The 144,179-nt window shown below is 36.0% G+C and overlaps 2 protein-coding genes across 2 annotated transcripts; both read left to right on the top strand.

Moving 5' to 3' along the window:
- Window positions 1–17,639: 17,639 nt before the first annotated feature.
- On the top strand, window positions 17,640–18,583 carry LOC122040217 (pectinesterase inhibitor 9-like). The gene has a single exon (XM_042599556.1). It carries the CDS (start codon window positions 17,708–17,710, stop codon window positions 18,332–18,334), a length of 627 nt encoding a protein of 208 aa, XP_042455490.1. The 5' UTR covers window positions 17,640–17,707; the 3' UTR covers window positions 18,335–18,583.
- Window positions 18,584–39,062: 20,479 nt separating this feature from the next.
- LOC122044180 (rho GTPase-activating protein REN1-like) lies at window positions 39,063–117,046 on the top strand. The gene is made up of 30 exons (XM_042604710.1): window positions 39,063–39,369; window positions 39,831–40,021; window positions 43,098–43,134; window positions 48,664–48,740; window positions 54,211–54,281; window positions 54,388–54,457; window positions 54,534–54,678; window positions 58,361–58,480; window positions 58,846–58,923; window positions 59,070–59,125; window positions 59,216–59,285; window positions 61,308–61,392; window positions 67,327–67,570; window positions 67,655–67,888; window positions 68,320–68,545; window positions 68,911–68,988; window positions 69,135–69,190; window positions 69,281–69,350; window positions 71,378–71,462; window positions 77,411–77,654; window positions 77,739–78,074; window positions 89,766–90,110; window positions 90,185–90,234; window positions 110,043–110,103; window positions 110,189–110,272; window positions 111,949–112,065; window positions 112,135–112,301; window positions 114,234–114,303; window positions 116,395–116,595; window positions 116,706–117,046. The coding sequence occupies exons 2-30, from the start codon at window positions 39,896–39,898 to the stop codon at window positions 116,862–116,864; spliced, it is 3,762 nt and encodes a 1,253-aa protein (XP_042460644.1). The 5' UTR covers window positions 39,063–39,369; window positions 39,831–39,895; the 3' UTR covers window positions 116,865–117,046.
- The last annotated feature ends 27,133 nt before the right edge of the window (window positions 117,047–144,179 follow it).

Below are 144,179 nucleotides of genomic sequence, written 5' to 3'. Positions count from 1 at the left end.
TTTGGGTTCATTAGTAGTGGAAATCTTTCCAACCTGCGAGTCTTACTTGGAAGGAAAAATAACCAAGAAGCTTTTAAGTCTAAGGGGTATGGAGTCAAAGATATATTGAAATTGGTTCATTCTGATTTGTGTGATCCTATGACTATCCAGACAAGAGGTAGTATTGAATATTTCGTCTATTTTATAGACAACTATTCAAGATACAAATAAATTTACTTAATGTACCGCAAGACTAAGTACTTTGATTAGTTCAAAGAGTACAAGGTTGATGCGGAGAAATGTTAAAGTAAAAGTCACTATGGTAAGATCGTAGTGGCAAGTACCTCTTGGGAGAATTTAGGAGTCACTTATCAGAAGTAGGGATTCAATCCCAACTAACTGCACCTGGTACACCCAACAGAATGGTGTAGAAAAAGGAAGGTATAGGACTCTTATGAAAATAAGTAGATTGATGAGTTATTTAGAATATTATCAAAATCATTTTAAGGATATACTCTGGAAACGGAAATGAATATAGTACCTTCCAAAGTCAGAACTCTCTACTCATATAGAATTGCTGAATAGGCGTAAGCCTATTTCGAAGCATATTCAGATTCGGGTAGTCCAGCACATATGCAGAAGAGAGACAATGATAAGTTGGACAGGAATTCACTTGTTTGTGGGTTATCCTAGAGAAATGAAAGTAGGTTTATAGTCTTAAAAATCAGAAGGTCATTGTTAGCATCAATGACCGATTTTTAGAAAAGGACTATGTAATAAACCATGTGCCCATAAGAAAATTTGTTCTTAAGGAAATAATAAAAGACATGTCTAATCTAGTACCAACTGTACAAGATGAGATACCACAAGGAAACTGCAACACGTATCACAAATGATACACAATTGCAGAAAGTGCCTTGTCGTAGTGGGAGGGTTGTTAGGCAACCTAAAAGGATTCATGTTTTGGGAGAGTTTTTGGACTCGATCCCGGAGGAACATGAACCTGATCCTGGACATATGATGAAGCACTCCAAGATAAAGATGCAACATCTTGGCAAAGAGTAATGAATAATAGAATTAGAATATATGTATTCTAATAAAATCTGGAAGCTTGTAGAAACACCAAATGGTGTAAAAGCCTTTGGGTGTAAAAAGGTCTATAATAGGAAAAGAGGGATAGACAGGAAGGTAGAAACTTTCAAAGCAAGGCTAGATGAAAAAGGAAACTTTTTCACTGGTAGTCATGCTTAAGTCTATTCGGATTCTTTTATCTATTTGGCAAGTGGATGTCAAGACAGCATTCCTTAATGGAAGTCTTGAAGAAAGCATCCATATAAAGCAACCAGAAGGGTTCATTGTAAAGGGCTAAGAGCATCTTGTGTGCAAGCTCAATCAGTCTATGGACTGAGGTAAAGCTTCAAGGTCTTGGAACATCCGGTTTATCAAAGTAATCCAGACCTATGGATTTATTTAGTAACCGGATAAGTCTTGTGTATACAAAAGGTGTGATGGAAACGTGGTGGTATTTCTTGTACTATACGCAGATAACATTTTTGGTAGTTGGAAACAATATCAAAATGTTGTCAGAAGTAAGGGTATGGTTGTCCAAACAATTCGATATAAAGGACTTGAAAGAATGTATATATTCTTGAGATCAAAGTAATAAGGGATCACAAGAAAAGAATATTTTACTTATCCCAAGCTTCATATATCGGAAAAATCCTTGCTCATTTTAAGCATGCAGAACTCTAAGAAAGGTTTCTTACCTTTTAGGCATGGAGTAGCTTTATCTAAAGAGATGTCTCCGAATACATTAAAGGAGATAAAAGACATGAAGGCAGTTCCTTATGCTTCAGCTCTGGGAAGCCTAATGTATGCAATGCTGTGTACGAGACAGGATATCTGTTTTGCCGTAGGCATGGTTAGCAGATATCAAAGTAACCCTAGACAAGGATATTAGTCTGCAGTAAAGCATATATTGAAGTACCTTAGAGGCACTAGAGAGTATATGCTAGCTTACAAGGCAGTTATTTTGGTCCCTGTGGGTTGCATGGATTTTGACTTCCAATTGGATAAGGACAATAATAAGTCAACCTCAGGGTTTTGTGTTTACTTTAGGAGGTAAAGTCATAACTATGGAAGAGTGATAAGCATAGGTGTTTTTCTGGACTTCACCATAGAAGCTTAGTATATGGCAAGCCTCTGAGGTAGTCATAAAAGCTGAATGACTCAATAACCTCAAGATAGACTTAGAGATGATTACTAGTTTGTCCAAAGATTATTACAATTTATTGTAATAATATTGGTGCAGTAGCAAACTTGAAGAAACCATAAGTCTATAAGGCAAGTAAACACAATAGAGCGCAAGTACCACCCAATACGAGAAATCGTATAAACGAGGAGAAGTTGTTGCTGCCTAGATTGCATCAGATGATGACCTATAGATCTTTTCACTAAGGTCCTAAAGGTAAGAGCTTTTGATGGGTGATCCGGTAGTAAGAGCGGGCCCCCCCTCTTCTTGCAAAGTCAACGCCAAGTGGAAGTCACCGGAACAGCCGCCCACCCAGAGGAGAGTGTGGTCCGACCGGACGGACGGCCATAGATGGCCGGTCCGACTGGACTGCCGGCCGGCCGATGGAATCGAGTACCCGGAAGGGTCCGGCCGGTTTGCACTTATAGTTGGTAGGCACCCTGTCAAATCGGGGTTCCGACGCTCAGTTAAAAAGGTCATGGACCGAGCTGACCTTTTGACCGATCACAGTCATAAAGCACCCCTGTTTGTTAGTCTCCACAAAGCACAAGTAAACCACTGCGGATGTCCGGTCGGATGTTTAGGTATATTTCCGCTCGGACTACAAGTTTGGAGCAAAGGAAAGGGCCAGAGGATTTCTTTCTCTGACAACCTGTAGGTTTCACGTGTGTGTCATGCTCCAAATCTTGTGACAGGGGATTCTGCTGTCCCATCGAGGGCATGCTTTGACTGTAGCGATATGGGTCAGGTAAACTTTCTGACAGCCGCGTACCTAGGAAAGGACAGGTAAGCTTTCTGACAGCCGCATACCTAGGATAGGACAGGGGACACTTATGCACCTTGGTACGCGTGCCCAAACCTTTCACAGCTCTATATAAAGAACCTCAGGTTTCATCGACAGAGGATTCTGGTATGTACTCTGAGACTTCTGGAGCCACCTTGTTCATCGTGATTTACCTGACTTGAGCGTCGGAGGGTCGTCGGAATCCCTTCCCGGCTCGACTTTGCAGGATAGTCGGAGCATCTCGACACTAGTTGGAGACCTACATCAGCGAGCCTTGGGCCACGTGCCCGCTGACTGGTTGGACAGATCAAATTGCGCTGCCGTGGGAACGCCCGCATCCGAGCGAGACAATGGACGAGGCGGACGACAGACACGGTGACGCTTTCAAGGGAGGAACTCACGCCCGTCGAGATAAGGGCCAAACTCGTGGAGCAAAGCAAAAGCATCCGCCGAGCGGAGCAACAGCAACGTCCGCGTCGGGGCCGAGCGGAAGCACCTCCACCACCGTCGCATTCCACCGGCCTTATTTCGCACCGAGCCACGCCCCGAAGAGATATAGGATCTTCCTCGATGAAATGCCAAGGCGGGATGACAGAAGGGAAAGCTCCCGGACGGACTCATCTCCGAGCGGACCAACCGCCAATTTTCTAAGCCATTCGCGAGATCCTCGCCCAAGCACTACGTGCCCCTACGATCGGCGAGTATAATGGAACAACGGACCCGGATGATCATTTGGGTAAGTTTGATAATACCGCCACGCCCACCAATACACCGATGGAGTGAAGTGCCGAGTCTTCCTTACCACGCCTCGGGATCGGCTCAGCGGGAGGTTGCCGGACGGATCCATCACAAGCTTCAAGGACTTCCGAACGGCCTTCCTCCACCACTTCGCCAGCAGTCGGCGTTATCAGAAAACAAGCGTTAGCTTGTTCGCCATCAAGCAAGAACCAAAAGAATCGCTTCGAGCTTACATCCAGCGATTCAACCAAGTGGCGATGGACATCCCAACAGCCACATCGGAAACGATGATGAACGCCTTCACACAAGGCCTTGTTGATGGGGACTTCTTCAGGTCGCTCATCCGAAAGCCGCCCCGAGACTATGATCACATGCTACATCGGGCCAACGAATACATAAACGTGGAAGAAGCGCAAGCCGCTCGGAAAAAAGAAGCTCCAACCGAACGTGCACTTGTTCATGCCGAGCGGAAGCAGCACTCCGCTCAGCAACCACCTAGAGGACCAAGGGCTGAAGCAATTCGATCTCCCCACACCAGATCGCACGTGCAAGAAGTGGCTGCCGCTCGGCCCAAGCCAAAGAAGAGGTGGACCCCAATGTTCTGCAAATTCCACCAAACGGATACGCACAACACGAGGGATTGCCGAAGCCTTCCCTTTGTGTCCAATCCTGTTCCCCGGAGAGCCGAACGACGGTCTCCTCCCCTCAACACGAGGCAAAGGACCCAGGAAGCCGACCGGACCCGCATAGAGAGGCGACATCACCATACGTCCGATCGGCATAGATCCCCAAGACAGGAGAGTCGCCGGACGTCCAGGGAACGGTCCCACCATCCACTCGGAGGAAGAAAACAGAGCAATACTTCCGGGCGAAATCAACGTTATTCTGGTGGGGCCGGAGGAGACTCCAACCGAGCAAGAAAGGCGCGTTCGGCACTGCAGATCCATACGGTCTGTAGCCAAGAGCGGCAAGTGGACCGAAATCACTTCGGGCCGGAGACTTGAAGGAGTAGAAGTACCCCATGACGAGCTCATTAAAGCGGTAATAGCAAATTACACCATTCACCGCATATTTGTTGACACAGGAGCTCGGTCAACATACTATTCAAGAAGGCGTTCGATCAGCTGCAAAAGCCGAGCTGCTTCCAATGACGACCCGCTCTACGGGTTTACGGGCAATGAAGTTCACCGGTCGGACAAATCCGGTTGGCCACCCTGGGAGAAGAGCCGCTCAGAAGGACCAAACAAACTTCGTGGTGGTTGACTCTCCTCATCCTACAACGTCATTTTGGGACGGCTCGGCGAATTCCGAGCGGTTGTCTCAACCTTCCACCAGAAGATAAAATTTCCGTGGAGGACAAAGTTGGAGAAGTGCGGGAGATCAACTAGCAGCTATATAGAGATGATCCGAGCAGAAGCTTCTTCCGCTCGGAAGGTCCCCCGAATCGAGGTACACGCCATAACCGAGAAACCTCCTGCATTAATTTATGATGAAAAGGAGAAAGTTCAGATCCATCCGACCCGATCGGAGGCCACCACTTTCATCGCCTCAGATCTAGAGGAAAAACAGAAGAAGAAGCTGATCCAATGCCTCCAGCAAAATCATGATGTCTTTGTTTGGTCGACACACGAGTTGCCCGGAATTTCGCCTAGCCTAGCGCAACATGAGTTGCATGTCCGACCTGACGCTCGGCCAGTAAAGCAGAAAAAAAGAGATTTTAGCGCCGAGCAGAATGCCATAATCCGGGCGGAAGTAGAGAAACTTCTGGAGGCCGGCCACATACGCGAGGTGCAGTTCCCGAGCTGGCTAGCCAACGTGGTAGTGGCGAGTTTGCATTGACTTTCGGGACTTAAACAAAGCATGTCCCAAAGATTTTTATCCTCCGCCGATAGATCAGCTGGTGGACTCTACGGCCGGCTGTGAGTTAATTTGCATGCTCGACGCCTACCAGGGCTATCACTCGCCCGCGAAGATCAAGAAAAGGTGAGCTTCATAATGGCCGACGGCACATATTGCTACAATGTGATGCCGCTCGGATTGAAGAATGCCAGCCACCTATCGCTTGATGAACAAGGTATTCAAGGAGCAGATCGGAACTGGAAGTTTACGTGACGACATTCTTATCAAATCCGTCCGAGCGCGGATCTTTTCAAGGATATGGAAGAAACCTTCCGAACACTGCGCAAATATGGAGTCAAGCTAAATCCCGAAATGCCTGTTCGGAGCTAAAGGAGGGCGTTTCTTGGGGTATATAGTGACCGAGCGGGGATCAAGCAAATCCCAACAAGGTGAAAGCTCTGCAAGACATGCTTCCTCCCAGAAACACAAGGGAAGTGCAACGGTTGACCGGTCGGATAACTGCTTTGTCCAGATTCATCTCCAAAACTGCCGACCGGAGCCTGCCGTTCTTCAAGATCCTACGCAAAGCTACTAAGTTCCAGTGGAACGAAGAGTGTGACCGAGCATTTGAAGAGTTGAAAACATATCTGAATTCCCTGCCTGTACTGGCCAAGCCGATCGGAGGTGAGTCACTGTATATGTACTTGTCGTCAACTGAGAGGGCGAGCGGCGAAGAGCAGCCGGTGTATTTTCTGAGCCATATTTTGAAAGATGCTGAATCTCGCTACACCGGGCTCGAGAAGTTGGCCTTTGCATTGGTTCTAGCCGCTCGGCGCCTTCGACCGTATTTCTTGGCCCACACAATCATTGTCCGGACGAACAGTCCACTCGGAAGAGTCCTGTTGAATCCAGAAGCGTCCGGACGGCTTATCAAGTGGACGACAGAATTAGCGAGTTTGACATCCAATATCCCGCCCGGCGATTAAAGCCCAATCCTTGGCTGATTTTGTGACCGAAGCGCCCGAGCCGGAAGCTCTGTGGAAGATATATGTGGATGGGTCTTCCACTCGACCCGGAAGCGGGATTGGGATACTGCTTATCTCACCGCAAGAAGAAAAGATGCACCTATCCGTCCGGCTGGACTACAAGGCCACCAACAATGAGGCGGAGTATGAGGCCCTTATAGCCGGATTACAGGCAGCACGGCATGTGGGGCGGTCGGGTAACTCTCTATTCGGATTCACAGTTGGCCGCTCAGCAACTTTCCAGCACCTTTGAGTTCAGCTTAAACTCTACGCTGAGGCCTTTGAGAAACTCAAAGCTACTTTCCGAGAGGTGCTTATTCAGAAGATTCCCCGAACGGAGAACCAGGCGGCCGATGAGTTGGCCAAACTCGCGAGTTCAATAACGCCGATCGCCATTCAGCAGCCAATTGAAAAAACGCTGATGGTGGCGCATGTCGACCGGATGCAAGGCCTCGCGTTTCCAAGTGACTGGAGGACACCTATTATAGAATTCCTCCGTTCGGGCACCACACCATCCGATGAATATGCAGCCCGGCTCCTCAGAAGAAGAGCCGGTCGGTTTACACTCATCGGAGATCAGCTTTACAAGAAAGCTTTCTCGCGTCCTCTGCTAAAATGTGTAAGCTCGGAGGACTCATCTTACATCCTCCAGGAAGTACATCAAGGATCATGTGGAGGTCATCCGGGCGGACGCTCGTTAGCCAAGAAGATCCTTTTGGCCGGATACTTTTGGCCAACTTTACAAGCAGATGCCGCTCGGACAGTATCTACCTGCCTTTCATGCCAGAAGTATCACAACTTCTCCCACCGACCGGCAGAGGAGATGAAGGCATCAACCATCTCATGTCCGTTCGATCAGTGGGGAATGGATATTGTAGGTCCATTTCCGATGGCGATCGGGCAGAGGAAATTTTTACTAGTGGCGGTAGACTATTTCTCCAAGTGGGTGGAGGCCGAGCCGCTGGCAAAGATCACTGAGCAAATGGTTAAAAAATTCATTTGGCAGCACATCATTTGTCGGTTCGGCATCCCTCGCCGATTGGTGTCCGACAACGGACACAGGGAAGATGTTGGAGGATTGGTGCCAAAGCTACGGATTGAGCAACATTTCACATCCGTGGCCTATCCTCGAAGCAACGGTCAAGTCAAAGTCGCCAACCGGAATTCTGTGCGCTCGGCTCGACCATTTAGGAGGAGTTGGCCGGGAGGTGCCGAGCGCCTTGTGGGCTATCCGAACGACGCCAAAAGAAGGGACGGAGTCACACCGTTCCATTTGGTATATGGCGGTGAGGTCATACCGGTCGAAGTAGGCGTTGAGTCGGCCAGATCCGTAACTATGATGATGACAACACCGAACGAAGAAACATAGAGCTGGACTTGGTAGAAGAGGAAAGGGCAAAGGCGTCTGTTCGGTTGATGGGTCAGTGGATGAAGCAAAACTACAACCGCCGTAATTCCCAGATCGTTCCAAGTCGGCGATCTCGTCTGAAGAAAGTCGGTCGGCGACGTCGGCAAGCTTGAGGCCATGGGCAAGCCCTTTCAAAATCATCGAGAAGCTCCGCTCGGCACGTATTATCTGGAGGATGAGGACGGACGGCAGCTAGATAGACCGTGGAGCGCGAACCACCTCAGGCGGGGTGAAAGGTGTATCACAGTAAATCACCCCGTGTATTTCATTTTCGACTAAATACTTGAAATGCGAGATGAAAAGTCAAAGGAGCGAATATAAGGCATTATCATCGTAGCGCGAAGGCCCCCAGGCCGATCGGCCGGGAGGTTTATGTGGTTAGACTTGTAAGCAAATAACCCGTGCCGTTCGGCCGGAATTAAATTGGTCAAGCCAAACGCTCGAAGATCGAAGGCCCCGTACCCTTCGAACGGAGGTATATTATCCGAGCCAAAATACTCGATGAAGTAGATCCTGAGCCGTGCGGCCAGGAGGGCATTATCCAAGCTGGGGGAAAGGCGAAGAGCAACTCCGAACGGAAGTGTCAAAATTAGCCTAGCACCGACGTTAAAAATCAAGAGACGAGCCGGCGTCTATAAACCCTCCGAGCGGAATACCGACGAGCACCGTCGTTAAAAATCAAGAGACGAGCCGGCGTCTATAAACCCTCCGAGCGGAATACCGACGAGCTCCGTCGTTAAAGATCGAGAGCCGCGCCGACCGGCTATAAATATCCGCGCCGACGAGCTCCGTCGTTAAAGATCGAGAGCCGCGCCGACCGGCTATAAATATCCGCGCCGACGAGCACCGTCGTTAAAAATCAAGAGACGAGCCGGCGTCTATAAACCCTCCGAGCGGAATACCGACGAGCTCCGTCGTTAAAGATCGAGAGCCGCGCCGGCCGGCATAAACCCTCCGCGCGGAAGACCGACGAGCACCGTCGTTAAAAATCAAGAGACGAGCCGGCGTCTATAAACCCTCCGAGCGGAATACCGACGAGCTCCGTCAAAGATCGAGAGCCGCGCCGACCGGCTATAAATATCCGCGCCGACGAGCTCCGTCGTTAAAGATCGCGAGCCGCGCCGACCGGCTATAAATATCCGCGCCGACGAGCACCGTCGTTAAAAATCAAGAGACGAGCCGGCGTCTATAAACCCTCCGAGCGGAATACCGACGAGCTCCGTCGTTAAAGATCGAGAGCCGCGCCGACCGGCTATAAATATCCGCGCCGACGAGCTCCGTCGTTAAAGATCGAGAGCCGCGCCGACCGGCTATAAATATCCGCGCCGACGAGCTCCGTCGTTAAAAATCAAGAGACGAGCCGGCGTCTATAAATAATCCGAGCGGAATATCGTCGACACTGCGATTATTCGTATTCCCCGCCGATTGTCAGACCGAAGCTATTTTCCGATCGGACTCGAGGTATAAAAGGTTCGGATCGGCTTATAGCGAGCGATTCTGGCTAGCAGCCCAGATTGATATTCGGCCGGACGGAAGAGCTGGGGAAAACACTTCATTCTGGAAGAATGCACCTCGAATACCTCGAATGCCCAAGGTATGATGTGATAGAAGACGAGCGGACCGTACAAGTGTTAGCCAGGGAACAGTGCAAAAAGATAGAGTACACGAAAGGAAAGCATTTCATTAAAATTAGAACCTTAGGTCGAGTGGCCTAAGTACAAAAAGGTTCATGTTCAGCCGAGCGGCGAAATTACAAAAATTACTCGATGTAGTCGTAGAGGTCCCTCGGGATGTTGCTCAGGAGCTCCACTTGATCGCCGGCTGGAATATTGGTGGACTCCGGAAGAAGGCCCTTCGACTTCAGATAGGTCATAGTGGCCGTAATTGCCAGGTCGAAAGCCGAGTACATCCGCTCGCAAATTTTCTCCGAGAACTCGGGCGATCGGATGTAACTTTGTCGGAGAGCGGCGACTCGGCTCGGCTCGGCATCCTGGTATTCCTTGAAGGTTGCCTGGGAGATTGTCAGGGCCTCATTCGGACGTTCAATCTTCTCCGCATCGGTCGAGCGGCCTGCCTTCTCCCGATCGAGCTGCCGTCAGCTCCTTTATCTTCAACTCCAGGCCCCGGCCCCACTTTTCTTCTCCGGATCGGAGATGGCTGTGTTCTTCCGAGTGGTGGCGAGTTATCTTTGTGTCAAGCGACTTGACCCGCCGGACTCGGCTAGGCGTGGGCCGATCATTTGTTTTCTTCGCTTTCAGCCAGCAAAGTTGAGTTTTCTTCACTCTTTTGCTGAGTAGGAAGGTCCTTGGGAGCCGCTCGGACCACCTGCCGCCCGCAATTGCCTTATCTCCTCGTCCGCCATAGCGAGGTTGGAAACTGCTATCTCTTCCACCCACCTCTGAAACGAGAAGGCGCAGTTGTTAGAAGCCGAGCGGAAATATTTTAGGTAAAACAAAAAACAAAAAACAACGAAGAACTTACCCCCGTAGCCGCTTGCATGTGGCTGTTGGCTAAGTTCTGGAGAGGGATCAGTGCTACGCGCGCCCGAGCGTCGGCCCACATCTCGGCGAGGGGCCCTTTCAAGTATTGTGCGGCCGTGACCAGGGATCGCCCGACCGGGATCAGAAGCTGGCGCAGAAGACCGCGAATGGATGGTCGAACGTTGGACTGAACGGCGAGCGGGGGGGAGAGTGTCGACCGGAGTGGCCTCGACCGGAGCAGTCAGCTCGTCCCAGTCAGAAGGCGTCCGGTCAGATGAAATGGTCTCGGGCACCGGCGCTTTCCCTTTCGCAGTCGTGGCGGCCCGGTCAGAGGGTTGGACCGCGGAGGTTGCCGAGCGTAGCGGGGTCTCCACTCGGCGTCTCTTTTGCAGCGGCTGATCCTCCTCCCGAACGGACCCTTCCTCGGGGGCCGTTGGTTCCCTGGAGGGGGTAGCGCCGCTGTCCACATGCTGTTGAGAGGCCTGAGCGGCCGATTCAGCCTGGGTGCCGCTTTCTCCTTCGTGAGAACCGACCGGCTGAATACCCAGCGCCTTCATTTCTTTGGCTGCCACGGCCTCCAGCGCTGCTGCCTTTCTCTTTAGAACGCCGGCCATCACCGAGTCCATGACGATGTCAGCTGCATGAAGAGAAAAAGAAATCAGTTAGCAATTAAAGCAAGTGCCAAAGCAAAGTTCTTACCGAAGCCGGTCGGAAGTGGGGTCCGTATAGGACTCAGCCCAAAAATGTACATCACTCCCTCGTGAAGAAGCTTGTTGATGTCAAGTCGTAGACCGGCTAGTACATTTGCGGCGTGAAGATAGTCCGGTCGGGTCTTGAATTTCTTCAGTTCGGGAGGGGGAGGTAGACTGACTTGCCACTGGGTCGGAAAGTTTGGCTGACTGGGCATGCGGAGGTAGAAATAATAGTCCTTCCAATGTTTATTGGAAGTGGGTAGTTTATTGAAGAAGACCAAACCGGGCCGAGCTTGGAACATAAAGGTGCCCGGCTCGGCTTGCTTAGGATAATAGAAATAAAAGAAGACCTCCGGTCGGAGGGGAATGTTGTGAATCTTGAACAAAACGACAACGCCGCAGAGGAGACGGAAGGTGTTTGGTACTAAACTTCCGAGCGGCACGCCAAAATAATTGCAGACGTCTGCTATAAAAGGATGGACGGGGAACCGCAGACCGGCGGTAAATTGGTCGCGAAAGACACAGAAACCACCGCGCGGCGGTCTGTGTGGCCGAGCGGCAGGACCAGCCAGGCGAACTTCGATATCCTCGGGGATTTCGAAATTGTCAGCCAAAATATCAAAATCCCGTTGTTCGAAACGAGATCGCATGGTAGTATACCATGGGCCTAAGGATTGTTCTTCGGGATGAGAAGAACTGGCCATGATCGGGGCAGAAGAAATCAAAAAGGAAGTTCCAAAGACGAAGGAATGGAATTTCAAAGACTCGAGCTAGGGGAAGAAATACGGATTAGATACCGGAAAGGAAGGAGGAGAGATCTAAAACCTTACTGAGGGGAGATGAATCGAGGAAAGGCGCCGGAGAGCGTCAGAAGGCAGCAACAAGATCGCCGGAGCTCCACAGCGCAGAGAGCAACAGTAGAGGTAACAGAGGCGTGTGAAGGCGAGAAGGAAACGAAGAATTTATAGGGTGAGGGCCGGTCGGCCTCCACCGTCGGATCCAGGTCACGGGAATCAATGCATACATCTAGCCGCTTATTTCGAATTGCTTTGGTCACATCAAAATATCATGCAACCGCCTCCGTACTCTGATGGATTGCTCCACGTGGCAGTCAATCATTCGGAGCATTTAATGAAGGTATGATCGACATTGATGTCGAAGATTGGCGTAGAACGCAAGGAGATCCGGCGAAAGCCATCATTGATTCATTCAAGGATACCTCTGCCGTGACCGGGCGGAGAAGATTAGCATGGAAGAGCCGTTCGGCTAGACTCACGATCAGTCGGACTATGCGCCTCCTTGACTAGACTTGAAGGAAGGCAAGTGATCCGGTAGTAAGAGCGGGCCCCCTCTTCTTGCAAAGTCAACGCCAAGTGGAAGTCACGGAACAGCCGCCCACCCGGAGGAGAGTGTCCGGACGGACGGCCATAGATGGTCGGTGGTCGGCCGATGGAATCGAGTACCGGAAGGGTCCGGGTTGCACTTATAGTTGGTAGGCACCTGTCAAATCGGGGTTCCGACGCCGCTTAAAAGGTCATGGACCGAGCTGACCTTTGACCGATCACAGTCATAAAGCACCCTATTTGTTAGTCTCCACAAAGCACAAGTAAACCACTGCGGATGTCCGGTCGGATGTTTAGGTATATTTCCGCTCGGACTACAAGTTTGGAGCAAAGGAAAGGGCCAGAGGATTTCTTTCTCTGACAACCTGTAGGTTTCACGTGTGTGTCATGCTCCAAATCTTGTGACGGGGTTGTCTGCTGGCCCATCGAGGGCATGCTTTGACTGTAGCGATATGGGTCAGGTAAACTTTCTGACAGCCGCGTACCTAGGAAAGGACAGGTAAGCTTTCTGACAGCCGCATACCTAGGATAGGACAGGGGACACTTATGCACCTTGGTACGCGTGCCCAAACCTTTCACAGCTCTATATAAAGAACCTCAGGTTTCATCGACAGAGGATTCTGGTATGTACTCTGAGACTTCTGGAGCCACCTTGTTCATCGTGATTTACCTGACTTGAGCGTCGGAGGGTCGTCGCTGGGAATCCCCTTCCCGGCTCGACTTCTGTGCAGGATAGCCGGAGCATCTCGACACTAGTTGGAGACCTACATCAGCGAGCCTTGGAGCGTCACGTGCCCAGCGTCTGTTGACTTCTGGTTCGGACAGGATCAATGGGCATGTTGAAGGGTTGGGAATCAGATGTATGGTAGCAGATATGACAGCTTAGTCTTTTAGTATAAGTGGGAGATTGTTAGGATGTATACTAAAAGCCTAGCTTTTGGTATAAACATTTATCTAGAAATAAGAATCACATTGGTCAAATGTCTACATTTATGATAAATGTAGTTGCTCAATTAATTTATATTGTAGATAACATGGTGTGTGGTGTCACACACAGAAGATCATGTTATTGGTTCCTTATAAATTATAAATAGTAGCTCGCGACCAAAATGGAAAGGAATAAATCATTGGAAGGTGGTAGTGTAATTAGGAATTAGTTTATCTTGACTATATAATTACACTAGTACACTTAGAGTGTATTGAGTAGGACCATTAGAGGTCGTTTCTTTTATACTGACTTTATAAAAAAAACAAATACCTCAGTTATTATGGAAGTATGTACTCTTAATCCTAATATAATAACAAGCACATATATTTGATATTTATTTCTTTAATTTATCAATGAGTGAGATTTAGTTCGATGAATCAATAAGCCCGATAAGTTGGGAAATGATATCACTTATAGTGTGTGTTGTTGATTATAGAAGGAAACTGTGTCCTAGTAATCTAGGTTGATAATGTTCCCAAGATGAGCTCATAAAGATTATCATGTTAAACCCTGCAGGTGGACTTAGTCCGACATGACGATAAGGTTGAGTGGTACTATTCTTGGATTAAGATATTAATTAAATGAGTTGTCAGTAACTCACTTAATTAGTGGACATTCGACATCTTAAACATAGGGAGACTAACACACTCATAATAAGAAGGAGCCCAAAAATATAATTTGGGATTGGTGCGGTAGTTCAATAATAGCTCTCTAGTGGAATGAATTATTATTGATAAAATTAAGTTGTGTGTTCGGGGCGAACACGGGATGTTAATTTTATCGGGAGATCAAAACCAATTCCTCCTCTCGGTCCCTATCGTAGCCTCTTATTTATAGAGTACTATACCCACCTATACCCACCTTCATACCCATGATAAGGGGGCCGGCCAAGCTAGCTTGTGGTTCAAGCTAGGGCTGGCCAAGCCTTGATTCATGGGTGGTCGGCCCTAGCTTGAACCCAAGCTTAGGTGGCCGGCCCCCATTAAATTAAAAAGAATTTTAATTTTTAATTTTTATTATGTAGAAGATATAATTTATTAAAGAGAATTAAAATTAAAATATCTCTCTTAAAAGGATCTACAAAAGATTAAAAAAAGAGATTTGATCTCTTTCCTTATTTGTAGATTGGAAAGATATTTTATTTTCTCTTTGAAAATTATTCACATGTTGAAAAATTAAAATTATAGAAATTTCTTTTTATAAACCATGAAGGGATTTTTGAAGAGAAATTTTATTTTTAAAATTTCCGGAAACAAATTAGGAAGTTTTAATTTGTTGATTGAAACTTGTCTAATTTTTCCTCTCTATGATGTGGCCGACCATTATAAGATTAATTGGGAAATTTTATTTTATTTTTCTCAATTAAATCATGTCAAGAAAATTAAGGAAATTTTATTGTAATTAAATTTTCTAATTTACCAAGACTAAGGAATATAAAAGAAGGGGTTGGGTGCCTTCATGAGATACAACCTCTATTATTTTTCTCCCTCTCTTATTCCTTGGTGTGGGCTGCCAACCTCTCTTCCCCTCTTCTTCTTTGTGGTGGCCGAACCTTTCTCTTGGCTTGGAGCTCTTGTGGTGGCCGGATACTACTTGGAGAAGAAGAAGAGGAAGGAGAGAAAGTTTGCATCCCTTGGAGCTTGGTTGGTGTTTTTTTTCTTCTTCCTTGGTGAAGCTTTCTTGTTTTGGCCGAACCTAGCTAGGAGGAGAAGAAGGTGTTTGGTGGTTTCTCATCTTGGAAGATCGTTGCTCGCACAACGTCCGAGGTTAGATGAGGAATACGGTAGAAGATCAAGAGGTCTTTCTAAAAGGTATAACTAGTAATTTTTCTTTCCGCATCATACTAGTTATTTTTGGAAATAATACCAAATACAAGAGGCATGCGATTCTAGTATTTCGAATTTGTTTTCGATGTTGTGTTCTTTCTTTTTTTTTCTTTTTCTTGTGATTTGATTGTTCCTTTCGGTTAACCTAAAGTTATTTTAGGAAATTAAATATTAGCTTTCCTTAAAAGGTTTTGTCTAGTCGGTGGTGGTTGCTCCCATATCCAAGAAGGTCATGTGCCTCGCCACGTCAGTACTGGGAACCAATTATGGAAATTAATATTTAATGGAATTAATAACATAGGTGATTTGGATCGAACGTGTTAAGTTCCGCAGGAGATACAAGTCAAAACCTAAAAGAACAAATAGATTAAACTTTGGATCAAACGTGTTAAGTTCCGCAGGCGATCCAAGTTTAATTTAAAAGAACACATGGTAGTTAGGAAAAGGTTCAGACCTTTGTACAAAATTTTTGTACAGTGGAACCATTAGATTTTCCAAGTAGCAACCAACACCCAAGATGATGAGTCGGTGCTCAACTCCCCGATCGATGTATAACTCACCCAATTGGCCACCCGATTGTCCATCTGTTAACCATCCTGACTCTGACTTCTACGCGGTGACAGGGTGGGGCCTCGCCTAATCACCACTTCATTAGTCAAACTGATTGATAACTTAGATGCTTCTAAAATCTTAAAACTTTAACATGTATAAGATTAAGAGAGTATAAAAAAGTTATTGTTATTGTGTCAAAGTAAATCATATGTTTAGGTCAAGATATGACATCATGCCAAAAATAAAGAAAACTTAATTTTTTAAACAAATTCTCTAAACTAATACGAGTGATGAATAGAGTTTTTTTAGTATATATGGTGAGACTTTGTGAGAGTGGAAGGACCTATTAGATTTAATTTGGATTGAATTTGCCTTATTTATGAGTTTTGAAAAAAAATCATTGATGATTTAAATGCTTTAGAGTGAATCAAATTAAGGTGTCTATCTCCAAATATGATTGGTGTCAAAAAAAAAATGAATTGTTTTTGAGACTCATAGGTCAAAAGATTTTGGGACATGATAAAACTTAAGGGAGTGAAAGAAATCTATTGAACCAAATATCTTGATATTCTATCTTTAGAGCACTAAGTTGGTGTTGCTTTTATGAAAACAACACCAAGGTGATAATTTTTTGACGAAAATAATACCAAGGTGGTGATGTGATGTTTTGACAAAAGCAGCACAAGGTAATTTTTAAATTTTTTTAGTTTTGTTTCACTTTCTTTTTTTCTTTTGTAATTAGCTATTAAAAAGATAAAAATAAAATAAAATTGAGCTCTTTGGATCATGTTTTTTTTGTCAAAAATTATTAATGGATTTAAAATATATATAAATAAATAAAGGAGATTATCCTGAGTAAATAATATTAATTTGACAAAAAAAAATTAGACGGTCGCTATACTTTTATATTAAAGTTCTTGAAAAAATTAATTTTTAATACTTTTTAATTTTTAAAAAAAAAATGACTAAAACTCCAAAATTGAATATAAAAATATGGATAAATTTAGGATCCTTACAAGTTTAATGACAATAAATTTAAAAAAAAACCATATGAAAGTTTTTGATGAAATATTTATTTTATTTTATGTCCGATTCAATTTGATTCGATTATTTTTTAAAAAAATATTTTAATTTAAAACTAAAATAGATGTGAAGGATGTTCTGAAATAAAAATTTAAAATATGGTGTGTCTTTTTAAAAATTTTTAAAAAATATATAATAGAGGTCACTTACTCTCGTTTAATAATTTACCAACCTTGCTTCTGACCAATTAACCATGGGAATGAAAATGACCGGTTCAATTTCATAAAATATTTTTATGAATCATCAAAGTAAAACTAAAAATACTGGTAATAAACAATCTAACAATCCAATATCCCAACTAATTTAGAAAAACACTATACTAAGCCAGGGCAGATTTCAAACTGTTGTTGGATAGGAATGTGCGGCACTATGTCTTCCAAATTTCTTATGCTATTTTTTTTAAATTAAACAGTGCACTGTGCACTATATACTGTTGTTACAAAAGGTTAGGTTTGGCTGCACTGCCTGTTTAACGGAAGCAAATGGTCGAGGGATAGACTTTTGTCGGAATAAGGCTATGTGGCTGCCGCGCAATTGAGCCATGTGACTTTGTCGGAAAAATCTTCTTCCATGAACAGAGACACACCAGTGGCGGTCTGCAAAACTGCACCATCATAATTCGTGGAAGAGGCAAGAACGCCGCCTATTTAAACGATTGAATTGTTTTAAAATCCGAGCCAAGAACGGTAGAAGACGACGACCGACTTCAATTCTGCACCATGTCTCGAAAGCCTTGCCTTTTCTCTGTATTCTTCTTCTTCTTCTTCTTCCTCGGGGCCTCTGAGCTGACGAGGCCAGCCAAGAAGAACGAGACGGAGTTCGAGTTCATCCGTTCGCGTTGCAACGCCACGCGGTACCCCAGCCTCTGCTACGCCTCGCTCTCGGGCTACTCTAGCACCGTCCAGCAGAACCCAGCCCAGCTCGCCCGCCTCTCCGCCAACGTCACCCTCTCCCGCATCGCCGTCCTTATGGTCCGCGTCGCCTCCCTCAGCCGGGCCTGCCGCCCTCGCAACGCATCCGCGGCCGCCTGTCCCGAGGCCGCGGCACTGAGGGACTGCGCGGAAACCCTTGGATACGCGTCCGACCTGACGAGGAAGACTGAAGGCGAGCTTAGCGGGCTGGTGGAGGGGCCGGCGGCGAGGCCGGCGGATGCGTCTTGGCGGGTGTCGAACGCCCAGACATGGTTGAGCGCCGTGCTCACCGACGAGGAGACGTGCGCCGATGGATTCGAGGAGGTGGCGTCCGGGAGCCTCGCAAAGGCTGACGTGAGCTGGCGGCTATGGCGCCTGAAGCAGTACACCATCAACGCACTTGCCTTGGTCAACAACCTCGCCGGCACTCTGTGATTTATGCATCTATCTCTCTCTCTGTTCTTGTATGCACGTACTTGGTGATTAGTTAATTAATTACCAATTACTGATAAACTAACTAGTCATGTTGGAGTTTATTAGAGAGTCCTTTAATTTATTGCTTCTATGAGTATTGTGGTACTTTTAAAATTATATATAGAAGCCAACAAAAAAAAAAGTTATAAAGATAGTTGTCATTGTATATATTAACTAATTAATTCTAATACAAACTCTGTTTATAGTTGAGCGGCCTGTTAATGTCATTCTTGACTTCCCAAAGGTCAATGCCAATGTAAGAGCCTGAGGAGTTGATGTTGTTCCCTCGATGAACAACCCCGTTAGTTGGCTCGACAACTTGATGTTTTATAATAGAAACATTTGTTGGAAGATTCAAAGTTTGATGTTTTATAATATATTTAAATTAATAGATCTTTTGATTCTACATTTTGTAGAAAATGCTAAGTGGAAAGTGACCCAAACTCATCTGGGTCAACATAGACAAGTTAGGTTGGCCTAAGCGTTATGGTAGATCAACCTAGGCAATCTAAGACAACCTAAAGTTGCTTTAGGATGACCAAAGTGTGTATTGGGGCAACTAATAGAATAGAAATTGGGTAGATCTAACACTTATCATTGATTAACCTAAGTTGTTTGGGGACAGCCTAAGGCTTTGTAGCTAACCAACATTCCACCATGGCCACTTAGTATTCAATCAGTTTGGCACGCACTGAGAGACAAAATCTTTAGACTACCAGATTTGATGAGTTTCGATAGCACTACATGATGTTGAAGTGATGGATCAAAAGGATAATTGGTGGAGGGGGTTGAATATCATTATTGTTTTATTGCAATAAAAACAGTCTACTCTTATGGCAATCTCGACAAAGTCAAAAAAAAAAAAAAAAAAAAAAATGTTAGCAATAGACGGTTCGAATCCTAATTACAATGTGCTATAAGACATTTTCTTTCAGTAGAATGAATAAAAAGTTTAAAATGTTGACTGTTGGGCGAGAAGATACTCGTGCTTCCAAATTTGTCTAATGGTCGATATGTAGGATTGGATCATCCACCTCTAAAACTAGTTGGACCGACCGCCTGACATCTAGATTATCAAAATATATATAGAGAGAGGGGATTAGTAAAGAGGAAAGAGAGGTGAATATACTTGTTCACAAAATTTTCTTCTCTACAAAAACAAGTCACATGATGAAAAAACAATACAAAGGTAAATATGACAAGAAGAAAATCAAACTAACAAAGCTTGGTGTTTAGCATGGTTTGGTTATCCTCCCAAGGACCCCTACTTCATGATTATGATTCTTAAGGTGGATAACTCTTTGAAAGAACCACTACTTTCTCTTTCTCTATCAAGATGGAGAAACCTCTCCTATAATGTCTGTTACAAAAAGATGAGAATGAGAGTACAAGATATCCTATAATTATAATGAGCACTTCTAACAAGCAAATGGAGTGGCGCACAATGATCACTTAGAGAGAAAGAGATTGAGCTTTGGTTCTTTCTCTCATGTCTTTTGAAATTGCCTTGAGCCCCTTTTATAGACAGATTTTTAAATCTAAATTCTGCTCAGAATCAGCTTTTTCTAGTGATCAATCAACATGATTGCTTCCTCTAGAATTTTCATCATTCAACTTGTGTCTTAATTTGATTGAGTACAAAATATCTCATTAGGTGTTTGACCTCTCTTATACAAAGAGTCACTGTACTAAGGTAAAATGCTCTCCATAATTTACCTGCATGTATCTAGCTAGGGGTCAGTAATACTGAGTCGTCTAGGATGAATATTATTACTTTTACTCCAATAGTCTCTTAGTTTGATAGACATAGACACATGAATCAATAAATTAATATTGAAGCACTAATCACTTGATTGGTATAAAATTAGTCAACTAATCGACTGGTGCACATACCAATCAGCTGGTTGGCAAAGAGCTAATTTTTAGCCTTGGTTTGAATTGACTCATCAATCGACTAACCTTCCAATCAATTAGATATAAGTACAAGTCCATTAGCACATTAAGTCAAACAATTCAAAGGCAGAGTTCTGACTAAATCTACTTTCCTTCATTCCCCAAGATATAGGTTCACTCAAACTCTGCTTATAGAGTTTTATTGTCGTGTCAAGAGGCTTTCTAAGCTTTTGGGACTTCTTTCTACTAAGAAGCTCCTCACCTGATCTGGGACTTTGTCATTGTGCATAACATCTGATTCTCAACAACTTGTTGGGATTTTTTTTATCCTACTTAGTATTTGGTCGATCTCAACTTCATGACACTTATATTGCCCAACATACATTAATCTGTTGGAACTTCCATCATGCAAGTGTCCACTTGGAAATTTTCATGACAAACCTACTTAGACTTCCAGCACGCCAATAGCCTTCTTGGACTTCTTTTGTGGCACCTCCCACTCATGTCGAGCTGGACACTAGACATATATATGAGATCAATAATATTATTTAACGTAAACATTACTGAGACATCAAAACTACATGTAAACAAATGTTATGACATGATTACACCAACACTAACACTTAAGATCGCTATAAGGGAGAGGTAAATAGCGTACCTGTAAATAAATATAATTTCTTTCTCTTTTTTTTTAATTGCTTATCAAGGCCACACTGATGGGTGTGTTTCATATCTATATTTTTGATATTATTTTACATACATTTGATTCATCATGAGTATATTTTACATATTTTCATCATTTTTATATTATTTTTTATCTTTTTAATTCAGAGAACTGTTCTTTTACATTTTCATTGATAGGCCGTAAATTGCATTTTCATTGATTGGCAGTAAATTTAAAACTTAGTTATAGACAAAGATTATAAATTAAATTCAATAAAAAAATATAATAAAATAAATCCTATTTACTTAAAACTAACTATCATATATCTTATTTTTAATTCTGCAAACTAAACAAAACATTATAATTTTTATTAGTGTTCCCGGCAGGGGTGGATTTATATATGTATGCAGTTTATGTGCATGCGCAGGTGGAACATGAACCTCTAGTGAAGTGGTGGATGAGCTGCTGTATGTGACTGCTCTTTAATTTCAGCTTTACTCATCATCAAATCTGTAATCATCATGTCTAATGATACTTAACAACTTTCTGTTGATCTTGAAATGAAGTATGATTGCAATATTAGGATAAATCAGTTCCTGTAACTATCTTTTCAAATTCTAATGCTCCTTCAAAAGGAAAGTCATTGTCATTTTGACTTTTGATATGGTATCGCTTCAATTTGTCTCTGTCATAATTTTGTAAATATTGTTCTGCATGCTTAATTGTTACTCCAAATGATTAGTTCCACTGTCAAGTTATTTTAAGTTACAAGCTGAATGAATTGCAAGCAATCCAGTACCTGATCAGTTTGCTGCGAACTCTAGCACGGAGATGTTCGAAACCAAGCGATGAATAGCAAGTCTGAGCCAGGATATGAGAAAGAGGATGGTGACTGGTGAGATCCGTGAAACAATCTATTCAGTAAAGAGTAGTTAATCATAAATTAAAGGATGGAATTTGATGGTTAAAAATTAATATGGGAGCAGTTTGGTCTATGTATGGCAACGGATAGGATAATGATTATTCTACCGGCTAACGAGAAAGAAGATTGAAGGAGAAATTCAAGAAAAAAGAATGTCAAAAAAAAAAATCGTCGGATTTACTAGAAAATAAAACTTTGTTAATAAAAGAAGAATTAATCCTCATACAACTAGACGTGTGTTATATAGACTCTACACCCTAAGATAAAGAAAGAAAATAAATCCTCAATATATGAACCTTAATTTCAATCTTGTACGGAAAGAAAAGAGATCTTTCTAGAAAAAAAGAAGTCTCTTGATAGAAATTAAATTAATAGAACAGAATGATGTTATACACTAATTATAACTCAAAATTATTAGGAATATCAAAAATACCCTAAATATTATAAAAATAGAAATTACTAAAAATAATAATAAAAACTTTGGAGGCTCTAATGAGGGCCTAAACGGTGGAATTTAGGCTTAAAAATTGGTAGTTACAAGTATCCCTATAATAAATGAAGATTTTCAAATTCTGCACGCGTGGTCATAGACAGAGAATAATTTTGAGTCCTGAGTCAAAAGTTTGGCCATTTAAAGTTCAAAGAGTCATATTGGGTTGATCATATATCAGTCTCTTCGAGTTGAAAAGAACTCACCCTCAAGTTCTTAATAGCCTCATCAACATTCACTGAATAAAGAGTCAAGTGTTTCACATTAAAAACATCAAACATCTTCAGATGACTAAGAAGGCGCAACATGTATGCACTGTCGTTGATCTTTTGTAGTATCTCACACGATCCAATTTTTTGATCTTCACCTTATTGTACTCATCAATAGGGGAATAATCATGAGTTAAAATAACCCAAACAATCTTCGACCTCAAAAAGTACCTGACAATAATGATTGTCAACCCGAGTTTTGTACTTAGTATTGTTATCCATAATTGCAAGTTTCACCTGCTCATGAATGTTCCTAAGATGCCCTGTCATTTCATCTGTTTTAGGATTAAATCATCCCACACGTAGAATAGGGGCTAAGTTCAAAACCCTCGATGAGTTACACCCATACACAATCTCAAAAGGGCTTAAACCTATGATCCTATTTCTCTATCTGTTATAGGCAAACTTTGCTTGAGGTAATGCCGAAGTTCCACTGCTTTGGCTTAGTTTTTGTTAGACAACTCAAAAGATTACCCAAACTTCGATTCATCACCTTAGTTTAACTGATGTGCATAGATTATATATGTTTTTAGACATTATTTGACGCACATCTACTTGTATGTCATGGTATTGTAAAATACCGAACCAAATAATACTTAAATAATAAGGTTTAATAGGCTAATAGCCTTAACAAAATTTTTAGGAATTTTTAGGAATTTTTCTGGAATTAATTGGAGCTCGTATGACGTATTTAGAGGGGATGCACTAATGAGCCTGATAAAAGTCTGTTAGGAATACCCGGAAGTAGGAGTTGATTAAGAAATCAACTTAGGGTTTAATTTAACTAAACCTAAGTTAGATTTATATAAAACCTAATTTCTCTTATTCTTCATCTTGAGCCCCTCCTCTTCACGCTCCCCTCCTCATCGTCGCCCACCCTCTTCTCCTTCACCGCCGCATCTTCCTCGAGCCACCTTGCGACGCCGCCTCCCCTTCTTTGCCGAGCCTCCCCCCCCCCCCCCAAGCTATCACCGGTTTCCTCTTCCCCGAGCCCTCATGTGCCGCCGCCTCGCCTCCTTCGCCAATCTCCAGCCTCTTTCCTCCTCACGCGAGTAGCACAGCCGATGACCTCTTCTCACGCGGCCACCACAGCCGTGATCGCTCCTTCACGCGAGCACCGCAGCGCTGCCTCCTCTGCCCTCGCCGAACCTCGCTCCCTCATGCGAGAACCACAAACGCCGCCGACCACCTCGGCCCGTCGCCGACCGAGACCTAGGTTAGGGGGTGAATGAGTCTCCCGATCCTCCTTCCTCTTCACTAATCTGGATAAGGGGTAAGCCATGGTTCGATCTCATCTTGTTGTAGCTGTTCTCTAGTTAGATGTGGATTTGGTCCGGATACTACTCAATGTTGCTCTGATCTTTTGTATGACTTTCGGAACAGCTAGTTTGCTTTTGGAGTAGGGGATTGGTAACATTAGGGTAAGTGTTGATTACCTAAATTGTGTTTTGATCTAGTTCTTGCTATTGGAAATTTGGATTTGAATCTGATGCTAATGTAGATTTAGTTTTAGTGGATTGATTTGGATTGGTATCGAATTTGGAATTGATTAATTAGTTGATACGGGATGAGACTCGATTTTATTTCCAGTTGAGGTTTGGTTTATTAGTGATTGGTTGATTTAGAGGAATACCTGATTGTATTGGGAATATTAGATTAATATTGTGATTAGAGGTGATGGGTTGGATTCGTACGGTTCCTTGTTGGCAGAATTGAATAGATTGTAATTAAGGATTCATGGATAAGAATTGTAGAAGCTAATCATTAATTGAGGATAATTAACAATCGGTTTGAATAGGGTTTTTCCTGAGGGTTTGGATCTTTAGGTCTAGCCACTTATTGCTTATCTGTTAGCTAAATTGTATAATATATAAATTGCAGGACTCTGATTCGAGATGAGCGTCTCGACGTCAGATTTGGTTGATACGATCTTCTTTTGAGGCGGGTACTTTTTACTTTGATTCTTTAGTTCTTTGAACTTAGTGCATGAGCTATTTTTGGATAAGAACTACTTTACCTTGACTCCACTCGTAATTTTTCCTGTGCTTGATACCTCCACTCAAAAACTTTGAGATATTCATTTTTATATCCATACAGTCTCTTGTTGCTATCAATGATATTTAGCAGATACTAGATACTAACCTTGTATGTTTTGTTTGCTGTTTACTTATGTACTGTATTAAACATGTTGGCTTCATGTAGCATACCTTATACCTGATTTTAGCTTATGTTTATATGACTACTGCTGCATTGTACGCATCATGTCATTACATGCATGCAGGCGACCACTTCTTCCTTGTGGGGGAGTGAGCCGTCGGGCCGCGCCGTACACTCGGCCACTCATGGGTAGTGGTAACTGGAGGAGATGTCGCTTGTCCTGTCGTACTGCACTCGGCCACTCATGGGTAGTGGTAGCTGGAGTTGTGAGCAGCAGGGATCCCCTTCGCTTGGTAGCTAGATAGCTACTTAACACCTGTCCATCCGGTCACTTGAGAGGAGTGGCGGCCTTTGGGTGGTACAGTTGTCATCGATCCGGCCTCTCGACCATACAGGGGTCGTAGTGCAGAGAGGTGGGTGGGGTGATCATTCATGCATACACTGATGTTATTATACTTATGTTGTTGTTGCATGCTTATGCTGCTGTTGTTTACTTGTACTGTTCACATATGCTATTATGGCTTACATGTTGTTGTTGCTCACTTATGCCGTTATGTTTGCTTATGTTGAGATATACCCTCGTTGTGGGTGTTTAGACTTTGGTTTATTTATTGAAAATGTTTATATACCTTACATATTACCTCTATAGTTATGAGTGGTACCGTAACAGATTAGTACTACTTCTGACCTTCTATTGCTAGTCTAGGATATGGTTTCAGGTATGAGCATATATCTATGATTTTATTTTAGTATCTGCTATCCCCTTTATGAGACTGTATACTGTTGGCTTATTCTCTATTTATATGTTATGTTCATGCACTATCTTTTCCTATACCCGCTGAGTTCCCTGTACTCACCACCCCACAAACTGGTTTTCCTTTTGCCAGGTAACAGTAGACGATTCATGGATGTTTGGAGAGATGCCAGCTGCCAATCCTGGGTCCTGCGTTATATCAGTTTTATTTCCGCTTTATTTGTATTTTTAGTATACAACGATTTTGGTATTGTATGCATTGGTCTGTATTTGGAGTTTGATTCGTAGTGTTTTGCTTTCGTGTTCTTGTGGTTGTGTAAGCCTAATTGGCTAGTACATTTTAGTTGTGGATTGTGGGTTTTTTCTTCATTTTTTCGCTGCGTTTTTGATACAGCCGTGTGGGCTAAATATTAACTGCGTGATTGTTTTATTCATTTATGTCCAGCCGGGTAGGCTGCGTATATTAACTGCGTGGTTATGTTGTTTTAATTTTATGTATGTTCTAGTCGTATGGGCTGATGGTTATATAGATGTATTGTGTGTATTCATTGCTTCATATTGCCACCCGTACAGGGGAGATACTGCTGGATTTTTGTCTGGTAGGGACTCCTCTGGGGTGTGACAGGTAAAATCTATGTTTATTGCACCTTATCCCATTACTATGTTATACTTCCATACTATTTACTCGAATATCTGCTCTTTACTTGTTTTGATTATCAAAACATGATTTGGAGCGAAAATAGAGTGAAAAGGCACATTAGAGCAACTTTGGAAGAAGATCAGCAACTTTGTCATACCTCCTGGCATGACGGTGTGCCTCCACCCGCGCCACCCACAGGCACAGCCGTGCCCTATCACCAGAGAGCAACTATGGGCAGGCCATGACAAATGGCATAGCTGTGCCATTTATCCATAGCTAAGCCATGGTTTGGCAGTGCGAAATGGCACGACCATGCCTCTCTATGTCGTGCGCCATGGAGTCGGGGTCGTGCCACGCAAAAATAGGGTCGTGTTGAATCCTAGGTAGATTGCAGATCAAAAGTAAAATGATCATAACTTTGTGCTCGGTTGGAGTTATTGGTTGTTCTTATTATCAAAATGTAGATAACTTTAATATCTATAACTTTTATTCAGAGGAAATAGCAAGAAAATGTAACGACCCAAAATTTCCTTGCCTTAAGTTCTAAAAGTCCTTATTAATACTTAGAAATGCTATAGCAATATTCTAGAGATTTTTAAAAAAATTTAGAGTATTTTTATGCAATTTTTGGAGGTCGTTTGGTATTTTTACTAAACGAAAGAAGTTTCAAAAAATAAATAGGATCGGCCAAGGTTCGAACCCACGACCTCCGGCCGAACCAAGTCTTAAGCGAATCCGGTTGACCAAGTGTCCAAGCGGACGATGCTGATCAGATAGGTAGCGAAATATATTTAAGGAATAGCATTGAATAAAAACCCTAGTTATAAGAAGAGAACTTAGGTATTAACCCGAGACCTAATTCCTTCTTTCTCTTCTTCCTCTTCTGCGTGCGCCAATTCTGCCCGAGCGAAGAAAAAACGAAGCCCTAGCTTCGTCTCCAGCGGCCGACCAAGGGGGATTTCCGCGAGCTCTTCTCGGATCCGAGCTCCTCTCGTCAAGAAGGACCCGTGAGCACGAAGAAGAGGCCATGATTTCAAGAGATCCGAACTGTAGAAGTCTTCTTCTTCGGTTGTGAGTCCAAGAAACCATTGTAAGTTGCTACTCACCTGCGGTAAGAGTAGTTCCGAATTTGATTTGGTATTTCCTTGTTTTTTTGAGTATGCTGTGAAGGTTTTTGGTTTAGGGCTTGTTGCCGTGAGACTCTAAGAAAGAACATGAAAGGGTAGGTATGTTGAGCATTTTTATTCCTTTTGAGATAGAGCAGTTGGCATTGAACAGGGGAAGAGCTATGGTTTCGGGTTGTTTGTGATGGTTGCTTCCATGATCTTAATTCCGAATTTGAAGTGCTGTTGTGTTTGAAGTGCTGCCGTGAACCTCAAAGCAAGGGAATAAACCTACCATCTAGTTTAGGAGGTTTAAGTTTTACCCGATTCCAGATTTTTATCTATCAAGAAAACCTACCTTGTTTTTAGTTGGCAATTGAAGTGGTAGAACTTGTTTCTAAGTACAGACATGCTTTGCCCTGTTAGAAATAATTTAGAATGTGTAAGTGTATGAAGTGTATACTGTTGGTTTCATGGATTAGGGCTATGAGTAGTATGCTGTTAGAGACAATTTAGATCTCTTCTACTCTATAAAAGTGTAAGCTTTGCTTAGGTTTTACATGGGTTTCAAACTTCAACAGGTTTTTAGTTGAATAACTATGTGTAGCATTATGTTTCTTATTCTGCTTTCTTGCCGTGATACTGCATATAGCTCCAACCGGATTGTGATTTCTATTGCTAGACAAAAGTTGAGTTTTGAACAGGTTTAATTATATTTCTTTTTAGCTTCAGCAAGTTTTTAGCTTTGGTTATGCTTCCTTGCTACATTCATTCAAGTGTGCAGATTTTAGTTAACATTCAAGTGCAGTTTTGTTAGCACAGTATACAGATTTCTGTTAGTTAAATATGCAAAATTTTGATTAGCATAGTATGCAGTTTTAATAAGCATTTCAGTACAGTTTTATTAAGTGTTTCCATGCAATTCTGTTAAGCATTTCAGTACAGTTTTATTAAATATTTCCATGTAATTATGTTAAGCATTTCAGTGCAGTGTTAATAAGCATTTTAGTGCAGTTTTGTATGAGACATCCTTTTAATAGAGGTATTAACAAGTATAAGCAAGATAAAGAAAAGAAAGAAGAAAGCCAAGGCCTTAAGTAGATCCCGAAGTCAAGACTTTAGGGATTTTGGCACACAAGGTGCTTGTTAAAATGTCAAGACATTTAAAGAAGAAGTAATAAAAGATAACAAGTATTTTATTTTTAAGAGGTTAGTACCCGACTTCCAAGGTTGTCGTTAAACAAATCCAGGTGATCAATTCCAAGGTCTTGGCCCTGGTAAGACCAAGGTCTTTACCCTCGTAGGACTGGTGATTAGCTACCACAGTCTCTATTAGGGAGCGCGCCTTGGTACTACGCCTGGGCCCAAGAGAAGTTGATTATTATTTTAAAGTATTAAAGTATAAGTTTTTAAACAAGTGAAATAAGATTCAGAAAGTGTTTAAAATTCAGCAAGTGTAGTTCTTTATGCTAGCATTATTGTTTAGATTTACCTTACATGTTTAGCATTTCAGTATGTTTCTTTTGCTATTAGATGAGCATGAGTAGTATCTTCTTTTGAGCCTTCAGTTTTCAGATTTCTTTCAGCTTACATGCATACTCGAGTTTTTGTGAGTTAGATAGCGCTTACTAAGCAATTTTGCTTATAGTTTACATTTCCTCTTACTGCAGATAAAGGAAAGGAAAAGCTATAGCAAAGGAAGGCGACAAGGAGGTGTTTGATGATATGTGTGTGCTTGGACTATGGGAGAGACTTGGGCGTTATTATGTTTCCGTGTTTTAGTGATTAAGAAACTTTTGGAGATTGTACTTTAAGTTCCATGTTATTTGAGATTATATTTGTTTTAGATTGCATGCTAAGATGAACTCAGTTTAGTAAGTATGTACCTTTGGTGTTTGCATGGAGACATAGTTTTATATGTTCTGTTATTATGAGATATATGTGCATGTTCATTTTTAGAGTATTGTATTGTATTTTAGTCCTGTTGAACAACATATACTCTGCCAAAATTTTAAGTTTTCTGGAAAAAAATAAGTACAGATGTTATATTAGTTAAGTAAGAATCTATAGTAGTTACGTAACGGGCACCTTTAGAGAGTAGTGAGAAGGGTGGTCGTTACAGAAAACATGGTCTAGTAGTGTCAAAGACATGGGTGCGCCTCCCATCGATGGTCGCGTCATATCTTCTACCTAGACTGCAGACCAAACTTTGAACCATCATAACTTTCGGCTCGGTTAGAGACATAGCTCAATCCAAATATTAGAATGATCTATTTCAACATCCATAACTTTAGTTTAGAATAAAATACGAGAAAATCGGGTTTAAGGGGTGGAAAATTTATTTAGACGGAGCCCCGCAAACCTGGCAGATCTGGACAGTTTGGAAGAGGTATAAAAGGATAAAAAAAATACATTCTTTAACTCATCTTGGATTTGGGACTTTGTCCCTCTCCTTGGTGAAGGGTTCTCCTCTTAGAGGGGACCCTAAAGCTTCCATCTTCATTGATCTGTATAATCCGTCCACCTCCAGAGCAAGAAAATCAGTGACGGATAGATAAACATTCATTTATTCTCTATCTCGTGTTTTGGATTGTAAGATGCTTAATTTCTTATTTTTTTTTATTATAAATCTTTGTAATGGAGTAAATCTCCACATCTAAAATATAAGGAGTAATTATGATGTGGCATTGATGTATGAACTATGTATATGTCAATTTCCTTATTTTATGATGTGTTAATTGTTCTATATGTGTTATGTCTTTGTATGTGTTTGATGAAATGTGTAAATGGTGAATGCATATGAATGTGAAGGTTTCGTCACTATGTAGATGAGATGCTTTGGATTGTATGACCAGAGGGCCCTAGTGATAGATGATATCCCTTTTACCGGACTTTCCAAAGTCATCGCCTTGAAATGGGAGTCAAATCTCTACAAGGGATTAGCTAATTAGAGTTTAATGAATTTTTCCCAATCTAATATTGGGAAATTATCTATGTAATATATATTGTATGACTAGGGGGCCCTTAATGACAGAGGGTATCCCTTTAACTAGACTTTCTATGTTACCTCTTCTACTTAGTAACATTAGAAGTCAACAGGATAAACACTCTGGAACGAACTTCACGAGCTCGTATCGAGAATTTGGTTAGAATCCCTATAAGTGTGTAGCATGGACGTAAGGAGATGAACAATGTATAAGGACATTAACTAGTATCATAGTAAAACCAAAATCCTAAAATCACCCACAAAAATCCTCTACTCTCTTGCTGGCAGACTCTCTCTCCCTTGCTCACTCTCCTTCTCTCTCTAGTTATCTTGCATTCGTGAAATCAACTTTTGATTATTTAGATAACTTACTTCGCAAAATCAACTAGTGCTTAATCAACTGTCCCTGTGGGATTAATAATGTTTTATTACTGACGATATAACCGTGCATTCATTGATCTTTTATAGTATCTCACATAGTCTAATTTTTTTTATCTTCAACTTATTGTACTCACCAACAGGGAAACGATCATGAGTTAAAACAACCCAGACAAAATCTCCGACCTTGAAAAGTATTTGATGATGATGACTGTCAACCTAAGTTTTGTATTTGGTATTGCCAGTTTCACCTAATCATGAATGTTCTGAAGATATTTCGCCATCTCATTTGCTTTAGGATTAGATCGTCTCATACATAGAGCAGGCGCTAAGTCCAGAACCCTTAATGAGTTATGCCCATAGATAATCTCGAAAGGACTAAAATCTATGGTCCTATTTCTCAATTTATTGTAGGCAAACTTAGCTTAAGGTAATGCCAAGTCCCACTACTTTGGCTTAGTTCCTGTTAGACACCTCAGATGATTACCCAAACTCCAATTCACCACCTCAATTTGACCATCTGTCCGGGGTAATAGACACTGCTAAAGTTTAATTATGCTTCTAGTTTTCCCCATGCGGTTTTTCAAAAATTGTTGATAAACTTGGTATTACAATCTGAAGTCATGGATTGAGGTATGTCATTTAAGCGTACGATCTCCTTGAAGTTAAAATGGGCAGTTTAGACAGCATCCATAATCTTCTTGTAAGCTACAAAGTGTGTCAACTTTGAAAACCTGTCAACCATAACAAGGATAAAATTCAAGGTTCATTGGGTGTGGGGTAATCCTAATACAAAATTCATGCAAACATCGAACCAAGGAGGTAAGGGAATGTATAAGCCTGCATTGATGAGCACCCCTTTAAATTGTTGGCATACAAAACATTAGTCCATAAAGTGGGTCGCATCACTAGTTAATTTAGGCCAATAAAAATCGACAGAGATAAGGGCCAGCGTCTTATCACGTCCAAAGTGTCACTCATGGTAGTTCCCTAAGAGAGAAATCTGAAATGCACAACTACAATCCACAAAATAGATAACCATTATGCCAAATAAAATTATGTCAGTTTTCATCATGTACCTCCTAAAATATCCTTCTGAATGATGGGTCAGCTACGTACATATCTGAAAAAATCTCAAAGCTCGCAACATCGGTACTCATGGTGGTGAGTAATGAAGAACGATGACTCAAGGCATCTGCGACACAATTCAGACTTCCAACTTGGTATCTCAACGTGAAGGTGAACTCATGTAAATAAGCCACCTGTTGGTGCAGCAGGGGCAGCAAGAGAGAGATGAATTGCCTGAAACAGAAAAATAAAACCTCTTCTCGATCCTTGGACTTAGACTAGAAACGCAATTAAAAACAGAATTAACAATTTAAAGAAATAAGTAAAAGACCACTATTTACTTTGTTACAACCTACTTAGTTGTTAATCCAAAGCAGTTAAAAAGCTCACTAAGAATCTCCTTCTCTGAAGGCGGAGAAGCCTTTTACATACACCAAAAGCTCAAAAATAACTAGGAAAGTGATTACAGAAGTTGTTGTTCTATTTCCTAGCTCCAGGGATCTTTTTATTGTTGGGTTCGGAGCGCAGCGGAAGACATATATTGATCATGGATCTTTTCATGGTACATATAGTTTTACACAAAAGTAATATAAAACATATCTTGAGTCCTCGATAGGTGTGAATAATATCACAGACAGATAGACAGATAAGAGCCCCACGTGTGACTCCTCTAGCGGTATCCATGCGCACTAAATCACGAACTTGATATGATCCATTAGGTGCTAGTCTCTTGGATCTACAAAGTCTTGGAAGCACTACTGATCTCTTCCGTTGGAAGGTCAACGAAGAAGAAGTTGACGAGGGAGAAATCGAGAGAAGGAAGTCCTCTTTTGCATTTTTCCGAGGATGACTACTTATAGCCTCCAAGGAATATGAAGAGTTAAGTTCTCAATAAATTCATCATTTATGATCTTCATTGATTAGGAAGATGAAGAGTTATAGGCTCCATAAATTCTTCATTTATAACTTTCATTATAATAACTCTTCAAATTCTTCATTAATTATCATTATGATGACTCTTCGAATTCTCCATTAATTATCATGATTATGACTATTTGAATTCTCTCTTCTTTGTATCAAATAAATTCATAATTGATCTTGATCTCGACTAGCTTCCGATACCAATGTTCATGTCTACGTGCTATGCGTGCGACCTTCTAGGTTTTATACACAAAGGTAGTGTAAATCCATACACAGACTAAGGTAACCTTCTAGCAACAGTTTTTAGCCACCCAACGCGATAAAATTAATATCAGTCATAAACTGTAAACCACTATGAACCGATTACTGTGTAATTCAATCTATTCATCTAAGCCAATATCCCAATTAATTTGGTACATTATGCATAATTACCAAATTAATTATTTTACTTGATTTCCAAGATATAATAGACTCCTCTTGAATGATAAATCATTCCTCCCATGACCATGAATTTCGAGTCACTAATATCTCTATCAAGCGGCCAGGATGTTAACCCCTAATCCAAGAGAGCGATGAATCCTCTATTGACTCAACACTATTCTCTCTACGCTTTGTCATACACCCAACTACCGTATTAATCACAATCCGATTAAAGACTACTTTTAACGGCATCAAAGCACATAACTCCACGCATAGAATAAATGAAGGTCTCAAATCAAAAGATTAGTTACACTCATTCATAAGAGGAATAACCAATGATGCTTAATATATGACCTCCTCTTGAGCGGGTCGTGTCCAGTGTATCTCTAAGCTCAAGGCACCCCTAAGTACAACTTGGATATCCATCCCTCGGTCTATCTCGACCTAGTCATACTCAGCGTTGATCTAGATATCCATGCCCCCTCTAGATATCTGTCCGATCAAGGACTATTTTCAGATTAATATACCCATTAATCAATGAGACTTTATCATTAATTATATACGTACAGAAAAGTAAATAATCAATGATAAATACTTACCTTTATTAAATAATTATCCACAAAATACATAAGGAGTGTCTTGACACATAAGTGCACACACTAACATTTATAGCTCCTGAAAATTCTATCCATAGCTTGAGGGCGCCTCCAGCGAGGCACAGTGGATAAAGCTTTATCCACCGCCAACGGTAACTTTTCCTGGTTGAAGGCGCCTTCCATGCTCATGGAGGGCGCCTTCCATGCTTACGGAGGGTGTCTTCCATGCTCATGGGAGGCACCTTCCGCCTAAAGGTGGCAAAAGGCATGCGGGCGCCTTAGAGGCGCCTTCAACTCCTGTTGAGGGCACCTCAAGTAGTTTTTATCATCTTCTTTCGCTCTTCTGCTGCTCTGATCGCCTAAGTGATTGCGACCTACCGAAATAGGGTTCACCCGAACCCAATTTTCGACCTTTTTCTCGAGCAGGCTTCCGCTCCGATTTCTCGTCCCTTGAACATTGCGTATATTCTTCTCATCCACCAGTGTACTCTTTCGCAGCACCTTGTCTCTCGGATGCACCGAGCTCGTTGGCTCCCTTTCCGTGCCATCATTCTCGCTAGCTGCGTCTTCCGCTCGATTTTCTGTGCTCCTAAGCTCCTGCACACTTAGACACAAGGATCAAACCAAAATAGAATATAACGTAACTTGGTTGATCACACCAAAATAACCATGAGGTCCAACAATACCCACTTGGCATACCGCTTGCTCAGCTTGTGTTGACTATTGATGTATTTCAATGCTTTGTGATTAATAAACAAGATGAATTCCTTCTGTAGTAGATAGTGATGCCAATGCTTTAACACTAAATAATGACATAGAACTCCAAGTCATAGGTAAAATAATTCTTATTGGACCAGGATAACTTCTCACTAAACAAAGCAACTGAAGGCCTAAACTAACTCAGAACACCTTGTATACCAATTTAGATGCATTACAATTGACCTCGGACACTTGGTCAAAATTAGAAAGTGCTAGAACTAGTGCCTCGATCATCTTCTTCTTTGACCAGTTGAAAATTAGTCTCTATTGTTTTAGACCATTTGAAATCTCATCTCTTGAGACATTTGGCGATGAGAGCAATTAGAGTGCTAAAATTTTTGATGAATCGACGGTAGAATGAAGTCAAGGCGTGGAAACTTCTGATGTTGTGCAAGGTCCTCAACTGTGGTCACTCCAAGACCGGGTCTATCTTTACTTGATTTGCGCGTACATTATCAGTAAACACAATAAAGCCAAGGAAAGTTACCAATGTAATAAAGAAAGAACACTTCTTCATGTTGATAAATAAGCACTCAGTCTTTAACTTTTCAAAAACAACATGAAGGTGATCAAAGTGGGATGCCCATGTTGGACTGTAGACGAGCATGTTATTAAAGTAGACTACCACAAACTTTCCCATGAAATGCCATATAATTTGATGCATAAATCTCATGAAGGTGTTGGGTGTATTGGACAATACAAAAGGCATGACCATCCATTCATATAGTCCATGTTGTGTTTTAAATGCGATTTTCTATTCATCTCTGGGCTTTATTTTGATCTGGTGGTATCCCCTTTTAAAGTTAATTTTTGAGAAGACCTTAGAACTGGATAGTTGATCCAACACGTCGTCCAACCAAGGAATTAAGAATATGTACTTCACCATGATCTTGTTGATAACTCAACTGTCAACTCATATACACCACAAACCATCTTTCTTTGGCACTAGTAGGGCTAGAACTGCACATGGGCTCATCTTCTCACAAATATAGTTATTCTCTAGTAATTCCACCACCTGTCGCTATAATGCTTTAGCTTTCTTGGGACTGAGGTGATATGTTGGGCAGTTAGGTAGACTTAACCCTAAAATAAGATCAATCTGATGCTGGATATCTCACATGGGTGGTAGCCTAGAAGGAAGATCCTCTGACATCAATTCATTAAAATCTACTAGAAGTTGTTGTATTTCGGCTAGTAACACAACGTCTATGACTATTGCTTCGTTTTGGCATGATAACAAAGCATAGACAGTGTCTTCATGCTCTATTTTATCTAAAAATCTAAATATATAAAGTAGATTAATATTCTTAGCTACCATAATTGGAATGGTTCCTTCTCGCCGTGGCGCTCATACAATCTTTTTCCCTTGATTTGAAGGGTATATGTATTCTTCCACCCATCATGAACAACACTGCGATCATACTGCCAAGGCCACTCTAATAGTACATGTCATGCGTCTATGACCACCACATCATACCAAGCACTATTAAAATATTTGTCAATTGAAAAAGACACGAGGCATCGTTGATCTACTGTTACCTCACTGTTTTTGTTCAGCTATAATAACTTGTATGGTTTAGAATGACAACCCATTTTTAGCTGTAATTTTTGGACAGTTTCAATGGAGGCTACATTCTCACAACTATCCCTATCAATGATCATTTTGCAGACTTTATCGGCAATGATGTAGATAGTATGAAAAATATTGGTTCTCAACCAATTTACCTCCAAATCGTCATTAGGAGTTAGCAGACTCTTACGAATGACCAATGTCTCTTGGCTGTCACCATAAATCACCTTGTTAGATGCATAGTTTGAGTGTAGCCAAACGGTAGAAAGTGACCTTAGCTTCTTCTTCATCTTCTCCAAGTTATCTATTTTGGACTTGCCTTGTTGTTCCGTGAACGCTGCATTTGTTTCCACCATGCTGATGCTCGCCCCTTGAGTCTGATGGTAATCAGCTTCACTTTCATTCGATCTGGAACTTGCTTATATTCAAAGATTCACTCCACTTCGTTCATCTAATTGACAAAACTCTCTGCTTGTAATGTACCAAAAAATTCGAGTAGTTCAACTCAAAAACTAAGGTTTTCATAAGGTTTATCCCGAACGTGATGTTCCTGACTAACAATCTGACGGTAGTAAGGATTCTCAAAGGGTAGACTCAGATCCTCAATTTGAAGTCTCCCGACCTTTAAGATTTTGTGCCTCCACCATTGCTGCCATCTGCTGGGTTAATTATACAACTTACCTCCGTAGATCCCCAATTGTCATCATGTCATGGATGATATGTCCACAGTGCTCGACTTCCTCAATTTGAATATGCCTGTTGTTGTGATCGTGACCACAATGATCCTCCATTGAATCTAATGCTCAACTTTCTCAATCGGATACTGCCAACTCTGATACCAACTAATGTTGGGTAAGATAGCAATTATCCTACGGGTTAATAAGAGAGAAGATTGGAGGAGAAACTCAAGAAGAGAGAACACCAAAAGAATAGGAAAAATTGTCGGATTTGCCAAAAAATGAAACTTTATTAATAAAAGAGGGATTAATCCTCATACAACTAGACATGTATTTATAAACACTTTAGACCCGAAGATAAAGGAAGGAAAGAAATTCTAATATATGAACATAAATTCTAATTTTTAGAGAAAGAAAATAGATCTTTCTAAAAAAGGAAATCTCTTAACAGAAATTAAAATTAATAAAACAGGATACTATTATAGACTAATTATGACTCATAATTACTAGAAATACTAAATGATCCAGTCCGAAAGTCGATGAGATGGAAAGCTGGGGATGTGACACTCCGGCTCCTATAGATTCCACTTAAAAAGGGAAGGGGTCCCCGGCATTGACCCTCCGACGCTCAAGTCAATCACCGGCGATAAAGTAGAAGGCGGAGCAACAAGAATGAACAGTAGCGAGAACAGTGTCTATCACGTATTGCGTACCTCCGCCGATGCTTGGACCCCTTTTATATAGAGCTCCTGTAATGCGTGTACCCACTTCCCAAGGCTAGCACACTAAAAAGACATGTCGGTAAAGTGTCCCTGACACAGTACCTTAACAGACTGAGCATATCTCTGAAGTGATAGTAGAAGCTTCCACTGTACGATCTTCTGGTTGTCCATGCCCCGGTGTCAGCGACACGAACTCCCAAACTGATGTTGATGGATACTAGAGAGAGTATGCTGCTAGGCCGAACGGGTTGGCCCCTTGGTCGGAACTTCACTGTTCTCGTCTGCTCGGTCGACACTCCATTGTATTTGTGTCGCATCCGCTCGGTCAGAACTATACCATACTTGTGTCACGTCCGCTCGCCCGGAATTCCACTGTGCCTGTCGAGTCCCACTGCCTGGCCGAGCGGGGTAGCTGCTCGGCCCGGCTTCTGCACACCATTTCTTCTTCCGTCCGACCTCCAATACTCCATTAAGCGTCGATCATTTGACACCTCCCCGTGTCAAAGGTGGGGTCAGACCGGAACCTTCTCCTCCCGGTCGGAGCACGATAGCTCGATCGACCGATGATATCTGAGCATTGACCGCCTTGACTTTGACCTTCACCTTGGCAGCTATCATTCGCAGGGTGGGGGCCCTCCTTATCACCACATCACTAAAAATATCCTAAGTACTATAAAAACTAAAATTACTAAAAATAGTAATAAAATCTTCGAAGGCCCGGATGAGAGCCTAAATGATGAAATTTGGATCCAAAAATTAATGATTATAGGTGCCCTTATAATAAATATAAATTTTTAAATTTTGCACAAGTGACCATAAATAGAATCTGATTTTGAGTTTCGAATTAAAAGTTATGATCATTTAAAATTCAAATGGTCATGATGGATTGATTCTACATCAATGCCGCAATGCAGTTGATGTTCCACCATTGGCCATTGCTAGCTCTCTTGTTGATTCTTCAATGTGGTATGAGAGAAACCTTATTGTTGGAAGCATAATTAGTCATGAAGGAAAAAAATAGAAGCTCTCCTTATAAATTTTGAATTAGCATATGCCAATATAGGAAGTCATCCCAGATAACTCTAGGTTGAGGTAAATTCTTGATAGATAATATAAGCTCAATTACATTTATAATATTTTAAAGAATTTTTTAACTTTTCTCTTGTGATAAAATACTAATATTAACTTTTAAATATTTTATTTATTTTTTTAATTATTATATTTTTATTATAAAAAATTATATATAACATATAATAATTATTTTAGCCGATCGACCCTTCAAAATATAAAAATCTTGTATTCATCCTTATTGATGACTGTCCTATGAAGTATCATTTTATCTTTTAAGACTCCGTTTGGTATGCATAATAAAATAAGATTGATTGATTAGATAGGATAAATAATCTCTATTGAGATGGAGATATTATAAATCTTATATCTAATTATCCATAATTCAACTCTTAATCAATTCTACCCCATATTTAATTTTTTTTTTTTGTTAAAAATATAATTCTAATTCATCATGCATACCAAACGCAGCGTCAGAGTATTATTTTTAAAATTATAGCGATTATTTTAAAATATCAGATAAAAGATTTCGGTGCGGGTACGAATCCGACCGTTAAGGGGCCGAGCCGAGCTTTCCGTACATCGCCACCCACACGTGATACTACGGGACTTGCTGGAACCAAGAAGGTTTTGAATACGTGTGTCTACGCTTGCATGTTGCGATGTTCGGAGGGAGAGACAGAGATGGCAGGGCAAGAGAGGATGACGGAGCGACGGTGCCGCGCGTGCGGACCAAGCGAGACGATATTCGTGGGAGAAAGAAAGGCGCGAGACGGACGAAGGCAACGATATTCGCGGACGAGGGTTTGGTTTTCGCCGACGCTCCCTGAGGCAGAGTCGGGCTCTTGCGACATCTGAACCCCCGCCCATCTCCAACCCTGTCTCGTTGCCGCATTTTGGTGGGTTTCGCATAGCAACGTTTTGATCTTGGCTTGCCAGGTTGGGCGCCCCTTTTCTTCCTCTACCCTTTGATACCACCTTTGACTACTTCTTGACGTCGCCATCTGTGATGGTTTGTCTCTGTGCGTGTGTGCTTTTTTTTAAAGTTGAAAACATTGATCGTAGTTTATTGAGAATCCACACAAACAATGTTCGATTTAGGAAAAACAAACAAATGAATGACTCAACGTTGAAGGCTCAGCAATCTAGGGTTTGCTTTGCAAGAGTTCAAGCACAGGGGCAAACTGATGCACGGATTTGTGGACCTATGGACCCTAAAAAGTAGTAACTGGAAGAAGTTCTGTGAACTGACTATAATCCATAGTCTTTAGGTGTCCTGCTTTGTCCTTTGTTATGCAACATTTTTCATAGTCTAACCATGCGAGTTTGATATTATAAATAGATCTTGTTGTATAAATTTTTTCTTATTTTATTTACTTCTTCCATATTCTTCTGTCCAGCTGACAGAACATTTGGAATTGCCAATTTTTCTTCATTCTCCTGTACAAGTTCAAGTCAGTAGCAGATGGCCTCTTCTAATAGCAGTGAGAATGTGGTGCAATCCAAAGCTTGTGGGGAGGGAGATACAAATGTGTGGACAAAATCCTCTGAGATTCCTGACAAACAACCAAATAAATCTCCTAATTGCGATGTTAGTAAGATCTTTTATTACTTGAATGATACAATCTTTTGATTTTGTATTGTCTCACACTAGTCTCAAACAGATCAACTGTAGTTTGTGTTAGTTTTTACAATTTGTTTCAATATTGAATCAAATTGATCTTACTTTAGCAGTTCTAAGATGGTTTTCATGCCTGATTGGGTGATAAGTTTGTCATTTAACTTTCCTATCATGTGGCAAAGTCAGATTGACAACATAATGCCTTGTCACTAAAACCAGTGTCTTTGTTCCATAGTATGTTTGTTACTTGTAATTTCATTTTGATATTGAACTCCTTAGCTCATTTATGTACATCAGTTTTCCCCTCCATTTTCATTCTCAATCAATGAATTGAAAACTCTCTTTTCATTTTGAACATGGTAATATGTCCATATTCTTATCCATCATTTGTTTGATAATAACTTATTTGACTTCCTATTCTCATGGAAGAATAGTATGATAAGATTGTGTTCATAGTGAAACAAGCTCATTGACTTCTTTTATTTTGTATTATTATTATTACTAATATAGAACATGCTTTTTTATAGGCAATAAACATTGTTGTGAATTCAAGACAACAATAACAACAAGCAAACCTTTATCCCATTAAGTGGAGTCAGCTAGATGGATCCTCCTACTCCATTAGGCTAGATCTACTACTATATCCTTATTTATATTTAAATAAATTCCATCCTTTTTTATCGTTACTGATTAAGTCTTCATTGGTTCATCTTTCTCCATTAATGTGTGTATTTATCATAGTCTCACATTGCTTAATTGGGACATTAATTGGACGTGTAAGTATGTGCCTATACTATCTTAAACGTATCGCTCAAAGTTTTCTCTCAATAGGCATAATCCTGATATTCTTTCTAATATTCTCGTTTCTTATCTTCTCTATCCTTATATGCCAACACACCCACTTTAACATCCTCGCCTCTGCGACTCTTATCTTTTTCTCGTGTACTCATTTCATAGCCCAACATTCAACTTCATATGACATATCATGTCTAACAGTTGTTTTGTAAAACTTCCCTATTAGTTTTAAAGGTATCTTACGATCATAAAGAACACCAACCACTCTTTTTCCATTTCAATCATCCTTTTATATCCTTTGTAAAATATCTCTATCAACCCTTCCATTATTTTACAAAAATGATCCTTAAAGCTCTCAATTACATGTAACTCGTCATTTCTAAGATTAACAATCGCCTTGCTATGTTTAATACTACTAAACTTAAATTCATATATTCTGTTTTTACTCAACTAAGCCTAAAATGTTTTCCTTTTAGAATTTTCAATCTTTTCCTTTTGAATGCCACAAAAGACTATATCACTACTGAGCTACTTTGGTTATGCTAGTTAGAGTTTTTTTTGGTCCCTCTCTTCCATTTACACCTTTAATTCTACTCGATAGACTATATCTAGCTATATCTATTCATCTTAACCTTTTTTCCCCTTATTTTTATCATTATTGGAGTTCACTAATTGCTCAGGATAGTAGATTTGAATTTTAGCATTCTAATTTCTACTTCATTATCATATGTATTGTTTTCAAATTAGACCCATAACGTATGATAGGATACAAAGTTTTATATCTCATTGTCAATATTAGTCTTCTTCCTCACCAGTAATAATACTTTAACATTGTTGATTTGTATTTATACATGATATATGTTGATGCCTGTGTGATCGTATCACTTAATAACTTTGCCTGAATTTGCACATTTTCGTTGACATAATTTCTTGACTTAATTATTCATGTACTTATTTCTCTTAATAAAATACTTGCCACTCTATAATTTGATTTAGGAATGACATTAAACCTTCCTAATTTTGTATTTGGTTACCCTACTAAATTTCCAATTGGCTTATCAATTTATGACTTCTTCTAAAAAGTATCAGATGTGGGGAAAAATTAAAATTGATCTTTCTGAAATTGCATACAGGTTAAAAATGAAAGGCAATACAATCTTATTTCAATTTGTAAATATTATCAGTAAACTAATGATATGACCTCAGTTTCCTAATTATTGGTTTAGTCAAATATTTGAGAATTTTGAAAACTATGATTTTAGTTTTTGATGCTACTTAGCACTTACATAAAAACTTGAATATAGATATCATGAAAATAATAATAACTTCATGTACTGACTGTTTTGGGGCTTATTGCATGTCAATCAGCTGGCAGAATGAAGGTTTTGCTCTTGCCCACAGACACTAAATATTTAAAACTTTTATTAGCCTTGGCTATGAATTATAAGGTATTACAGTACCATTATAGTTGGCCACCTTTATATTATCTGGTATTACCTAGATTAGATATTGAAAAACCTACTTGTTGCTCTGTGTTTGTACAGTGGATTCGTGAAACTACACTGTTGTTTACAATGTGATACTAGTTATCAGGTAATTTTATTGGTCTTGATTGGGACAACTAAACTTGGTCACCTACAATACCTTTAGCTTCCTTTGAATAAGACATGCAAATACCTAATTGTTGCTTAGTTTTGGTATGGTACAATTTTGTTTACTCCACCATTCTTCTAAACTATGATAATATTTTCTTAAACCATTACACATATCATGAGTGGTTGGATAGATGTGATATCACCAACAAGTTGTGTTAGTCCTACTCCTAACTCTTTGGTATCTAAGTATAGAATGTATTACTCTAGTCATGTTAAACATAATAATTGTTCGTTTTTTCCCTCTACTTCTACTCTTTGCTTCTTCCAAAATTCCATAGATGTATTGAGGATAACTTCGAGTAGGATCTAGATTGATCCATCATTGATAATATATTGTATAGCTCCTCTATATTGTTCCAGGAATAGTATTGCTAGTATTTTACATGTATATTGTTCCAGGAATAGTATTGCTAGTATTTTACATGTATTCAATGAAGCATGCTTTCATCTTAAATGTTTCGTTATAAGGTACAATTTTGTTAGTGCATTGTATAAGCAGTTGCTTCAATAACATGTCATGTCTGCATGCTTTCCTTTCAATCAGACTTTCTTCAAACAAGGTGATAGATAATGAATGCTAGATGTGTTTACTGCAGGTTTTCAAGAGTGGGTATCTCTTTATTTCATCTAAAGGTACACTTCTTTGCAGTTCCTAACATTTTATTATTTTCAGTTTGTTAATGATGGAGCAAGTTCTTGTACATTTTCCTCAAAAATTCTCATTGAGTTTGTTGGTTTGATAATTACCACAAACATTTGGAAGATTTTTTTAAAATAATTTCTATGTTGTTTACTTCCTAAGTTTATACTCCCAAGTCACCTGGTGCTCTTTGTTGTGCTTTTCTTCTTGACCTCTCATTTTCAGAAAATGATAATAGAATTGAAATAATGAGTTTACTTGAATTTGCTATAAAAGGGCAGCCCGGTGGCAGCCCGGTGCACGAAGCTCCCGCCATGTGGAGTCCCGGGGAAGGATCCATTGTACGCAACCTTACTCTGCTTTTTTGCAAGAGGTTGTTTCCAGGATTCGAACCCGTGACCTTTTGGTCATGACAACAACTTTACCATTGCTATCTCAATTTTATATTTCCAAATGGGGATGAGATAAACACAGTGAAGCATATTTTTTGTTTTCTAGAAATGCATCATCTGACATTTACTTAGCCCTCCATCTTAAAGCCTAAAAGTTGACCCAGGGGATGGAAGGGGCCAAATTAATTGTAGTAACTCAACTTCTTTAGAAAGTGAACATGTCACCCATAGGAAGCCTTAGCCAGTGAACATGTTACCCATAGGAAGCCTTGACCATTTTAGATTGCATGTGTATAGTTGTCACTTTCTACTCAAGCTAGGCCAAATTAATTGTAATAACTCAACTTCTTTAGAAAGTGAACATGTCACCCATAGGAAGCCCTAACCATAGTGAACATGTTACCCATAGGAAGCCTTAACCATTTTAGATTGCATGTGTATAGTTGTCACTTTCTACTCAAGCTAGGCCAAATTAATTGTACTAACTCAACTTCTTTAGAAAGTGAACATGTCACCTATAGGAAGTCCTAACCATAGTGAACATGTTACCCATAGGAAGCCTTAACCATTTTAGATTGCATGTGTATAGTTGTCACTTCTACTCAAGCTAGGCAAAATTAATTGTACTAACTCAACTTCTTTAGAAAGTGAACATGTCACCCATAGGAAGCCCTAACCATAGTGAACATGTTACCCATAGGAAGCCTTAACCATTTTTAGATTGCATGTGTATAGTTGTCACTTTCTACTCAAGCTAGGCCTACATAGAGGCAAGGTTGGCTCGTAGTGCATGGTCTATAATAATGTTAGAGCAAAGTGCAATATAAAATCTAAATATACTAAAATGCATATATCAAAAGAAAACATGACAAACATGACTAATAACATGACTATCACAATGCTACCTAGATGTCAAAACTCTTGAAAGTGACTACAAATTGCAATTTGGTAAAAATGAGGCGTGTGCATGAATTTGTGTCTTAGCTGAGAGCTGGAAGGAATAACAACTAAAGTTCATATCGAAGTAATCTCATCTGACTTCTACTTTCATGTATTTCACTGTTTAAAATAGTTCATGCTTCACTTAAGTAGTTATGCCGTAGGTATTCAACCATGGGTTCTCATGTTATTTGATCATGTTATCTTCAAATAATGGTTGGTTACTTAGTTTAAGGGACCAACCTATGCCATTGTTGAATGGATATTATACTAATTTAACTATATATTAGAAGATGTCTCAAGATAGTGCTTTGTAGCATTAAAAAAGTGTACAAGTACCAACATAAAAATCAACATGCATTATAAAGGGTAAAGCAATTTAAAGCTATGTATCAAATGAAAAGTGACTAGAGTTTCAATATTTTCTTTTGAAAATAACCTCTCCCTATGTAAAATCCCACCTAATCACCCACATATAACTAGGTGTGCTCCCCAAAGTGAGTATCTACAAATATAACTATATGAACAACTTAAAAAGGCTCAACATAAACTAAACACGATGATAACACGAAATTTAGGAAATAATTAAAATTTAAATTCAATAGTTCCTGTCCTAGTCCAATTACCCTAGTTCAATCTCCCTTCCTAAATAAGATACACCATACATATAAGCACTAAGATAACCCTATAACAATAACAAAAATATAATAATAGCAAATTCTTACCTTATAACTCTTATTGGTCTAATAACCTGAGTGGGTGTTTAAATGATTTGACGCAATCATACCAAGTTAACTTAAACAAAGTTGCTAGTTTGAAGTAGGTATTGTTTTGTAGCACTAGCACAGAAGTTACAATTATTACTGTAAATTGATTGTGATGAGTGGTTCTTCAGTTTTAAAAAAATAATCTTAGCGGCCACAATTAGTTTAGACTTTGGTAGCAAGGTGGGAGGGAACTTCAAGGAAAGACACACTATCAATGGGAAATAGATAATAGACACAGTGATTCGTGCTAAGGCTTTGGACTGTTGGAGGTGTTTTCTGCACATGATAGTTGAGCACCGATATTACAGCACATGGTGTCGGACACTAGTGTTAGGTGCAATGAAGGCTAGAAGCATATAAGACATCTTTAGTTGTACTAGTGGTTAGGTTTAGTGAGGCCAGCTAGAGTGAGATGAATAACGATCATAAATTTCCAAGTGATCATTCTATACTTTTGCTACTAACTAGCAAGACCACACAGACAAGATTAGCACAAAAAAAAAGCAATCACATTTACACAATAACTCACACATGGCATTTTAACTTGGTTTGACAACCCCAGGTTCTTACCCTCTTACCCCATAATCTACAATTTGTTGATGGATCACTCCTTGGAAAGTACTACTAATTTTCTCATGGAGAAGCCTCTTACAATCGTAAGTGAAGCCCAGGAATCACAAAAAAGTTTCAGTGCATGGGAGAAACTCTAATAAGATTTAACAAATTTTATTTTTGTGAGATTTGAAGCCTCCATCGAGCTCTCCTTTTATCAATCTTCAATCCTCCATCATCTCTAGTTGTCTACCGCCCAATAGTTGACTAGTTTGCATCATTTGTCGACTAACTAATCGGCTCAACTGTTTGCCATCAATGGAATCTTGACTTAGTCACGAATAAAAATCACTGGCTTCTCGGACCTAGTTAACTAGCTAGTCGATTGATTCTCAAGTAGACTCAATTTCACATTTGTCGATTGCTCCAAACCACAAATCCTAGCTTACTACAATTTTGGAGTTTTAGTTTATCGATTGACTCATCCACTAGTTGATTGGATTCCATACCCCAATGGATTGGTCAAACCCTAAATGCCAAAATACTTTGGGGTAATAGGTTTCCCAATCATCAGTCAATTGTTGACCCTCGCTACAACCACTTCTAAGAGTGAGTCCTCCTATGCTGAGTGCTATCCTCGTCTCCATGGATGCAATTGTCACGCCCCGGAGGAGTCCCTGTCCGAAGAAATTTCGGCAGCATCTCCCCTGTACGGCGGACAATCTGAAACTTTACTACATCACCATATACCTCAGCCACATGCGGCTGGAATAATAACAATAATAATAAGCAAACAAGCACACCATCCACGCAGTTTATATAAATTTTCAGCCTCTGGCTGACAACAGAACAGAAATACGATGACTCGAAAACAACCCTACTCCACTACACCCATAAAGCACAAATCCGACGGAATAAATCCACTCACCTCTTCTGCCGTTTAGGCAGGCATGTAGTAAAACAAATCCGAATGAAAGTCATCGACTAAATAAAGCAATCCATACAGTATCTAAAGTATTCAAAACATAACAAGTTCAAAACATAGTCTAGTACATAAAGCCAAAAGATAAATAAACAGCCTCGTGGCTGTAGGGGACTAGCAACTGGAATTATCTCCTGACAGCATCAACCTGAAATAGCAACGGAGGAGGGTGTGAGTCCAACACTCAGCAGGTACAACTGATATGCATAATAAAGAATATAACCAATAGCACTAATCATGCGTACAATCTCCTGATACAAGAAAGGTAAATGCAACTAAGGAATGCAGGAGAAAAGCTGTACTAACCCGGACCAAGGTATAAGGGTAACAGGGTCGTCAGACCGAGGGTGTCATAATTCCGTATGCATGCCAATCATATGCATCCATATAAATGCAGCAAGTAAATGCAGCAAACCAATGAACAAAATTTCGTTCCGTGCCGGGCGGAACGGGCGAAACTTACCGTTCCGCCTGCGCACCGAAACCGGCACCGGACGAGCGACGGTTCGTCGCGTCGTGCGTGGTGCGTCACGCTCCAGGAGGAGTCGGGAACAGCATCGCCAGAAGCTTCCGGCGTCGCCGGAAGCTTTGCGGCGCCTGAAGCGTGTCGCAGGCGCAGGAGGCGTCGCGACGCGACGTCTCTGGCGACGCCGAAAACTTCACTGACGGTTCTGGCGCCGCCGGAATCTTCGCCGGACTCCTCCGGCGCCGCTGGAGGTGTCGCCGGACACCTCCGGCGCCGTCGGAGGCATCGCGGGCGAGTCACGGGCGCGGGCGCTGGGTCGCGGGAGCAGGCGCGGGTCGCGGGCACAGCACTGTGCAAAATTATAATTTAAATAAATTAAACAATTCCTATTTAATTGAGATATTTTAAAGAGACTTTCATGAACCCTAATTAAATTATCCCAACAAAATATAAAATTCAAAAAATTCTAAAAAAAATTTATATATAAAATATAAAAAATAAAAAAATATATTTAAAATTTTTAAAAAATAATCAATTTTATTAAATAATATTCTGAAATTATTTTTACTATTTTAAAATTTTTAAAAATTCTTTAAAATTCTAAAAAAAATAATTTTTATAAAAATTCTATTAAATCAAATTTATATTCTTATATATATATTTTAATTATTTTATATTTTTTACTGATTTAATGTTTAAGTAAAATTATTGAAACCGTATCGGCACGGCACGATACGATACCGAAACCGTATCGTTCCGGTCTCGGACCGAAACCTCGGCACGGGTCGAAATTTTAAACCTTGCAACAAACACAAGCAATAAATGCATCATGCATATGATGCCAATGACATGGTCACCCCTGACGCAAGTCAGCCATCTCACACACAATGGTGAGTCCGAGTGGGTAGGGCTGTGACAACCGTGCACTCTGACATCACTGCCCCTGATGAGTGACCGAGTGGACGGGATGCTGTCGGAGTACACACATACTCCTACCCCAAATCATAAATGGGGGAGCGCAATGCTCTCATCTCCCGGTACACGATGACGGGGAGGAATTTCTGCCGGCTACCACGCTGCCTCACACTTGGATGTATGGCTAGTAGTGCCCGGTTTGACCATCATATGAATGATGCATTATGAAGTAGATGCTTGTGGGGAATCTTTTCATGAGGAACTTCAGGCATAAAAATGATGACATAAACTTGTCCAAGTCCACCAAGTTCTATGGCTTACATTGTTATTTTATTTAAAATATAAATATTCATTTTTATCCTCCCTTCTATTTTAGTCCTCCTTCATAGCAATACCTGTAGCCTGTAGGTTTAGTTTGATGGTTTCTTTTAATATCTTGGATGCTTAAGATGAACTAGAAGTTTAATTCTTAACACTATTCATTGCTTCAGAATTAACCTAATCTGCAGGAATAGGTTGGACATCATGGAAGAGACGTTGGTTTGTCCTTACAGAAAAATCATTGGTCTTCTATAGAGCTGATCCTGTAAGTATTTGCATATGATCAACTTTATACACTTAATTCTCAGTTCTTTTTCTATGACTTGTTATTCTTCTTCCTATCATTTATCAACAATCAACTCTGTCTCCATGTTCTTGTGAGTGAAGTATATTATGCCATATGCTACAGATTGACTCAAAGGACAAAGAAATTTTTTCAAAAAAAGTGCATTGCAATCATGATATGATTAATATAAATTATCAACTTGAACTTTAATTTGGTTCTTTATATTAACTAAATATGAGATGAATATTCCCTTAAGAAAGCTTCTAAAAAATAATACTATGCCAAAAACTTTATTAATTGCTCTTCATGTGCTATAAAGTTTTTATCATACCATTTATCAGTAGTATGATAAATTTATAATATTGGATTTGTTTCAATTGAATTCTTGACAAGAAATCCACACCATAAATATAATTTATGATCCTATTCTTTAACTAAGTAAATGTCATTTTCTTTCCAACTCTGCATTACTGATTTTTCCTTTTATTTATTTCACTTTATTGAATGCAAACTTAAGCTACAAAGTATTATGGTGATTTTTTTCCTTTTGTTTATCCACTTTATTGCATGTAAACTTTTTGCACGAAATATTATTTTATACAAGTTTGTAGTGCCAAGTGTCTTGCACGGTGAATAAATCTTTTCTCTCAAGTTAGCATGTGTTCTTTTAGGAACCGTGGCTATTGACATGTTGCAAGAGCTAAGGTTTAAAATTTTGATTTATGCTGAAGTTTTAATCTTTGACTGTCACGATCCTATTTCGATATCGTGTGTGTGTTCCAATGCATGGTGTTGGTAATTGATTGGAGTTGAAGGGGATGAAGCATAGGAAGAAGACATTGTCTGTGTTGAGCATGATTTTAAATCTTGTACTATGTTGGGTGAAGCGGTCCAAATATCATTTTGGTAAATTATTGAAACTCAATACCACTTAGCTTCATCTCCTTCTTCCTTCAACCTCTAATTTGGTGTGTCACCGACACTATGTATTGGAGCATCGATACAATATCTGAACAATATCTTTCCTTTTGATCAAAGACAGAAACTACGATATAACTCGAGATTTTGAACCTTGATGTTGAATGATATGGAGTTTCGTCTGAAATAATACGTTTTGACCATTTTGTTTCGCACGGTATAAGATTTTAAACTATGATAGAAGTGCATGACATTGTACAGGTTGACTAATTTTGAATGGGAGTAAAGGATATGTATGACATTGTACAATAAGACTAATCTTAAATGAACATTGAGGATCATAGTCATCAATAACAATTATCAAGTCTTATCCCATTAGGTGAGGTTGACTATATGGATCCTTCGATGTCATTGGGCTATCCCCTATTATATCATCTATATTTAAATAAACTTTATCTTGTTTTATTATTGCTAACCAAGTCTTTTTTGATCTTCTCCTTCCTCGTTTGATGTGTATATTTGTCATAGTTTTACATTGCCTAACTGAAATATTTATTGGCTGTCTAAGTACATGTCTGTAACATCTTAAACGTATCTCTCAGAGTTTTTACTCAATAGATGCAATCTCGACTTTCTCTCTGATGTTTTCATTTCTTATCTTGTCTATCTTTGTATGTCCACATCCACTTAACATTCTCACCTTTGCAACTCTCATCGTCTGCTTATGTACTCGAGTCATAGCCCAATTTTCAGCTTCATATAACATAGCAGATTAACTGCCGTTTTGTAGTACTTCCCTTTAAGTTTTAGAAGTACTTTACGATCACATAAAACACATGACGCTCTCCTCCATTTCAACCATCCTTTGCTTGTATTATATATAATGCATCTCTCTTAAGCCTTTCATAATTTTGCACAAAAGATCTTAAATACTTAAAACTCTCAGTTTTAGATAACTTATCATCCCCTATCTTAACAATTATCTTATTATATCCATATAGTCTGTCTTTACTCTTTACTCTACTAAGTCTAAAATCTTTTGCTTCCGTTATTTCGAGTTTAACATTTACTCCACGTCTCATCTAACAAAACAAATCATCTACAAACAACAATGCATCTTGGTAGAGTTTCTTGGATATGTACAGGGAGTTCGTCCATAATTAGTGTACAAAGATAGGGAGTTAGAGCTAATCCTTGATGTAATTCTATCTATATGGGAAACGCTTCAGTTAATCTGCCTGAAGTCTTTACTATTGTCATTACATCCTCATGCATATTCTTTGCCACAATTAATTAGTTCAATATATGCTATACTAACACCTCTCTTTTATAGAATTCTTTATATAATTTTCCTTGGGATTCTATTATAAACTTTTTTTCTAGGTCGACGAATACCATAGATCTTGCTTTTGTTCTTGATAATTTTCAATTAGTTGTCTGAGAAAATGTATGACTTCTATTGTCGACTTTATAGGTATGAATCCAAATTGATTTTCGGTCACCGTGGTCTCTTTCTTAATTATTTTTCTATTACTTTTTTTTTCAAAGTTTCATGATATGACTATACCCTTAGTTTGCACAATTTTTTACTTCTCCTTTATTCTTATATAAGGGAACTAGAGTACTTACCTTCGATAAGACATTTTTTCATTTTCAATATCAAGTTAAATAACTTTGTAAGTCATTAAACACTTTGTTTCTTAGGTACTTCCATACCTCTATTTGAATATCATCTGGCCTAATTACTTTTCCCTTTTGTATCTTATTTTAATCTTATTCTACTTCTAAAGTTTGAATTATTCAATAAAAATTTAAATTTATATATTCATTTGACCTACATAAATTACCCAAGTTAAGTCGGTCACTTAAACTTTAAAAAGTTGATGAAATATCTCTTCCACCGCTTTTTTATTTCCTCATTATTTACTAGTACCCTATTGCATTCATCTTTAATACATCTTATTGGGATAATATCTCGTCTTCCTCTCTCTCATACATGTTTCTTTCCCCCGTCACTTGTATCTAATTTTTGATATAAACATTTAAAATTTTTTATTTTTTTTTGCTTTATTCACTACTTTCTTTTTAAGTTTCTCTTGTTCTTATAAGTATATAATGTCTTATAGGTTGTTCATTTTTTTTTTTCACTTTCTCTTGTACTTTCTCATTCCACCATCAAGATTCTTTACTTGGTGGTACATGTCTCTTTGACTTATCGAGTACACTCTTGGCTACTACTTTAATACCATCTTATCCCATATCATATTTGAGTTGTCGTATATTTCTCGTAATACTTGTACTCCTATCATCTCTTTAAATATGTTTTGTTTCTCATCCTTTAACTTCCACCACTTAATTCTAAGAGTCGTGCATATTTTCCTTATGTTGATACTATACTTAAGGCGTATATCTAACACTATTAACCTGTGTTGAGTAGTTAAGTTTTCTCCAGGAATAAACTTGTAATTTTTACAAATCTTTTCTATCCTTCTTCCGACCATAAGAAAGTAAATTTTCGATTTATTATTCTCACTTTTGAATAAGACCAAGTCTAATATCTCTTTTCTTAAAAAAATATATTAACTAATATAAGATCATATGCTATTGCAAAATCCAATCTAGTTTTTCCTTCTTCATTTCTTGTCCAAACCCATAACCCCATGCAATCTATCATATGCCTCATTTTTCAGTCACATGCCCATTTAGATCTCCTATTAAAATCATTTCGTTTGACGGAATATTTTGTAATACCTCATCTAGGTCGTTTAAAACTTAGTTTTGTCATCTTTATCAATCTTCCTTGACGTACATATATGTTAATTTCGTTAATCATTTTTTTCGTCACTATTATCTTGAGAACTATAATTTTATCTCCCTTTTCTAACTATAACTTCATCTTTTAACGATAGTTCTACAACAATACCTACTCTATTTCTTGTTTTACTTCTTCTTGTGTACCATAACTTAAAACCCAAATTCTTTAACATCTTTGCCTTCTCTCCTACTTATTTTATCTCTTGTACATACAAAATACTAATTCTTTTCCTAATTATTGTACCTAATTATCGTCTATTTCAAAATTTGGGCCAAAATTTATAACACATTTTCTAGATTTTGGAATTTTATTTTCATATCTTTATGTTAGTCCCAGATATTTGAGGTCGGCCACATGGGTATTCTCCTCCGTTGAACTCTATTCAAGTCCACATCACTTATAATTTGTGGGTAATGATCAACCATGTGACAAATAAAATTAATGCTTATTGGTCTCAACACTTTTATCAACGTTGTCAAGATTTTTCTGTCTTCTATATATCTAATATGCAATGAGTCTGCAATTGCACATCTATTTTGGATCAACTATTAATCCTAAACTTTTTTTCCAATAAGGGCTACTTCTTTCCATCATTAGAGTGCATCGTTTTTTCCAATTGTGCTGCTCCCATTACTTTATATGAGGTTTAACATTGCAGATAACACTTGTGTGCCTGTTTAGGTACTAAGTCTTTGCATCAATCACTAGTCATTGCTAGTAAAGCGGTGATGTATCCAAGTTGATATCTGTTTATTTTATTGATATAATTTGGTTTGGTAAAATATAGAATTACATTTTCAGATGTCCAAAGATAGTTCATGTTTGAGAATAGAAATTATATTTTTCCAGCTAAATTTTTCATGCTTGAGAATAGAAATTATATTTTTCCAGCTAAATTTTTACCTAAATGTGTATTTTAAAGGTTAATTGAATCTTAAAAAATTGAGATTCTTCCTTATAGCATATATTTTTTTTCATGCCTATGTGTTTCCTGATGTCACAATAAAAGTAGTTGGTTTGGACTTTGAACCAAAGATTCAAACCTCGAGCCAAGATGGGGTTTTGTTCCCTTTTTGACTTGAGATGGTGCCATTGGTGTCATATCAATGTTAGAGGTGTGCTGAAGGAGGAAAAGGAGGAAGGAGAGGAGGAACTAAGGAAGAATGCCGATGTAAGTTTGGCTAGCTAGGATGGTGTTGTTTTGGTGCAAAGTAGAATTGATGCAGAGGGAGGAGGAGCCAACACTTAGGTAGATCACGATGCAATACTTGAAGGTGATCATGATATGGTGGTTCTGCATGATCTCTAATGCAATACCTATGGTGCCGTGGGATGATGAATGATCAAAGGTGCTCGCATAGAGAAGGGGAGAAGAGGATTTACATCTTTGTCCCAAGGAGAAGGGGCAGGAGAGAACACATGTTGCATTTGCGAATGCGTTAGTGAGTGTCGGTTGTTCAGCATGCTAATCGGTAGGCGGAACTAAATATTTACTGGACTTCAAACAACAATTTAACTATGATTGTGTAGCAATTTTTTTGGAAAATGAAAAGAGGACCTAAACCATTTAGGGTTAATTTTTTAAGCTTCCAATAGTCATGATTTTATATTTCTACTCAGTAGTGCTTTTTTAAATGTAGCTTAGAAGTAGTCTTTCTAAGAGTCTTCTTTTATATTGATGTTAACATGACATGCCCTTGATTTACCATTTGTTAGGCGACCGTCCCTCAAAAAGGAAATGAGACAAATGCAAGCCTTGGTGGTATTGACTTGAATAGTTCTGGAAGGTGGGACTTAGTATTTAATATATGTTAGACTTATAGTCCACTTGTTTAAGAATGTTGCTTTATTCTTTAATGTGATTGTATACCTAATTCAATGTAAAATCTGCAGTGTTGTTATAAAAGCGGACAAAAAGCTTTTAACGGTGCTTTTCCCAGATGGTCGTACTTTTACCTTAAAGGCAGGCATAATGCTCTACTTCTGTCCTTTTAGGTGTGACAGTGTCACTTTGACTTCATGGTTATTTGGTATTGCAGGCAGAAACTTCTGAAGATCTGTTCGAGTGGAAAGCTGCACTGGACAATGCTTTGGCACAGGCACCTAGTGCTGCACTTGCAATGGGGCAAAATGGGATATTCCAAAATGATACTAGTGAATCAATTGAAGCTTCAGATGATCCATGTATGCTGTTTTTTTCCCCCTTCTGTGGCATGATGCTATACTTTTCTGTGCTCCAAATGTTTTCTATATCATTATTCTGCTTCAGGCTCCAAGCCATCAGACTGAGTGATATCTGATTCATGAAGCTATGATATACATATAGGTCAGTTTGGAGTTTGTTATTGTATAATAATATCAGTAATGACTAATGATAGCACTCCCAAGAACTCTAATGAAGTCATTTTCAATTAATCCTTTCTTGAATTGGTCTTCTAGAGAGGATTGATATATTGCAACGTTTTACTTATTCAAACTTTCTTGTTCACTCTTTTATCCAGGATTTGTCTATGTTCTGGTGAAATAGCTTATTCAACGATCTCTCTCATTTTCTATCTGGATGCAATTATTTCATCATATCACATTTTAGAAAAATCTTATTGTTATTTCTAAAGTCTTCATCTACCCTAGGTAAGGCTTGCTCTTTAATATCTCTTATCTAATTTCTCTCTCCCTATCCGGTCTCTCTCTCACAAACACACAGAGAATGAGAATAGAAATGCTCTTTTTGTCTTCTCTTTATCCATTTCTTCTTTCAGATTCAAATCATCATCATGACTAATAATCTGTGTTTGTTCTCTATTTTTTATTAGTTACATGGATCTTATCCTCCATTAAGCTCTATTTAAGGTGATATTAATCAAGTAAATCATTATGGATCTTTGGTCTCCCTCTACCTTCTAAACCTGTAAACCATGGTTTAAAATGCTGAGTCGTGCTTTCGGGCATACCGTTCCGACATGGGACTTGCACCGATATCCTATTGGCACCGCAAGACTGTCACGTCCCCATTGTGGCCCTCCGCGGAGGCCATATGGTGCTGCAATCCTCCATGGGGGTGCGGAGGTTGCCATAATTTTTTTAAAAGGTTTTTATTTTTTTATAACAGGTATTAATTATTATATAACTGTTAAACATATATAATAATTATAAATATTATATATTATTAATAATAGTTATAAAATATTAAGAATTATCTTAAATAATTTTAAAAATTAATAAAATATTTTATAAAATAATTTAATTTTTTAATATATATTGAAAATTAATGTGAATTTGAAATAATTTTTTTTGCAAAAATGTAATTCTTAAATATTTCAAATAAATTTTTTAAAAATTAAAATTTTACAAATACATTCAAAAAATAATTTAAGACTTTCAAATACTTTTATAATTATCTTTGAGTCTTTCAAATAATTTTAGATTTAGTTTTAAATTTTGAGAATTACTTATTTTTTAAAATAACTTTTATAAAAATTTAATAGGATTACCTTTTTGAGAAAATATTGAAATAAATTTAAGACTTTCAAATACTTTTATAATTATCTTTGAGTCTTTCAAATAATTTTAGATTTAGTTTTAAATTTTGAGAATTACTTATTTTTTAAAATAACTTTTTTAAAAATTTAATAGAATTATCTTTTTGAGAAAGTATTGAAATATGAAATCAATACTTCAAAATGTAATATCAATAATAAGCATATTTAATAATCAAATATTAATAAAATTAATATACATTTATATTTAAAAATTAAAAATGTTTCAAAATTGTATCGTCAGGGCATAGTACCAAAACCATATCATTCTAGTTTGGGAATGAGAATACGGGTCGAAATTTTAAACCATAATGTGAACATTAGTCAGAAGGGAAGTTTTAGCGCAACGATAAAGTTACTGTCATGCATGCGACTTAGAATTCATGGATTCAAGTTGCAGAACAAGCTGCCCTTTGATGGAAATATTAGTCAATGTAACAAAAATGTTTTCTTAATTTTTAAATTACTAATGTAGTTATGTATGAAGCTCATTGGATGGTAATGATCCATGTAGCTAATCCCAAATGGTTGGATGAATACATCTCGAAAAGAGTTGAATAAAGAGGAGCACATCATAAGAAACATTTTTTTTTCTCATTGTCTCAATTTTGTTCGTGAAAAGAGACAGGATAGATAGAGACATAAAATAAAAATTTGTAAAACATTACCTAGCAGAGATGAAGATAGAAAGAAAAAGATATCAATAAAATTTGTAAGGCATTACATAGGGGAGATGAAGTTTGTAGAAAGAAAAAGGTTATTATTTCGAAAATGATTGTTATGATTGGATTATGTTGAATGTTCAGGATCTCTTTTCCAGTAATCATGAGGAAAATGTGATCCAGTGATGTTAAGAACTCTGCATCTGATGTTACCTTTGGACAATGATAATGCACTGTTGATACTTTTTCCTCCTAAACTGAGCTGTTTTATCAAAGAATATTCTTTCCACAGTATGAATTAAACTGTGGAAAGAATATATAGTTAAATTTCTTAATACAACAATCAGAAGTAATCTGCAGAGGGAAAAAAAAAAATTAAATGTAGTAGATGGTTTTTCTTTGTATTTGTTGGATCAGAATAAGACACTGAAGCTGCCTCATTGGTTCCTTGAATCTTCTGTTTTTTCTTAGATTTACCTGATTTCTTTGAGCCATAGTACCTTCTCATTGATATATTAATCTGATCCTTCCCCTTTCCTGGTACTTCTCATTGTAGGTAGCATGAATTAAAGTCATTTTGAGGTCTCCTTTAGAAGTTTGATAAAGTCGGTTAGATATCCCTTTATCTTGTGCAAGTGATTCCTTCTTGGCTCTTTAGCATTCTTGTAGATTATGAATTAGAGTCATGTTAAGGGTCTTCTTTATATGTTGGAGGAAAGACAGATAGCTAGCCCTTTATCTTGAGCAAGTGATTTAGACTGGTGGTGGTTATGGATGATTCCGTATAAAATGGAAAGTTTGTTCTAATTGTGATGATGATACAGAAGGCGACGCATCATGCATAATTCTCAGGGAACAATATTCAAAACTATTTGTAGGGACAAAGATAAAGGAATAAATGTTTCACTAGTATCTGTCTTTGATTTGGCTTGATAGCATGGGTTATTTTCTTAGAATTAGGTTGACTTGTTCAATTGGATTATGCTTGGAATTTGAAATGACCTGGATAACATGCAATCATGTTCTGTTCATACCACCACACCCTACCCATCCCAACTGTTATAGACGATTCTGTATAAATGGAATCTTTGCCCTGATTATAATGCTGATCTATAATTCTCATGGTACCATGTCTCAAGGCTACTTCTATAAAATAAATGTTTCACTGACATCTATCTTGGAACTTGCTTCATAGCATGAGTTATTTACAAATTAGGTTGACTTTGTTCAATTGATTATGCCTTGGAACGAGATATGCTTTGTTTCATTTGTAGGTTGAGAAGTCATGTTGATTCGTGGGGAATATTGGAAGACCATTTGTTAATGTAGTTGTTGGAGTTCTCTTTTAAATAACAAGCAATCATTTTCTGCTCTTCATTGCCTCTCTCCCTCATACATCTGATGTTAGGAATGGAAAAAAACTCACTTGGCTAATGTATAATACATAAATGCATATCGTACATAGTCTAATTTTCTAAAGGGATAGGGCCTTAATCAATTTCCATCATTGTGTTTTCAACATGACAAATCTCTCCTTTCCAGATTTTCCAAACTCTTAACAGTTAAAGAATCCCGTATCTAACTGTTTTACTGTTTGGAAACATGTTACAAGTGTCTGTATTTTTCTTTTCTTTTTGATAAAGACTAAAGATGTTTCTTATTATCAAGGCACTGATCCAGAACCTGCCAATTCTACTGTTATTAGTAAGGCTTTCCTGCTTGAATTTGAAGATGATGATGGGAACCCTTCTTTCTTGGAAAAGGCCCTCAGGTTCATTGAAGAACATGGTAATTCCATTTTTCATGTTATATTGTCTGGAACTTCTGAGCTTGTCTGCCACTGAGTTACATGGCATTTCACTAAGCTTTTATTTATCATGTCCAACACTATTTTGTCAATTCCTGTAGATAATTTTGAGAAATACTACATTCTTTGCTGAACTGACTAGTGAGAGTGGCATTATTATATTGTGATCCTCTCTCTATCTCTTTGGTATATGCTTCTTTAGTTCCATTCTTGAGTGTGCTAATACATATGAACCAGTGAAATGGCCGTGTGTAGTTTTTGTAGGATAATTGAACTGCAACTGATCTTCTTCGCCTGCTTCAAGGGCATTACTCATATATGATTGTCTGCATTACTTTTCCAAAAGGTGTGAAGGTGGAAGGCATCTTGCGTCAGTCTGCTGATGTTGAAGAGGTAAAACGCAGACTTCGAGAATATGAACAGGGTATGCTTTGTTTCTTTTTTGCTTTGTTTTGTTTTTGATATTTTTATAGCTGTATGCTATGCAGGTGTATTGCAGAAATAATATCCTATGGTTTTATTCAGAATGCCATGTGTTTCATTTATCATATATTAACCCATTCTTTTCAGGAAAGGTTGAGTTTTCATCAGATGAAGATGCACATGTTATTGGTGACTGCATCAAGGTTATAATGACTTCAGCTGTTTAGAAGCATCAATAACACACCTTTTGCTGGAAAATTCTAAAACTTTTTTATCATTCTACTTTGATGCAGTATGTGCTACGAGAGTCACCAATGTTTCCAGTTTCTGCATCTTGTTGTACTGCACTGGTCGATGCATACAGTATGTGTAGGCTGGACAACTCTCATATGGTCAAAAGTTATTATTTAGTTATTTTATCTGAACTTTCTTAATTGAGTTTGTTAAAAACAATTCCACTGTATGCTTTTTGAATATTATAACAAAATCTATATGCATTATGTATTTATATATGTATGAAGATACAATGACAAGAGTGAAGCATTCAGCTGAATTAACCGAAGCGTTTCTCATAAAGATAGAGTTAAATCAAGGATCATCTCTAAGTTATTGGACACATCCAATATACGGTATCGTGGTACATGTTATTTGCAAATGATATTATTTTGGTAGATGAAACATATGAATGAGTATATGCTAAACTTGAATCTTTGCATGAAGCACCAGAAGTGAAAGGTTTTAGGTTTAGTAAAGTAAAGACAGAATATATATAATTTAAGTTTAATAATATTGGATGTAATGAGAGAATTGTTAAGATAGGGGATGCCAAGTTATCTTTAACTCATGATCATTTTTACAAAAAGATGGAGGGAATGAGAAATATTTTACATAGAATACAAGCAGGATTATTTGTGATTACAAAATACCTTTAAGACTTAAAAGGAAAGTTTAAAAAAGGCTGTTAGACCTGCTATGTTATATGGAGTTGAATGTTGAGCTATTATTTGAGCACATGAGTAGAAGTTGAGAGTTGCAAAGATGAGAATGTTAAGATAGATGTACGAACATATAAGAATAGGTATGATAAAAAATAAAAATATTAGAGAGAAAGTCGGGTTGCACCTATTGAGGAAAAACTCCGAGAAACACGTTTAAGATAGTACAAACATGTACTTAGACGACCAATAGATGCTGTAGTTAGGCGATGTGAAACTATGATAAATATTAAAATTAAACGAGGAAGAGAAGACTAAAAAAAGACTTGATTAGCAATAGTAAATCAAGATAAAATTTATTTAAATATAAATGATAATATAGTAGGAATAGAGCCCAATGATATAAAAGGATCCATATAGCCGACCCTACATAGTGCGATAAGGTTTGACTGTTGTTGTTGTTGTTGTTGTATGCACTCATAAAGGAGTGATTTTATTTGAAAATTGAAATTATATGTGTGAAGATCAGCATGAATCTTGAAAAAAAATTCATTAGACATGTTAAAAAAACAATTAGATATCCCCAAATCCCTTATCTAGTAGTAAGCACACAAGCCCATTTACTGTGCCATGGGAAAGGAAACAAAAGGAGCTGGAGAAAGAAAGTACTTTGCCAACCTTCTGTGTCTGAATATAGTGTGCATCTAAGGACAACCAAGCTATAAAATTAGGGTTATAGCATCTTTATTTTTCATCCAAGAGGACCAACCAAGCAAGTCTCCATTTGGAAAAATAAGAAGCCAAAGATCTAATCTCATCAAGTCTACAATTCAACAGATGGCCAGAATATGAAATCTTTGACCAACTTCTTGTTGGGAGGCTAAAGAATAAAGAGGGCAGGTGAGAGGTCAGAGTTTAGAGAGTTAGGGAGTGGAGTGGAAGGAGTCTCAGATAAAGCTTACATTTTAGCCTCTTATCTTCACTCACTCCCTGACTCTATGTAATATCGCCAATGTTCATGATAATATATGTGATTTTGTTTATTCAGTGTTAAAAGGGAAAGATCTATGACAAATGTGACCAAGCAAGTCCATACTAATGAATTAGATGCTAACTCAATTACTCAAACACAATGCATGCATTTCATGTTAGTTGAAGTTATTGAAGCTACAGAACTGTTGTCCACAGGGAGCTATAGGTGCGAGCTTTATGCAAAACCTATAGTAGTTTATGCAGAGTGTTTGACTAGTTGATATATTAATCTCATTTGATAGTCACATTAGAAGGTAGGGAAAACTACAAGCAATTTACAGGGATCACATAAGTGTAGTGTAGGTTGCATGTCACCTTTTCTATCAATTTCTTGTTTATAAATAGCAGTGCTAAACATTGTGAACTTCTACTATATTGCTAATTTACTTTGGGCTTACTTCTCATTTGATGTTACAAGGAACTGAACGTGGAAAAAGAGTGGATGCTATTCGCACTGTCATTTATAAAACTTTCCCAGAGTCGAATCGCCATTTGATGCACAGGTGGATTAGTTAGTCCTTGGATGCTTGCTTTTTTATTATTCTCCAATTGATTACCTTCTTCAAGAAAAATTGTCTTTTAAGGAACCAATGGTTTCCTTATTTAAGATATTGATTACCATAACTATACATTTTCTCTTTTCTTTATCCCTATTGTTGTTGCTCCTATTATTGGTGATATATTGCACATGTGAATCTTTCATATACGAATGGGTGATAAAAATGTGTGGTTTTACCATTAGGCTAACTTGTCAATTAGGAGATACAGTGCCATTACCTCAGGAATTTGAGTGAACAATGAAGTACTCTGTGGAGATGGATTAACATATTGTCGACTTATGACAGGTGTAGCACCTTAGGGCTGCCCTCCTTTTGACCAAAAATACTTATGCTCGATCCCATAAAAAAATGAAACACAACAACTATGTTGTCTTCTATGTCAATTTTTTTCTCACTGTCTCTGATCTATCCATCTTTCTAATTTGTGCAATGTGCATGCTTCTTTGGTATGTTCCTTGACTAACATGGTCTAATAGCCGACCCCACCTAGTGGGATAATGCTTGGTTGTTGTTATTGTATTTTTCTAGTGTTTTGGATATCGTAGACTTGATATTCTTCAATGTTTATTGACAACTTTTTATCTCAATATTCTACCAAGTAGTGTAGAGATTAGAAACAACTGCTAGCCTTAAATTTTAAAATCTATGAACAAAACAGTATTATAATGGAACAAATTTAAAGAATAATAGTTTGCCTGAGATGGTGGAACTGAGTTCAGTGAAGATTCTCTTAAAATAGTACAAACAGTGTTGCTTTCCTTCCCTTCTATAATTGTTATAAAGTTTGTCAAATTAATGTAATCTGGCCTGATAATGATTTTGCAAATAAAAGACATGAATCATTATTAATGAGCCACAAAATCCATAAATTTGGTATTTTGACATTTTTTAGATAATGAATCAACCAAAATTTTAAACATCCTATTTTCTCTCTTGTTGACATAAAAAATTAACTGAATATCTAGAGGTATCTTCAATAATATAAGTTTGCAATCATGGTATAACATTTTCCACATCTTTAATCACGCGGTCTTGACATTTCAGTCTATCATGTAAGTTAAGGTTTTAACATGTGAATGGCAACAGTATCTAATCCTAATCTGTGTTTTACTAGCACAGCATAGGATAGAGAATTTGCCAGGTGAATTACAACACATACAAAATATGTACGAATGTCTTACCCTAAGTCCATCAAATGCCTATTTCCATATCTTTCTAGTTTGGTATGTGCCTAAAGCCCTAAACCAATGGCAAGGCTAAAACCTTTGCTGACTAGGTGGACCAATCCTCTAGAATCATAGTCAAGGAAGCTAGACAGAATGGAGTTGGCCAAGAAAGTTAATGGGTTGAATATGCAGGAGAGATTTAGGGCATGGTAATCCTTTATCTCCTCATTGGGATTCTTGAAGGTAGCCTTTGTGTGGGGAGGGGGAAATTTATTGAGTTTGTCAATAGTCATAAAAGGCCATGAACATGATAAAAAATTATTAGGCTTCTTGGACAATTACGTCATGCCAGTCATGGTGAAGGGAAGGTGAGTAGTCGTCAGGTAATAGATTGAGTCATCATTAATACTTTAATTCAATTCCTAATATTTAACTCATCAATCACCACTTTTGGGAAGAGAAGAACCATCATTAAAGATGTTGGGTAGGGGGAAAAGAATAGATGTTGTTGTGGATGTTGGCTTGTCAACAATAGAGTTGTTAGAGGTAAGAAGGTCCTATAGGATGCAATTATATGCATAATTGGGTATTAGATGTCGCACACGAAGAGGAGAAAAATTCTATGAACACACTTAGGAATTAAATGTGAAACCTTATGCAATGATTTGATTGAAAAGTTATAAATTGTAAGAGTTGTGCGACTTAGGAGAGGGGAACAAAGGACACAAGGATTTTTGTGATATATTGGAGATGGGAGGGTTGGGCTTCTTGAGGCATGTCCGGCAAGGTGAGTAGTGGTCTGCTACTATACCACCATAATGCAGGGGTCATGATAATATTTGATATAGAGAAGTAGGATTTTAAAAAGCATATGCAAAAAAGAAATTGTGTTTCTTTATAGTAGATAACTACATATGCATTATGTTGGTGATAAGTGAATATATAGTTGTCTTAATGTGCACTGTAAAGGACATCTAGTTTTAAAACTGAAAATTACATGTTATAGTAGATTTCATGACATTAGATGAGGGATTTCAGAAGTTTTAAAGCAGATAGATAAAAGTTTAAGTTTGGATGATAAGCATCTATCTTGAAATTTTGAATAATTTAGGAGATAAAAGTATAATGTCATCACACTGGGTATATCAAAAAGGGTGGGATTCAAAAGACATCCTTTCCACAATTTTGAATAATCTAGGAGATGAAAAAATAATGCGATAACTAGTTTTCTTAGTAAAATTTTGAGAATTAAGTTGCCTAAGGAATAAAATAAAAGTTTCTTTGCAGAGATATATGAATAAAGGTGAGTGCAAGATTATTCTAATTTTAATGGGATTAAATTAATGAGTGATACTCCATAACTTTAGATTAAAGTGATAAAGAGAGAAGATTTAGAGATGAGATAAAAATTTCTTAAAATCAATTTGTTCTTATGCCTAGCAAAACAACTCGTCATCTCTTATCAAGTTGAATAACTTTGTAAGTCATTCAATACCTTATTTTCCTATGCACTTCCATACTTCTATAGGAATATCAGGTTCAACTACTTTTCCATTTTCCATCCCATTAAAGTCTAAAGTTTAAATTTTACAATAAAAATTTTAGTTTCTATACTCATTCGACCTACTAAATTGCCCAAGTAAGGTTGTTTATCTAAACTTTCATTAAACAGTTGATAAAAATACCTCTTCCATCTTCATTTGACCTACTTATTTGATTACTATAGATGTTTTTCCTAATAAATTGTCTCTATCTTCATCATTAAAAAGGAAGGAGAAAAAGAAATATAAGAAAGAGGGAAAGAAATTATCGGAGAGAAAGGAATTAATTATAAAAAAGTAAAAAAATAAAAGAGGAAAAAGAATTAACTACTTTAAGGCACTAATTCCAAAACCTTGAATCTCTAAACCTAAACTTAAAAAGATTGAAATATTCCTAAGCCCTAAGCTAAATTAAATAAACTCTAAAAGTGAAAAGCAAAAAGCGAAAAGCAAAAAATAAAATAAAATAAACCATGCAGTTAAGCAAGCCGCTGCAAGGTTGAGGTGGCCTCGCGACCTCGCTAAGGCCTTCGCGTGGTTGCTACAAGGTCGTGGGTACCTCTATGAGCCAGTGCCATCTCGTGATTCTACTTTCTGTCGGTGTTGGTCAACAAGTGGAACAGTAAATTTGCCTATGTCGATTGCCATGGCTCGGTTTACTAACTATGGTTGAGGCACTTGTAGCATTTTTTGTCCAAAACTGCCACCCTTGCTTTTGCCCTAGGATGATGTAGCAATTTTGGTTCCAAATATGTTATATGAGTCTGTACTAGTTAATGTTCATAAGAAACACATCATTTGGTGAGCTTGAGCCCATGCAACACTTTTGGTCAAAGCTGCTACATGAGCTTCAAGTGCCTAAAAGTTAATGGTCAAACAAACCATTGGTTCCCCTACAACCACTATATTGACCAATCCTTTGAGTGAATTTTATAGACGAGGCACTTGTAGCAAGTTTTATCTAAAATTGTTGCACGTGGCTGATCTATTATGTAGTAATTTACTAATAATAGTCATCCCATTTCTTTTAGGAACTCATCAATTTCAGTTGAAATCCTATCTTACCTTGAGAGTGTTGAACAAGATGATTTTTCTCTCCATCCATTAGGCACTTAGAAGTTAGAACTATAAAATAAAACATATGTGCAGGGGATAACTCTCAACAATTTGACCCTATCAAGACATTGGGAGGAAGATGATCTTCATAAGAGCTCGTATGAGCTAGTAGAGGAGGATGATTTTCACAATGTAGAGATAAACAAGATAAAGAGATGGTCTTTGAGCATTTTGAAGATGCTTTGAGATTAGACACAGACTAAAAGCTATAAAATGAGGTTTGCAAGCTTGCAAGAATAGGAATTGTAATTGGTGAATTGTTGCTTGAGGATCTGGAAAATTTCACTAGGTTTGATAACCTGCTTACCTGCTCATAGGCGTCGAGCATGGGTCGAGATCATAAAAATTATAGTAGTTATTGGCAATGTTCAAAATCTTGAGCTGTGTCGGAATTTCTGTATAGTGTCAATGTTTTGATTTATAGTGCTTATAGCAAATTAGAAGTGGAAAGAGAAAGAAGATGAAGGAAAAAAAGCAGATAAAACAACTATGTAATTTTCCATATAGAATGATACAATTTTGACATTATCTTATATAAACATAAGTTAAAAAGTAATACATTATTACAATTCATGTAGATCTGTGTTGTAGTATGCCAAGGGGAGTCGGGTCTTACCATTACTTATATGATTGACACAGCGACATGATACATTCTCTATGTATGATGTTGAGTAGTATTGAGTTTTGGTAATTTATCAAAAATATATATTTTAACCGTGTTGCCTAGTATGATATGAGATTTTAAATCATGGTTCTTGGGCTGTTGCTTAGATTCAAGATAAATAATATCTATGGAAAAGTATACTCCAAGAATTATTATAGAAAATATTTAAAAAAGGTTTGGAGTGATAATTGCGAGTAAACTTCACGGAGTGGTTAATGTACATGGAGATTATACTTATACAATTGCCTTTTATGCATTTTATTAGAAAATTAAAGATTAGAGATAATAAGATGATATAAGGTCTTCACAATATGAACATTTTCATCTAATCTTCTGGGCCTTTGGTGTAATATGCATGCATTAGTTCAATTCCTTTGTTTTGTTACTGAAATGGATGTATGCCATCTATTAGGAAATACTCTGGGGTTATAATGATTATAACTAGTATTGATGGGACTAATAAACTCTTCCCAATTGCATTTTTAGTTGTAGTAGTAAAAAGTATAGTTCTTGTTAGAACATTGTTCTTAGATAATTGGTGAGGAATCTATCATAATTATAAATGATCAAAATCCTTAGTTTACTAACATAGTTAAAAATATATTACCTGAAATGCAGATTGTGCACATAGCCAAGAGTTTTGTATTGAATGAATTTATAACGAGTGCATGGGGAAGATGAGTTTGTACCACAATAAGAGCTATAATTGGATTAGTTGAGTAAAGAAGGAATAGGTCAATGGCTTCATTCTTTGGCACAAGCATCTTATGCTCTCTACAAATGGATATAAGTGCATGAATATGATCCTAAAATCTGCACATATGTTATTTGATTGGATTTACACACAGGTAGCTTGGGGAAAAACTGATGACCTAATTTTAAGCCAGTTTGAACTCATTTGGTCCATATCTACTTGACAACTCTATCTAATTTGGCTCTACGTAATACTAAATGGAACCTTCAAACTCAAAATATTAATCCAATTTAGTTTAATTAATATCTATTTAAAAATAAATAAATAAAATGCAAAAAATGATTGTTTTTTTGATATTTAACATTTATGAAGATTTTTTTTTTAGTTCTACTTTACTGTTAAAAGATCATGGAATTATATTGGCACAATATGATACAAATACCAAAACTGTATTATGTCAGCTAGATTGAGACTCCAACATAACTCTTGAGATGTAAACCTTATTCAGATATACACATATATCTCAAAAAAACCTTGATTAGCAAATTTCTAAAGCAGGACGTTCATCAACTAGTATCCTGTCTAATACTTGCGACTCATATAGTATATTATAGACTCAGTATGATTTTGAGAGTTATCATGTTTAATTATGCATTTTGGAGTATATTATGTTTTTAACAAAAATAATTTCTTCAGATTTCTTAAGATGATGCAAACAGTTGCTATTCACAAATCCCAGAATCGAATGTCACTTTCCGCATTAGCAGCTTGCATGGCCCCATTACTACTCCGCCCACTTCTTGCTGGTGATTGTGAATTTGAAGATAATTTTAGTATGGGTGGAGATGGTTCTCTTCAACTTCTTAAAGCTGCTGCAGCTGCGAATCATGCTCAACTTATCATCATAATTTTGCTAGAGGAGTTTGACAAAATATTTGATGTAATGTTTCCTTTTCTTCTGATTGAACCATATTCAATTGCTAGCTTAAATTTATCAAATATTTATGAGCTATAATAACTTTAGGATGATTCCTCAAATGATGAGTCAGTGTCATCAGAGGTTTATTCTGACTCAGAAGATGCTGAAATTGAAGAAGATTATTCAACTGATAGTGACATCCCAGAAGATGATGAATCTCACGATGACTATAGCAATGATGATTCTACTGATAATGGCAATCAAGAAGATGATGAGCATTGTCGCATTAATGATTCACCCAATCATGACATTCCTGATGGTGTTGGAAATCATGACCATGTCTCAAGGCTACTTCTATAAAATAAATGTTTCACTGACATCTATCTTGGAACTTGCTTCATAGCATGAGTTATTTACAAATTAGGTTGACTTTGTTCAATTGATTATGCCTTGGAACGAGATATGCTTTGTTTCATTTGTAGGTTGAGAAGTCATGTTGATTCGTGGGGAATATTGGAAGACCATTTGTTAATGTAGTTGTTGGAGTTCTCTTTTAAATAACAAGCAATCATTTTCTGCTCTTCATTGCCTCTCTCCCTCATACATCTGATGTTAGGAATGGAAAAAAACTCACTTGGCTAATGTATAATACATAAATGCATATCGTACATAGTCTAATTTTCTAAAGGGATAGGGCCTTAATCAATTTCCATCATTGTGTTTTCAACATGACAAATCTCTCCTTTCCAGATTTTCCAAACTCTTAACAGTTAAAGAATCCCGTATCTAACTGTTTTACTGTTTGGAAACATGTTACAAGTGTCTGTATTTTTCTTTTCTTTTTGATAAAGACTAAAGATGTTTCTTATTATCAAGGCACTGATCCAGAACCTGCCAATTCTACTGTTATTAGTAAGGCTTTCCTGCTTGAATTTGAAGATGATGATGGGAACCCTTCTTTCTTGGAAAAGGCCCTCAGGTTCATTGAAGAACATGGTAATTCCATTTTTCATGTTTTATTGTCTGGAACTTCTGAGCTTGTCTGCCACTGAGTTACATGGCATTTCACTAAGCTTTTATTTATCATGCCCAACACTATTTTGTCAATTCCTGTAGATAATTTTGAGAAATACTACATTCTTTGCTGAACTGACTAGTGAGAGTGGCATTATTATATTGTGATCCTCTCTCTATCTCTTTGGTATACGCTTCTTTAGTTCCATTCTTGAGTGTGCTAATACATATGAACCAGTGAAATGGCCGTGTGTAGTTTTTGTAGGATAATTGAACTGCAACTGATCTTCTTCGCCTGCTTCAAGGGCATTACTCATATATGATTGTCTGCATTACTTTTCCAAAAGGTGTGAAGGTGGAAGGCATCTTGCGCCAGTCTGCTGATGTTGAAGAGGTAAAACGCAGACTTCGAGAATATGAACAGGGTATGCTTTGTTTCTTTTTTGCTTTGTTTTGTTTTTGATATTTTTATAGCTGTATGCTATGCAGGTGTATTGCAGAAATAATATCCTATGGTTTTATTCAGAATGCCATGTGTTTCATTTATCATATATTAACCCATTCTTTTCAGGAAAGGTTGAGTTTTCATCAGATGAAGATGCACATGTTATTGGTGACTGCATCAAGGTTATAATGACTTCAGCTGTTTAGAAGCATCAATAACACACCTTTTGCTGGAAAATTCTAAAACTTTTTTATCATTCTACTTTGATGCAGTATGTGCTACGAGAGTCACCAATGTTTCCAGTTTCTGCATCTTGTTGTACCGCACTGGTCGATGCATACAGTATGTGTAGGCTGGACAACTCTCATATGGTCAAAAGTTATTATTTAGTTATTTTATCTGAACTTTCTTAATTGAGTTTGTTAAAAACAATTCCACTGTATGCTTTTTGAATATTATAACAAAATCTATATGCATTATGTATTTATATATGTATGAAGATACAATGACAAGAGTGAAGCGTTCAGCTGAATTAACCGAAGCATTTCTCATAAAGATAGAGTTAAATCAAGGATCATCTCTAAGTTATTGGACACATCCAAGATACGGTATCGTGGTACATGTTATTTGCAAATGATATTATTTTGGTAGATGAAACATGTGAATGAGTATATGCTAAACTTGAATCTTTGCATGAAGCACCAGAAGTGAAAGGTTTTAGGTTTAGTAAAGTAAAGACAGAATATATATAATTTAAGTTTAATAATATTAGATGTAATGAGAGAATTGTTAAGATAGGGGATGCCGAGTTGTCTTTAACTCATGATCATTTTTACAAAAAGATGGAGGGAATGAGAAATATTTTACATAGAATACAAGCAGGATGATTTGTGATTACAAAATACCTTTAAGACTTAAAAGGAAAGTTTAAAAAAGGCTGTTAGACCTGCTATGTTATATGTAGTTGAATGTTGAGCTATTACTTGAGCACATGAGTAGAAGTTGAGAGTTGCAAAGATGAGAATGTTAAGATAGATGTACGAACATATAAGGATAGGTATGATAAAAAATAAAAATATTAGAGAGAAAGTCGGGTTGCACCTATTGAGGAAAAACTCCGAGAAACACGTTTAAGATAGTACAAACATGTACTTAGACGACCAATAGATGCTGTAGTTAGGCGATGTGAAACTATGATAAATATTAAAATTAAACGAGGAAGAGAAGACTAAAAAAAGACTTGATTAGCAATAGTAAATCAAGATAAAATTTATTTAAATATAAATGATAATATAATAGGAATAGAGCCCAATGATATAAAAGGATCCATATAGCCGACCCTACATAGTGCGATAATGTTTGACTGTTGTTGTTGTTGTTGTATGCACTCATAAAGGAGTGATTTTATTTGAAAATTGAAATTATATGTGTGAAGATCAGCATGAATCTTGAAAAAAAATTCATTAGACATGTTAAAAATACAATTAGATATCCCCAAATCCCTTATCTAGTAGTAAGCACACAAGCCCATTTACTGTGCCATGGGAAAGGAAACAAAAGGAGCTGGAGAAAGAAAGTACTTTGCCAACCTTCTGTGTCTGAATATAGTGTGCATCTAAGGACAACCAAGCTATAAAATTAGGGTTATAGCATCTTTATTTTTCATCCAAGAGGACCAACCAAGCAAGTCTCCATTTGGAACAATAAGAAGCCAAAGATCTAATCTCATCAAGTCTACAATTCAACAGATGGCCAGAATATCAAATCTTTGACCAACTTCTTGTTGGGAGGCTAAAGAATAAAGAGGGCAGGTGAGAGGTCAGAGTTTAGAGAGTTAGGGAGTGGAGTGGAAGGAGTGGAAGGAGTCTCAGATAAAGCTTACATTTTAGCCTCTTATCTTCACTCACTCCCTGACTCTATGTAATATCGCCAATGTTCATGATAATATATGTGATTTTGTTTATTCAGTGTTAAAAGGGAAAGATCTATGACAATGTGACCAAGCAAGTCCATACTAATGAATTAGATGCTAACTCAATTACTCAAACACAATGCATGCATTTCATGTTAGTTGAAGTTATTGAAGCTACAGAACTGTTGTCCACAGGGAGCTATAGGTGCGAGCTTTATGCAAAACCTATAGTAGTTTATGCAGAGTATTTGACTAGTTGATATATTAATCTCATTTGATAGTCACATTAGAAGGTAGGGAAAACTACAAGCAATTTACAGGGATCACATAAGTGTAGTGTCGGTTGCATGTCACCTTTTCTATCAATTTCTTGTTTATAAATAGCAGTGCTAAACATTGTGAACTTCTACTATATTGCTAATTTACTTTGGGCTTACTTCTCATTTGATGTTACAAGGAACTGAACGTGGAAAAAGAGTGGATGCTATTCGCACTGTCATTTATAAAACTTTCCCAGAGTCGAATCGCCATTTGATGCACAGGTGGATTAGTTAGTCCTTGGATGCTTGCTTTTTTATTATTCTCCAATTGATTACATTCTTCAAGAAAAATTGTCTTTTAAGGAACCAATGGTTTCCTTATTTAAGATATTGATTACCATAACTATACATTTTCTCTTTTCTTTATCCCTATTGTTGTTGCTCCTATTATTGGTGATATATTGCACATGTGAATCTTTCATATACGAATGGGTGATAAAAATGTGTGGTTTTACCATTAGGCTAACTTGTCAATTAGGAGATACAGTGCCATTACCTCAGGAATTTGAGTGAACAATGAAGTACTCTGTGGAGATGGATTAACATATTGTCGACTTATGACAGGTGTAGCACCTTAGGGCTGCCCTCCTTTTGACCAAAAATACTTATGCTAGATCCCATAAAAAAATGAAACACAACAACTATGTTGTCTTCTATGTCAATTTTTTTCTCACTGTCTCTGATCTATCCATCTTTCTAATTTGTGCAATGTGCATGCTTCTTTGGTATGTTCCTTGACTAACATGGTCTAATAGCCGACCCCACCTAGTGGGATAATGCTTGGTTGTTGTTATTGTATTTTTCTAGTGTTTTGGATATCGTAGACTTGATATTCTTCAATGTTTATTGACAACTTTTTATCTCAATATTCTACCAAGTAGTGTAGAGATTAGGAACAACTGCTAGCCTTAAATTTTAAAATCTATGAACGAAACAGTTTTATAATGGAACAAATTTAAAGAATAATAGTTTGCCTGAGATGGTGGAACTGAGTTCAGTGAAGATTCTCTTAAAATAGTACAAACAGTGTTGCTTTCCTTCCCTTCTATAATTGTTATAAAGTTTGTCAAATTAATGTAATCTGGCCTGATAATGATTTTGCAAATAAAAGACATGAATCATTATTAATGAGCCACAAAATCCATAAATTTGGTATTTTGACATTTTTTAGATAATGAATCAACCAAAATTTTAAACATCCTATTTTCTCTCTTGTTGACATAAAAAATTAACTGAATATCTAGAGGTATCTTCAATTATATAAGTTTGCAATCATGGTATAACATTTTCCACATCTTTAATCACGCGGTCTTGACATTTCAGTCTCTATCATGTAAGTTAAGGTTTTAACATGTGAATGGCAACAGTTTGTAATCCTAATCTGTGTTTTACTAGCACAGCATAGGATAGAGAATTTGCCAGGTGAATTACAACACATACAAAATATGTACGAATGTCTTACCCTAAGTCCATCAAATGCCTATTTCCATATCTTTCTAGTTTGGTATGTGCCTAAAGCCCTAAACCAATGGCAAGGCTAAAACCTTTGTTGACTAGGTGGACCAATCCTCTAGAATCATAGTCAAGGAAGCTAGACAGAATGGAGTTGGCCAAGAAAGTTAATGGGTTGAATATGCAGGAGAGATTTAGGGCATGGTAATCCTTTATCTCCTCATTGGGATTCTTGAAGGTAGCCTTTGTGTGGGGAGGGGGAAATTTATTGAGTTTGTCAATAGTCATAAAAGGCCATGAACATGATAAAAAATTATTAGGCTTCTTGGACAATTACGTCATGCCGGTCATGGTGAAGGGAAGGTGAGTAGTCGTCAGGTAATAGATTGAGTCATCATTAATACTTTAATTCAATTCCTAATATTTAACTCATCAATCACCACTTTTGGGAAGAGAAGAACCATCATTAAAGATGTTGGCTAGGGGGAAAAGAATAGATGTTGTTGTGGATGTTGGCTTGTCAACAATAGAGTTGTTAGAGGTAAGAAGGTCCTATAGGATGCAATTATATGCATAATTGGGTATTAGATGTCGCACACGAAGAGGAGAAAAATTCTATGAACACACTTAGGAATTAAATGTGAAACCTTATGCAATGATTTGATTGAAAAGTTATAAATTGTAAGAGTTGTGCGACTTAGGAGAGGGGAACAAAGGACACAAGGATTTTTGTGATATATTGGAGATGGGAGGGTTGGGCTTCTTGAGGCATGTCCGGCAAGGTGAGTAGTGGTCTGCTACTATACCACCATAATGCAGGGGTCATGATAATATTTGATATAGAGAAGTAGGATTTTAAAAAGCATATGCAAAAAAGAAATTGTGTTTCTTTATAGTAGATAACTACATATGCATTATGTTGGTGATAAGTGAATATATAGTTGTCTTAATGTGCACTGTAAAGGACATCTAGTTTTAAAACTGAAAATTACATGTTATAGTAGATTTCATGACATTAGATGAGGGATTTCAGAAGTTTTAAAGCAGATAGATAAAAGTTTAAGTTTGGATGATAAACATCTATCTTGAAATTTTGAATAATTTAGGAGATAAAAGTATAATGTCATCACACTGGGTATATCAAAAAGGGTGGGATTCAAAAGACATCCCTTCCACAATTTTGAATAATCTAGGAGATGAAAAAATAATGCGATAACTAGTTTTCTTAGTAAAATTTTGAGAATTAAGTTGCCTAAGGAATAAAATAAAAGTTTCTTTGCAGAGATATATGAACAAAGGTGAGTGCAAGATTATTCTAATTTTAATGGGATTAAATTAATGAGTGATACTCCATAACTTTAGATTAAAGTGATAAAGTGATAAAGAGAGAAGATTTAGAGATGAGATAAAAATTTCTTAAAATCAATTTGTTCTTATGCCTAGCAAAACAACTCGTCATCTCTTATCAAGTTGAATAACTTTGTAAGTCATTCAATACCTTATTTTCCTATGCACTTCCATACTTTTATAGGAATATCAGGTTCAACTACTTTTCCATTTTCCATCCCATTTAAAGTCTAAAGTTCAAATTCTACAATAAAAATTTTAGTTTCTATACTCATTTGACCTACTAAATTGCCCAAGTAAGGTTGTTTATCTAAACTTTCATTAAACAGTTGATAAAAATACCTCTTCCATCTTCATTTGACCTACTTATTTGATTACTATAGATGTTTTTCCTAATAAATTGTCTCTATCTTCATCATTAAAAAGGAAGGAGAAAAAGAAATATAAGAAAGAGGGAAATAAATTATCGGAGAGAAAGGAATTAATTATAAAAAAGTAAAAAAATAAAAGAGGAAAAAGAATTAACTACTTTAAGGCACTAATTCCAAAACCTTGAATCTCTAAACCTAAACTTAAAAAGATTGAAATATTCCTAAGCCCTAAGCTAAATTAAATAAACTCTAAAAGCGAAAAGCAAAAAGCGAAAAGCAAAAAATAAAATAAAATAAACCATGCGGTTAAGCAAGCCGCCGCAAGGTTGAGGTGGCCTCGCGACCAAGCTAAGGCCTTCGCGTGGTTGCTACAAGGGCGTGGGTACCTCTATGAGCCCAGTGCCATCTCGTGATTCTACTTTCTGTCGGTGTTGGTCAACAAGTGGAACAGTAAATTTGCCTATGTCGATTGCCATGGCTCGGTTTACGAACTATGGTTGAGGCACTTGTAGCATTTTTTGTCCAAAACTGCCACCCTTGCTTTTGCCCTAGGATGATGTAGCAATTTTGGTTCCAAATATGTTATATGAGTCTGTACTAGTTAATGTTCATAAGAAACACATCATTTGGTGAGCTTGAGCCCATGCAACACTTTTGGTCAAAGCTGCTACATGAGCTTCAAGTGCCTAAAACTTAATGGTCAAACAAACCATTGGTTCCCCTACAACCACTATATTGACCAATCCTTTGAGTGAATTTTATAGCCGAGGCACTTGTAGCAAGTTTTATCTAAAATTGTTGCACGTGGCTGATCTATTATGTAGTAATTTACTAATAATAGTCATCCCATTTCTTTTAGGAACTCATCAATTTCAGTTGAAATCCTATCTTACCTTGAGAGTGTTGAACAAGATGATTTTTCTCTCCATCCATTAGGCACTTAGAAGTTAGAACTATAAAATAAAACATATGTGCAGGGGATAACTCTCAACAATTTGACCCTATCAAGACATTGGGAGGAAGATGATCTTCATAAGAGCTCGTATGAGCTAGTAGAGGAGGATGATTTTCACAATGTAGAGATAAACAAGATAAAGAGATGGTCTTTGAGCATTTTGAAGATGCTTTGAGATTAGACACAGACTAAAAGCTATAAAATGAGGTTTGCAAGCTTGCAAGAATAGGAATTGTAATTGGCGAATTGTTGCTTGAGGATCTGGAAAATTTCACTAGGTTTGATAACCTGCTTACCTGCTCATAGGCGTCGAGCATGGGTCGAGATCATAAAAATTATAGTAGTTATTGGCAATGTTCAAAATCTTGAGCTGTGTCGGAATTTCTGTATAGTGTCAATGTTTTGATTTATAGTGCTTATAGCAAATTAGAAGTGGAAAGAGAAAGAAGATGAAGGAAAAAAAGCAGACAAAACAACTATGTAATTTTCCATATAGAATGATACAATTTTGACATTATCTTATATAAACATAAGTTAAAAAGTAATACATTATTACAATTCATGTAGATCTGTGTTGTAGTATGCCAAGGGGAGTCGGGTCTTACCATTACTTATATGATTGACACAGCGACATGATACATTATCTATGTATGATGTTGAGTAGTATTGAGTTTTGGTAATTTATCAAAAATATATATTTTAACCGTGTTGCCTAGTATGATATGAGATTTTAAATCATGGTTCTTGGGCTGTTGCTTAGATTCAAGATAAATAATATCTATGGAAAAGTATACTCCAAGAATTATTATAGCAAATATTTAAAAAAGGTTTGGAGTGATAATTGCGAGTAAACTTCACGGAGTGGTTAATGTACATGGAGATTATACTTATACAATTGCCTTTTATGCATTTTATTAGAAAATTAAAGATTAGAGATAATAAGATGATGTAAGGTCTTCACAATATGAACATTTTCATCTAATCTTCTGGGCCTTTGGTGTAATATGCATGCATTAGTTCAATTCCTTTGTTTTGTTACTGAAATGGATGTATGCCATCTATTAGGAAATACTCTGGGGTTATAATGATTATAACTAGTATTGATGGGACTAATAAACTCTTCCCAATTGCATTTTTAGTTTTAGTAGTAAAAAGTATAGTTCTTGTTAGAACATTGTTCTTAGATAATTGGTGAGGAATCTATCATAATTATAAATGATCAAAATCCTTAGTTTACTAACATAGTTAAAAATATATTACCTGAAATGCAGATTGTGCACATAGCCAAGAGTTTTGTATTGAATGAATTTATAACGAGTGCATGGGGAAGATGAGTTTGTACCACAATAAGAGCTATAATTGGATTAGTTGAGTAAAGAAGGAATAGGTCAATGCCTTCATTCTTTGGCACAAGCATCTTATGCTCTCTACAAATGGATATAAGTGCATGAATATGATCCTAAAATCTGCACATATGTTATTTGATTGGATTTACACACATAGGTAGCTTGGGGAAAAACTGATGACCTAATTTTAAGCCAGTTTGAACTCATTTGGTCCATATCTACTTGACAACTCTATCTAATTTGGCTCTACGTAATACTAAATGGAACCTTCAAACTCAAAATATTAATCCAATTTAGTTTAATTAATATCTATTTAAAAATAAATAAGTAAAATGCAAAAAATGATTGTTTTTTTGATATTTAACATTTATGAAGATTTTTTTTTTAGTTCTACTTTACTGTTAAAAGATCATGGAATTATATTGGCACAATATGATACAAATACCAAAACTGTATTATGTCAGCTAGATTGAGACTCCAACATAACTCTTGAGATGTAAACCTTATTCAGATGTACACATATATCTCAAAAAAACCTCGATTAGCAAATTTCTAAAGCAGGACGTTCATCAACTAGTATCCTGTCTAATACTTGCGACTCATATAGTATATTATAGACTCAGTATGATTTTGAGAGTTATCATGTTTAATTATGCATTTTGGAGTATATTATGTTTTTAACAAAAATAATTTCTTCAGATTTCTTAAGATGATGCAAACAGTTGCTATTCACAAATCCCAGAATCGAATGTCACTTTCCGCATTAGCAGCTTGCATGGCCCCATTACTACTCCGTCCACTTCTTGCTGGTGATTGTGAATTTGAAGATAATTTTAGTATGGGTGGAGATGGTTCTCTTCAACTTCTTAAAGCTGCTGCAGCTGCGAATCATGCTCAACTTATCATCATAATTTTGCTAGAGGAGTTTGACAAAATATTTGATGTAATGTTTCCTTTTCTTCTGATTGAACCATATTCAATTGCTAGCTTAAATTTATCAAATATTTATGAGCTATAATAACTTTAGGATGATTCCTCAAATGATGAGTCAGTGTCATCAGAGGTTTATTCTGACTCAGAAGATGCTGAAATTGAAGAAGATTATTCAACTGATAGTGACATCCCAGAAGATGATGAATCTCACGATGACTATAGCAATGATGATTCTACTGATAATGGCAATCAAGAAGATGATGAGCATTGTCGCATTAATGATTCACCCAATCATGACATTCCTGATGGTGTTGGAAATCATGACCAGCATAATGGCCTTGAAGCAAATAAAGATGATTCCGAATGTTCGGGAAGTGGAACAATTAGTGAAAGCTATAGCAATCCTGGAAGTGATTCATGTGACAATGAGGTTATTTTTGTTCCTCTGTCTTCGTTAATTTTTCTTTATCAAAGAAAGGATGCATCTTATTCCATGCTATCTGCATTTTATATAGTCATTTGATTGATAAAATTTATATCAGAGCGTAAGTTTCTTTTCATTGCAGATTTACTATATCCTTAGTTTTTAATGTTACTATGGCTCAATTTGCATTTTGCCCTTTATCTTCAGCTATATGTTCACCCTTACAACCAACTAATGTTTATCAAGATTAAAAATTCAAGTGGATTTTGTTACAATGTTGTATTATATATTGACATAGCTCCAAGACGAACGTGAACCTCACAAAATTTCATATTGAGAAAAAAAATATAAATCTTATTTATCAAAATCTAAGCTTTAGATGAAATATGGCAATACTTTTTCAAAGTCAATTCTATGAAAATTATAAAACTAAAAAATTTAGGAAATACAATTTTGAACTATGAAAATGCATAAATTACCAAATAACTCAACTAATTACCAATAATTCAAAATTTTAAAATATAAATATTATTCCTGATATACATGATTTTTTCCCATTAAGAAGAAGTTGACTTCATCGAGTGGGGAGATCTGCATTGCCTTAAATAGGTGCAAAGTAGGGCTGACTCTCTAATGGATCAAATGATTGTTGTTTAATTTCTTCAAGTAATTCAAGAGCAAGGTGTCAAACCCGCTAATATCGGTCCCAAGCCGGATGAAAAAGGGCAAGGGTTGCACGTTAAATTGCCAACTAACATAGATTTTCAGGCAAATGTTCAATAAATAGATTCAGCAAACTATTGTGCTAATGTTAGGATGTTCCCCGGAAGGAACGCATTGCAGGGTCTAACTGTAACGTCTCGGCAAGAATCATTACATTTCCATGAAAACTTAGGTATATTGTTAAATATGCAAGAGTTCTTATACCATAGGTTGAGTAAGAACCAATAGTATAAGAAAACTAATTGTCATAGATTTGGAACTTGGAATCTAGGAACGCTCACTAGTTAAGCAAGGGAGGTAATAGATATGATGATTAGGGGAAAAATTAATATTTTGTATGTACAAGAAATAAAATGGGTAGGAGAGAAAGTAACGATGTAGAGAATTTGAGTTTTAAGTTATGGTACACACAAAGGAAGGAGTAAAATAAGAAATGGAGTAGATATTGTTGTTGATAGTTCGCTAAAGGATGAAGTAGTAGGAGTAGTTAGAAAAGTAGATAGGGTTATAACTCTCAAGATAATTGTGGCAAAAGAAATTATTAAAGTAATTAGCATATATACACCTCAAGTGGGATTAGATGAACACACTAAATCTAGATTTTGAAATTACCTAGATGTGGTATTACGAAATATTCTGTCAACCAAAATGATTTTAATAGGAGATCTAAATGAGCATGTAGTAATGAAAAATGAGGAATATGATAGGGTGCATAGGGGTTACTAGCTAATGCATTTTTTAAGAAAGTGAAGAATACTTGTTTCATTCAAAAGTGAGAAGAATAAATCGAAAATTGATTTTCTTATAGTTAGGAAGGAGAATAAAAAGATTTATAAAGATTGCAAGGTCATCCCTAAGAAAATTTAACTATCCAACATAAATTAGTAATGTTGGATATATGTCTCAAACATAGTATCAATAGAAGAAAAATATACACAACTCCTAGAATTAAATGTAGAAGTTAAAGGATTATAAACAAAACATATTTAAGGAGAGGGTAGACGTTCAAGTATAAATATACGACGACTCGAATATGACATGAGATTAGATGATTTTAAAATTGAAAATAGTAGCCAAGAGTGCATTCGGTAAGTCAAAAGGACGTGCATCAACAAATAAATAATCTTGGTGGTGGAATGAGAAAGTACAGGAGAAAGTGAAGAAATTGAACAGTCTATAAGGTGCTTATACTTGAAAGAAGCTAAGAAAGCAAGTTAAGAATGAAATTTTGAATGTTTATAGTGAAAATTAAATACAAGAGAAGGGGAAAGAGACATTTACAAGTAGCTAAAGTAAGAGAAAAGAAGACAAGAGAGTTTATCAACATAAGATGTATTAAAGATAAATACAATAGGGTATTAGTAAATGATGAGGAAATAAAAGGGCGATATAATCAGTATTTTCTTCAACTTTTTAACGAAGTCTTAGGTGATTAACTTAACTTAGGTAATTTAAGTAGGTTAAATGAGTATATAAATTTAAATTTTTATCATAAAATTCAAACTTCGAAAGTAAAATAAACTTTAAATCGGATGCAAAATAGAAAAGAAGTTGTATATCGATATAGGTATGGAAATGCATAGGGAAACAAGATATTTAATAACTTACAAAGTTATTCTACTTAAGGTAAGTACTTTAGTTTCCTTATATAAAAATAAAAGAGACGTACAAAATTATGCAAACTATAAAGGTATTAATTAAGGATGGAGACCGTGACAAAAATCAATTTGGATTTATGTTTGGAAAGTCAATAATTCTCATGCAACTAATTGAAAAATATCGAGAATAGAAGCAAGATTTACATATGGTACTCGTTGACGTAGAAAAAACTTATAATAGTGGCCCAATGGAAATTAGACGGAAAATTATAGAAAACATAGGTGTTAGCATATCATATATTGTACTAATTAAGGATATACATGAGGATATAATGACAAGGGTTAAGATTTTAGCTGATTGATCGAAACACTTCCCATAAATATAGAGTTACATCAAGGATTAATTCTAAAGCCATGTCTTTCTACACTAATTATAGACAAATTCACTAGATATATCCAAGATACGGTACCACAATGCATATTGTTTGTAGATGATATTGTTTTGGTAGATGAGATACATGAAAGAGTAAATGCTAAACTCGAATTTTGGTAGAAAATGCTAGAAGTGAAAGATTTTAGGTTAATAGAGTAAAGATATAATAAAATATATAGAATTTAAATTTAGTAATATTATACGTAATGAGACAATTATTAAGATAAGAGATGCCAAGTTGTTTGTAACTGAGAGTTTTATAAGTATTTAAGATTATTTTTGTAAAAGGATGAAGGGATTGAGAGAGTTGTCTTACATAGAATACAAGAATGATGGTTGAAATGGAAGAAAGCGTCAAATGTTCTTTGTAATCGTAAAGTACCTTTAAGACCTGAAGGAAAATTTTACAAAACAATGGTTAGACTTTTTGTGTTATTGGGCTCTCAAGCACATAAACAGAAAATGACAGTTGTAAAGATGAGAATATTAAGGTGGATGTGCAGATATACAAGGATAGATATGATAAGAAATGAAAATATAGATAGAGTGGGTTGCATCTATTGAAGGAAAACTTTGGGAGATACTTTTAAGATGGTATGAACATGTACTTAGATAACCAATAAATGTTTCATTTTGGTAATGTGAAACTATGACAAATGTGTATATCAAACGAGTAAGAGGAAGATCAAAAAAGATTTGGTTAGCAATAATAAAATATGATAAAATTTGTTTAAATATAAGTGATGATATAGTAGGGGATAAAGTCCAATGCGTAAAAGAATTCATATAATCGACCCCACCTAGTGAGATAAGACTTGGTTGTTGTTGTTGCAATTTAAGTGTAGGTGTCAAATCTCGTCCTCAACAAGTTAACAAGCAAAAAAGAAGTATCTTATCCCATAAATTGTAGACTTATTCGATCAACTTGGCGCCGCAAGGTACTTCTCTAAACTCAACTAAAGGTTGCGATAATGGCAATGCAGATAGTTGAGGAGGACATTGCCAAGACAGCATGTACTATCTGCTATGGATCTTTTGAATTCTTGGTGATGCCTTTAACCTCACCAATACCTCATAACTTTCTGTGCACTTATAAATATTGTACTCCAACCTTTTTTAGACAAGTTTGTGGTTGTTTACCTTTATGATATTGTTATATAGTCACATGCTCGAAGAACATGTACATCATCCCACTTTGTTCTTCAAGGTGCTTTGAGCCAATGCACACTATATCTGAAGAAGGAAAAGTGTGCATTTGCAGAACCAGAGTATCCTTTCTGGGTAATATTATTAAACGAGGCTGCATGCCTATAGATGAAAGCAAGGTGTGAGCTATCCAACAATAGGAGGTGCCTACAAAATTCATGGGTCGTAGTTTTTTTTTGGTTAACTAACTTCTATTGGCACTTCACCAGAGGATATTTTTATACTTCTATTCCTTTGACTTATTGAAGAGGGTTGAGTTTGCAACTGAGATGATTAGTGCAACCAAACCTTCGAAAACTTAAAGAACGCTTGCACTCCTAGTCAAGCCATTGGAAGTGCATACTGATGCCTCGGACTATGCCATTGGAGTACTCATTCAGAGGGACATCCTATAACTTTCGAGAGTTGAAAGCTAAATGACACTGAGAGACAATACACCATCCACAAGAAGGAGATGATAGTCGTAGTTCATTGTTTACGAATTTGGAGGCATTATTTACTTTGGTCAAAATTCATGGTCATGACAAACAATATAACCATTGAGCTCTATCTCCTACTATATCATTATCTTAAATAAATTTTATCTTGTTTTATTGTTGCTAATCAAATCTTTTTTGGTCTACCTCTTTCTTGTTCGATATGCATGTTTGTCATAGTTTCGCATCGCCTAATTGGAGCATTTATTGGTTGTCTAAGTACATGCCCGTACAATTTTAAATGTCTCTCGGAGTTTTCCATCAATAGATGTAACTTAGACTTTCTGTCTAATGCTCTCATTTCTTATTCTGTCCATTCTCGTATGTCCACACATCCACCTTAACATCCTTATCTTTGCAACTCTCTTCTTCTGCTCATGTGCTCGAGTCATAGTTCAACATTTAGCTCTATATAACATAACATATCCAATTATAGTTTTGTAGAATTTTACTTCAAGTTTCAGAGGTACTTTATGGTCACATAAAACACTTGACATTATGCTCCATTTCAGCCATTTTATTTGTATTCTATGTAAGACATCTCTTTTAATCCCTCCATCATTTTATAAAAATGATACTAAATATTTAAAGCTCTCGGTTTAAGGCAACTCGTCATATTCTGTTTTAATAATTGTCTCATTACGTCTAATATTGCTAAACTTAAATTTCATATATTTTGTCTTTATTCTACTAAGCCTAAAATCTTTCTCTTCTAGTGTTTCCGCTAAGATTCTAGTTTAGCATTTACTCCTTCACGTGTTTCATCTACCAAAACAATATCATTTGCATACAACATGCAACACGCTACTGTGTTTTGAATGTGGGCAATGAGTTCGTCTATAATTAGTGTAAAAAGATAGGGACTTAGAGTTAATCTTTGATGTAACCTTATCTTTATTGGAAATGCTTAAGTTACTCATGAAGTCTTTACTCTGGTCGTTACATCATCATACATATCTTTAATTAGTTCAATATATATTATGCTAATATTTTTTTTCTAGAATTCTCCATATAATTTCTCTTATGATTCTATCATAAGCTTTTTTTTATATCAATGAATACCATGTGTAGATTTTGTTCTTGCTTCTGATATTTTTCAATTAATTGTCTAAGAAGTTGTATAGCTTATATTGTGGACTTTTCAGACATGAACCTAAATTAATTTTTAGTCACCGTGGTCTCATTCCTTGATCTTTTTTCTATTACTTTTTCTTAAAGTTTTATAGTATGACTCATTAAATTTAATATGCCTATAGTTTGCACAATTTTGTATGCCTCTCTTATTCTTATATAAGGGAACTAGAGTACTTGTCTTCCATTGATCAGATATTTTTTTCGTTTTCAATATCATGTTAATTTTATAAGTCATTCAATACCTTATTTCCCTAAGCACTTCCATACCTCTATCGGAATATCATCTAGTCCAACGATTTTTCTATTGCACATCTCATTTAAAGTTTATTTTACTTCTAAATTTAAATTCTACGATAAAAATTTAAATTTCTATGCTCATTTGACCTACTTAAATTACCTAAGTTAGTTACCTAAATCTTTATTAAAAAGTTGATGAAAATACCTGCTTTTTTATTTCTCGATCGTTTACTAGTGCTCTATTATATTCATTTTTAATACATTTTATTTGGGTAAGATCTCTTGTCTTCCCTTTCCTCACTTTAACTATTTTATAAATATCTCTTTCCCTTTCTTTTGTAGCCAATTTTTGATATAATCGTTCAAAAGTTTCATTCTCTGCTTTATTCACTACTTTCTTAGTTTCTTTCTTGACTATTGTATATTTTTTAAAGTTTTCTCGTTCTTACAAATATATAATTTCTTATAAGCTATTTATTTTTTCTTTCTATTCTCTTGGACTTTCTTATTCCACTACCAAGATTCCTTACTTAGTGGTGCATGTCCCTTTAATTCACTGAGTACACTCTTAGCTACTATTTTCAACTTTGATACCATCTTCTCGTATGTCGTATTAGAGTCACTGTATATTTTACCTAATGTTTGTACTCATACCTTCTCCTTAAATATATTTTGCTTCCCATCCTTTAACTTCCATCACTTAATTCTAGGAGTCATGTATATTTTCTTTCTATTGATATTATGTTTGAGGCATATATCCAACACTAGTAATATATGTTAGGTAGTTAAGCTTTCTCCAGGGATAATCTTGCAATCTTTATAAATCTTTCTATTATTCTTCCTAACCATAAGAAAATCAATTTTCTATTTATTATTCCCACTTTTGAACGTGACTAAGTGTTCTTCTTTTTTCTTAAAAAACGTATTAGCTAATATAAGGTCATATTCTATCGTAAAATATAATTTTCCTTCCTCATTTCTAGTTCTAAATTCATAATCCCTCATGTACCCTCTCACATTTCTTATTTTTCGCTTTGACATGTTCATTTAGATCATCTCCTATTAAAATCATTTCATTTGGTGGAATGTTTTGTAATATTTCATCTAAGTCGTCCCAAAATAGCCTCTTGCAAAAAGTAGAGTAAGGCTGCGTGGATCCTTCCCCGGGGCCCCATATGGCGGGAGCTTCGTACATCGGGCTGTCCTTTTTTCGTCCCAAAACCTTGATTTGGTAGCTTCATCTAATCCTACTTGCAGTGCATATATGCTAATTATGTTTATAATTTCTTTCGTCACTATCATCTTAAGAGCTATAATTCTTTCCCCTTTTCTGACTACTACAATTTTATTCTTTAACGAATTATCTACAACAATACCCACTTCGTTTCTTGCTTTATTCTTTCTTGTGTATCATAACTTAAAACTCAAGTTCTCTATCATCTTTGCCTTCTCGCCTACCCATTTTGTCTCTTGAACACACAAAATACTAATTCTTCTCCTAATAATCGTATCTATTATCTATATTGATTTACCAGTGAAGGTTCCCATGTTCCATGTTCCATGTTCCATGTTCCATGTTCCATGTTCCATGTCCCATGTTCCATGTTCCATGTTCCATGTTCCATGTTCCATGTTCCAAATCTTAGATTATTAGTTTTACTATCATATTTGTTCTTATCTAACATATGGTGTGAGAACTCTTGTCTATTTAACACTACGCCCAAGTTCTCATGGAGATGTAGCAGTCTTTGCCGACATATTACGGTGGACCTTGCAACGCGAAACTCTTGCATATTTAGCACTACTCCCGAGTTATGGCGATGTAGTGGTTCTTGCTGAGACGTTACAATCGGGCCTTACAACGCGTTCGGGAATAACCTAGCATTAGGACAATAGTTTAATGGGTCTATTTATTGAATATGGGTCATAGTTTTAACGCTGGTTGACAACCTAACGCAACCCTCCTCCTTTATCTGGGTTTGGGACCAGCCATGACTGATTCATCATGGGCGGAGTAAAATAATGATGTGTGCCGAGCAATATTGTAAGCGATCAAGACCGCCTTTTTACAACAAATTTTGGGGTACGCAAAATTATTCAAGTTCCTTGGGTTAGAATTGAATTTCTCTACAAGCATTCACCCCTAGATAAATGGATAAACTAAGTGGGTAAATGTCGTGGTGGAGGTATACCTTCAACATTTCGTAAGTGCTAGCCAATGAGATTGGGCAAAACTCCTTGACATTGCCAATTTTCCTTCAACTTGCAACCAAATGAGTCAACAAGCAAGAGCATATTCGAGCTTGTCTTGGGCCACCAACCCATAACACTGTAAAACATTGTCACATGATTCACCAGAGCAAGCCCAACTACTTTTAAATTCACCAAGGGATGACAAGTAGAAGCGGACATCGCAAAGTCTTCTTTACACAAGGTACTAAAGTGCACAAAGAAGAGGGAGGACAAGAATTAGATTCAGATGACTTTAAAGTTGGAGACTTTGTGTTAGCTATGATATATACTCAATAGAAGAATAAGGGACACCACAAAGGTTTGATTTAAAAATACGAGGGATCATTCTGTATTGTAGGGTAAGTGGACAAAGGAGCGTACAAACTTGAGTTGCTACCAAAACTCAAGAAATTCTATCAAGTTTTCCATGTAAGTTTGCTTAAGTCGGCATAAAGAACCCAAATATGAGCACCTCTAAAGGGCACTAATGGGGGTGAAGATGTCATATGATCAAGAGGTGAAAACCATTCTGGTTGATCCAGTTATTTGAAGGAAACGTCACTTGCCATGCTAGTGTTATATCATTTTTTAAAATAAGAGAAATAAAAGGGTAGGCCGGTGTACGAAGTTCTCATCAATGTGAGTCATGGGAAATGGTTGGACCACGTTCAGTTATACGCAACCTTACCTTACATTTTGCAAGAGGCTATTTCTGAGACTCGAACTCGTGACGCAACCTTATCAGGCTGGTGCATGAAGCTCTCGTTAAAGCGGGATCATGGAAAAAGGTCGGACCATATTGAGTCAATTATATGCAACCTTACCTTGCATTTGCAAGAGGCTATTTCTGCGACTCGAACCGTGACCTTAAGGTCAAATGACAACAACTTTACGGTTGCGTGGCCCCTTCAAGAATATATTTATTTTTAAAATAGAGAGAAATATATTTATTTGCTTTTATCTAAATTGTTTGACATTTTAAAACTTATAAACATTCATTCATGTGTGTGTCTGTGATTGTATATGTATATGAAATATATACATTATATCAATAAATCAAATTCGTACTCTTATTCTTTTACTATATAATATAAATTTAGGTAACACTTTTACATACTCTCAAAATACATAAATTGCATTAATCTATGATTAATTTGAAGTTTCAAATAAATGTAACATAATCAATGCTTAAAATCATCAAAATGTATTTGAAGATGTTGAAACTAAAGATCATAATCATTATAAATGTAAGTTCTCAAGTTTGATGCCTTTGCAATAAAACTTAAAACTAAAGATCAGTCTTCTCACTTTATAAATGCAAATTCTTGGACTTGATGCTGCAATAGAATTGTAAATAAGACTATTTAATTATATGCGATAATAATAAAAATCTAAATTTTAAATTTATATATTAATGAATAGTTGCGGAAAAAGATTCAATAAGTACCAAACATTGTATGAGAAAATATCAAAACTTGAACTAAACATTCGACATTTCAAATATAACTTAATTTTAATCATCTATAGCCATCAAATATTAATAAGAATATTTTTAATTAATATATTTTTATATTTAAAAAAGTATTGAAATTGTATTGGCGCGGGATAATGTAGTACTAAAACTATATTATTTAGGTCATAAATTGAAACTCTCGCATGGTTCGAAATTTTAAAGCTTGATAATAACCATGTGCATGTCTGGAAGTTTGCTTCCCGACAGTTTTTAAGAAAAATCATTTTTGTTACAGGAATCCACCATTGCTTATGTATGCCATCATTACAGAAGCATACAAAAATCTTTCAAAAGAATATGATAGATCTACAACATTGGTTGGTCCTTTTTTATGTTCCAACATGGAGAACCTTGTACGATCTGAAAATGCATGGCTGATTTAAGCATGATATGCAATTTTTTCCAGTATATTCATCTAATTTGTTTGATTAAAACTTAGTTCTCTATATATTTTTTTATTTTTTTGGATATGTAAAAGTGATATATTATGTGATATATTACGTATTCAAAATGTACTAGAAGAGGTTTTAGGGTTTATTCATGTCTGATGAAGTATTAGATCAAAAGAAATGTTGACCTGTAATATATGTATCTGCACGCTTCTGAATATCCTCGCCACATCTAACTATTCCTCTATAAAAAAACTACGATTTCGAGTCCTCCATACATAATGTATCAATCATGGCGAGGCTAAATGAAGAGCCTTTGTCACTACGCTACTCCCACGATAATGCTGTCTAAAGACACAAATCGTCGGTCGATAAGTGGACATCTCTAAGCGCATATGAAGTCAGTCTCGAATTCTCCTTCATAGGTTTGCAATAGGCGAACATTGGAAGAACAAATGCTCCTTTATCTCTGGCACTTGTCCGCAAAAGGTGCAAGTCAACCTCTAAATAATCTATGGTGGAAGCCTCCGCCGTGCCATCATCCATAAGGTGATTGCATAACTCAGCTGATCGTAGGACTTCCACACTATCTGGCCCATGGCACCCTAGACCAGGGCATCTGAAGAAGTCGTAAGCCCAATCTACTCCCTCCCGTGCAAACCACTCTGTGAGTCTCTGTCTAGCAGCCTCAGGTGACCCAATAACATCTAGGATGAGATCCCCCATATGTGCAGCAAGCACTTGATCAACGGGGAATTTGAATGAGCTGCCTGCCATGTCCACAAATCAATGTGCCTCAAGTAGGTATGATGGACCCACTTGATTCATAAGGCATCCTTCTTCTCCTAGATCGTCCATAAAACCTTAGCCAAGAGGGCTAGGTTCCACGCATGTAAGTCTCTAAATCCCATGCCACCCTCATCTTTCGGTGTACACGTATTTGCCCATAATATCGGAGGGTGCTTGGACGTCCACCGGCAGATGCTGTAGATGTGATCAATGATACCTTGTGGTAACGACATAATAGATTACTAGAAACACTCGATGTCCTGAAGCACTAAAGTGATAAGCTATGTCTTGCTTGCATAAGATAATGTCTTCCTTAGCCAAGTGTTGATTCATCGAGTCGGAGAGTCGGATATCCATAGGTGCTCTACAGCTAGTTGAATCCCAAGGTACCTGATGTGATGGATAGAAGCCTACTCCGTCATATCATCAACTCCAACAAGGTAAATATTGGACTTCAAGCAGTTAACCTGTAATCCTGCAGTAGCCTCGAAGTCTTGTAAGCATGTGATCAATGTGCCCACTGAAGCTGTATCACCCCGGCTGAAAAGGAGATCATTTGCATAAGCTAAATGAGCCGGTATGAGGTGCCGACACCGTGGATGAAAGCTAAAATCTGTCCAAGTTGTACTCTGCTGCAGCTAGTTCAAAATTTTAAAGCTCGATAATAACCACGTGCATGTATGGAAGTTTGTTTTCCGACTGTTTGTAATAAAAATAATTTTTGTTATAGGAATCCACCGTTGCTTATGTATGCCATCATGACAGAAGCATCCTTTGTTACGTGCCAACACGGAGAACCTTGTACGATGTGAAAATGCATGGCTGTAAAACCATCAGTTACAATTTAAGCATGATATGCAATTTTTTCCATTATATTCTTCTAATTTGTTTGATTAAAACTTATTTCTCGATATATTTTTTAGTTAATTGATTGGTTGACCTTGTTCTAATAATATTTTATTTACAGGTCATAGATAATAAGAAAGAACATTGTGCATCTATGCAACAAAGTAATGCTCTTGATGGTTCCAAATCCCGAGCAGATGTTAAACATCACAATTTGTCACAAGAAATTAATTATCATAAATCATCATCATCATCTGATATTGTAATTCCTGAGGATTCTACTCAACAGAAATATGATGCGATAATTTCCCATGGTGCCTCTCATGATTCTACTAATGATATTTGTACAAGTCGAACTCAGAGGCCAGTCAGTCATATGCTTCATTCTTACACTGAAAAAATTGCGGATAAGTCAAAGGAAGCAGTGATCCCTGCAAAAAGACCTACTGTATGGGGTCGAACTCCTGTGAGTATTTACTCGTATCTCAGCAATGCTTTGACAAATCAATCTCTTATTCTTGTATGTTTTTTGATATCCAGGCAAAGAAAAACCTTTCCATGGAATCAATCAACTCATCAAATGAAGATGAGTATGTGGTCTATTCCCTCATACCTTTCTTCATCTTTGATAAATGTGTTCTTTCTATATTTGTTGTTATAGGAATACTAGAATTAGCTACACCTATGAAGGCAGAATTAATTCCAACATAGATTCCTATTTTGTATATGATATATTGAGTCAGGATTTCCATGCGATGGATTTTCTGCACTTCGATATCTACATTCCTGTTTCCATGCTTTTTTCCCTTTGTATTTCCCAAGTCACTTCATCGATACAAAGTTTCATTTTTAAGTAGCCAAAAAGAACAAGTATCCAATGTAATCTGAAGGAGAGAAAACACTTATCTAGGTTTGGATCCATACTAATACTTTTTATCAAACGCAGTATTACTTTTATTGTCTCTATCAAATTTCTTTGTAGTGTTAGTCTTGCTGTGCAATAGTGTCTTGATCATGACAGGTGATAAATGATAGTTAATTAAAACATCTCGTAACACTTATAAAATGTTATTGAGATGGCCAATTTGTTACTACACATTCGTTTAGCTCGTGAAAATTTTGCCAATGGAAGTTGAGAAGAAAAAGAAAATAAAAAACATTTGTCATCAACTTTTTGATGTTGTTGTCTAATAAAATTTTATTTTGTACACCAAATTTTTGTGAAAAATAAAAAACAAGTTACTACAGAAAATAGGACATCATATTTGTGTTTATAATTTTATATCATGGCATATGAATCTTATACCCTAATTGCCTTATGGATTGTTTTATATCTTATCACACTGCTTGATCTTTGTCCTACATATTGGGTTTCTACAATGCATGTAAATTTCATCTCATATTAACTTGTCAAAAAAATCAGAATAAATATGATTAGCTAGTTGTGCAAATTATATGGGTGCAATTATATCAATACTTGGCTTATATATTTATGAATCTTTCTATTATAATAATAATAATAATAATAATAATAATAATAATAATAATAATAATAATTATTATTATTATTATTAATGCATTAACAATTAATAAGCATATTTTTAATGAAAGTTAATTGTTATCAAGCATAGTATTAAAAAGGATATAAATGATAGACGCATTCATTTAGTCAATTGATTATTAAATTAATGCTACATAAATCAACTGCTATAATTATTTTTTAAAGTATTTATAAAAAAGTTGACTTGTCATACCATGAAGATTGGCAATCCACCTCTACTGAGAAAACAACACAATCCATGAAGATTAGCAATAATCTCAAAAAACAATCTTGAAATTGGCAATAGGGTAAGTAGCTAACCATAATTGTTCAGAGTGAGATAAATCCACTAGCAAAACAGCACGTGTATATTGCTGCAATATAATCAATTGCTGCTCCTCACATCCTTTAACATTGCCAGCGGTACAACATTGACATAGAAATAGCTTGTGGCTTCAGGCCATGTTAGGGTCACTGTTTGGGTCCACCTACAAGAAATCCATAAGACCGAAGGACACATTTGTAGATGGTATATCTACTACTACATCTACAATGCCCCTAATAGGTATAACATGATTGTTCACATAACTAACTTGACAAACATCTATTATTCATCATACTGTTGTCATGCACAATAAAATTCTTAGATCAGAAAAACATAGAATCAAGACATTGCAACGTATAGACATTGTATAATATCTGCATTATAATTCATAATCATATTACCATAACATGACTGCAAGGTAGAACCATAAAATATAATTGTTTGATTATTTCAGTATCATGCTGACATTTCAATATTTTCTAAATCCACCTTATCCTCAACCTTAGTCTTTGTCCGACCACCACATATCTTGGTCATACAACACATGACAGTCATGGCATTTACTATTTACTTTGCTAATCCACCGGTTGGTTGGATTGATCACTCAAACCAGATTCATTATGCAGCTGGACTTTGACTATAATTCATTATGGAGTTACACGCTACCAATGTACGGTATGATTCCCATCTCAATTGATTAGATACTTGAGAAGAAACATGTTTCACTTTTGTCATTACTAATCCTTTGCTCAATCACTTTTTAGAACCCCAAAAAGGATGGCAAGCCATTGTTGTTCCTAAATCATCATTGCTCTAATGTGGCTACATCTTTCAAAAGACATTACACACCATCATGACCCACTGCCTTAAACAGTCCCAAAGAGACGTGGGGTGGATGACTGGAAGGGCTTTTTAATGAGAGGATGATCGAAGGTTTGTTTTGCAATTAAAGGAGCCCATTGAAAGGCAAGGTATTTAAGGCTCATCGATCAAAGGAAGAGCACTATGAGTAAAAGGGGAGAGGAGTTGGCATAGGTAGGCGTCAATGAAGAAGGAAGAATTTGCTGGACTTTGAGGGAAAAGTAGACTGAGGCAGCACTATGAGTAAAAGAAGAATTGGCTTCAATGGTGGCTGGTGAAGCGCAAACAGGAAGAGCAAAGCCACAATGAACAGGAAGAGTGAAGCCACAAGGTAATTGTGTGCAAGAGGGGAAGGACTGAAGACTATAATGCCACTGACAATGAAATGAGGCCTCCTAAGGAGAGAATAGGTTGACATTTCAATTGGGAGTTTGGAGGAGAGATGCATGGAAACATGAAGGGACAAGAGTTTCCTCATTCAGGATGAATAGGAAAAAAAGTTCTAAATTCTGCTCCATACAGCTCAACACTGAACCATACTGGTTTAGTTTGGCTATAAAAAAAATTCACCTGACCCTTCTAAATTCTTAAAACTAGAATGAAAATTTGACCTTCAAAATGACATCACAATTAGAAGGTCACCCCTACCACTGGTGCTCTCCCTGACTAAGTATAGCACTCCCTATTATGCTTTCACTGTGCTCCAACTCAATCCGCTCACAACTAAACCTAAGTAATAAGATAAATCCTTTAATACAGTAAACTTGTCTCTTAACAAAATTTAGAGTATAATGAGTCTGAAATTCACCAAAAACTACAATGGTCTTTAGACTTCTCATGATATAACACCTCCAACCAACCACCAAACTTACAAATTAGAATCCATAACTCGTTCTTGGCAGTGGAGTTAATTGTATAGATCAGCTCTGCCCTTGCTGATTGCAAATCTACAAGGTATCTGATCAATAACTGTTTTCAAAATGACTACTTGATTCGCATATAAACAAATCCAAAGCATTGATCAATCACTTGTCTCAAATTGATCATTCAACATTATAAGCCGAATGCAAATGATGAACAACTAGATGCATCAGGAAGTTAATCAACATGTCAACTATTTATAAGATCTGTGAATGTCAAAACCACATACAAAAACCACATATTCAACAGGATTCTGCATCAGTCCAACAACAGTAGCACAAAACAACTTCTTTTACACTTGTCTCAACTTTCTCCTTGACTCATCAGCTGCCTGTAGGACTGCCTACCTGTTCACTAACTCAGTGCCAGCATTCTAGATAGCTGACACCTTGAAAATGTCATTATTATGTGTATATTTGTGCTAACAGTTGCAGAGTTAAGGTTGGATGACTTGTTCCCAAAGCATATAGTCTCCACCTCAAAAGGTTGCTAACAGCAGTAACAAATGTCAATAATATAATACCTTATCAAATCAAATCAAATCAACACCAGCCATGTCAACAACCATCTTATTGGATCAATAACCACTGAACAAAACAAGATAATTCTAGATTGAATCAACAACCACTTCACTCAACATACTGAAAATATTAGACCATGTCTCACAACAATCTATGTGCAAACTTTAATAACGCTTTGAATTTAATACTGTTACTACCTACTATTGCTCCTTTATCTCTATAAACCTTGAGCTTGAATACCAAACTGTCACACCCCACTTGTGGTCAATCCACCAAGTGGTAGCTATCTCTCGAGTTCTTGTGATTTTAATATAAACAATTACTAGATGCTAGTGTTAGTCCAAAACACTACACTTTAAATTGAACACAACAATCTTTAAATCTAAACCTAAAAATGGAAACAATTAACAGGGATAAGCACAAGTGTGCAAGCGATGATTGCAACAGCAAATGAGCACTTGATTACTATCCACTCAAAAAACAAATACGTACTCAGGTACTCACTAGGAAAACATAAAGATACCTAAAAGGGAGGACAAGAGTTTATTTGATATATTAACCAAAGGTCATAGGAGGTTTGAAACATTACAAAACAAATAGCAAAGAAAAGAAAAGAGAAAAGCATAACAGCAGAGGTTACTAGTTTCTAAAAGGCAGCAAAAATAAGAGAATGATGAATCAACCAACTCACTAGAATGTTTAAATAGAGTTTAGTGCAAGGCTTAATAAAATCGCAAGACGTGTTGGTATTTTAATATCTGATTAGAATGATGAAATTTTTGTACGGCATTGTGTCCATTGATATTATTTTTATAGTAGTGTATAGATTTCCATTAATATTTGAGAACAGTAGAATACAAATTATTATGAGAATCTTGACCACCTTAAAATTTGAAAAGGCATTTCATGCATCAGTGAGATCATCAACCCTTGCAATATCCATATGAGATCAACCTCAGTTTTTTACGACCCAAATTGAATAATCACCACTACAATTAGAACTGTACAACCATATGATAAGGATACATATGCCTCCCATAGGTTTGATATAATGGATCACTGCATGATGCATCAAAGCTTCATATGATAAGTCTCAATCAGAATTAATCTAACTAAACTTTCCTGCATATCTTGATAATAATCAAATTATTTAATTTGTTACCCCTATCAAATTTGTTGATACTAACTCATAATGTCTAGCACCCTGATTATCACATGTGTGTAACCTTATCACATGTCCACAGCTCATGTGTAGGAATTGAGGAAACATAAGTTTCACCATCATCTACTACATCTTCACTATCATCGCTTTTATCAATAGTTGCATTGTTATTAATGTTACTATCATTTTTTTTTAAACTTCCCATACTCATTTTGATCTTACTAATCAATAAATTGCCCTTTACCTTGTTAGTTTTTTTTGTCAAATAGGTTTGGAAATTTTCCCTTTTTCTTTGGTAGAGGGTGTAAGAGTTTGTCTTTCTCTTTGTCTATGGATTTTGGATGTGTTTAGGGCTGAGATATTTGAGAAGTCTCTATTGAGATCTATTCCCCAACATAGATGTTTGTGACAAAGTAACAAACTTTTGACCTTAAAAGCGCTCTACCAATCTATCGTTGGATTATCCTCATATAGATGAACTCGAATCAAATGAGTCTACATAGCTGAACTTTTGGTGTTCCTTCTCCTATGTTATTACCATGGTTTAAAATCTCGAGCTGTGCCGAAATTTTGGTCTTACACCAGAACAATACGGTTTCGGTACCATATCATATCGTGCCAACATAGTTTCAATATTTTTTAAATATAAAATATATTAACTAAATTTAATCTATATATATATATATATATAATTTTATTAGACTTTAATTAAGCATATTTAAATTATCCCAGTTAGAACTAGGAGTTAATTAAAATTATTAAAAACTAAGTTCATTATTACACCCAAATTAAATTGCTTTCGTTGTCCTTGTTTCACGACGACCGTGAGCACGCTAGCCTATGTAATGCGTCTGGACTCATCGTCGGGTCGGGGTGACGAGTCTGGATGTGTCGTTGGGGTTGGGCAATAGGTTCGAACACGTCGCTGGACGCGTCGCCTAGACGTGTCGCCCGAACGCGTCATCGAGCCCCATACGTGTTTGGATGCATCGACGGGCTTGCGCGACATTTCCGAACTCATCGTAGGCTCATGGGACAAGTCCAGACGAATCGCCTAGCTCACGCAACACGTCCGGATGCATCGCTAGGCTTGCGTGACACTTCAGAACTCGTCGCCAGGCTCACGCTAGCTTTCAGACTCATCGTCAAGCTCACACGATGCTTCCGAACGCGTCGCTGCGCTCGCATGATGCTTTTGGAAGTGTTGCAGGGCCTGCACGACTCGTCATGGTGTGCCAACGTTGTGCTAATGCCAGTCCGTAGGCTGAATGAGATGTTTCGCCGATATCGGATGAAACGAAACGAGATTTGAAACCATGGTTATAACCTTTAATAAACCTAGACTATTTTCTCCAAACAATGATAAGGGTGGCAAGTTTGCACTTTAATATAAATGAGAGAGAAAATGGACAAGTTTCTTTCACATTCACTTAAAGACACCATCTTTTGAAAATCCATACTGAAATCTTATTCAAAATTGAGGCTAATTCTCTATATTATAATCACCACTTAGTTGATAAATAATTTAATTTTTAAAAGTCTTTTACTGTGAGTAAATAAATATTAGTAGTTAATTATTTTATATCTACCAACATCTATTTTGTATTTGCATGAGATTACTAAAGGATCACCAAAAAAATTATGTCTCTTAAAATAATTGACAATTTTTAATAGCCTTAACAATTAATTGTCTATTTGATTATAGTCTTGATATTATACTTTTGAGGGCCATTAGACGATCATCATTTGTGGCTATGCTACTCAATGTTGATATATTTAATTAAGATAATAATTTTAGATAGTCAAACATAAATATTATTAATAATTTATATTATTTTTTTATTATTGAAAAATTATGTATTTATCAAATGAGTATGTATTTCTATTTGGTTCTCTCATCTTCTAGTGATTGTTAATATAATGTTGATACTTGGTTGACAATTATAAGCATCTCTATATTTCCTCTATTGTTTTTTGAATTAAGTGATAGACATTGCCCATTTGTAACTTCATATCATGCTGATTTTTTTTAGAACTCCCTTTAAGGGCTTTATTCACATAAGAAACCCTATTCTATATAGTATCAAAATCTAATAGATATAATAAATTTTTTTCTTCTTATTCTTAAAAATGTTGGAGTACCGAGAGGCTTCTTAATCCTTGAAAGTGACATTTAATATGACATTTTTAGGGAATGGCTTTAGAAGGAGCAAGAGAATTGTAAAACTAGTTTCTCCCAATCATATAAATCCAATGATGATTAAAAATATTATTAATAATTGCCCCTTTTCACTATCTTCTTTGTCGTATCGAGGTTATCAATGCTTATCAGTAGTATTATATTACGTATAGTGTGTTCCAGACCAATGTTGTATTATTTTGCTCTTAAGCTCCCTCTAGCTCTATTAAAGTTAGTATTGTTTTCTGTGACAACCTGCACTGTATTTGTATGCCTTAGATTGTATTTTTTATTAGAAGATATATGAAGATACATTATTATGTTTTGTAGTTGCATGGATCACCTTTATATTATAGCATAGTAAAATGTTTATGATATTCATCTACCGTGGTTATCCTGATGTTATTCATCAACAAAACCTCATATATCCCTGTTGCTTCTTGTATGGCAGGATTTATGTTTTGATCTCCTTCACTTGTCTACCTAAGTATAAACCAACAATTTCATTTGCAATGAAGTGTTGGATTCTATACTTTTGGATGTTGGACACTATGCTGTAGTAGTATGTATTATTTACTGCATTGTGTGAAATTCAATTGAAGTGGAAAAATTTGACAATGCTTTGATCCATAGATTTGTTCTTCTATTTTATATAGAATTATTAATCCTGATTTACTTGCTAGCATGATTTAGGATGGTCATCTGATCAATTTTGACAATGTTTACTACTTGCCTTCTTATAGAAGAAAAAAATAACCAATGTCATCTTGTAATGAGGCAACACGAACACTTGTTGATGTAATAATTGAACGACTTCCACTAGCACCAATTTATTTTTTACAATGTAAGCCAATGTGATTCTTGCTCTTCTTTCACAACTTAGAATATGATGATGATTGTGATAATGATGATGATGAAATTTTCCTTTTCTCTTCTTGCGCTTCTTGTTCTACCTTATTATCAATCAATTTATACTACTTCAAGCCTTTTGTTCTTATAAGGGCTTTTTGTAAAGGTTCACTATCTCATTCCAAAGATTCTTTGTAGCTTTATACTCTCTAATTTTGCTAAAGATGTCATCAGGCCATACATCTTTAATATATTTCATAACTTTCTCATTTCCCTAAAAAATCAACTTGCTTAGTTGTCAATTTACTTTTTTTTGATATTTTTCCTCTCATCTTTCAGAGCTTCAATTTCTTCCTCTATTGCTAGTGCTACTCTAAAATCGTTTCTCAAGTAGAATTTCATCATTATCTTCTAAAATTTAAAATTTGCCCTATTATAAAATTTGCAAAAAATAATTTTCACAATCACTCTAAGATGTTAACCTTTTGTTTTTGATAAGTAAGAATGATATATCATATATCCAAAATGTATAGAATAAGGTTTTAGGATCTATTCATGTTTGATATAGTATCAGATCTAAATAGATACCTAAAGATCTATATGCATGTATTGCGCGCTCTTGGATATCTTTTCTACATCTAACTGACTCTCACAAAAAAAAATAATGATTTCGGACCCTCTATACATAATGTAACAGCAATGATAAAGCTAAATAACAAGCCTTTGTCACCATCATGTCCCTCTGTAATACCATCCAAAGACACGGATCGCCCTTCGATAGGTGAACATCTCTGGATGCATATGCAGTCAACTTCGAATCTTCCGCCATAGGTCTGTAATCGGGGGGCACTGTCTCCTATCCTCTAAGATGTTAAGCTTGATTCTAGAGCAAGTTGCTTTGGTTCCAACTGCAAGGTCACTGAGATGATGGTTTAGACACTAGCTAGAGAAGAGGGGTAAATAGGAAATGACCTAAAACTAAAACTTTCTCCTGCAAAATACAAGCAATTTAATTGTTAGTTGCATAGAGTGATCATGTGTGGATTAGGATAGTTATGTTAAGTATTTACATAGTATAAATATAATATAAAACAATAAGAAAAACAATGCCAACATGCTAGATTTCATATGGTTGGAAGTCCTACTTATACTCCATAATCTATTGATTTGTTGTTGAATCATTTTTGCAAGTCCATTAAGAATTTCTCTTTTAGTAGAGGTGGAGAAACTCTTCCTTTTTTATAAAGAAATATGCAATTAAGTAAAAGACAGAATATTTACCAAGAGTTTGTAAAGATAAAGCCTTTGCTTTGATTCAAATGCCCTTGAACATTGCTTACCATGAACACTTAGTCACTCAAATCTTACAAACAATTTTGTGTACCCTAAACCCTGAACAATTTGTATGCACTACATAGAAAAGTCTCCAATAACTCTATTTAACCCACCTCTAGTCAATTGCAAAAAAACTTATAGTGTGGTCCATGGTTTAGAATCTCGATCCGTGTCGAGGTTTTGGTTCTGGACTGGAACGATACAGTTTCGGTACTGTATCATGTCGTGCCAACATAGTTTCGGTATTTTTTAAATATAAAATATATTAACTAAAAATTAAAAATTTAATCTAAATATTTTAAAATATAAAATATATATTTTTTAAATATATAAATATGTTAAATTAATGATATAATTTTATTAGACTTTAATTACGCCTATCTAAATTATCTCAATTAAGAGTTAATTAAAATTATTAACATAAGTTATTTAATTAAACCTAAGTTAAAACCTTCGGCTCCCATCTGTTCTACGCTGCTAGCAACCGCGGGCCTGCGTAACATTGTCGGCTCACGTGATGTGTCTGGATGTGTTACTGGCGGCCTCTGGGTTAGCGGAACACGTTCGAATGCATCGTTGAGGGCATCATCGGACTAGCGCAACTCGTTCAGACGTGTTGCGAGGCCCACGTGATGTGTCCACCGCAAGGCTTTAGTGCCCACTTGCACTAAAGGCATGCTTGTGTCGGTCCACATGAACGAAATGTTTCACCAGTATCGGGTGAAACGACATGAAATTTTAAACTATAATGTAGTCAACTGATAAGACACAATTAGTCATTCGACAACTAATGGCTAGTTGGGCAAGTAATTGAAATTCCTATCTAATTGATGGGATCTAATTTAGTCAATTAGAACCTGAATATAAACATTCTGTTTTATGTATTCTCGTGTTTAGTCGACTAATTCTTGAGTCAACTAGATAGTCTAGAGGCTCATTTTCAATCAATTGAATATATGCTCAAACATCATAACTTTACACAACTTACACCTTCATAAGTCTATAGAAAACTCAAAATCAAAGCTTAACCATCAACTATAACCATTGACTTGTTGCCTCTTTGCTGAAGGCTTTCTTCAAACCACTAGGAATTTAGGCCTGCCTAGTCATACACATCATCCTGATGATAATGACTATGAGGATGAACTCTAAGATTACATTTCACTTGTAATCTCTTACAACTTGCATTGCTTCCTAGTCTTTAACCATGTTGTTGTTTATGTGTTGGTCCAATCATACCTTAAGAGGTCACGTTCGTCCAAGTGGTTTTGATGTGCTTAGAAAAGGATTAGTTAAGCTAATGTTATGGTTTGTTGGAAAGTTTATAACTATTTTAGGATAGTTGATAATGGAAATCCCTTTATACGGGGAATCCCTTATCATAAATCCTTTGATATGAGGAATCTCTTGATACAGGGATCCAATTTAAGAATAAAATATTTTAATTTATTCTTTTATATTTTTTCTAAAGGTAGATCCGTTACCTTAGCGGCCCTCCTAGTGCCGTCCCCATGGATATGGAGGGAGGTACATGCAGGTACACAGACCATAGGCGCATGGTGGGGTAACCTCAGGTCATCAGTTCCTGAGAATCGACCCCTGATCATTATGCCAGAGATGCCATGCGCCCACTGTCTGCCATGCGCCCATCGTCTGCGCTACGCTCTGGGGGCTTCTTTTATATTTTTCTAGTTTCTATACATAATCACTGTACAATGTTTTATACTCAATACTGGGCACAATGAAACAAATAAGAGAAAATTTTATTCCACGTTTCTTGACATGTTATCACAGCACTAGGGTTTTGTGCCTTTGAAATTTCCTTTTTTTCAGCCTTCATTGCTAAGTTTCTGTTTGATCTTTCTAGGCTTTTATTATCGATTTATTATTGACCTTCATTGTCGAATCCTTCTTCTTTCTTCTTCTTTATCGAGTTGTGCCGACCTTCATAGATGGTTTTTTTTTCATATTCTCCGATGTCTAAGATTGCAAAAATAAACAACCCTCCTCAATCAAATGGAGTGACAAGAACCCATCTTCCTAGCTGTGAATTGCAAAAATATCCACCACTATTATAAACTCAATGGGCAAAACTACTTGAAATAGTCTCCGCTGGTCTGTACGTACCTAAAAGGCAAAGGGATTCATATATTTTCAGCACGAGACCAAAATAAGATGATCTGGATTTTGATGCTTGGGATGAAGAGGACTCCATAATTATGTCTTGGTTATGGAGTTCAGTAACACCAAAGATTAGTGATACATGTATGTTTCTCACCTTTGCAACAGATATCTAAGACACCTTTCACGAAACATACTTGAAGGCCAAAGATATTGCCTATGTATATGAAGTCAAAGTAATAAACTATTGCTGCGAAATAAGGCAACAAAATGGCAATAAAATATGCAAATATGTTGCAAAATCTATGACAATAACTCGAACATTATCGAGTCATTGAGATGAAGTGCCTTGAGGATGTTTGATTTTGAAGAAATTTATTGAGAAAGATCGAGTGTATAATCGTTTGGTTGCCTAAATGCAAAATTCAATCAGGATTCAAGTTCTTGGCAAGGAAGATAAGGTTATTGTGTTGATTCAGATTGAGAGTCGAAGAGGCATTTTGCTTGAACTGGTAACAACTGAAGTATGTATCATGGTTACACAAGAGAACACCAACCGAAGTATAACCAAGATGACATCCCAAAGCGACCCTCAAGATAATCTTTGGTGCACCTATTGTAAGAAGCCAAGATATACCAAGGATCCATCCTTGTTGGAAATTGCATTAAAACCTACTACTTCGCGCCAAGAATGAGGTCAACACAATGATAAAAAATCCAACAAGAATTTCATCAAGTTTTTTCCATAAAAGTCATTCCACAAAACTCGACCCAACAACCTCCTAGAGAGAATACTCACGGTTACTTTAATCATGCAAAGATTGAGAAGCTTCGAAGTTTATTGGGGTCATTAGAGCAACCAATGGCTTGGCTCCTGTTCATTAGTTTCTTTGGTAACTCTCTTGCTCATGGATTACATGTCTCAGATCGATTTATACAAGACTTTTGGGTTATTGATTCAAGAGCACAGATCACATGACACCTTCCCAAGTTCATTTTATAACATATATACCTTGTCTTAGCAATAGGAAAATTTTGTTGTCGATGGTTATATTTCTATGGTGATGGGTGTTGATAACATTTAGTTGAGTCTAAGGAATGAAATCTCGAGTCGTGCCGCCCGAGATGGACGATTTTTACCATTTCAATACGGGACCGACACCGACATAGCAAGGGCAACAATTTTAGGTGCGTCATCATCACGTGCATCTTGTGCACACAACAAAAGGGAGAAGGGAGAGAAGGGAGAAGGAAGAACGAAGAAGGAATCAAGACCTGAAGCAACCGACGAGAGATTAGTGGTGACGAGTTAGCGAGGTGACGAGAAAAAATCGCGAAGGGGAGGAGAGGCAGATGCAAATTGTGAGGAAAAGTTAGATTTTATTAAAAGTTTTAATTAAAATCATCATATTATATATATACTTTCTAATTAATTACTAAATTAAAATTATATATTATATAAATTAATAATTAATTAAATAAATTGTTAATTAAATATATATTTTTATTAAAATATAAAAAATAAAGTAAAAAAAAGATAATTTATATAATATAGTTATATAATTTTAAAATCAAACTTTAAATTATTTTTATAAATTAAATTAGATTAAAATTTTATGAAAATATTTTAAATAATTTTAAAAATTGATAAATAATTTTAAAATTTTATAAATAATTCTAAACAATTAATTATTAAAAAATTAAAAAATATAAAAATATTTTAAATAAATTTGATTTTAAAATGCAATATATATATATATATATATATATATATACTATAATATTTAATATATATTATTTAGAATATTTATAAACTATAATAATATAAATTAATACATAAATAAATAAATTATAGAATTATTATATATAAATTAGGATTTTTGTGTTAATTTAAATAATTATTATAAATAATAATTTATTTATTTTTAATCTTAGAATCAAGATTTGGAATCATGAATATTAATATACTTTTTACGCTCAGGAAATACTTTAAATTAACTATCCTTTATTTTAGAAGTTTTAATAAAGATAAGTTATCAAGTTATATAAAATTAATATATAACTTATTTTTAAATTATATATATATCGAAATCATATTGGCACGGTACAATACAGTATCGCAACTGTATCGTTCTGGTCTGTGACCGAAACTTCAGCACGGATCAAGATTTTAAACCTTGGTCGAGTCTATCCTTGTTATTAAAAGATATACTCTATGTTTTGAAATTGTCCACTAGTCTGCTGTCTATTCACAAATTAATCTGTGATATGAATTGTAATGTCTTATTTTATCTCTCTCATTGTGCATTCCACGATCATGTTTTGGGAAAGAGGATTGAACTTGCTAAGGAAAAAGGTGGCCTCTACTATCTCAATGCATCAGTCATATACTCACCTATTGTCAAGCATGTTTTTTCCAAGTCTTATTTTTTTATTTCAAATAATGATCTCATTTGGCGTCAATATTTTTGTCTGAATCATTCTTCATTACTATTTTGAAAACAATATTCCCTTGTTTAATGGTGTTAAGGTTGAAGATTTTCATTGTGAGGTATGTGAATTTGCCAAACATAAAAGGGTTTCCTTTCCAATGAGCAATAATAGAAGTTCATTCCCTTTTTATTTGATTCACTTTGATATATGGGACCCCCCTAGAATTCCCAATATGCAGGAGCTCGATAGTTTGTTTCTTTCATTGATGATTGCACAAGAATCTCATGGATTTTCTACTCAAACATAAATCTGATTTATAGCTATCGTTCCAAACTTCATTGTCATGATAGATAACCAATTTGGTGTCAAAGTAGAAAGGTTATGTGATAATGCCAAGGATTATTTAACTAATTTCTTTCACTATATTTTATATGAGAAGGGATAATTCATGAGTCATCTTGCATAGATACTCCTCAACAGAATGAGACTCTTGCCATAACCTATGCTATGCTCTTCCAAAACTAAGTTCCAAAATCATATTGTAGGCAAGCCGTCCTTATTGCAACCCACATTACAAATTGACTATCCTCCAAAGTCTTGGTCAATTAAACTCCTATGCAACTCCCCTTTCAATTTTATACTAATTTTCAAACCATAAATAATTTCACTCGACTCTTTGGTTGTTTCACTTTTGTTCATGTGTCTAGCCACAATAGAGGTAAATTAGATCAATGAGCAATCAAGTGTGTGTTTGTCGGCTATTCTCCAACATAGAAAGGTTACAAGTGTTATCACCGACCTACAAGAAAATTTTATATCTCTATTGATGTCACTTTTGAGGAAAGTCGATTATTTTTTTCGTAGCCTTATCTTTAAAGAGAGTTTGATTGTATTAATTAATGGAAGATAAGGTAGAAGATCTACTCTTCCTTGACCTCATGTAAGAGCCTTACTCATCTCAATCCAGATCATCTTCATATGAGCCATCATTACAGCCTAAATTGCTTGCACAAGTCCAAAACTCAACTTCTACTCTTGAAAATGAGGTATGCACAAACTCAATTTCCTCCCCTTTTTTATCTGATTATGATTTTCCTATTGCCTTGAGAAAAGGGCTAAGAGAGTGCACTAAATATACAAGATATCTATTAACCAAATCAGTGTCTTTTCACATATTTTTTCACCTCATCTCAAAGAAGATTTTTTAGCAAAATTAAATGTCATTCCAATTCCTAATACCTTATTTGAGGCTTTATCTAATAAGAAGTGGAGAGAAACTATGAGAATAGAGATGGAGGCACTTGAGAAGAGCAAAACATTGGAAATTGTAGAGTTGCCATAAAATAAGAGCAGTGAGAAATGGGGGTTTACCGTGATAGGTCTGAGATATAAGGCAAGGTTGGTCGCTAAGGGTTATACATAAACCCATGGAGTAAACTATCAAGAAACATTTGCACTGATAGCTAAGATGAATACAGTGATGTGAGGCTTCTATTGTCTTTGGCCACAAATTTCAATTGAGATTTACAATAGTTTGATGTAAAGAATGCTTTCCTTCACAGTGACTTAGAGGAAGAGATATATATAGAGATTCCACCTAGCTTTGGAGGAGAGATCAAAGGGATCAAGGTTTGCAAACTGAAAAAGGCATTATATGGACTCAAGTAGTCTCTAAGAGTTTGGTTCGACATGTTTATGAAGGTGATGCTCAATACCGAGTATAAACAGACGTAAGGTGATTATACATTATTTATCAAACACGTGACTTTTCGGAGAGTTACTTCTCTTTTAGTATATGTTGATGACATAATTATTACTAGGAACGATGAGAAAGAAAAGGAGTTAGTTGAGAAGTTAATATATTTGGCACACACTTGATCAGTCAATGCTTATACCATGAGTGTAATCTGATCACGTGGAGGTGTAAGAAATTAAATGTGGTAGCTCGGTCAAGTGCAAAAGTAAAGTTCAGGACTATGGTTCAAGGTGGGTGTGAAGTGTTGTGGTTGAAGATCATCCTTGAAGATCTCAACGTAAAGTGGGAGGAGCCTATGAGACTATTGAGACAATAAGTCAACTATCAATATTGCTCATAATCCGGTACAACATGACAAGGCAAAGCACATCGAGATCAATAGACACTTTATAAAGGAAAAGTTAGACAATAAGTTGATTTGTACTCCCTATATGCCTACGAAGGAGTAACTTGTAGATGTGTTTACAAAGAGACTTAATGGGCACTATTTCTTGATGATTATATCCAAGCTGGGAATGGAAGATATCAATTCACCAACTTGAGGGGAAGTGTTGGAAAGATGACAACCATTTTAGGATAGTTGATCATGGAAATCCCTTGATATGGGATTCAATTTGGGAAAAAAATATTTTAATTGATTCTCTCTCTCTCTCTTTTTTTTTTTTTTCAATTTCCTATTCAAAATCAATCTACACTGTATACATATTCATTATGAGTGGGTAATCAATTGGAGACTTGTCTCTATCAAATAGTAGCTCTGATGAGTGGCTGTAATTCAATTGAGGTAAGTCGATTGGTTAGTTTACCAATTTACTATATGAAATTTAAAAATAATACCATTAAGTGCATTGATAGGCTAATAGTTGATCAAGTTTGATTTGACTCTATTGGGTTTGATTTAAGTTGATTGTTAGGATTTTTTTAGTCAATTGTAATAATGATTACCCGAATGACAAGTCATGCAATCTGACCTTGTTGAGTCGATTGTAAAGCTATTGAGTTGAGTGTGATCAATTGTTTTAGTTGAAGAAGGATTTTTGAGTCGATTGGAATTACACAGAACAGGTAGTTGAAGCTTATCCAAGTTCATTTTGAAAACTATAAATAGAAGGGTAATGGGAACTCATCCAAGAATAAGAATCCAAATCCACTTCTCTTATTGCCTATATTTCCGACCTTGAGGCTTTATTTCTTAGCTTTACTGTTTTATCTTATTATAAAAGGCTTGTAAGATGTTTCTCTTCCAACAAGGAGAAAGTATAGTGAATTTTTTAGGAGTTACTCACCTTTAAATCCATAGGTTATGGAATAGGCATCTGTGGGTTTTGAACTATGTTAAAAGAATTTAGTTAGCATTGTTTACTTTACTGACATTTATTTTATTTTTGCTACTCAACTAATATTTAAATAAGCTTTGTGCGTAATTTTTTATAGTTAATTAATTTTGGCTATTCACCCCATCCCTCTCTAACTGCTAACTGATCCTACATTATGTTGTCCTCGACTTTGCCTCATGTTAGCCCTTGGATGCACCAACCCGCTGCTTACTCAAACATGACATCCTTCATTGTGCACCTATGAAGTTCACCTTCTATTGGATTGTTCTCAAGTACACCTTGCTAGAAATTTTGTCTCTTGGATGTGCCATGCCATCCTTTGTCAGTCACCTACGTGCTCATCTCATTATGATTGTTAAACCATTTAAACAACAAATGCTCTATGCTCTTCATCCTAAAGTCCACCTCATTAGTAATTTTTGATTCCTCAGATGTCCCATACAATCCTTTGTCGATCACCTCTATGTCTACCTCAATAGGAACCTTTGAGCCATTAAGTGTAATTATCCAAGTTGACTGCATCAAATCATCCATTACAAACAACTTAGTCAAGTCATGAGCTTCATATGCGCTCTGCCAAATCCTAATACTCATCACTAAACCTAACTCATATTTTTTGGTAAGCACATTAAAACAACTTGGTTGAACTTGACTACTTGGGAGGATCATTGCACCAACAATACATATTATACATGATCTACCACTAAGTAGACGAAACATATTATGCATCTCTACTGTATTCAATATTGCCTTAAAATTGCATTCATAGTTAAACACAATAATATGGATCATTAAATAATAATCCATTTTAGTAAATAATACATTAATATCTAATATTATTTAACAACTTATATTAATAAATATGATAATATTTATTAATATATTTTATAATGATTGGTTGATTGTTTTCATATTAATAAAATATGATTTATCATCTATTAATAATCTAAAAGTTATATATTTAATTTAATGATATAATATTATTTTCTATTTTTAGAATATTATTTTATTAGACAATGATAGTAATAATATGATATTATTAATATTAGTAAGAATAATATAAAATCATAATAAATGACTAATCTTATTTTTTAACTATGCACTTAATTATTTATTGTGTTATTATGCTATTTCATAAGACATAATATATATTTTTTATTATATTTAACCATTATTTGTCATTTTTTATATCAAATTATTTATTTTTCACTTTGATTTTTTTTCCTACTATTCTAATTTCACAAGTCCTACTAATCTAAACTGTTGATACTATAGAATTTTTTTACTATACCCATTTTGATTTTGACAACCTACCGTGCACAAATATCATAAACCCAATTCAAAGCCTGGTTCAACAAATCAACCGTTGCAATCCAATCCTCCATAGTAGCAGACCTCTGACAATCATGTTGAAAGCATGAGAACAGGTAATACCACCCAACCTGGAAATCTGTATTAAAAGACACAAATGTTTTGTGGACTCATCATAGAAGCTGGTTGCGAAAAGAACACATTTAGGATCAACCTCTAGAATTTCTTTCAGTTGCAACAAATCTATGTAGCATCTTCTCAATATTATCCAGGTAAGGATTTACATCTTTTAAGCACATTGGATGACCTAATAAAAGATTCCAAGCATACAAACAGCTTTGAACAAAAACTACAAAGCACTTCTATTCCTCAAGATCATCACTACATAAATGTGTCCACCTCTACAAATAATGCCTCATGATCCACAGCTTTAAACCATTCGGAAGGGTTCAAAGGAGGTTGTTGGTAAGTGGACTTCGACACGGACAAAAGGAGTGCTGGCTTTGCACAGATTTAAGGAAGAGCCAATGAAAGTTAAGGAGACCATAGTCTTATTTGGAATGTTAGTAGGTTAGAGAAAGAATTCAACAGGAGGAGAGTTGACACATGAGGGCAACTTACTAGGAAGAGGTCAAAGCAATGAAAATAAGATTCAATAGTAGCTAGTAATACAATAAGATGAAGAGGGAAGCAGAGGAGCAGTTGTGTGCATGAGAAAAAAGATTGCTATTTTATAGTTATAATAAGGAGCGAATTAAATGAGGAGTTATGACAAGGAGATGAATAGGGTGGCACACTAATCTGGAAGGAAGGGGTAAAGACAACACACAATAAAGAAAAAGGGGAAGCAATGCATCATTTGGTATAAGAAAGGAAAGGTTTACATTTTGAGTTCTATTGCTTGGGTAGTTTGGAGTGTATGAATTTTGTTAGGGCTAATTATGTTTTTAGGCTATTTGGATAATTAATTTCATTCTTATTGTGTTTATTTATTTATTTGTTGTAATAATTAAATTTTGAGAAATTAAATCATCCTAATTTTATGTAACTATTTTTAAAAATCTAAAATTTCTTTTTTTTTAAAAAAATCTAATCTCGCATTAGTTACATTTCAATTTGCCCTAATTTTATGTAGAATTGTTAAGATAAAATTATTTGTTAATCTAATTTATATTATAAATAAAATACATGAAATGAGCAAGTCCAAGTAATTAATAATTAACAAATCATGCTTAATTTTTAAGAACAAATGGTTTTAATTTTCCCTAATCATTATAATTGTTTGATAAAGATTATAATATTCCTTACATAGAAAAGGCATAAGAGTTGTTCTATTAATATGCATGAAGAAATCTCTTTATCCAATCCCTTTCATCTTTTGTCGTCTCTCCACTCATCTCCAGCCTTTACTTCCACTCTAATTCCCTATGCAATCTTAATTCACCATATACTACCCTGATCCCCCTCTATCATCTTATTCTCTCTCATCTGCCTTATCTTCCTCCACCAAACTTCTCTTACTACCTCCATTGACTTCATTACTTGAACTTTGTTACCGTGAGGACCTTTGGAAACACAAAAAGATATGTCTATGTCAAACTGGCTTTGGCACATGATATATCTGCGTGGTTCAATTTTTATTTAGGCCTTCCCAAAACACATGTATATTTAGATACATTATCGTGTCAAATTTTTTACTTAGTGAATGGCATTTTTATGTTTAATAGCAGTTTCATCCTTTTAACAGGTTGTCAATTCAAATTCTAGAGAATACCAAAAATGATTTGCAAGATAAAATCGCCAAAGAGGTATCTTCTTTGCTTTGTTAAACATATAGTTCGCATACAAGCTTGTATTATGTCAAACAAATATTTTTCTTTTTTTTTTTCAAAGGTAAAAGAGAATGCAATTTTACAAGAGAATTTGCAAAGGCGAAAAAAGTCTTTGTTTGAGTGCCGTTTAGCTCTTGAGCAGGAGGCAAGTACTCAAATTATCATAACTCCAACATGTTTTATACACCATTTTAAATTTGTTTTAGTTTTCCCATGCTGTTGGTTCTTGTGAGTCAAGAGGCGTTTTCAAATTTTCTACTACAAGCAAGGTTCAATATCATCTCTGGTGTCACCTTTACCTATACTAGTAAATTTTGAACTGTAAACAACAGTTTGTCATTGTCCAGTTCAACCAGCAACCAAATGGGGCGGTTTGTATGGTGATCTTTGTTTTATGTGGTGCATGCCACCTGAAACAGTATGGCACGGCATTTCCAACCATGTACAGCTGCTCCTTGCTAATCAGGACATGTTGGTAATATTTGTCCAAAATTGAGTCCATTGGAATTGGATCTTGGATTTGCCTGTTCCTCCAGGAATTTGTATCATCAAGAATGCTTGTGCTAGTTGTCTCTGTGCACTAAATTCACTGAGACTGGAGAGAACCTACCAGTCTCAATCAATTATGGTACCATATTTGGGAGAATTCACAAGCCACGATTTGTTCTCTTCATTCATTATCCCATTGAAGAACTTGTTACCAATTCCATACCACTTACAAGAAACTGCAAAAGAAGTGACCTGTATATCTGGGCCAGCTTCACCCACAACTCATTCTTACATTAACTGCAATTACAGAATGCTGATGCATGACCTAGAACAAGACACATTACAACAGAAGACAGCTAAACCAGCATCTTGCTTAAACTGGAGACAACAAAACTCCATGTAACCTTTCTTCCTCATTCATCTCTCCCAGCACCCACGTGTGTTAGAGTTGGTAGGTTGTTTGCTCAGAAGCTTTGACCTGAGAGGGTTCCTCCTTGCACCCTCTTCTTGATTAGTATTTCTTAGTGATCAATAATAAAAAGAAAACATGAAAGTGAATTACTTTTGTGGAGTTTTGGATTAATTTCAGGCCCAAACTATAAGGATTGCTTCAAACAAAGTCAAACTTCACATTTAATGTCAATTCATACATAAACTTCTGTTGGAGTTTCAATGGCACCTCACCATAAACTTGACTAGGGAATCTTTAAACTTATACGATGTAAAAACATATATAAATAACTGCATGTTTCAGTTATACCACTTGGTTCTCATCATAGGCACCAAACCAAGGAATATTAAACTCTTCAATATAATATTATAGTTCAGGGCCAAGTAAACTAAGTTGTGCATTCTTCACAAATCATTTCTACAGAATTGAGAAACATATGAAGAAAATGAGAAATTCTATGTTGCAAATTCAAGCAAGAATGTAATTTCATTTGCATTTTGCACCACCCATCTCTATCAAGTAAAATAGCAAGGAAATGTTTGTATAACAAATGACAATACCAAAATGTGAGCTGCTTCTTAATTTGGAAATAAGAAAATAGATACTGATTATCTATACAACCTGTCCAGCCTACCTTTTCCTCTCTGTTCCTAGCAATGTGGCATGAGGTGTATTGTCTAGATATGATAGTGAGCCAAAAAAACACATTTTTCTGTCCTTGGACAAAGTTGATTTTGTTACTCTACAAATTTCTAGGTCTTTATGGTATTGTATATAGCTAGTTTATGGCTGATCATGTTTTACATTGTGTAAATTTTCCTCAAAGTAGAAGCCTTGTAATAAATTTTCATCATTGTTAAAGTTCATCTTTGTTGAAATAGGTTAAAAGATTGCAAAACAAATTACAAGATGAAAGAGATTTAAGAGCATCCTTGGAGTCTGGACTAACGAGCATGCGACCTGAAAACATGACTTTTGCTTCTTGTATGGATAACAAGGTTAGTTTTAAGCTTACACAATTGAGTAGCCAATTTGCAATATAGTCATAATCTATTGTTGTGTTAAAGACAAGGGCAGATATAGAGGAAGTTGCTCTTGCGGAAGAAGATATTGGGGTTTTGAAGCAGAAGCTTTCTGATCTTCATGGACAACTTATTCATCCGCAACACCCAAGATATACTTCCTTATGTGAGTCATGCAGGAAATATCTAGACAGCAGCAATCACTCTTCTGAGTAAGGTTCCTTTTCGTTATGCATGTTGATATATGTTCCTCTGTTGTTTCTAATTCATCAAATTGATTTGGTCCCCGTGAAGTTGTGATTCAGAGTAGAAGACCTGCCATCACATAACTTGACCTAGCTTCTCCATTTTCCTTCCTTTTTTTCATGTTTATCTCAACACAATGCAATTCATCTTCAAAATTGGAATAAATTTCTTAGAGAACCTCCCAAATCTCGAATAATTTCGTTAAAAATGTAGGTGCATCCAATCTTTGTCCCATTGAGTTAATCAACCATGCCAGAATTGGATTTATCTGCTTCCCGGATTCAGTACTTTAGTGTGTTCCATAAATGCAGGTGAGCAAGTCCCAGATAAATTATCGTACTTCCCTTTCCCTTTGATAACAAGAAGAACAAACTAAAGTCATTCTTTGAAGTTTCTCCTGTGCCGTAAGTGTTGAATAATCTACAAAAGCATAGTTATTGAACGATAGAGAAGGTGGAGGATTAGGTAGGATGTTTGTTGATGCAATGATGCAGATAGAAAAAGAATCAACCAGTGCTTTTGATTACATCATCTAGGTTGTTTCAGGAATCCATGAAATGAGAATCGGGTTTTGATAATATCTACAAGGAATATGTTCAAGATGATTGTTCTAAAATACGGAAATAAGAAATAAACTAGAGGCAAATCCCATATTTATAGGAGAATACATTAGGTAAATATAGCTTCTGAAAACAATAACAATTCCATAAATCCATGATCTCCTACCAACTCTCCAATTCATCCAGGAGCCCATATTGAATTTCAAATAGTTTATTTAGCAAAATTGGTTTAATCTAATCAAATATTAATTTGATAATGACTTGGACTTAACAAGGTAGAGATTTGTATACCCTGCATGATCTTTATGCCATCATAAGAAGATTTTATATTGTCCATCATTTCAGAAGCTTATATGCGGCTATATAAGAAGCGTAGTCAGAGGCTCTTACAAGTAATGGGAAAAAGATACCGATTAGAGTTAGAGCTGATTCTTATCTCAACCTGTAGTCACAGGAAAATCATTGGTTACCTTTTAAAAGTTACAGAACTAATAACTACATGATCATAAATGTCCATTATATTGTATAACTACTTCATTTCTTTCTTTTCTAAAATCTTATATAAACCTCTGTCCGTGCTTCTCATGTAGCTAAGACAAGCTATTTCTAAGGCCAGATGCAAAATATTCTTTACTCTGTTCTCGTTTGTTAGTTATCTCAGTAAATAAGTAGCAATTATAGTTGTTGTTTGGGGGATGAAATCAATTTCTTTTCTGAATTTTTAATTTTTCATTCTTCTCATAGTGACTGTTTCCCAAACTTCATGGTACCGCTAATCAACCTAATCCCTCCATAATTAAGATAGCATGTGTATGTCATCTTTATTCTTACATTTTTTGTACTAGAAAAATTATCCTCTGTTTTCTACATTTTCTTGATTCACAAAATTTTGTTGAATAGGTCAACAAAATTATATTTTGTATCTACAAAACTCTTACAAACATAAATATCTATATCATTTGGAACTACAATTTATGCACCTAGCTTATTTTCTGTAATTATACAATATTAGGAAAGCTCCTAAAGCACTGAAAGTTTGTCATTTGTTAGTATATTATTGTGTGATTTTTTTTTCTGAATGAACAAAAATTTAAAACAAGTGGCCAAAGAACTTTGTGGTTTGCTGTCTTCATTCAATAAAGTTGCCATGTAGAGCAATTTAAACATGTGTATTAATTAGTATCTTATTTTTTGAAGATAAATAAATTAAATAAATAAAGGAGTTTGGTTTGCAACATCCCATGTACATTTATTTTGGAATCTGGAATATTCTTTCAGGTGATTTACTTTATGCACATCTTGAATATTGAAAGCATGATGAATCTTTATTTGATACAGGAAGGGTAAGTTGGAAGATGAAAAGCATACTGATCCTGTTCTTAAACGAGAAGAGTTTTTGAAACAAGCTGTGAGTTTGTCATATCAATTCTTGTTTGTAGTTTAAGCATATTCATTGCTAATCGACTAATATACAATGTTTACAATATGGTTAATTTAATTGACAAGTATCACAAGAAATCCATTAGATGATCATACTGGTTTTATTTTAAGCCCAGAGGAGAATGAGTATTTGAAAATTCAGTGTGTATATCTAGTATAAGCACAGAATCTGGGTTGTTTCCATTTAGAGCATTTCAGATTTATTATTATTATTATTATTTTAGTTGACACCAAGTATCCACCTTATGTCGACTAATCCTGAGATAGCCGGCCCGGCTCCACGGAAATTTACCATTGGCCTAGGATAAATTGGAAAGCGCTTGCAACGGGCGGCCCATTAACCCAACATTCTTAGGTCAACCGTCTATTAAGGGAAATTCATCCGTTAATTTGCCAAAGTTGGGATTCGATCCTTCGATGCTTGGGAAACTAAGAAGGCACCCTGCCCGTTGCACCATTGCCTCGGGAGCAATATTTCTGATTCTTACTCTAATACTTTGTTGGTTAAGTACCTTCTTTTGTAAGTGATCCTCCTCCTGATAAACTTTGTAAGATAGTTTCTTGCACTATTGGATTTCAACGTAGCATGTAACAAATACTTCACCCAGTCATGTTGTCTTCATCAAGACCACTTTAATCATAGGTTTTCATGTTGGTTGCTGATTGTTTTCGTTGAAGATTAACCAGACTAAAAAGAACATCCTAGCGCATAGTCTGGTTTAAAATTACCCAACCATTGGTGATTTCAATATGGAAAATATTGACAACTTTGCAATGTTTCAGTTGTAATGGCCACGATGCCAAGTATGACGCAGTGACCCATGAAGTGAGGTTGAGTCCAACCCATCCCAAAATGATCGGACATTGAGGTTGAGTCCAATCCATTTGCACACGGTCACAGTCATTGGTGTGCACATATGATTTAAAGGGTGGAGGCACACATATCATGTGAGCATCATTGGGATTGTTGCCTCCACGAGTCATAGAGGTGTCATTTGTGTTTGATGCAGATTGTTATGGCTCTGTTGGTCCATGAAGGGAGACAGTTCAATCCATCCTCACCAGCCAAATTGATTTAATCAGATATTAATACTAATGTTAATATTAAATATTAATATAGTCTTGCAAAAAAATTTAGCGGAGAAATAAGATCTATGTAATGGATCCAAACAATTGGGATTCAAATGGCCTGATTATGATTTTAGCCTTATGCAGAACACAATAGTATTGATCATCTCATAGAAGATTTATAGACAATTCCTAATTAGAGGTTTCAAATTCAACGGTGTTTGTACGGATGAATGTGTGAAACCAAGCCAATAAAGGGTATGATTTCCTTTAGTTAAGGGAGAAAGAATGGATTAACTCTTTATTGCATAGAGGCGGCTAAGTATTGTCCACTATAATGATTAAAACAAGATGTTATGGGTTCCAACTATTTGAAATTTGCTGATTGTTGTGCAAATCTGATTTCAAATTCTGAGTTTCTGATCACAAGTTGATTTGGAAATTCAGTTGATGATCATCCTGTCCAAATTTGTCCAAGCAAGTTGATTTTTGTCCAAACCAAAATGAATTGAGTAGGCAATGCAAGCATGTCCAAAATTTGTGTTGGGTAGAAGGAGATCGCACGTTAGATTTTAAGTAGAATGTTTTCAAAGTTAATTTTAGAATCAGTTGGTTGTTATCATTTTTCACAAATCTGCCCTTGTTTTGGCCAAAGTGAATTTAGGAAGTGAGAATCCTAAAATTCATATTTTAGGTTAGATTGAACTTACACAGTACATTTCAAGTGAAGATATTGTCACATGTTGATCTTGAAATTAGCTTGTAATCAGTGACATAAAAATGAATTTTTAAAAGGAAGGGTATAATGGGGAAAAAAAGCAAAAAAATGTCATATCTTGGTAAATTAGCAAAAAAAAAAATTGGTAATTGTCCTTTGATTTTTTTTTTTGTTTTGCATGACGTATGTACACTTTTTTTATACATCTCTTGCACCATTACAATTTCTATGTGAATATTTATCTGCATACCATCATTACTTTATTTTTAGCAGAATATTGGGAAAGACAGTGTCAAAGAGGAATCTCGATCCCAAGAATTGTCTACTACTAAAGAGTCAGGAAATGCTATGGAAATTCCTGCTTTGAAGAAGGAAGACCAAGAGTTATCTTCATCCAACAAACAGAACTCCCACCCTGAATGGCCAAGCAGCATAGCTTTAAACATTCTAAAAGCGCAGTCCTCTGAGACTGAGGTAAAATGTCTATTGCGGTCCTAATGCAGAGATTAGCCATTTATCTTTTATATATATATATATTCTTTTTGGAGATAAATTCAGGATGATTTGTGTCTTGTTAAACTCAGGAAACAACCTCCACATCTGTTCCAGCCCTTGCCAAGTTGACAAACCGCTTGAACTTATTGAGGGAACGGCGTGCAAAACTTGCAAATGAGGTGCAAAATGCTCAGAAAAATTTTACATCAGCTCCCGTTGGCCCTCCCCAGACAGGCAATTCTGGCTGATTGTGGATTCTATCGAACAACCTTTTCACAATTATCTACTTTCAAACTTCGAGATTTTTTTCTTCATGTAGACGATGGTGATGGCGACGATGACAATTAGTGAACAAAAATCTCAACCATGGATTACTACCATTCTTGTAAACATGTACACCTCTGATTCTTAAAAATTACCCAATCACTTAGGATTAATGCTTATACCAAACGATCTGTTTGGTTGACCTATTTCTGTAGGCAGTTTGACCTCTCTCAGGTAACACGGAGAAAGGTGCACCGAAACTACCTGTGGCACATTTTGCATTTGGAGGAAAATTTTTGAATGTATGTTATTCCTTGATAATAAATATGAAGGTGAATTTTTCCAATAATTTTCATAGTATGCTCATACTGTGGAACTTTTTTTCCTTCAAGCTGCGTTTGCCAATGAACTATATTCTATCTAATTGTATTGAAGCGGAGAACTGGAAAGACTGAAATTTACACCTCAAGTTATTTGGCAAATGAAATTACAGAAGCATCGAAGCCATGATCCTTAGAGTGAGTCTCTTCTCTCTAGCAAGAGCTACAAAGATGGCACTAACTTGGCAGATACGACCATCACTAACTTTTGCAGCAACCACTAAACATAGCAAACTTTTAGGAGGATAATCTCGTTTCTGATTTTCGAATTAGGATAATTTAAATCAAGTGTTTTCTTATGGATCATAATTTCACATGGGTGAATACACTCGATTCCTAGGAAAGCTAATTTTCAACCACACAATGCAATCATTATGCAGTTACCAATTTTGATTCAATTTCCAAGTTCACCTGTTTACTACCTTGACTAGGTTTTATAATTCTCACTAAGGTTGTTTTATACACTCTCTAGCTCCTATCCTAATAGCAATGAGAATAAACTAACTTTATTCTCTTTGCTCAAAGAGAATAAAGTTATTTTATAAACTCTCTCTAGTTCCTTTCCTAGTAGTAGTAAGAATCTTTAAATTTTCATCGCCTATATAGGATTCAATTTTAATTTGTAATAGAACTAGAAATTGTTTTCTCATTCTTAAAATCTCAGTTGGATTCTTATAATTGCATTAATTCAGGTGAAGTCATCTTTCTTGAGCACATTTTATCTAGTCTTGTATCATCATTGATAAAGCTGAGATTTTGTTCGTATTGACTTATATATTACAAGTAATGATAGGTCAAGTACAAAAATTTGTCCTCTTATTTTTCCAATATGAAATTCTTCCACCGGAGATAGTGTAATGAAGTAAGACGGTTGTTCATTAAAACTAACATTTGTCGATACAAAATTTCTTTGATAGAGGATAATAATGTTTGTACTCTTTCCGAGTTGAATAACTATATGTAAATATTTTAACATCTTAGGTCTAGTTTTTCTTTTATTTTGACTATGCACGTAAACAAATGGCACACATCTAAGTATCCTAGGGGTAAGATTATTTGTAGTATGTTTGGATAAAATATTCACAGTGTTTCTATCGGACTCTAAAATCTTAAGATTTCAAAGATAAATAAGTTATAAAATGAATGACCGCAAGAATTGCTTCCTCCAAAAAGATTTCTATATATTTTTCTAGCAAAAAAAAGATTACATTAACTATATGAGATGAACATTGTTCCTTCCTGCCATTTTATTTTTTTGTCGTGTATTCCTTCATTTTGAATATAAGAAATTAGAATTTGATCGAAATAATCCTTAGTATTATCTGTTTTATAGCTTTTGTATTGACCCCATATTGATTTTTAATCATATAACAAAAAAAATTGAGAAGACATTATTGACATTAGATTTATATTTAAGTAAAAAAATTAAGTAACATGAGTACAATTATCAATGAAGGATGCAAACCATTTTGCTCCAAGAACAATAGTAGTTAGTAGGACCTCAAAATATCACTATAAATGGGATTAAAAGAAGAAGAGTTTCTTGTATTACTTAATTGAAAAGACACATCTATGTTTAGCAAGTTCACACACTTTGTAATGGTAACTCTCAATACTTAATACTTTGGAATAAAAATGGAAATAAAATTAATTTAATGGTTCTAAATGATATATGTCCAAGTTGGTGGTGCTAAAGTTTTCTTATCACTATTAGATTAATAAAGTTCTAAAACTAAAGAGCAAAGTAACTTGTATTAGGAAATATTTGACTAAACAGTTCAACATAGTAGAGCATATCCCATTCTTTAGCATGTTCAATCATTTTTCCTAATTATTATCCCAAGCTGGGAGAAACAATTGCACCAATCAACTACTGATGATGGACAAGCAACCAACTGATGGTCCCAGATGAAGTCACCATTTCAAGAAGCAATTGGGAGCAAGAAAAATGATCATATCAGTCAACAGATGATTTTTTATTAATTGAGTACTAATGGATGTCATATCAGTATAACTGTACCAGTCAAAGCACTTTATGGAGAACTTTAAAAGGGATTGAGAGACTCGAATTGTAGAATCATCTATAAACTAACATAGTCATATTGTTCTTGTATTATTGAGCCTTGTTTTTTTACCCTAATTCCTCTTGTAAACCTCTTGTACTACAACATTGATTGCATAATAGGTTTAACTGCCACCAACCTTTTAGTGAAGAGGAGAAGGTAGTGGATTTCAGGACTGACTTTCCTAAAGGGTCATAGGTCATAGACATAATGATTTTGAAAACTCATGAACTAAGTTAAATAATGTATTTTGTGGTATGTTCTTATTCATTTTATTTTATTCTATTGCTAATAAATTTGTGTCATTACTAAGATCGCAACAAAAGAAATATTATTCTAATTTGCAAATACATAGACTATCCACCCGCCTCTAGCACATCACTTTACCTACCGAGACTAAAACTTGAGCCATCAAGTACTGCATATATGTATACCTAAGTCCTTATACGCTTGGACGCACAAATCAAACACAAAGGTCTAACTTAAACACTTTGCCCAAGTATCAAAATTCATAGTCGCATTGAACTATTCATGGACTAAAAGTTCCAATAGAAAATTAGATTCTGAAAACATAGGACTAAGATAACAACTAAAAATCCTTAAGGATGCTTTAGAAGAATTTTTCAAATAATTCAAGTACAATCAAGAATTAGACATCAAAAATCAAATCCTGACATAGAAGAATTAGATATGAAAATCTAGGGATAAATTTCATAGTCAAATTACTAGGGACAATCTAAGATATGAAAGGTTTGGAAAAAAATATTCTAAAGAAGTACATAGTTAATTCTCCTTATCATAATTTATTTTAGGTGTTAAAATCAATCATTAACCCTTGAGTATTTTAGGAGTGTCAATCATCATGAACTAAGCTTAAAATTTACAATATGGCTTACTTAATATTTTATCTTTGTGTAGAACTACATAATCACATAGTTATTTCCTTTTCCCCCCCTTTTCTTTTCTTTTATTTTTATAAGTGAATACTTTTATATCTCACAAAACTATAGGATGAACCTAGTTTTTATATTTATAAACCTAGGAATAAAGTGAGATGTTATAATACCACCCAACATTGATTTTTTTTAAAAAAAACTTTTGGAAAACATTTAATTTTGAAAATTAATATGATTTGTTAAAGAAAAATTAATTTTAAATTAAATTGGCATGTAATAAATTTGCTTACAAAGTTTTATATTGTTAAAAAAATAGAATTTTTTGTTAAACTATGAAAACAGGTAAATTGATGTTGTGTTAGAATGTAGTTTGACTATTTAGGTAATTAGTTGATTGGTATATTTATCAGTCGGGTGACACATTTATCAGTCTATTAGCACTTGGCAAGAGTCGACTATTTAATTGAAACATTCAATTTTGCATGAAAAACACAAGATTATTATGATATAATTTTTTTTTGTTATGTTATCAAAGATGAATAAGGATAATAATTCAAGTTAGGAGACTTAGTATTCTTCTTATTGACCGTCTTAAAATAGGGAAGAAGGATGTTGATGTTTTTAGAAAAAAGATTATTGGCTTTAGGAGCAGCTTAGGTGAAAGTGAAGCCTAGGTGTAGGTCTTACTTTGCATTTATTGCATGTCATTATAATTTATTTGATATGTTATTTTCCCTATCTCAAATGGAATGCAAACATCAAAATGAAAAGATTATTGATGCAATTGGTCTCAAGTGGTCATGTGTGATATTGGATTTTGATTAGATATTTTTTTATAATTTGATATATGTGTCAAAGTATATAGGGACTAAGAAAATAATGGAGACAACTTGGTGCAGCTAAGGTCATAATTACCTAATGGCTCAGATCCATAGAAATCGAAGAAAGGTGGTAGGAGATATATGAAGGATTGTGGTTGAAGAGCATCAGAATGCAACTATGTTTGAATAGAGAATTACATAAGCGAAGTATGAAGAATGACATGAGAAGAAAGTCAAAGGCTTAGTACATCTAAAGAACAAGAAGCTTCATGAGAGATGGATAAGGTAAATTACATAAGTGAAGCATGAAGAATTGCTTGGAGAGTGAATTGAGGGCTAGTGCATCTGAGAGATGAAAAACTTGACTATTGATGATCAAGTGGTAGAGATAGTTGCATGGTAAACTAAGAGTTAAAAGAAAATGTAATCGGGAGAGAATAGTCTCAACTTAGGTGGATTCGGTCATTAGATTCCAGTCAACTAAAAGAGTCCTTAAGTCAATTGATGGTTGAATTGACTGAGTAGTTGACTCCGTCATCAAATAGAATGGTATGTATATGTAGACTAGTTGACTAGTTGGTTGATGCTTATAAGTAATCAATTGGTTGTAAGCCTCTTTATGCTATCTCTGATGGACTTGTAAGAGATTTTTTCACCTATAATGCTACCATGATAGAGAAAGTATAAAGGATTCTGTGAGTGATCCACCAAACACTACAAAAGAACACTAATTTAGGGACAAAATTTTGGAACAAAAATAATTCGTCCCAAAATTGGGATAAATTTAGCGACAAAAACAAATATCGACCCAAATTTCCAACGAAATTTGCAACAAAAATATTTCGTTTCAAGTTGGCAACAGAAAAATATTTCGTTGCTAAATCCGTCCCCAAATTTGAGACGAATAACAGATTCGTCCCAAATTTAGGGACGAATCATGGATTCATCCCCAAATTTAGGGACGAATCCTGGATTCGTCCCCAAATCTGGGACGAATCCAGGATTCGTCCCCAAATCTGGAACGAATCCAGGATTCGTCCCAGAATTGAAAATATTAAAAAAAAAGGAAAAAAACACGAAGGCTTATATATTGACCTAGAGATATCGAAATTTTATGAAATAAATTTATATGGATTCATATTATTGTCCTGATCATAAATATACCATCATCCATAATTTTTAATTAATATTTTGAGAGATTCAATTTTTTAAATCAAATTAGGTCATATTAGCATAAAAATTTCAAACAATCAATATATTCGGTCAAAAATATTTATAAATATATATTTACGATCAGAACAATGATATGAACGCATAGAAACTTGTTTCATGAAATTCTGATGTCTCTAAGTCGATATGTAAGCTTTACGATTTTTCTTCTTTTTTTTAACTTTTGGGACGAATCAAGGATTCGTCCCAGAATTGAGAATATAAAAAAAAAAAAGAAAAAAAAACATGGAGGGCTTATATATTGATCTAGAGACATCGGAATTTCATGAAATAAATTTCTATGGATTTGTATTATTGTCTTAATCGTAAATATACCATCATCCATAATTTTTAATTAATATTTTGAGAGATTCAATTTTTTAAATCAAATTAGGTCAAATTAGGATAAAAAATTCAAACAATCAATATATATGGTCAAAAATATTTATAAATATATATTTACGATCAGGACAATGATATGAACGCATAGAAACTTATTTCATGAAATTCTGATGTCTCTAGGTAGATATGTAAGCTTTACGATTTTCCTTTTTTTTTTTTTTTAAACTTTTGGGACGAATCCTGGATTCGTCCCAGAATTGAGAATATTAAAAATAAAAGAAAAAAACACGAAGGGCTTATATATTGACTTAGAGACATCAGAATTTCATGAAATAAATTTCTATAGATTTGTATTATTGTCCTGATCGTAAATATACCATCATCCATAATTTTTAATTAATATTTTAAGAGATTTAAATTTTTAAATCAAATTAGGTCAAATTAGGATAAAAAATTCAAACAATCAATATTTATGGTCAAAAATATTTATAAATATATATTTATGATCAGGACAATGATACGAACACATAGAAACTTGTTTCATGAAATTCTGATATATCTAGGTCAATTTGTAAGCCTTACGATTTGTTTTTTTTTTTTAAAACTTTTGGGACGAATACAGGATTCGTCCCAGAATTGAAAATATTAAAAAAAAAAAAAAACACGGACTTATATATTGACCTAGAGACATCAGAATTTCATGAAATAAATTTCTATGGATTTGTATTATTGTCCTGATCATAAATATACCATCATCCATAATTTTTAATTAATATTTGAAGATATTTAAATTTTTAAATCAAATTAGGTCAAATTAGGATAAAAAATTCAAACAATCAATATATTTGGTCAAAAATATTATAAATATATATTTATGATCAGGACAATGATATAAACGCATAGAAACTTGTTTCATGAAATTCTGATGTCTCTACGTCGATATGTAAGCTTTACGATTTTTCTTCTTTTTTTAAACTTTTGGGACGAATCTTGGATTCGTCCCAAAATTTGGGACGAATCCTAGATTCGTTCCAAAATTTGGGTCAAATCCAGGATTCGTCCCCAAATCTGGGACGAATCCAGGATTTGCCCCAGAATTGAGAATATTAAAAATAAAAGAAAAAAACACGAAGGGCTTATATATTGACCTAGAGACATCGGAATTTTATGAAATAAATTTCTATAGATTTGTATTATTGTCCTGATCGTAAATATAACATCATCCATAATTTTTAATTAATATTTTGAGAGATTCAATTTTTTAAATCAAATTAGGTCAAATTAGGATAAAAAAATTCAAACAATCAATATATTTGGTCAAAAATATTTATAAATATATATTTACGATTAGGACAATGATACGAACGCATAGAAAATTGTTTCATAAAATTCTGATGTCTCTAGGTAGATGTTTTTTAAAACATATATAGTTTACGACTAAATTTAAAGTTGTTATGCAACGCATGTTAGTAGATAAGTGACGGAAACCTTAAATTTGGACCTAGAAACATCAGAATTTCATGAAATAAATTTCTATGAATTTGTATTATTGTCCTGATTGTAAATTTACCATCATCCATAATTTTTAATTAATATTTTAAGAGATTTAAAATTTTAAATCAAATTAGGTCAAATTAGGATAAAAAATTCAAACAATCAATATATTTGGTCAAAAATATTTATAAATATATATTTACGCTCAGGACAATGATACGAACGCATAAAAACTTGTTTCATAAAATTCTGATGTCTCTAGGTAGATGGTTTTTAAAACATATATAGTTTACGACTAAATTAAAAGTTTTTATGCAACGCATGTTAGTAGATAAGTGACGGAAACCTTAAATTTGGACCTAGAGACATCAGAATTTCATGAAATAAATTTCTATGGATTTGTATTATTGTCCTGATCGTAAATATACCATATAAATTTCTAGGTAGATGTTGCATATGTATGTATGGATTGAAATGTAGAAATCAGCTATATCTGTAATGTAGTTTTGATAGTAGGAACGAATTTGGCAACAAATAATTTTTGTTGCCAATCTATCGTCACTTCCAACAAAAGATTTTTTGTTGCAAATTTCGTCCCAGATTCTGGGACGAATCTGTGGATTCGTCCCAGAATCCCATATATAAAGCAACGGATTTGGCAACGAAAATTTAATTCGTTGCCAAATTTTGTTGCCAAAATCATTGCCAAATTTGAAACAAATATCTTATTCGTTGCAAAATTAGGGACTAACTTAGCAACAAAAATTAATTCGTCACTGAATTTGTCCCCAAATTCGTTGCAAAGTTTGCAACAAAAAAAATTTTCGTCCCAAAATTGTATGAAATATTCCAACAAATAAGGGGTTTTGTTGCAAATTTGGCGACGGCTTTGGCAACGAAAATAAAATTCGTTGCTAAATTTTGTTGCCAAATTCGTTGCCGATTTTGCAACAAAATTACTATTCGTTGGAAAATCATACGCAAAATTTGGGACAAAATTAGCAACAAAAAAAAATTTGACAAAATTTTTTGACCCTAAATTCGTTGCTAAGTTTGCAACAAAAAAATTTTTCGTCCCAAAATTGTATGCAATATTGAAACAAGTAAGGGTTTTTGTTGCAATTTTGGCCACGGCTTTGGCAACGAAAATAAAATTCTTTGCTAAATTTTGTTGCCAAATTCGTTGCCGATTTTGCAACAAAATTACTATTCGTTGAAAAATCATACGCAAAATTTGGGACAAAATTAGCAACAAAAAAAAAATCGACAAAATTTTTTGACCCCAAATTCGTTGCTAAGTTTGCAACAAAAAAATTTTTCGTCCCAAAATTATATAAACTTCTGCGGTGAAAGTAACAAATATTACGACGAATTTGGAGACGAATATTATTTTCGTCCCTATTTTCGTCCCCAATTTCGTTGCCAATTTTGCAACAAACATAAATTTGTTCCAAAAGTTGGCATCAATCGGTTTGGGACGAAAATTTTTTCGTCCCAAATTTCGTCCCAAAATCTTTTGCAACGAATTTTTTTTATAAATTCGTCCCAAAATTCGTCCCAAAATACAGTAATTATTGTAGTAAAAGGATCATAAACCATGAAGTAGGTTCTTAGAGATTGTTGAACCATATTAAAAGTTTGTGTGTTCTAATTATGGTATGCTTTTATTTAATTTCCATTGGCTACATTTTTGTTGACCTTGTTGATATTATAGTAAAAGTAAATTGATTTTCTATTTGTGTATGAATGGTATTCACCCCCTTAATTCCCTCTCTACTAATTGTCTTTTCAACCCACATATTCCAACAAAAAAATCTAACTTTACCTAGCTTATACCCTTATAAGCCTTTACAAAACTCACAATCAAACTTGACCTCCAACTACAACTTGAAACTTATTGTTCCTTAGTCAAAAGTTCTCTACTAACCAACTAGGCAATCACAACATAGTTTGCTCACATTATCTCTGATGATGCTGTCCAAAAGTGTAAGCAGCATATTATAGTTGTAATCTCTCATAAATCAGATAACTTCTAGGTCTTCATCCACTCTTGCCCAAACACTATAAAAAAAATCTGGATTACCGACGGACTTACCGACGAAATTATCTTGTCGTCGGTGTTCCCCAATGGATTTTTTTCCCGTAAAAAATTCACAGATATTTTTTGAAAATCTGGGTATTACCGACGGAATATGTGTTCCGTCGGTAATCTCTAAGGATTACTGACAGAATGTGTTTCGTCGGTAATCCCTTTTATGAATTACCAACAGAATAGATATCGGTAGTATAATGTTTTACCGACGGAATAGTGATTCTGTTGGTAATCCCAATTATTAGGGTTTCACGACCGCGATCTTTCTCTTTACACACGCGCGCGGAAAATCTCCTCCGACTCTGGCGATTCTTGTTGGTTGCTACTCGAAAAACCCAATGGCTCCACTGTACAAAAATTTTGTACGTGATTTGAACCTTTCCTAGCTACCATGTGTTCTTTTAAGTTAAACTTGTATCTCCTGCGGAACTTAACACGTTTGATTCCAAGTTTAACTTATATGTTCTATTAGGTTTAGATTTGGATCTCCTGCGGAACTTAACACGTTTGATCCAAATCACCTAGGTTATAAATTCAATTAAATATTAGTTTCCAAAATTGGCTTCCAGTACTGTATGGCGAGGCACTTGGCCTTCTTGGATATGGGAGCAACCACCACCGACTAGACAAAGCTTTTTAAGGAAAGTTAATATTTAATTTCCTTATATAACTCTAGGTTAACCAAAAGGAACAATCAAATCACAAGGAAAAAAGAAAAAGAACACAACATCGAAATTAAATTCGAAAAACAAGAATCGAATGCCTCTTGTATTTGGTATTTATACAAAGAAAAATTAACTAGTATGATGCGGAAATTAAATACTAGTTATACCTCTTCCTTGTATGCTAAAAACCTCGAGATCTTCTGTCGTATCCCTCGCCTCCTCTTAGACGTCGTGTGGGCGACGATCCTCCAAGACGAACACCACCTGGAAAGCTTCTCCTCATTCTCTAGAATTCGGCCACCACCACCACAAAGGAGCAAAAGAGAGCAAAGGGAAGAGAGGGAGAGGGGCCGGCCACTTGATGATCTCCAACAACACAATATCAATTGTTATATTTTTCAAGGTCTCCCCTTCCCCCCTTTTTATATTAGTTTCCCAACGGAAAATTATGGAAAGAGTTTTATAAAAAATTAGACTCATTCCTATTTCCTTTTAATTTTTTTCTTTTTTTTTCCTTTTAATTAATCAATCCTAGATTGATTTATTAATTAAACAACTATTTGTTGATGTTTAATTATTTGACCGGCCCCTTGCTTGGGCACCAAGTAAGGTGGCCGGCCACTTATTAAAAGGGAAAGAAAGAAAATTTTTTTATAAAATTTTAAAAGAAGAAAACTTCTAATAAAATTTTACAAACTCTTTTTTTTTCTAATGTGGATATTAAAAGGAAAGTTTTAAAATTTAAAACATCTCTAATAATATTTCTTTTTAAAAGAAAATTTTATAAATTTTACAACTCTCTTTTAAAACCTTGTGGCCTAATTTAAATTAAGAAAATTTTATAAAATTTTAAAATCTCTCTTTTTACAAATTGTAAATATCTGAGGAAATTTAAAAATTCAAAAACAACCTTCCTAATTTAAATATTGTGGTCGGCCCCCTTGCCCAAGGCAAGGGTCGACCACTTCTAGAGAATATGTGGTCGGCCATTGCTTGGTCACCAAGCAATGAACCGGCCCCTTCTTGGACACCAAGATAGACTTTTCTTTGGATGGACTTGAGGCTTTATTGAGGCTACAACAGGGACCTAGAGGAGAAATTGGTTTTGGCCTTCCGATGAGCTTGAGTATCCCGTGCTCGCCCCAAACACACAACTCAAGTTCATCGATAATAACTCATTCCACTAGAGAGTTATTACCGCACTACCACACCAATCCCAAATTACATTATGGGCTCCTTCTTATCATGAGTGTGTTAGTCTCCCTGTGTTTAAGATTACGAATGTCCACTAATTAAGTGAGTTACTGACAACTCATTTAATTAATATCTAGCTCCAAGAGTAGTACCACTCAACTTTATTGTCATGTTGGACTAGGTCCACCTGCAGGGTTTAACATGATAATCCTTATGAGCTCCTCTTGGGGACATTCTCAACCTAGATAATTAGGACACAAATTCCTTCTATAATCAACAACACATACTATAAGTAATATCATTTCCCAACTTATCGGGCATATTGATTTATCGAGCTAAATCTCACCCTTTGATAAATCAAAGAAATAAATATTAAATATACATGCTTGTTATTATATTAGGATTAAGAGCACACACTTTCATAATAACTAAGGTCTATTTTTTTTACTAAGTCAGTACAAAAAGAACTTACCAAAATGATCCTACTCAATACACTTAAAGTATATCAGTGTAATTTATTAGTCAAGATAAACTAATACTTAATTACACTACGTCTATTCTGATGGTTTGTTCATTTCCATCTTAGTCGTGAGCAACTATTTATAATTTATAGAGAACCGACAACATGATCTTCTAAGTGTGACTCCACACTCCATGTTATCTACTATATAAATTAATCGAACAATTATATTTAACAAATAAATGTAAACATTTGACCAATGTGATTCTTTATTTCAAAATAAATGTGTACAAAAGCTAAACTTTTAAGTATACACTCCAACAATCTCCCACTTATACTAAAAGTCTAAGCTACCATATCTGTTGTCATACATCTGATTCCCATCCCCTCCACATGCCGATCAAAAGCTTTCGCCAGAAAGGCCTTAGTGAAAGGATCTGCCAGGTTATCTGCTGATGCTATCTTGGCGACGACAACTTCTCCTCGCTTGACGATATCTCGTATCAGGTGGTACTTGCGCTCTATATGTTTACTTGCCTTATGGGCTCGTGGTTCCTTCGAATTTGCAACTGCTCCACTATTATCACAATAAATTGTGATGATCTTGGGCAAACCAGGAATCACATCTAAGTCCATTAGAAAGTTCCTGAGCCATACAGCTTCTTTGGCTGCCTCAGAGGCTGCCACATACTCAGCTTTCATGGTTGAGTCTGAGACACATTTCTGCTTAATAGTCCTCCATGCAATGGCTCCACCTCCTAAAGTAAACACATAGCCTGAAGTAGACTTACTGTTGTCCTTATCTGATTGAAAGTCCGAATCCGTGTAACCCACAGGGAGTAAATCGTCTGCTTGGTAAACTAGCATATAATCTCTAGTCATTCTCAGGTACTTTAATATATGCTTTACTACAGTCCAATGTCCTTGTCCAGGGTTACTTTGATATCTGCTAACCATGCCCACGGCAAAACAGATATCAGGTCTCGTACACAACATTGCATACATAAGGCTTCCTACAGCCGAAGCATAAGGAACTGCCTTCATGTCCTCAATCTCCTTTGATGTTTTTGGAGACATCTCTTTAGATAAGGCTACTCCATGCCTAAAAGGTAAGAAACCTTTCTTGGAGTTTTGTATGCTAAAACGAGCAAGGATTGTATCTATATATAAAGCTTGGGATATGCATAACATTCTTTTCTTGCGATCCCTTATAACTTTGATCCCAAGGATGTGTGCACATTCTCCTAAGTCCTTCATATCAAATTGTTTGGACAACCATACCCTTACGTCTGATAATACCTTGACATTGTTGCCAATTAACAAAATATCATCTACGTATAGTACAAGAAATACCACCATGTTTTCGTTACACTTCTTGTATACACAAGACTCATCCGGACACTGAATAAATCCATATGACTGGATTACTTCATTAAACCGGATGTTCCAAGATCTTGAAGCTTGCTTTAGTGCATAAATGGACCGATTAAGATTGCACACTAGATGCTCTTTGCCCTTTTCAATGAACCCTTCTGGTTGCTTCATATGGATGTTTTCTTCAAGACTTCCATTAAGAAAAGTTATCTTGACATCCATTTGCCAAATCTCATAATCCATATGAGTGGCAATGGATAAGAGTATCCGGATAGACTTAAGCATAGCTACCGGTGAAAAGGTCTCCTCATAATCGATTCTCTCTTTCTGAGTGTACCCCTTCGCAACAAGCCTTGCTTTGAAGGTTTCTACCTTCCCATCTGTCCCTCTTTTCCTTTTATAAATCCACTTGCATCCAATGGCTTTTACACCATCAGGTGGTTCTACAAGCTCCCAGACCTTATTAGAATACATAGATTCTATTTCGGAATTCATTGCCTTTTGCCAAGATACTGCATCTATATCTTGGAGTGCTTCATCATATGTCCGGGGATCTGGTTCATGTTTGCCTGGGATCAAGTCCGAAGACTCACCCAAAAACATGAATCTCTCGGGCTACCTTACAACCCTCCCACTACGACGAGGCACCGTCTGTGGTTGTGTATCATGTGTGACACGTGTTGCAGTCTCTTGTGGTACTTCATCTTGTACTGTTGGTACTGAAGTAGACGTGTCCTCTCTAAGTTCTTCTAGAACAATTTTACTACTGGGCTTGTGATCCATTATATAGTCTTCTTCTAAAAACTGGGCATTGGTGCTAACAATGACCTTATGGTCTTTAGGACTATAAAATAAACCGCCTTTCGTTCCTCTGGGATACCCCACAAACATACGAACTTCTGTACGAGATTCTAACTTATCAGCATCTTGTTTCAGCACATGTGCTAGACTACCCCAAATCTGAATGTCTTAGACTGGGCTTCCGCCCATTCCATAATTCTGTGGGAGTAGAAGTTACTGATTTAGAAGGTACTAAGTTCCGAATGTGCGCTGCTGTTTTCAGAGCGTATCCCCAAAACGAATTTGGTAATTCTGAATAATTCATCATCGATCTAACTATCTCCATAAGAGTCCTATTCCTTCGTTCTGCCACACCATTATGTTGGGGTGTACCAGGTGCGGATAATTGGGATTGAATTCCGGCCTCTGATAAGTAATTCCTAAATTCTCCTAAGAGGTATTCGCCACCACGATCAGACCGTAGTGTCTTGATACTTTTACCTAGACGTTTCTCCACATCAGCCTTGTACTCTTTGAACTTATCAAAGCACTCAGACTTACAGCGCATTAGGTAAATGTATCCATATCTTGAATAATCGTCTATAAAAGAGACAAAATATTCAAAGTCACCTCTAGCCTGGATAGACATAGGACCACACAAATCAGAATGAACCAATTCTAACGCTTCTTTGGCTCTATATCCCTTGGCCTTAAAAGGTCTCTTGGTCATCTTACCTTCCAAGCAGGATTCACATGTTGAAAAGTTTTCCAACTCTAATGGACCTAAGAGTCCATCGGCTACAAGCCTTTGAATCCTACTTAAGTTAATATGACCAAGCCTTAGATGCCAAAGATGTATTTGGTTCATTTCCGAAGGTTCTTTTCTCTTATTAGATTTAGAAGATGTGTTATTAATTTCCATATTTTGCTTTGTGGGAGAAATTGGATTTAAAGTATATAAATTATCAACCAATGCACCAGAACAGATAATCACTTTATTTCTCTTTATAACCACATTGTTACTAAAGGAAACTGAATATCCATCCAAATACAGTTTAGAAACTGAAATTAAATTCTTTCTAAAACTGGGTACATAAAGACAATTCCTTAAAACCAATTTCCTATTCCTATCAAATGATAAGTAGACGTCTCCCACTGCAACAGCCGCCACCTTAGTAGCATTGCCCATGTAGACAGTTATCTCTCTATCAAATAGTCGCCGGGTTTCCTGGAACCCCTGCAAAGAATTGTAGACATGATCAGTGACTCCCGTATCTACACACCAGGTGCTGGTAGATAACACCGCTAAACATGTTTCAACTACTAGAGTATGAGATATACCTTTATTCCTCTGTTTCCTACGAGGACAGTCCGCCTTCCAATGTCTAGTCTGCTTGCAAATAAAGCACTTGCCCTTCGGCTTCTTTATTCCAGCTTTTTGTCCTACACCTTGAGGTTTTTTCACCTTCTTTGCTGAGCCATTTTGTTTCTTCTTCTTCTTGCCTTTCGGGTTAGAAGTAGAACCATTTTCAGCATAGTGAATTTGATAATGTTGACGAAACAACCCTTTGGCTGCCTGAAGTTCTATCAGAAGTTCCGCCAATGAATACATCCTTTTATTCATATTATAGTTCAGGCGAAACTGCTCAAAACTTCTGGACAGCGTTTGGAGGATGATATCGACCTGGGTTTCCCCATCAATTTCCCCTCCAAGAACTTGTATTTTGTTTAAGTAAGCCATCATCTTGAGAATATGATCCCTCACGGGAGTCCCCTCAGTCATGGTGGCTATCATCAGTTTTCTCATTGGCTCTTGCCTAGCAGCCCGATTCTGATGTCCGAAGAGTTCCTTGAGATTGTTCATTATATCATAAGCTGTTGGTAAGTCCTGATGCTGATGTTGCAATACATTTGACATCGAAGCCAAGATGTAACACCGTGCCATCTCATCAGCTTTTACCCATTTACAATGATGTTGAATCTCCTCTGGGGTAGAATCATTGCTAGGTGTTTCTGGGCATTCCTCTGACAGTACAAACTTATAGCACTCAGCAGTTAAAACAATGTCCAGGTTTCTTTTCCAATCTATATAGTTGGGACGAGTAAGTCTATTTTCTTTTAGAATAATGACCAGTGGGTTGAAAGTCATCCTAAGAATCACAAAATAAATTTTGGTCAGAACTCTAAATTTAGAATAATATTGATTCCTCAAACAATACTATTTTAAATTAACCAACAACTTAAAACACCGTGAATTTTGTATGCCACGATAGTATGGACGTATACAAATTCAACATTTATAAAAGGAGGGTATATCCCATTAATTTTATTATCTTATCAACCTAACTTTTTGATAAATAAAATTAATAGTTGGTTTCCTTCGGTCACACAAATAATAGCAGTGACTCCGATAGGGAGGATACTATTAGACGTGCCTAAGTGTATACCATTACTTGACACTAAGTCCATTAATAAGATTGTGCCCCTTCCAATGGGGAAGATCACACGCTCTTAATTAATTTCCTATAGTCATCCGAAATGGAAGTTTGGTTTAGTGATCCGCAAACAAACTCATCCGATATGGAGGAAGGCACTCAGAGCCAACGCGCAAGTTTGTTTGCATCACTTACAAACCAGTAATGGAGACCGTGGAATTCACTAAAATAAATTCCTCTCCCACTTAGTTATTTAAAGTGAGGAATTTTGATGATGCTAGCCTACTAAACATGTACACTAACATTCACACACAGCACAATATAAAAGCAATAAATAGAAAAACTAATTTTCAACTATTATGACTTTTATCTATTGTTGTCCTCCGTGTGTCGTCATCCCTAGCTGCTGCCATCTTTGGCCACCGCCACCGGGTCTAGTTGTCGCATCCATCTTGCTCCTTGTTCCGCTGCGCCACTCTGATCCTCAAAAGGTTCCAAGCCTTGCAAGATTCGATCCGCGACATAAATAGAATTTTACATTTTTCGATCCTATATTCCTCGAAGTAATGTACATGTAAACTAGATCGAACATAAAATAAAATTTACATCCATCGATCCTATATTCCATAAAAGAAATGTACATGCATCTAGATAAAAAAAAATAAAATCATAATAAAACTAAATACAGCTCCTGCTGTATTTTATAATACAATCATGCACACATAATAAATGCCCTTGACATGTCCAAAGGTCCAATCACACACATAATAACTATAAGCCATAATAGTTGGATCCTGCATCCACAAAGTTAGCACATCCTACTATTAACCTGCCTAAATTATGTATGACATGTATATAATTAAACTAATACCAAATACACAGAGGCAAAACCGTAGCTCTGATACCAATTGTTGGTTGCTACTCGGAAAACCCAATGGCTCCACTGTACAAAAATTTTGTACGTGATCTGAACCTTTCCTAGCTACCATGTGTTCTTTTAATTTAAACTTGTATCTCCTGCGGAACTTAACACGTTTGATTCCAAGTTTAACTTATATGTTCTTTTAAGTTTAGATTTGGATCTCCTGCGGAACTTAACACGTTTGATCCAAATCACCTAAGTTATAAATTCAATTAAATATTAGTTTCCAAAATTAGCTTCCAGTACTGCATGGCGAGGCACTTGGCTTTCTTGGATATGGGAGCAACCACCACCGACTAGACAAAGCCTTTTAAGGAAAGTTAATATTTAATTTCCTTATATAACTCTAGATTAACCAAAAGGAACAATCAAATCACAAGGAAAAAAGAAAAAGAACACAACATCGAAATTAAATTCGAAAAACAAGAATCGAATGCCTCTTGTATTTGGTATTTATACAAAGAAAAATTAACTAGTATGATGCGGAAATTAAATACTAGTTATACCTCTTCCTTATATGCTAAAAACCTCGAGATCTTCTGCTGTATCCCTCGCCTCCTCTTAGACGTCGTGTGGGCGACGATCCTCTAAGACGAACACCACCCGGAAAGCTTCTCCTCCTTCTCTAGAATTCGGCCACCACCACCGCAAAGGAGCAAAAGAGAGCAAAGGGAAGAGAGGGAGAGGGGCCGACCACTTGATGATCTCCAACAACACAATATCAATTGTTATATTTTTCAAGGCCTCCCCTTCCCCCCTTTTTATATTAGTTTCCCAACGAAAAATTATGGAAAGAGTTTTATAAAAAATTAGACTCATTCATATTTCCTTTTAATTTTTTCTTTTTCTTTCCTTTTAATTAATCAATCATAGATTGATTTATTAATTAAACAACTATTTGTTGATGTTTAATTATTTGACCGACCCCTTGCTTGGGCACCAAGTAAGGTGGCCGGCCACTTATTAAAAGGGAAAGAAAGAAATTTTTTTTATAAAATTTTAAAAGAAGAAAACTTCTAATAAAATTTTACAAACTCTTTTTTTTTCTAATGTGGATATTAAAAGGAAAGTTTTAAAATTTAAAACCAAGTTTTAAAATTTAAAACATCTCTAATAATATTTCTTTTTAAAAGAAAATTTTATAAATTTTACAACTCTCTTTTAAAACCTTGTGGCCTAATTTAAATTAAGAAAATTTTATAAAATTTTAAAATCTCTCTTTTTACAAATTGTAAATATCTGAGGAAATTTAAAAATTCAAAAACAACTTTCCTAATTTAAATATTGCGGTTGGCCCCCTTGCCCAAGGCAAGGGTCGGCCACTTCTAGAGAATATGTGGTCGGCCATTGCTTGGTCACCAAGCAATGAACCGGCCCCTTCTTGGACACCAAGATAGGCTTTTCTTTGGATGGACTTGAGGCTTTATTGAGGCTACAACAGGGACCTAGAGGAGAAATTAGTTTTGGCCTTCCGATGAGCTTGAGTATCCCGTGCTCGCCCCGAACACACAACTCAAGTTCATCGATAATAACTCATTCCACTAGAGAGTTATTACCGCACTACCACACCAATCCCAAATTACATTATGGGCTCCTTCTTATCATGAGTGTGTTAGTCTCCCTGTGTTTAAGATTACGAATGCCCACTAATTAAGTGAGTTACTGACAACTCATTTAATTAATATCTAGCTCCAAGAGTAGTACCACTCAATTTTATTGTCATGTTGGACTAGGTCCACCTGCAGGGTTTAACATGGCAATCCTTATGAGCTCCTCTTGGGGACATTCTCAACCTAGATAACTAGGACAGAGATTCTTTCTATAATCAACAACACATACTATAAGTAATATCATTTCCCAATTTATCGGGCATATTGATTTATCGAGCTAAATCTCACCCTTTGATAAGTCAAAGAAATAAATATTAAATATACATGCTTGTTATTATATTAGGATTAAGAGCACACACTTCCATAATAACTAAAGTCTAATTCTTTTACTAAGTCAGTACAAAAAGAACTTACCTAAATGATCATACTCAATACACTTAAAGTGTATCAGTGTAATTTATTAGTTAAGATAAACTAATACTTAATTACACTACATCTATTCTGATGGTTTGTTCCTTTCCATCTTAGTCGTGAGCAACTGTTTATAATTTATAGAGAACCGAAAACATGATCTTCTAAGTGTGACTCCACACTCCATGTTATCTACTATATAAATTAATTGAACAATTACATTTAACAAATAAATGTAAACATTTGACCAATGTGATTCTTTATTTCAAAATAAATGTGTACAAAAGCTACATTTTTAAGTATACACTGCAACAATTCTCTGGTATATCCTCCCCCCCTCTCTCCCTCCCCCTTTCTTCCTCTTAACGCGGCTTTTCCAGCCGCTAGTTGCGTGTTAGCAGTTGTATCGTCTGCCACCCGCGTGCTGGCGGCTGTGATGTCTACCAGTCACATGCTAGCGATTGTGCAATCCACTAGTAGCATGCTAGCGACTGTGCTATCTGCCAGTCGCATGCTAACGGCTGTGCCGGCCACCAACACGTCGCTGGCGGCTGTACCGGCCTCCAACATGCTGCTAGAGGTTGTGTCGGCCGCAGGTCGCATGTTGGCAATTGTGTCGACCGCCAACCGCGTGCTGGCATCTGTGTCGGTCGCTAGGCTAGCAGCTGTGCCGGCACGCGGCTGTGCTGGCATGCGACTGTGCAGTCTGTGCCGGGACACGACTACGCAGTATGCGTTGGCACGCGATTGTGTAGTTTGTGCTGGTTGCGTGTTGGCAGTTGTGCTAGCCACTAGCCACGTGCTAGCGGCTATGCCGGATCAAATCAACTAGGGTGTTGACACTCATTAACTATTTTGTTAATGTTAGGAGCTTTTAAGCTAGCTTAGTCCTATCATGAAATTGTACTATCTTGTTATTATTTGTTATTAATTTTAGCTCTAATTTTTTAGGTATACTGCATTTACTGCTCTTCATCGACTGTCCTACTCATTTTTAGGTATACTTTATTTACATCTAAGATAATTTTAAACCTCTTTCTTTGTTATTTAGGTTGATATATATTATAAGTTCAATGTGTGGTTTCACATATTATACTTTTAACTCAATTGAATAGTGTTAACAACGCATATACTTTGTAACAAACTGTATGAAATTGTATTCTCATTAGGTGACAATATTTATGAACAAAGCTTGGATGTATAATCGATTAGAAAAAAGATTTATTAGAGATGATTTTATTGTTGAAGTTGAAGAGTTTGTGAATTTTGCTAAGAGCTATCCAGAATGTATAAATGGTGATGAGTTACGATGCTCGTGTAATCATTTGAAATGTAGGAATAGAGTCTTCCGTAACGAGAATACCATGAAAGTACATATATGTAGAAATAGTTTTGTGTCAAATTACTATAATTGGTACTGCCACATAGAGCCTTATTTGTATGAACCAATTGAGCCTTCTGGTGATTCGTCATTTGCCACAACTTTTACTATACCTGAATCATCAACTAATGATATTGCAATTCAATTAATGATTCACGATGCGATGAATGCTGTAGTTGATTATTCTAGTATAGATTAAACACCAACGCTAAATATCAGCAACTATATGAAATGTTAAAGGCTAATGAAAGAGAAGTGTGAGAAGACATTCTCTTTGGTCATTCCCAAATATCAGATACTGCAAGATTATTGAATATGAAAGAATAACATCATTTTTAGAAAGATATTACGATGATATATGTCAATTGATGTCAGAATTGCTTCCTGTTGATAACATAATGACTGATAGTTTTTACAGTATAAAGAAATTGGTTAGAGGTTTAGGTTTGCCTGTAGAGAAGATTGATTGTTGTATAAACAACTGCATGATATATTGGAATGAAGACAACAATCTGAATGAATGCAAAATATGTACACACCCTCATTATAAGCATGATTCTCGCATACCAGGGCAGAAGAGGAAAAAAATTATTTGAAAAGTGATGTATTATTTTTTGTTAACTGCTAGACTTTGTATGTATATGCTACTACAAAAAAAAATGTGGAACCGCCATGTATATGCTACTACAACTTGCCACATGATGTGATATAATGAGCATGAGCACGATGGAGGTACAATGTGTCATCCTTGTGATTCTCCTGTATAGAAATATCTTGATGTTGTATTTCCCTCCTTTGCAATAGAACCATGTAATGTGAGATTGAGACTTTCTGCAGATGGATTTCAACCATTTGGTCAATCGGGGCAACAATATTCATCTTGGCTGGTTATATTAACATCGTACAATTTATCGCCATGGATGCATATGAAAGATGAATTTATGTTCCTTACAGTGCTTATTTCTGGTCCAACCATTTCCAAAGAGAAGATAGATATTTTCTTGCAACTTCTTATTGCCAAGTTAATGAATTATGGAATGTAAGATCGGTGACTTATGATGTTACAAGTAAAACTAATTTTAGAATGCATGCTGTAATATTATGGACGATTAGTGATTTTTAAACATACTCAATATTGTCGGGATGGAACATGACTGGTAAATTAGCACACACTACATGAGTCATTTACCTTACAGTGGGAAAGTATCTTGGTTTGATTATCACTGTAAATTTTTATCACTTGATCACCCTTTCAGGCTAAATAAGAAAAAAAAATTTAAAAAAAAATTGTAATTAGAAAACCTCCTCCAGTCCATGTTTCAGGTGAACAAATCATCGAGCAAATAGATAATTATGGATTTCTACTAGTATCTCAATCTGATTCCAATGAGATAAATAAATATATTATTAGGATGTGCAAGTGTGGTGGGAAGAAAATGAGTATTTTATGTGAGTTACCGTATTGGAAGTATCTATTTATTAGATATAATTTAGATGTCATACATATTGAGAAAATTTCTTCAATAATATCTTTAAGACCGTGATGAACGTGTCTAAAATAACTAAAGACACTGTAAAATCACGTGAGGAATTAAAAGAACTAGTCAACAAACTAGAGTTGCATCAGGATAAACAACCAATAGATTTCCAAAGGCTTGTTATACATTAGATAAAGATGATAAGTAAGTTTTATGTAATTGGCTGAAAGAAATCAAATTTCTAGATGGATATGCCTCAAATATAGCTCGATGCGTGGATATGAATAGGTTAAAGATATTTGGAATGAAAAATCATAACTATCATGTATTCATGCAAAGACTTATTTTAGTAGCTTTCGATGACTTATTTTCTCAAAATGTTTGGGAATCACTCACTAAATTGAGTTTATTTTTTAGCGATTTGATAGCGAGGTGTATTATAATGGATGACATGCTTCGGCTAGAAACAGACATTCCTCTCATATTATGTAAGCTGGAGCGCATATTTTCAACTAATTTTTTTATTCAATGAAACATCTACCAGTACATTTACCATACGAGGGGCAAATAGCAAGTCCTGTGCAATATAGATGGATGTATCCATTTGGAATGATTTTGAGAAAATTAAAGAATAATATTCGTAACAAAGCAAGAGTTGAGTAGTCAATATGTAATGTTTATCTGGTTGAAAAAATATCTTCTTTCTGCTACTATTGATAATGTGCAATCAAAACATCGCAAGTATCCTAAAAATTCTGATGATGCTTCTCATATATCCATCGATGCTTTCTATTTTCAAGTTTCCAAGTAAATCAATGGGTGCATCACTTTTTAAATGGTTAACCGAAGAAGAATACCATGCTGTAAGAACATACATACTCTTAAACTGTGAAGATGTCAAACTATACATAAAGTAAGTTAATTTTTCTAATCAAGCATTTATCCTCCGTTTAATTATTTTGCTTGATATTCCAATTTTTATATAATTACCTTCTTTCCTACCTTGTACGAACAACAACTATATTTACAGAATCCATCAATTAGTGTAAGTGAGGTAACTGCAAAATTAGAAACCGAATTTTCATTATAATTACAAATATATATAAATTAGAGAATTTGTGAAATTTTTAGTTCATGTCTATTAAGAAGTGTCCTAATTTATATGATAACTATTTTTATAGGTTAAAGACCGTAGAATATCAAATGTGCAAGCAAGACCCCTTCGTAAAGTAAAGGTGTACTCTGGTTACTATATTCATGACCTCAAATTTCACGTGGCACAACGAGATTCATGGAGATTAACCTATAATTCTGATGTCTGCATCAAAAGATCTATGGACAACAATAACACTGAGTTTGATTACTATGGTAGACTTGACGAAATCATAGAGATCGAATATCCTACATTACCTATAATGAGGTGTGTGTTGTTCAAATGCTCATGGTATGATTCGACCCCAAAAATAGGTACTAGAATTCATCCAAATTATAATTTAGCTGAGATTAATACAAACAAGATTCAACAAGTTTGAACTTATTATTTTCGGGGTACAAGCGGGTCAAGTTTTCTATCTTAAATACCCTACGAAGAGAAGAAGATCTAGTGAATGGTTGTCTGTTTGTCAAATCAAGTCTTGCTCAACCATAAAGATGTCGAACACAATCATGGCTCAAAACCATGATGCATTTCAAAATGATGAAGTGGAGAGACATTCAGTTGATTCACAACTCCAATCCACTTAATTACTTGTAAATGCTAATATCACTTACGAGGAGATAGATGATTGAGAGATGTCCGACAGTGAGAATTTTGTTGAACTAACAGAGTCTAGCGATGAAGACTTAGAAACTATTAATGTGAATTAGTTAGATGTTAATGATGATTAAATATTAATATTATTGTTCATCAAATAAGTTATGCTTCTATATTATTTTGTATTTATATTATCAAGTTAGTCAACTTTATTATAATGTGTTGTAATGTAATTTTGCAAACATTATTATGGCTAAGTAGCAGGCAGTAGCGCTCCATGGCTACAAGGTTCTACGAGTTGTTGGAGACTCGTAAGTATTTTTTTTATTAGTAATTCAAGTTCATATATCATTTCTTTTATAATATTTCTCATACCTTAATATTTTTTCTTACAGGTTTACCCCTGAAAGCCACAGAGTTGTCACATATATAATGGGAAAATTTAAGGAACAAGTCTGCCCTTCTAATACTACATAGAGACATGTAGACCAAGAGACCAAGTTGTTTTTTTATAATGAATTTGTGGTAAGTATATTTAATATACTTTGTATTCTATAATATATTTATCCTTATTACACTATAGCTTTAGTTCAACTTATAATTACAGAAAAGATATACATGGGAGGAAGGTCAAGAGCAACAATTTAAAGATACTTAGAATAGCTATTTGTTACAAACTTTACAGAGACCTTCTTTATTATATGAGAAAGAATGACATCAGGTCGGCGTATGTGGTAGCCGAGATATGGAGTGCATGGATGGCCTCCTGGACTACAAAAAAGTATAAAGAAAATTATGAAAAGGCTAGAGTAAAGAGAAATACAAAGCCAGGTGGCCCGAACACCGAAACAGCTTGACATACGTCAGGTTCCAGATCTATTGTTGAGCATGTCATAAATCTGGTGAGTTTAATTAAAAGTTAAATAAGTAAATTTTGTATTTATTATTAAATTTGTATAATTTTGTACTAAATTATTTGTATATACAGGAGCATGACCTAGCCCGCCAACCTACTTGTATGAAGGTCTTTTTTTAAGACCCATAGAAGAAGAATGACATATTTATCGATACTAGATCTAAGGTCATATATGTAAGATTATTTATTTATTACATTTAATTGTTTCTATCTTGATTAACTTTAGTAATTGTGATCAAATTTAATAATATTTATATTATATTTTTTCAAATAGGATCAAATAACAGATAAAGTAGCTCAGACATCTTAGCAGCATGGGGAGTCACAATCTCTATCCACCGAGGCACTAATGAGATTTATTATGATGTTGTCGGTGAGTGGACAAAAAACTTCACCCTCTACGGCCTTGGCTCCCAAGTCAAAGTCGCATTTGATCATTTGAGGACTCCTAGGGGTCGTGAAGGATCCTCTTCCTCTTCTTTTGAGATGCAGTCTTTAAGACAGGAAAATCAAGAATTGTGCACTCAAATTGCCTCAATGGATAAAAAGATGGAACAGTGGATGGCTGCTGAGACGTAGAGAGCTTATGAGGATAAGAAGTAACGTGAAGATCATGATGCTCTCATGGCTCATATGCGACGGTTCATAGCTAATTTGCCTCCGCCACCAATTCCATTTGATTTTGATTCACAGGAGACTTAGGATCCATTAATTTTTTCTAAGGTTTGTTCAATTAAAACTCAACTTTTTTTATCATACATAAGTAATGTAAAATATATTTATCATACAGAAATTAGCTAATTTCTAAATATTATATTACTATATGTTTTAGGAGTCCACATCTATTAACATTGATGATCATTATTTGCTTATTTTTTTTATCAAGGTATTAAATTTGGTTATACATATATGCAATATTTTTATTTATACATAAATCTGATATAAATCTATCGTATTTGAATTTCTGTAGGAGATTTTCTATTTCTATTTTATATATGGATGTATTATTCGGATTAAGGATTAAGGATAGTGTAATTTTTTTATATTAGATTGTTTGTATGGATGTTCAATTATCAGATTATGTTTAGATGTTGTTTATTTCTACTTTTGATTATGAAATGTATTTGTATTGTGAAAATATAAATGATCCTGTTCAAACCAAGGGTCAACGAACGCTGGGGATGTGGCGCTCCTTGCTGGGTCCTCGAGGGCTCCGGTGAACCTGCAGCAAAACCGAGCCGGGAGGGGTGTCCCGGCGACGGCCCTCCGACGCTCAAGTCAGGCGAGGAATAACAAGAAGGTGGTCTCTAGATCCAGATTTTTCATACCTCCGGTGAAGAAATGGAGGCCTTATATAGACCTCCCGAAGAAGCCTGGGCGCACCAATCAAACTAACCACCTGCCTTTGACCATGCCCAGGTATGGGTCTGTCAGAAGGGCCATGCCCAAATATGGATATGTCAGGAAGATGTCCATGAGGCCATACTGCTACTGTATCAACCTTTCCATGATGTGACGGCAAGGTCCTCCATCGTGCGATCTTGTGTACGGCCTAATCATCAGACATGCTTTAGCTGATATCCCATATCCCGAGCCGAGCTCGGCCCCCTTTGTACCCTCGCCCTTATCTTGGCCGAACGGACGACCCGCTCGGCCCTTCGGTTCCAGCCGAGCGGCATCCCGCTCGGCCCTTCGATCCTCCTGCCTTGGCGTCGAAAACCCAAACCCTTGGATGGGTTATGTCTAGCTCCGCTCGGACTTACTCAGCTGCTCGGCGTGGCCATTAACCGCTTAGTCAGCCCTTCATCGGTCCTCAAGCTGAGACCCTTCAGGAAATGGGTCCCCCATTCTTACCGCCGGATCACTTGCCTTCCCTTCAAGTCTAGTCGAAGGAGGCAGTGAGTCCGACTGACTGGACTATATGTGTCCGAGCGGGCGGTCGCCGCCTTTCCGTAGCTTATAATATCCCGTTCGGCCCTTCTGTCAAATTCAGCCGTTCGGCTCTTCATTCCGGTTGTATTGTCGCTCAACATGGATCTTTGCTTGTCTAGATCTTCTCGAAAATCACGCAAATCTTCTCCATTAAGTCGAAGCATGCGCGGTATGGGCGCATTAATTGTGCCTGGCGATAGAGCGCCACGTGGCTCTCTCGCGTGGCGGTGAAGATCCGTACGATGGGACGCTGGTCATTTTGAAACGGACGGCTAGATGATGACTTCGTCTTCCGTGACCTACATCCGACGGACGAGGCTGACCAGCCTCGTTCATATAAAGCCCTCGTCTTCGCCTTTTACGCCGCATTTTCTGTTTCATCGCGTATTCTCCGTCGAAGGTGCCCGCTGCTGCTGCATCATTCCGACCGTCCCAGCTCTCGCCTCTTGGTGGTCTTCGGCTCTTTGGTGATCCTTTCTGTCTACCTTCCCTCAGTAAGCTTCTCCCTTCCCTTACAAGGCCTTCCCAACTTGTTCTGCCTCCTTTGTTCCCATTCCTTCGATTACTCGCTGTCTTTTTGCTCCTTCGAGATGGCAAGCTCCTCCGAACCCGCTGTTGGTGTTCACGACCCTTGGTACCTGACCATGGAGAGTCGGTTTGATGAGGAGGGTGCTCGGCGCCTTGTTCAGAC

The sequence above is a fragment of the Zingiber officinale genome, chromosome 2A, assembly GCF_018446385.1.
Source record: "Zingiber officinale cultivar Zhangliang chromosome 2A, Zo_v1.1, whole genome shotgun sequence".
NCBI classification, from domain to species: Eukaryota; Viridiplantae; Streptophyta; class Magnoliopsida; order Zingiberales; family Zingiberaceae; genus Zingiber; species Zingiber officinale.
This window is presented reverse-complemented; position numbering and strand designations above follow the sequence as displayed.

What these genes read in the sequence shown, in the direction of transcription:
- LOC122044180 (XM_042604710.1), top strand. Translation starts at nt 39,896, where the DNA reads ATGGCCTCTTCTAATAGCAGTGAGAATGTGGTGCAATCCAAAGCTTGT. An exon ending in GTTTAGCTCTTGAGCAGGAG is followed by an intron (nt 110,273 to 111,948) that starts GCAAGTACTCAA and finishes TTGTTGAAATAG; the next exon opens with GTTAAAAGATTGCAAAACAA. An exon ending in AGCAGCAATCACTCTTCTGA is followed by an intron (nt 112,302 to 114,233) that starts GTAAGGTTCCTT and finishes TATTTGATACAG; the next exon opens with GAAGGGTAAGTTGGAAGATG.
- LOC122040217 (XM_042599556.1), top strand. Translation starts at nt 17,708, where the DNA reads ATGTCTCGAAAGCCTTGCCTTTTCTCTGTATTCTTCTTCTTCTTCTTC.